This window comes from Grampus griseus, assembly GCF_964374135.1.
Source record: "Grampus griseus genome assembly, chromosome: 4".
Taxonomy (NCBI): Eukaryota; Metazoa; Chordata; class Mammalia; order Artiodactyla; family Delphinidae; genus Grampus; species Grampus griseus.
The window spans coordinates 110,300,320-110,444,498 of record NC_138997.1 but is presented as its reverse complement, the minus strand read 5'-3'; the positions used below and the strand labels follow the sequence as shown (position 1 = coordinate 110,444,498).

Genomic DNA, 144,179 nt, shown 5'->3' with positions numbered 1-144,179 from the left:
GAAATAATGAATAACTAGAATGTATTGGAAAATTGATATTTGAGTTTCTTAGTTAAAAATCTAAGGGTAATTGCTATAAGAACATAATTAAATCTATATATTTGGAACCAACAGAGTAGGAAAAAATGAAAGATTAAAAAAACTTTATTAATGTAATGGAAGACAAGGGAAATTTTTTTAAATGAAACAAAGAATAAATATAGTAAACAGAACAATAAAATAAGATAATGGATAAAATCCCAAGTATATCAGTACTCAAAAGGTACTAAAATGAAAATTTACCTATTAAGAGATAGAGATTATTACCTAGTTACTAGAAAAAAATTGGTACGAGCTCCTTATAGGATGCCCACTTGGAAAACCACCACCACAACAAAGAATTGTTGATTTTGGAGGAACGGGGAAATATACACATCAGCCAAATTATAATCAAAGGGTAGATAATGAACCTCTTTTTGGTAATTTGCAGTTTAGATAACGTGTAAAATCTTCTGCTACAAAATATCTAGAAATGATAGATAAAATATGATAAACAATATTTTAAATATATATCTCAGTTTACAAGAAAGAGAAATACTCAAGACCTTAAATTAGAAAGAATAAGGAATAAAGTGTGACATATGTGGTTGTCTCTAGAAACGTCGCCAATCTCAGTAACCAAAAACCAAAGAACTTGAGTTTCAATCAGGTGAAAATCTTAAATCCGAGAAAGGAGAGTTGGTATGAAAATTTGAAACCCCATCTCCACCCCACTGTCTTACATAGAGCTGGAACTAGAAAAGCCACACCCATTGGCAAAGAAAGACAACGGAAAAGCTTATTTGTCTTGGCCTGGACTCTGAATTAGAGTTTTCAAAGTCTCCTTTAAGAAATTGACATCTCAGTTTAACCTCAAGGAAACTTGGGGTTAAAATTTACTCGCAAACTGAGAAATTAAGATAAAAGGTGGATCCAGGTGGCAATACCCTTGGATGACCAAACAGGAGCAAATGTAAGACCTCTCTGGGAGTTCATAATTCCAGTAGTCTCCACACAGGACTACCACAGAGATACCCTACTTAAGATGAAATCAGTCTTTTCACTGATCTTTCCAGTTCAGTTCTCTCTAGTACCCAGAAGCCAGCAATCCTTCAACCCTACCAGGATCTCTGATCCATTGATCCCATCACCTTTCCACAATCCCATACCCCCTAGATATCCCAATCATTCCTCTCCTTACCCAGCTTAAATCATGGACAGGCATTACATTTAGGCATATATTGTCAACTCCATTGCTTCTGTCTACCTTTATGTTATTCACTAGGCGGTCCAATCCACCTGTCTTCTCTGCACTTGCATGTTAAAGCTGAACATGGCTGAGAATAATACTGAAACACTGACTGATTCCTACTTTAAGTTAATAACCAGAGCCTCCAGTGACCTAGTACTGCCAAGGAATCTGACTATACATCCTATTCTGTTCTCCATTCTTCCACTCTCCTACTCCAATATTCTGTACCTTCTCTCTTCGAAAACCCTCGGTACCTTCTCTCCCATCCTCTCAGATGATGACCTTGCTTCCTACTTCTCTGGAAGGGTTGTGACAGTCAGAAAAATAATTGCCACAAACTTCCATGATCCTATCTACTCATACTTGTCAGATTATCAGCCTTCCTTCTCTAGCTGTAGATGAAAAGTTTGTGCCTTGATCTCAGACTAACCCTTTGAATTATGCATTAGACACCATCCCCTCCTGATTAAATACATCACTTCAATACTTTTCCTTTCCCTCTCCCATACCTTCAGTTTTCCACTCTTCACGGTGACTTTGAGGAGCAAATTTGGTATCTCTCCTATCTTAAAACACACACACACACACACACACACACGAAAAGATCTCTTGACTCTATTTTTCCCTCCAGATCCTGACCGCTTTTTTCTGCACATTTTTTGCAACTGAGCTCCTAGAAAAAGTTGTCTTTACTCACCTGTTCCAATTCCCCTCTTATCATCCGGCTTTTGCTCCAACTGCTCCATCATAACTGCTCTTATGGTTACTTGTGGTCCCCCATAACTAAATCTAAGAGTCAGTTTTCAATCCTCATCCTACGTTACCTAACTACAATATTTGATACAGCTGGGCATTCCCATCTCCTGGAAACACTCTCCACTTGATCCCAGATTCCACTCTCTCCTGATTCCTTTCTTATCTCTCTGGCTTCTCCTATTCTTCTCTTTTGCTAATTCCTCCTCTTCTACAGTCAACCTTAACATGGTAGTACTGCAGGGGTCAGCCTTTAGACTTCTCTTCTCTGTTTATACACACTCCCATGGGGAGCTCATCTAATCCCTGGCTTGATATTCTCTATATGCCATGACTACCAATTTTAAATCCCTAACCTGCCCCTCTCCTGTGAACTCCACACTTATATTTTGAATTGCTCATTTGAAATCTCCACTTGGATGTCTAACATACATCTCAAACTTAACATATCCATTACTGAACTCCTTTCTCCTCCACCCTCAAACATATTCTATATAGTTACTTAATGGAAATTCCATTTTTTAAGTTGCCAGGCTCAAAATTTCAAAGGCATTACTGACACCTCTTTTCTCTCATACCTCACATCCAGTACTTTAGGGAATCTTAATGGCTCTACCTTTAATATAATCTTTATTTGATCAATTCTTATCACCTCTGCTGTTTCTACTTTGGTTCAAGTCATCATCATAATTAGGTAACAGTAATAGTCTCCTAAATGTCCTCCATGCTTCCACTGTCAAACCCTTTAATCTATTTTCAAATAATATTCAAAGTCGATATTCTTACTAAGGCTTACAAAGCCCTACATGATCTGCCTACCCATTACACCCACTCCATTCTCTGGCCTCTCCTACTACTTTCCCCAAACTCTCTTTTCTACAGTAACACTGGCCTCCTTGCTGTTCCACGGAGATGCCAGTCATGCTTCCCCATGAGGGCTGGAAGAGCTCTTCTGGAGAGCCATGTGGCTCACTTTCTCACCTCTTTTAAGTCTCTGCTCAAATACCATCTTTTAAATGAAGCCAAATGTGTCAGCTCATTTATTTTGCAACCACTCCCACTATCACTGTGGACCTACCAAATCCACTTGCCCTGCTCTATATTTTTTCCATATGACTTATCATCTTATAAAATATAATAAAATTTACCATATTTATTATGTTGTGATTCCTACCACTAGAATGTAGACTCCATTGAGAACAGAAAATTTAATCTGTTTTCCCCACTGATATACTCTCAGCACCAAGCAAAAGATCTGCCACTTATAAATAAGAACTCAGTTAGTATTTGTTGATAGAATAAATAAACCTAAAATTACAAAACATTTGGGGATTTTAAGTTATAGAATAGTTGAATAGCAACTACAAAATAAAGCATGTTTAAACTGATTAAAGACACAAAATAAGGGGGAAAAACAAATGCAAAGAATAAGAAAAATGATATAGTGCTATCAATATCAGACATAATAGCATTTTTTAACATCTTTATTGGAGTATAATTGCTTTACAATGGTGTGTTAGTTTCTGCTTTATAACAAAGTGAATCAGCCATACATATACAAATATCCCCACATCTCCTTCCTCTTGCGTCTCCCTCCCACCCTCCCTATCCCACCCCTCTAGCTGGTCACAAAGCACGAGCTGATCTCCCTGTTCTATGTGGCTGCTTCCCACTAGCTATCTATTTTACATTTGGTAGTGTATATATGTCCATGCCACTCTCACTTCATCCCAGCTTACCCTTCCACCTCCCCATGTCCTCAAGTCTATTTTCTATGTCTGCATCTTAATTCTTGTCCTGGCCCTAGGTTCTTCAGAACCACTTTTTATCATTTAAATATAAATAGAAAAAAAATACTACCTTAAAAAAACAGTCCAAAAAGAAGATCATACTACATGAACTTGTATGCCCCAAACAATATAGTTTTGAACAATTAAAAGCAAAAATGTGCAGAATCGTAGGAAGGAATTACACAATTGCAGAAAAATTTTTATAAATTTCTGTTAGAAAAAAATTGATAAAGGAGATGAAAAAGTTAAGATATGGAAGAGCCAAACAAAAAAATTATCAGGTTTTATCTAATTTTAGTATATTCTCTACATATTATGCACTATTTATAATATATAGTATTCTCATATATTTATTTATGCTATTTAAATTATGTATTAAATATATTATTGATATTATTAATAGATTATACAATAATGTATTATATTACAGTATTATATTACAACTAGAATATATAAATATGCTATTTCTATATATTTACCTATATAGAAAAATGTGCAGTCAACAAGTAGCATACATAGATCATTTTTTTAAATGATCACATACAAAACTATAAATTTTTTCGAAAAGTTGATAAGATATATACCATACTCTCCAATTTCAATGCAATTAAATATTTTTAAAGTTAAAAACCCTTCTCAATTTTGGAAACTGAAATATGAAAAACTTAAAAACAATCTATATAAATGTGTATGGGGTAAAGAAAAAAAATGAAAATTGCAAAATAGAACTGATTGAAAATATTAGATGTCAGACCTTATGGAGTACAACTAAACTATTTCTAAGGCTGAAATGTATAACCTTAACTACATTTCTTTGAAAAATATGAGAAACATTTAAGATAAATTAGTTAAGCATTCAAATCAAGAAGGTATAAAAACAGCAAGAGTAAACATAATTAGAAAGAAATCATTTTTAAAAATATAAGAACAAGAATTATTGAATAATAGATAAACCTTTAAAAAGTTGATCAACAAAACCAATAGTTTTTTAAAAGATTAATAAAAATAATTTGCTACAGCTAATCAAAAGAATAAAGAAGCTACAAATAAATACTTTCAGAAAAATTGAAATGAATAGATGTTTTTAGAGTCACAAGAGAGTACATTGAACAACTTTATGCTAATACATTTGAAAATGTTCAAATTTCATTTTTTCTAGAAAATATAAATGATAAGAATTGACTCAAAAAGAAATTAAAAGTATACATACCAATGGCCATTAAAATTAAATCAGTAGTCAGAAAATCTCTTACCCAAAACTGAAACTAGGCAAAGATGGTCATAGAAGTGATTTTTACCAAATTTTTGAGAAAAAAACAGATGTTCGATAGCTCATTTAAAAAACTTTTAAAGAGTAGAAAAAGAAGGAAAATTACCTTGTTACAAAAACTGGCTAAGGACAGTACCAGAAAAGAAGATAATGGAGCAATCTCATTTATGAATATAAATGCAAAAATTCCTAAATAAAATATTAAGAAATAAATGTCAGCAGATATAACCAAATAATAATATATCATGACCAAGTAGAGTTTTCTGAAGAATGAAATGATATTTAAGCATCAGAGTTTATCAATATAATCCACCTCATTAACACAAAAAAGGAGAAAAACCAAAATAATCATTTTAATAGAGATGCTGAAAAATATTTACTGGGCTAAATTGGGTACTCATTTATGCTAAAATATTTTAGAAAACTAGAATAAAAGAGAACTTCTTTAACTTGTTAAAAAGATATTTACCAAAAAAAACACACACTATAATTAATGGTGAAACTTTATAAACATTTCCTTTATTTATTTATTTTTGGCTATGTTGGGTCTTCGTTGCTGTGTGTGGGCTTTCTCTAGTTGCAGCGAGCGGGGGCTACTCTTCGTTGAGGTGGGCGGACTTCTCATTGCAGTGGCTTCTCTTGCTGTGCAGCACGGGCTCTAGGCACACAGGCTTCAGCAGTTGTGGCTTGTGGGCTCTAGAGCGCAGGCTCAGTAGTTGTGGTGCACGGGCTTAGTTGCTCCGCGGCATGTGGGATCTTCCCAGACCAGGGCTCGAACCTGTGTCTCCTGCATTGGCAGGAGGATTCTTAACCACTACGCCACTAGGGAAGTCCAAGCATTTCCTTTAAAATCAGGAATGACAGAAAAATTATTAAAAATTTAGAAACAGGCAAAAGAGAATAGTAGGTATTCCTTCAATGCAGTGCTGAGTTTGCATCTTTGATTTTTCTATTGTCTGTGCTGTTTTACAGCTGTGTAGATGCAAAGGTTAACTTGTAGCTATTTGTCTGGTACAGGTGAAAGTAATTTCTGTCCAGTATAATGGAATCCCAAAGTATAGTTTATTGCTCTGTAGGATGTTAACCAGTTCTGGACCTAACCCAGCAATCTTATCCTAAATTTCTTTTATTAAATGAACTCTGAAGTATTCTTTGGACCAGTTTTAATATATTCCTGGTTCCCTTATTAATTAGTGAGTTAAATAAAATCCTTGACATACATCCATTTTACATTTGCATGACAGCTATGATTTACCCTTTTGACAAATACACTTGAACAAGAAGAAGTCAAGGATGGCTGTAATTACTGCTTCTATTCATCATATACTAGAAGACCTAAATAAGCAACTAGTAAAATAAATATTATGTCTGAGTATTAGAACAGAAGATTAAAAAAATGCTGTGATTTTCAGATATGGTTGTCTATATAGACAATCCAAAAGAATTCAAAGGACAACTATTAAAGCAAATATGTGAATTTAACTAGCTTGCTGAAGACAGAAAAGCTAATAGTCTTCCTATACGTTTAGCAACATTCATTATAAAATTTAACCTGAAAAGATACAAATTACAAAAGCAACAACAGCCAAAAATGTACCTAGGAATAAACTTAATAGAAGGTGTGCAAGATCCCTTTGGAGAAAATTCCAGAATATTATCGAAAGATATGAGAAGACCTAACAATTAAATTATGCCAATAAATATGAATGGTCAAATCAGAAAGCTGCCTATTCTGTGAATTACTCTGTAAGTTAAATTAAGTTTCATTAAAATTCTGTAGAATAATTTTTGTGGAAATTGATTTTAATATTTATAGGGAATAATAAAGCATCCAGAATAGCCAAGACAATTTTGAGGACTTGTCTTATCGGATATCAAGAGGATATCATAAAATTTAAAAGACAATGTGACATTGGCTCAGAGACAAGCAAACAGATTATTGGAATAAAATAGGAATTCCAGAAACAGATGGAAGCATATAAGGAATTTGGTATGTCATAGAGGAAGCATTACAAATCAAGGAGAAAAGTGTTAGTGTAATTGGTTTATTATATGAAAAAAATAATTTCCCTAATTTACACCTTAAGAAAAAAATAAATTTCAGATGGGTTAAATATTTAAACGTGAAAAACAGCACTTTAAAATTAGTTTTGTTTGTTTGTTTTTTATTTATTTATTTATTTTTTTGCGGTACGCGGACCTCTCACTGCTGTGGCCTCTCCCGTTGCGGAGCACAGGCTCCAGACGCACAGGCTCAGTGGCCATGGCTCACGGGCCCAGCCGCTCCGCGGCACGTGGGATCTTCCCAGACTGGGGCACGAACCCGTGTCCCCTGCATCGGCAGGTGGACTCTCAACCACTGCGCCACCAGGGAAGCCCTATTGTGTTTTTTAAAAATGAGAAAATATTTATTACATTGGGGTAGGGAAGGAATTTTAAACTAAAACCAAAAAAAGGAAAAAAACTGCTCTACAATGAAGAACATCTAAATAGTAAAATTTACCGTAAACATACCTGAAAGATAATTGTCAAACAAGGAAAGACATACATGACATAAAAAATGAAGGATTAGTATCAAACATATATGATAAATTATTACATATAAAGAAGAAAAAAAAATTTTAAATCCACCCCCCCAACCCAGAGTTGGCAATAGGCAATGGATTTGAGCAGATGAGTCGTTGAAGTGTAAGAAAGCATACTGATGATTAAATACATAAAACGATCATAATGTCAATAGTAATCTGGGCAAAAATATTAAAATGATAATAAAGAATCATTTCACATCCAACAGATTAGCAGAAAGGTAAAACTTCTAATAATTCCAAGTGTTAACAATGATGTGGATGAATGATTACTCTTTTAGATTATTGGTGAAAGTACAAATTGGTACAACTACTTTGGAAAATAATTTTATAATACATAAAAATTTGAAAGTTTGCAGCCATTTTGGAAAGAAGGGAGTTTGGCAATATCCAGTACACTTGAAAATGTGCATACCCTGTGACTATCAATTTCTTGTTTAGGCCTGTTATAGAAGAGCTCTCAGAGAAGACATAAACAAAGATGTTCACTGAAGTATCATTTAATAATGAAAACTGGAACCAATGCAAATCTCCACTAATAGGTGACTGCATAAATAAGATGTATCTTCCTTTGATGAAAAACTATGCAGCAGTTAAAATGAATGAGCTATCTATATGGATTAACGCTGGTAAATATCAAGAACACATATGCTGAGTGTCAAAAAATAGGTTGTCTAATATTATATATAGTATAATGTTTTTGCATACATTTTAAAAACTATACAAAAGAATATTATCCTAAAAACTTGGTCTGCCTAACATGGCAGGTAATGATAATATTTTTGGATAAAAAGAGAGAAAAATTAGGGAATATGCACTACAAATATACATGGATTTATGTGGTTTTCTGTATTGTTTATTATAAAAAAGAATCAATGAATGAAGAAAAACAGTGCATAGTAAGTGGAAGAAATCAACTAATATAAGGTCCCTTGACAGCATAATTACTTCTTACACATTCAGCAAATACCTGAGGCGTCTAAACCCTACTGGCACTATACTGACTGAGTATAAATTGGTATACAAGATAGATACAATTGCTGCTTAAAATTTAAAAAGGATACAGACTAGTGAATTGATAATCACAATACCACAAGAAAAGTGCAGACATAGAGAAGTACATAGTACTAATGCAGGTATGTGAGAGGACCACTGTGCTGGTCAAGGTGTCTTTGGGTGTAAGTAACAGAAAAAAGCTTACACAATTACAGGGATGTATTGGTTTAAATAACTGGTAAGTTTAAAGATAGATCAGCATAGGTTTGAATCAGCAACTAAAAAACATCATCCAAGAACACGTTTCCCTTCCTCAATTCTACAATTCCCCAGGGGTCAGCTCAGCTTCACTCTACTGTTGGCTCCCTCTTGTGGTGCCACATGGTTACCAAATACTCCAAGTTCAATGTTTCTCCAGTTCATGACCAGGGAGAGAAACAGAAGGCTTTTTTTTTTTTTTAATTGGAGTATAATTGCTTTACAATGGTGTGTTAGTTTCTGCTTTATAACAAAGTGAATCAGTTATACATATATATATGTTCCCATATCTCTTCTCTTGCGTCTCCCTCCCTCCCACCCTCCCTATCCCACCCCTCTAGGTGGTCACAAAGCACGGAGCTGATCTCCCTGTGCTATGCGGCTGCTTCCCACTAGCTATCTATTTTACGTTTGGTAGTGTATATATGTCCATGCCACTCTCTCACTTTGTCACAGCTTACCCTTCTCCCTCCCCATATCATCAAGTCCATTCAGAGAGGGTGTGGAGAAAAGGGAACCCTCTTGCACTGTTGGTGGGAATGTAAATTGATACAGCCACTATGGAGAACAGTATGGAGGTTCCTTAAAAAACTAAAAATAGAACTACCATACGACCCAGCAATCCCACTACTGGGCATATACCCTGAGAAAACCGTAATTCAAAAAGAAAAAAATATATATATATGGTTATGATAAAAAAAAAAAAAGGAGTCATGTACCATGTTCATTGCAGCTCTATTTACAATAGCCAGGACATGGAAACAACCTAAGTGTCCATCATTGGATGAATGGATAAAGAAGATGTGGCACATATATACAATGGAATATTACTCAGCCATAAAAAGAAACGAAATTGAGCTATTTGTAATGAGGTGGATGGACCTAGAGTCTGTCATACAGAGTGAAGTAAGTCAGAAAGAGAAAAACAAATACTGTATGCTAACACATATATATGGAATCTAAGAAGAAAAAAAAAAAGGTCATGAAGAACCTAGGGGTAAGATGGGAATAAAGACACAGACCTACTACAGAAGGCTTTTTGTAAGAAATGAGGAAGCTTCTTTCTTTAGAAGCCTCCAGAAATCTCTTTATCATAGCACCTGTGTACTGCTGTATTCCCAGCACTGGGTAAAGTGGAGGCCCTTGATTAAAATTGTTCAATTGACCTGAATCTCCACAGATAATAAATTCACAAAACACTTAGCAGGATATCAAAAAACCCAATATTTGTTAAGAACAAAATACTTTTATATTCATAAATATTAGCAAATATATGCTAATTTATTCATAAGTTTTCTAAATTGGCACCTTTTTTTTTTATAGAAGTATTGTCTATTTCTCCAATGATGCTTTTTAAGTATTTCTCTATTTTGAAAGTTATAATCACAAATTACATATTCTGCTATTATGTTACTTGGATTTTTATAGTGATTTACTAGAGAATAAATGTGTAAGCAAGATTCTTTTAAAATATGAACTTACAATGAAAAATGAAAAGAATAAGATGCTAGGGGGAAATATGGTTAAATAATTTTATAACTCATTTGGTAAAATTCTACCTAGGCCTGACATAAAAATCAAAAATTATAAAAGAGATAAATTTAACTACCTAGAAATTAAAACCTGTGTATAAAAAATAACCTAAAGAAGGTAGATATAGAAGCAATGAATTGGGAATTAATATTTTAACATAGGGACTTCCCTGGTGGTCCAGTGGTAAAGAATCCACCTTACAATGCAGGGGATGCAGGTTCGATCCCTGGTCAGGGAATTAAGATCCCACATGCCGCGGGGCAACTAAGCCCTTGTGCCACAACTACTGAGCTCACGCGCATCAACTAGAGCCCACATGCCGCAAACTACAGAGCCCACAGGCCCTGGAGCCCATGCACCACAACTAGAGAGAGAAAACCTGCATGCCACAGCTAAAGAGAAGCCAGCGCACCACAACAAAAAAAAGTTCCTGCATGACTCAACGAAGATCCTGCATAGGCAGCCAAAAATAAATTAAATACATAGTAATTAATTAAAAAAATATTTTAACATATGTGATTGACAGGTTAATTGCCATAAATTACAAGGAATTCTACAAATCAATACCAAGTAATCAAACAAAATAAGGAAAAGGCAAAATTAATTTTAAAAAAATCCAAAGAAAAAGTGCAAACAACCACCAAACATATGAAAAGAAGTTTCAGCTGACTAATGAAATAATAATAATGAAAGAAATGTGAATTCAAACAATGAGATATTTTTCTTGGAAAAAGATTAAAAGATTAAAGATTAAAAGATTAAAATCAGTGATGATCTTAATGATGGACCATTTTAGGAGATGGGAGTGTAAGTTAATATAACTTTATCAAAAGAAATTTGAAACAATCTATTTATTTATTTATTTATTTATTTATTTATTTATTTATTTATTTATTTAACATCTTTATTGGGGTATAATTGCTTTACAATGGTGTGTTAGTTTCTGCTTTATAACAAAGTGAATCAGTTATACATATACATATGTTCCCATATCTCTTCCCTCTTGCGTCTCCCTCCCTCCCACCCTCTCTATCCCACCCCTCCAGGCGGTCACAAAGCACCGAGCCGATATCCCTGTGCCATGCAGCTTCTTCCCACGAGCTATCTACCTTACTATGTTTGTTAGTGTGTATATGTCCATGACTCTCTTTTGCCCTGTCACAGCTCACCCTTCCCCCTCCCCATATACTCAAGTCCGTTCTCCAGTAGATCTGTGTCTTTATTCCTGTCTTACCCCTAGGTTCTTCATGACATTTTTTTTCTTCTTAAATTCCATATATATGTTAGCATGCGGTATTTGTCTTTTTCTTTCTGACTTACTTCACTCTGTATGACGGACTCTAGGTCTATCCACCTCATTACAAATATCTCAATTTCGTTTCTTTTTATGGCTGAGTAATATTCCATTGTATATATGTGCCACATCTTCTTTATCCATTCATCCGATGATGGGCACTTAGGTTGTTTCCATCTTCTGGCTATTGTAAATAGAGCTGCAATGAACATTTTGGTACATGACTCTTTTTGAATTTTGGTTTTCTCAGGGTATATGCCCAGTAGTGGGATTGCTGGGTCATATGGTAGTTCTATTTGTAGTTTTTTAAGGAACCTCCATACTGTTCTCCATAGTGGCTGAACCAATTCACATGCCCACCAGTAGTGCAAGAGTGTTCCCTTTTCTCCACAACCTCTCCAGCATTTATTGTTTCTAGATTTTTTGATGATGGCCATTATGACTGGTGTGAGATGATATCTCATTGTAGTTTTGATTTGCATTTCTCTAATGATTAATGATGTTGAGCATGCTTTCATGTGTTTGTTGGCAGTCTGTATATCTTCTTTGGAGAAATGTCTATTTAGGTCTTCTGCCCATTTTTGGATTGGGTTGTTTGTTCTTTTGTTTTTGAGCTGCATGAGCTGCTTGTAAATTTTGGAGATTAATCCTTTGTCAGTTGCTTCATTTGCAAATATTTTCTCCCATTCTGAGGGTTGTCTTTTGGTCTTGTTTATGGTTTCCTTTGCTGTGCAAAAGCTTTAAAGTTTCATTAGGTCCCATTTGTTTATTCTTGTTTTTATTTCCATTACTCTAGGAGGTGGATCAGAAAGGATCTTGCTGTGATTTATGTCATAGAGTGTTTTGCCTATGTTTTCCTCTAAGAGTTTGATAGTTTCTGGCCTTACATTTAAGTCTTTAATCCATTTTGAGCTTATTTTTGTGTATGGTGTTAAGGAGTGACCTAATCTCATACTTTTACATGTATCTGTCCAGTTTTCCCAACACCAATTATTGAAGAGGCTGTCCTTTCTCCACTGTACATTCCTGCCACCTTTATCAAAGATAAGGTGTCCATATGTGTGTGGGTTTATCTCTGGGCTTTCTATATTCTTCCATTGATCTATCTTTCTGTTTTTGTGCCAGTACCATACTGTCTTGATTACTGTAGCTTTGTAGTATAATTTGAAGTCAGGGAGCCTGATTCTTCCAGCTCCGTTTTTCGTTCTCAAGATTGCTTTTGCTCTTCGGGGGCCTTTGTGTTTCCATACAAATTGTGAAATTTTTTCTTCTAGTTCTGTGAAAATTGCCAGTGGTAGTTTGATAGGGATGGCATTGAATCTGTAGATTGCTTTGGGTAGTAGAGTCATTTTCACAATGTTGATTCTTCCAATCCAAGAACATGGTATATCTCTCCATCTATTTGTATCATCTTTAATTTCTTTCATCACTGCCTTATAATATTCTGCATACAGGTCTTTTGTCTCCTTAGGTATGTTTATTCCTAGATATTTTTTCCTTTTTTGTTGCAATGGTAAATGGGAGCGTTTTCTTTATTTCATTTTCAGATTTTTCATCATTAGTGTATAGGAATGCCAGAGATTTCTGTGCATTAATTTTGTATCCTGCAACTTTACCAAACTCATTGATTAGCTCTAGTAGTTTTCTGGTAGCATCTTTAGGATTCTCTATGTATAGTATCATGTCATCTGCAAACAGTGACAGATTTACTTCTTCTTTTCTGATTTGGATTCCTTTTATTTCCTTTTCTTCTCTGATTGCTGTGGCCAAAACTTCCAAAACTATGTTGAATAATAGTGGTGAGAGTGGGCAACCTTGTCTTGTTCCTGATCTTAGTGGAAATGCTTTCAGTTTTTCACCATTGAGGATGATGTTTGCTGCGGGTTTGTCATATATGGCCTTTATTATGTTGAGGAAAGTTCCCTCTATGCCTACTTTCTGCAGGGTTTTTATCATAAATTGGTGTTGAATTTTGTCAGAAGCTTTCTCTGCATCTATTGAGATGATCATATGGTTTTTCTCCTTCAATTTGTTAATATGGTTTATCACATTGATTGATTTGCATATAGTGAAGAATCCTTGCATTCCTGGAATAAACCCCACTTGATCATGGTGTATGATCCTTTTAATGTGCTGTTGGATTCTGTTTGCTAGTATTTTGTTGAGGATTTTTGCATCTATGTTCATCAGTGATATTGACCTGTAGTTTTCTTACTTTGTGACATCCTTGTCTGGTTTTGGTATCAAGGTGGTGGTAGCCTCGTAGAAGGAATTTGGGAGTGTTCCTCCCTCTGCTATATTTTGGAAGAGTTTGAGAAGGATAGGTGTTAGCTCTTCTCTAAATGTTTGATAGAATTCGCCTGTGAAGCCATCTGGTCCTAGGCTTTTGTTTGTTGGAAGATTTTTAATCACAGTTTCAATTTCAGTGCTTGTGATTCATCTGTTCATATTTTCTATTTCTTCCTTGTTCAGTCTTGGAAGGTTGTGCATTTCTAAGAATTTGTCCATTTCTTCCAGGTTGTCCATTTTTTTGGCATAGAGTTGCTTGTAGTAATCTCTCATGATCTTTTTTATTTCTGCAGTGTCAGTTGTTACTTCTCCTTTTTCATTTCTAATTCTATTGATTTGAGTCTTCTCCTTTTTTTCTTGATGAGTCTGGCTAATGGTTTATCTATTTTGTTTATCTTCTCAAAGAACCAGCTTTCAGTTTTATTGATCTTTGCTATTGTTTCCTTCATTTCTTTTTTTATTTATTTCTGATCTGATTTTTATGATTTCTTTCCTTCTGCTAACTTTGGGGGTTTTTTGTTTTTCTTTCTCTAATTGCTTGAGGTGCAAGGTTAGGTTGTTTATTCGAGATGTTTCCTGCTTCTTAAGGTGGGCTTGTATTGCTATAAACTTCCCTCTTAGAACTGCTTTTGCTGCATCCCATAGGTTTTGGGTCATTTTGTCTCCATTGTCATTTGTTTCTAGGTATTTTTTGATTTCCTCTTTGATTTCTTCAGTGATCACTTCGTTATTAAGTAGTGTATTGTTTAGCCTCCATGTGTTTGTATTTTTTACAGGTCTTTTCCTGTAATTGATATCTAGTCTCATGGCGTTGTTGTCGGAAAAGATACTTGATACAATTTCAATTTTCTTAAATTTACCAAGGCTTGATTTGTGACCCAAGATATGATGTATCCTGGAGAATGTTCCATGAGCACTTGAGAAAAATGTGTATCCTGTTGTTTTTGGATGGAGCATCCTATAAATATCAAGTAAGTTCATCTTGTTTAATGTATCATTTAAAACTTGTGTTTCCTTATTTATTTTCATGTTGGATAATCTGTCCATTGGTGAAAGTGGGATGTTAAAGTCCCTTACTATGAATGTGTTACTGTCGATTTTCCCTTTTATGGCTGTTAGTATTTGCCTTATGTATTGAGGTGCTCTTATGTTGGGTGCATTAATATTTACAATTGTTATATCTTCATCTTGAATCAATCCCTTGATCATTATGTACTGTCCTTCTTTGTCTCTTGTAATAGCCTTTATTTTAAAGTCTATTTTGTCTGATATGAGAATTGCTACTCCAGCTTTCTTTTGGTTTCCATTTGCATGGAATATCTTTTTCCATCCTCTTACTTTCAGTCTGTATGTGTCTCTAGGTCTGAAGTGGGTCTCTTGCAGACTGCATATATATTGGTCTTGTTTTTGTATCCATTCAGCCAATCTGTGTCTTTTGGTGGGAGCATTTAATCCATTTACATTTAAGGTAATTATCAATATGTATGTTCCTATTCCCATTTTCTAAATTGTTTTGGGTTCATTATTGTAGGTCTTTTCCTTGTCTTGTGTTTCTTACCTAGAGAAGTTCCTTTAGCATTTGTTGTAAAGCTGGTTTGGTGGTGTTGAATTCTCTTAGCTTTTGCTTGTCTGTAAAGGTTTTAATTTCCCCATCAAATCTGAATGAGATCCTTGCTTGTTAGAGTAATCTTGGTTGCAGGTTTTTCTCCTTCATCACTTTAAATATGTCCTGCCACTCCCTTCTGGCTTGCAAAGTTTCTGCTGAAAGATCAGCTGTTAACCTTATGGGGATTCCCTTGTGTGTTATTTGTTGTTCTTCCCTTGCTGCTTTTAATATGCTTCTTTGTATTTAATTTTTGACAGTTTGATTAATATGTGTCTTTGCGTGTTTCTCCTTGGATTTATCCTGTATGGGACTCTCTGTGCTTCCTGGACTTGATTAACTATTTCCTTTCCCATATTAGGGAAGTTTTCAACTGTAATCTCTTCAAATATTTTTTCAGTCCCTTTCTTTTTCTCTTCTTCTTCTGGAACCCCTATAATTCGAATGTTGGTGCATTTAATGTTGTCCCAGAGGTCTCTGAGACTGTCCTCAGTTCTTTTCATTCTTTTTTCTTTATTCTGCTCTGCAGTAGTTATTTCCACTATTTTATCTTCCAGGTCACTTATCTGTTCTTCTGCCTCAGTTATTCTGCTATTGATCCCATCTAGAGTATTTTTAATTTCATTTATTGTGTTGTTCATCGTTGCTTGTTTCATCTTTAGTTCTTCTAGGTCCTTTTTCTTCTATTTTGTCTACTCTATTTCCAAGATTTTGGATCATCTTTACTATCATTATTCTGACTTCTTTTTCAGGTAGACTGCCAATTTCCTCTTCATTTGTTAGGTCTGGTGGGTTTTTATCTCACTCCTTCATCTGCTGTGTGTTTTTCTGTCTTCTCATTTTGCTTATCTTACTGTGTTTGGGGTCTCCTTTTTGCTGGCTGCAGGTTCGTAGTTCCCGTTGTTTTTGGTGTCTGTCCCCAGTGGCTAAGGTTGGTTCAGTGGGTTGTGTAGGCCTCCTGGTGGAGGGGACTAGTGCCTGTGTTCTGCTGGATGAAGCTGGATCTTGTCTTTCTGGTGGGCAGGTCCACATCTGGTGGTGTGTTTTGGGGTGTCTGTGGACTTATTATGATTTTAGGCAGTCTCTCTGCTAATGGGTGGGGTTGTGTTCCTGTTTTGCTAGTTGTTTGGCATAGGGTGTCCAGCACTGTAGCTTGCTGGTCATTGAGTGAAGCTCTGTGTTGGTGTTGAGATGGAGGTCTCTGGGAGATTTTCGCCATTTGATATTATGTGGAGCTGGGAGGTCTCTTGTTGACCAGTGTCCTGAAGTTGGCTCTCCCCCCTCAGAGGCAGAGCACTGACTCATGGCTGGAGCACCAAGAGCCTTTCATCCACCCAGCTCAGAATAAAAGGGAGAAAATGTAGAGAGAAGGAATTAGTAGAAGTAGGAAGAAAGAAAGAAAGAAAGAAAGAATGGAAGGAAGGAAGAAAGAAAGAAAGAAGAAAAGGAAAGAAGGAAAGAAAGAAAGGAGGGAGGGAGGGAGGGAGGGATGGTGGGAGGAAGGAAGGAAGGAGGGAAGGAGGGAAGGAAGGAAAAAAGAAATAAAGAAAGAAGATGAAGTAAAATAAAATAAAATATAATAAAGTTATTAAATTAAAAATAATTATTAAGAAAAAAATTTTAAAAAAAAAAGACGGATATAACCTTAGGACAAATGGTGGAAGCAAAGCTATACAGACAAAATCTCATACAGAACATATGCATACTCACTCACAAAAAGAGGAAAAGGGGAAAAAAATCATAAATCTTGCTCTCAAAGTCCACCTCCTCAATTTGGGATGATTTGTTGTCTAAAGGAGGGAAGGAAGGAAAGAAAGAAAGAGAGAAAGAAGATAAAGTAAAATAAAATAAAGTTATTAAAATTAATTATTAAGAAAAAATTAAAAAAAAAACACGGATGGATAGAACCCTAGGACAAATGGTGGAAGCAAAGCTATATGGACAAAATCTCACACGGAAGCATACACATACACACTCACAAAAAGAGGAAAAGGGGAAAAAATCATAGATCTTTCTCTCAAAGTCCACCTCCTCAATTTGGGATGATTCGTTGTCTATTCATGTATTCCACAGATGCAGGGTACATCAAGTTGATTGTGGAGCTTTAATCCGCTGCTTCTGCGGCTGCTGGGAGAGATTTCCCTTTCTCTTCTTTGTTCGCACAGAACCCAGGGCTCAGCTTTGGATTTGGCCCCGCCTCTGCGTGTAGGGCGCCGGAGGGCGTCTATTCTTCACTCAGACAGGACGGGGTTAAAGGAGCCGCTGATTCGGGGGCTCTGGCTCACTCAGGCCAGGGGGAGGGAGGGGCATGGAGTGTGGGGTGAGCCTGCAGCGGCAGAGGCCGGCGGGACGTTGCACCAGCCTGAGGCTCACTGTGCGTTCTCCCAAGGAAGTTGTCCCTGGATCCCGGGACCCTAGCGGTGGCGGGCTGCACAGGCTCCCCGGAAGGGGGTGTGGATAGTGACCTGTGCTCGCACACAGGCTTCTTGGTGGCGGCAGCAGCAGCCTTAGCGTCTCCTGCCTGTCTCTGGAGTCCACGCTTTTAGCCACGGCTCACGCCGGTCTCTGGGGCTCCTTTAAGCAGCGATCTTAATCCCCTCTCCTCGCGCACCAGGAAACAAAAGAGGGAAGAAAAAGTCTCTTGCCTCTTCAGCAGCTCCAGACCTTTTCCCAGACTCCCTCCCGGCTAGCCATGGCGCAGTAACCCCCTGCAGGCTGTGTTCACGCCGCCAACCCCAGTCCTCTCTCTGCGCTCCGACCAAATCCTGAGCCTCAGCTCGCAGCCCCGCCCACCCCGGCGGGTGAGCAGACAAGCCTCTCGGGCTAGTGAGTGCTGGTCGGCACCGACCCTCTGTGCGAGAATCACGCCGCTTTGCCCTCCGCACCCCGGTTACTGCGCTCTCCTCTGTGGCTCCGAAGCTCCCCGGCTCCGCCACCCACAGTCTCCACCTGCGAAGGGGCTTCCTAGTGTGTGGAAACCTTTCCTCCTTCACAGCTCCCTCCCACTGGTGCAGGTCCCTTCACTATCCTTTTGTCCTTGTTTTTTCTTTTTTTCTTTTTCCCTACCCAGGTACGTGGGGAGTTTCTTGCCTTTTGGGAGGTCTGAGGTCCTCTGCCAGCATTCAGTAGGTGTTCTGTAGGAGTTGTTCCACGTGTAGATGTATTTCTGGTGTATCTGTGGGGAGGAAGGTGATCTCCGTGTCTTACTCTTCCGCCATCTTCCCCTCGTCCCTGTTTGCTAGCATTTTACACACAGTAGAATGTCTTTCAATATTGTAGTCAATCCTCTGAAATCCCTGGTGCTGATTTATCAACTAAGTTTACGTAGTGTTCTAAATCCTTTCTTATCATTTCAACAATCTTCACAGCATCTTTACCAGGAGTAGATTCCATCTGAAGAAGCCACTTTTTTTTGCTCATGCGTAAGAAGCAACTCCTCATCTGTTCAAGTTTTATCATGAGATTGTAGCAATTCAGTCACATTTTCAGGCTCCACTTCTATTTCTCTTGATGTTTCCACCACATCTGCAGTTCCTTCCTCCCTGAAAGTCTTGAACCCCTCAAAGTCATCCATGAAGGTTAGCATCCAACTTCTTCCTTCTGTTAGTGTTGATATTTTGACCTCTTCCCATGAATCATGAATGTTCTTAACGGCATCTAGAATAATGAATCCTTTCCAAAAGGTTTTTAATTTACGTTGTCCAGATCCATCAGAGGAGTTGCTATCTATGTCAGCTACAGCCTTATGAAATGTATTTCCTAAATAATAAGACTTAAAAGTTGAAATTACTCCTTGATCCATGGGCTGCAGAATGGATGTTGTGTTAGCAGGCATGAAAACAACCTTAATCTCATTGTACATCTCCATCAGAGTTTTTGGGTGACCAAGTACATTGTCAATGAGCAGTAACGATGAGCCCCAAAACAATTATAATAGTAACATCAAAGATCACTGATCACAAATCACCAAAAAAATACAATAATAATGAAAAAGTTGGAAATATTGCAAGAATTACCAAAATATGACAAAGAGACATGAAGTAAGCACATGCTGTTGGAAAAATGGTGCTGATAGACTTGGTTGACACAGTGTTGCCACAAACCTTCGATTTGTAGAGAACACAGTATCTACAGAGAGCAGTAAGGTGAAACATAATAAAATGAGGTATCCCTGTAATAGTAAATGATAAGAAAATCTTTGTTAAACTAAAATCTGTGGGTATTACACTTAGATTGCCTGTGATTGTTCAAAAGTAGGAAAAAATGTGGGGATACATTGTGATGTATTGCTCAAGTTGGTACGTAGATTGTAACCATATAATACTTATATCTTACAGTAAAGACCCACAGTCAAGAACAAATCACAACTATACAGCAATTTTCAGTAATTGAAAGGTCAGAATCTTTCATTTCATTTCAAAATCAGAGCCCAAAACACCAAGACTGATAATTCCTGAAATTATTCTTTGGAATTCCAAGAGAAATACTATGTTTACATACTGTACATACAATAATTTACTAAAGTTAGTAATTTCCACTCTTTGTTCTCATAAGAGGTTAGGCTGAGCAAAGAGTCACCAATTTTATTATTTTATTGAATAGAAATTTAAAAAATGGAAATTGTTGCAGCAATTGCTGCTGTTATGCATTAAGCCAGCTCTTATTTTTAACAGACCCTCTAGATTTCTGAGACACCTTCCTCATCTGGATACATCATACTCTCTCCCTGTCTTCTCTATCATAGCAGCTTTTGTTAACGAAGCAAACTTGGGTCCACTTGCCCAATGCACAGCAAAGCCAAGCTACTGATACCAGATTGCAGTGAAGGAAAGTATAGCATTAATTGCAAGGCAACCAATGTGAGGCCAAGGAAGGAGAATGGGCAGCTCACACTCAAAGGATCCAAACTCCTGGATGGCTTTCAGAGAAGGGTTTTTAAAGGCAAGGTGAGGGAGAGGGTCGCAGGGTGACTGATCAACCCATGCACATTATTCATATTGGTTGACGGTGAGGTAACCCAGTGGTAGCTCAGGAGTCAACATCAACAACCTTCTGGTTCCAACCGGTCTGGGGTCTGTGTGCTGGTGTTTAGCATGCAGTTAATTTCTTCCACCTGGCAGGGGTTTCAGTATCTGCAAAACAACTCAAGGTTAGGGTTCAGGATATTCTCTATAGCCCTTGAGGGGAAACGAAAGGTCCTTGACTTTGTTTTATGGCTAAACTATTATTATTTTGTCTTGCTTGACTATTTTCCTTTGTTTCTCCATTTTGTCACTTCTCTGATTAAATTTGCTCTTTGGAACTCAGGGAAGGCCTAGGATGCTGAAGATTTTTTACAAACAAGAGGCAGGGGACACCAGTGAGAGGTGTCTGTCCCTGGGAAGACCCCTCAGGGTCCTGCTCGTTTTCATTTCTCATAGTGGAAACACAAGATAGTGTTTGGGAGTGGTAGGAAATGAGACCAGAGGGGCAAGGCTGGACCAAGTCTTGAGGCTGAAGGATCTAACCATGCTGAGGAGCTTGGACTTTATAGTGAGAGTTTATGTTTTGGAAAAGAAAAGGAGGAGAAGAAAAAGAAGAGAAGGGGAAGAAGAGAAAAGGAATTCTTGTTTGTCTGATAATGCATTCTAAGTGCTATCCAATTTCTCTTCCTCTTTTGGCTGCCAAACTTCTCAAATGAGTCCTCTATACTGAGACCTATATAATAGGATGTCAAAGTAGGATAGTTGCTATTTTCTCAGCTTTAGGTGAGGCTCTAAACTTGAGAACAAAATGTTTTATTATCCACAAATTATAAAAAGAGGTGACTAGAGACAGCCTAAAAATTAATCAGGTAAATTCATCCTTAGCCTACATTGAAGATACTTTAAGGAGAGGCTTGAAAATTAATAGAAATGGGTGAGTAGAACTTCCTTAGTGAGAGAATCATGAGAGAATGAATATACAAATGAACAGTGACTAGATCATATATGTCAAAAGAACTCTCACCCACATCCTCTGAAGCAACCAGCCAGGAAAGCCAAACTACAAACTCTGTAGCAATCAGCCAGAACAGTTAGGACTTGATCCGTGACTGCCAGCTTCCTAATTTTTGACCTTACTTCCAACTCAGAACCAGCCAGAAAAAAAAAAAAAGCCAAATATGCTCCTCAAACCCATCACATAAGTTGCTCCGCTTCTAGTTAGAGCTCCTCTGACTTCCCCACACCAACAATCTCCAATCAGAGGAAACCTGAAGGCATTCCTCTCTCTATACTCTGGAGCTTTCCTACTCCCCTGCCTGCCTTTGATTCTCTGCTAAATGCAAGTGCTGGTGATGACTTCCTTATTACAAAAGGCTCTGAACAAATAGCCTCAGTTCTCATTAAGGTGGTCTTTATTGATTTTCAGAGTGCTACGACATTTCTCCTCCCCTCTGCCTGGGCGACAGGACAGTGGCATTTCCCCCTTACCGATAGCCAAAGACTCAGGGACCAATATGCTATTCAGTTCCAGCAAATGTCTAAAGGGGAGGTTGGTTGAAGGGACCTGTGATGGCTGAAGAAAAACGGCACAGCTATGATGGCACAATTTGGTAGGGCAGGGATGTATGCAAATATCACATAGACCAAGTGTGGATCACTTAGGCTATCTTGAAAAGGACCCTCCCAAGATGACTTCCTGGGAAAGTGAGTTGACCCCAACAGAAGGTCTCTTAAAAACCCACAAAAGCACCCAGTGAGAGAAATCATCAACTTTTTGGTGGACCAATGGCAAAAACCATACAAGCGAAATAACAGTTTCTGTCTTTATTTCTTTTCCCTCCCGCAATACCATATTTAGAAAATCCGTGGGTAGAATAGTGAGTAGGAGAGGAAGTAATGAAATTTTCTTTTACCCTCAAATTTGATTATTTCAAATAGTATTTTTATTGGAATATTATTTCTTTATGCCAACACTTATTTTTGTTTTGCTGAGGCTTTTGAAAGAGTTGCTGAGAAAACTACCCTGCATCTCCTCTGCCGTGGGCCATGACACTCTTCTTGGCTAAATTATGAGTAAAGAAGTTTTCTATAAAATATTAAAAGCTTAGTAGTAGAGATAAATTTGACCAATCTGCTTTCTCCCATTGTGTTGTTCTAATGCAATTAAACAATGCATTGTGAATTTGCTTTGAGAAGACCACAAATTAACTTGCAATTTTGAACAAAGCCCTGTGATTGCTCATCAGGCCACTGTTATACCCACCCATTAACCTCTAATGACTCCAGAAGAGAGAGGAGAAAAAAACAAAACAAAACAAAAAACTTCACTGGCGTTCCATCGGGAACTTTAGATCAGGGAGCCCTACAGTGCTTCTCATCTCACTGACCTGACATCACCACCCCAAAGACAGGCCTCTCTGCACTTCTTCCTGAATTCATCCCCCCATTCTTGTCTTTCCAACCACTCAGTGTGCTGTGAATAAGAGCCGTGGTAAAGAGTAGGAAATGCTGGCAGTGGGGGGAGGGGTTTCTATTTTCCATAGTGTAATCAGGGGTGGCCTCGCTGGAAAGGTGATAATTGAACAGAAAACTTCAAGAATTCAGAGAATAAGCCATGTGGATGGGGGCGGGGTGGGGAGGATGATAACATTTAAGTCAGAGCAAGTGCGAAGGATATGAGGACATGGGCTTGAGGATTCTAGCAATAGCAATGGACAAACATCACTGGAATGAAGTAAATGAGACAGGAATTATGAAGAAAAAGAGCTAATGAAGTAAGAGGTAGTGTGTATGTGTGTATGGGGGTGGTAGGATTGTATCATGTAGGGCTTTGTAGGACATTGCGAAAACTTTGGCTTTTATTCTGTGTGAGATGAGAAGCCAGTGGAGGATGTTGAACAGAGGAGTGATTTCTCTTCTCTTGTTCAAGGAGAAAGGATGACTCTTGCTGTTCTCCTGATAGAGGAGTAGTGGTAGGTAAGGACTGATGAAAAGGAGACTATTATAACAATAGAGCAAGAACTGGGTGGTGGCTGGTTCAGGGTAGGTAGTGACAAGGAGTTGAATTATGCATATATGTTGATACAAGCAGTAGGATTTGCTGGAGGATTGAATATGGGGAATGGGAGGGAAAAAAAGGAATCAAAGATGATTCCAAAGTATTGTCTTAGGCAACTGGTGGGCCACTTACTGAGAAAGAACTGAGAACACGTGGGGGGTGAAGTAGGAGTCAGTAGTTGGCAGTCCATATGGGGGGTAGAAACAAAGATCTAACATTCACAATAAAGAGGTAGACACTGCCCAAAGGTTCAGGAAGGATCCATAGGGTACACGCTTTTAAGCTATGCTTTAATATATGGATGAGGTTTTCACAGAGGAGAAAGAAAGAAGAGTATCCTGTTTCTTAAGCCAGAAAAGCCATGGGAAAGCATGGGCCATTATTTGAAATCGTGATCATTGTGGTTTGGTTGCAACATATGATACACGTAGGAAATTGCAGAGATAGTTTTGAGAAAGCGGGATGGAGCAAGATGGTGATGGCCTTGCATGCTTAGTTTAGGAGTTTGGACTTGACTTGCTAGGCAACTGGGATATGCTGCAGAATTTTAAGCAAAGGAGGGAAATTATAATATTAATCTCCACTTTAAGATGTCAGTGGAATGTGGGATGGATTGGGGGGGGCAGGTAAGGGAATGGAGTTGAAAGCAGGAAAGTAATGAAGCCGTTGTGATGGACAGTTTCTATTTGCCCTTCCAGGTTCACTCTCTGTCCTTCTTCAACCTGCATTGTGCCCCTGGAGTCTGACTGTTACAGACTATTTATATAGGTTACCTTTACCCTCTACTTTATGATTAATTTGTCCAATAGGAAACACAGCAGGAGAAAAGAGAGCAGGTGTAGAGTGAGGCCAGAGTGACTGTTATCCTGAGTCACTCACTCCCTGCCATGCGTGTCTGCTTGAAGACACAGCTCCTGTCAGGAGGCCCTATTCTACAGCAACCTGGGGTCCAAAAACTGCTCTCTTCCTTTTTAAAAAATTTTTTATTGAAATATAGTTGATTTACAATGTTGTGTTGGTTTCAGGTGTACAGAAAAGTGATTCAGTTATACATACATATGTACAAATATACTGTTCTTTTTCAGATTCTTTTGCATTATAGGTTATTACAAGATATTGAATATCATTCCCTGTGCTATACAGTAGGACCTTGTTGGTCATCTATTTTATATATGGTGATGTGTATATTTTAATCCCCAACTCCTAATTTATCCCTCCCCCCCACCACACTTTTCCCCTTTGGTAACCATAAGGTTGTTTTCTAAGTCTGTGAGTCCATTTCTGTTTTGTAAATAAGTTCATATGTGTCATTTTTTAAGATTCCACATATGATATTTGTCCTTCTCTGTCTGACTTACTTCACTCAGTATGATAATCTCTAGGTCCATCCATGCTGCTGCAAATGGCATTATTTCATTCTTCTTTATGGCTGAGTAATATTCTGTTGTGTATATATACCACCTCTTCTTTATCCATTCATCTGTCTGTGGCTCTCTTCCTTGACTCCTTAGGCCTAGAGACCAAACAGGTTTCTTTGCAGTTGGTAAATGTGTTATAATGTTCCTTAACCCTGCTCACACCCTTGTAAAAAGTCCCTTCACCAAACTGTCCTTAGTAACTCTATTCAAGCCTGCCATTCATTTGCCACTAAAACTGTATCTGTGTGCCACAGAGAAAACTCCAATCATGGTATTTAAAACTTGGTATTTTACTTTTTTTTAAAATGACATCCAGGGCTAGTGTGGTACTTTTGTGGTCATGCTGTATCTTAGATTGTATAATTCTTCACCACACTAACACTGGGTACTACATGGCTGTGGGAACACTGTCCATCACTCCCACTCTACATCCTACAGGCAGCAGGAAGGAGAAAAAAAGGGGTCCACTTCCCAACAACTTCAAGAAGTCTTACAGGAAGTCTCCTTCAACGCTTTTGTTTCCATCTCTTTGGCCAAACTTCATCACGTGGCTCTGCCTACCTACAAGTGAGACCAGGAAATGATTTTTCTAGCTGGGCATGTTGCAGCTTTGAATAAATTTGGAGTTTTGTCATTAAGAAAGAAGTAGAAAATGGTATTGTATAGGTAATTACAAGCCTCAATTCTGGTTAAATAATCCAAAAAATTGAATAGGTAACAAGGGCCAGAGAATGTGTTGAGGGAAAGGTGTAGTAGTGATGGATACTGTGAAAGATGTACAAGATATTAATGTTGGAATGGCCCTGATTAACATCCTCTTTATTTGACAATATTTTACTTAAGCCCTTTGATCTAATAAAATATTATTTATCTGAATACACAACTCTCTAAAATCTTCTTGTCGACACCTTTTATAGAGTATAACCAAGAAAAAAGAAATGGACTTAAGTCTGAAGAGAAGTGACTAGAAAACAAAAGAATATTGGCAATTTCCATTTCTACAACTTTGGTAATGTTAAATGATTCTGGAGCCATACCAAAGGATACAATGGCAGAATTTCCATTGACCTAAATAACCTCCTGAAAATAAAGTGGTCACAAAATTAAAACTGTTGAATTATGATCATCACACACATACTTTTTGCAAAGCATGCCACTCAAAAGGAGCAAAGTTCAGTGTTACTGATAAACATGAACAACTGTTGATGTGTTAAAGGTCTAAACCTGTGAGACATAAGCTTCCTTGATGAGCTGAATCTTAGGAAAAGTAATAACTTAATTTTGTCTCTCAAACTTTAATTAACACACAACATGTTCCAGGATCTTATGTTTTTTTTATTAGTCTGTAGAAAGTACAGAAGAACTATATTTCTTCTCTCTCTGAGAGTTTATATTCCTTGAGATATGAAACTGTACCTCTGAAAGCTGTGTGCATTTTATGTACAATATACTTGCAGATATTTGCAACACATTTTTCTTTCCAAAGCCCTCATGGCTGAGTTAGTCACTAACAGAACGTTGCTCTGAATGTCATTATATAGAAAACAATTCCCACCTTTAAATACATTGTAATTTATGCAGTTGTTCTTGATTTCCAAACTAAGAAACAAATTTAGAACTATGTGAAAAATGTAAACTGAATTTTTCATTGAAATATATATGTTAACACCATCATGGTGACCATCTTTTTGAATGAAGTGATAAACATATATTCTGATTTAGTCCAGCAAGCGCTAGATTTGGTATTGGGAATCTTACATCTGTTCTTCCCAAGGAAACCCACTGTCTCTTAATTTTTTATCACCATTAACTTGTAATTTGCTAAATATAAGCTAGTCAAATTGTGCTTCATTTGTAAAAAAATAATTAGCATTCTAGGGTGGGGGGAAGGGACAGTTAGGGAGTTTGGGATTGACATGTACCCACTGCTATATTTAAGATGGATAACCAGCAAGGATCTACCATATAGCACAGGGAGCTCTGCTCAATGTTATGTGGCACACTGGATGCGAGGGGAGTTTGGGGGAGAATAGATACATATATATGCATGGCTGAGTCATTTTGCTGTGCACCTGAAACTATCACAACATTGATAATCGGCTATACTCCAATATAAAAGAGTTTAAAAAAATTAACATTCTAGTTTGTCTTCCCTTTGCTATCCATCATGCTCTGTGGAGCCATTAGAAAATATACATTTATGAAACACGTCATGGCTTGTAAACCTAGAATTCTGTTTGTAATTCAATTCCCTCTCCACAGTTTACCTTGTGTTATTTATTTAACCAATATTTACCAGATTCAAAATTTTTTAAGACGTTTCCTAACTAGCCATGTCAGTCTCTGTGCTAGGAGCTAGGTGTTTAACCTTGAGCTTTATGTATTGATTAGCGCTCTATAAATTTTGTGGTTGATTATATGTCTTTTGATGCCCAGGAGTTTTGTCTATGGAGAGGAACAACCCAAAGTATTTTTACTTAATTTGATTTTCAGCTTACTAAATTCATAATTTTACTTACTAGACTCGTATATTCATATTGATGGTAAATTTGGTTAACTAAGTTTACTTTAAAAAGATAAACATCAATTCCATATTAAGCATGACTGAACAGCTTAAACAGAAAATAGAATATGTATAAATACAAGAATTATACAACTTATTATTACATATACATTTACATGTATTCTAAAATAGTAACATTATAAGGTTGGTTAACATCTTCAATATTCCCAATATTTTTACTCTATTTAATTTGATATCTGCCTAAGGTTTTAGTAATACTATGTTTAAATAGTGTTTCCAGGGGTGATAAATCTTTCCTGATTAAAAAAAGAAAAAAGACTTTTCCTAACTAGCTATGGTCACAGGATCTAGGTTATCAATCAGTTGATTATTGGATGGAGATTTTGGATATAGAATTTAGCTGTTTCTCTCAAGCAGATTAAAAATCAAGATAGGGGCTTCCCTGGTGGCGCAGTGGTTGAGAGTCCGCCTGCCGATGCAGGGGACACGGGTTCGTGCCCCGGTCCGTGAAGGTCCCACATGCCGCGGAGCGGCTGGGCCCGTGAGCCATGGCCGCTGAGCCTGCGTGTCCGGAGCCTGTGCTCCGCAACAGGAGAGGCCACAACAGTGAGAGGCCCGCGTACCGCAAAAAAAAAAAAAAAAAAATTAGAATAAGTTTAAAAAAAAAAAAAATCAAGATAATTACTATCAGGTTATTTCCTTTTATGGTTAAATTTTGCAACCATTTGTCTTTTAATAAATGATGTATTTTGAAAGTTAGTAATTTCATCTATGTCTTGTCATCATAATATATTGCCCTGGTCTGTTAGCATTATTACAACATTTTTTATTCCTTAACTAGGATCTTCTTATCATTTGTAGAACCACATAACAGTTTCATCTCTTAAGAGATGGAAGAACAGGAACGTACATTTCTCTTTAAGACATTTTGCTAATTCAAATACTTTTGAACACTCCTACTTTGTTATAATGTGCTTGTTACTGTTAGAACCATTTTCTACTTGATATTACATGTGGCTATGAGGGTTGATTAGTTCTCCCTGTTATTGATACAATACCTTTTATGGACCATGTAAAAAGTGTCAAACTCTTTGCTAAAGTGATTGTACCATTTTACATTTCCTGCAGCAATGTATGAGAATTTAACTCACATCCTCTCCAATACTTAAAGTTGTCAGACTTTTTAATTTTAGCCATTTACTGGGTATTGTAGTGGTACTTAATTGTGGTTTTCATTTGCATTTTCCTGATGACTAATGACATTAAGCATCTTTTCATGTGTTCATTAGTTATTTGTATATCTTCTTTTTTAAAGTATTTGTCCATGTTTATTGGGTTGTTCAATTTACTATTAATAAGTTGCAAATGTTCTTTATTTCAAATTCACATCTTGTCAAATACATGTAACATGAATATATTCTTCACTCTGTGGCTTACCTTTTCATTCTCTTGACAGTGTTTATCAAAGAGCCAACATTTTTTTTGTGTGAACACCAATTAATCAATTTTTGTGACTCATGACATCCCAGAGTAAACAACATTTGTTCCTATGTTTTCTACTAAAATTTTAAGTTTTATTTCTTAAGTTTAAGTGTATGTTTAAGTCTAATTTTGACATTTGGTATGAAGTAAGGGTCCAGGCTCTTTTTTTTTCATATGTATATCCAACTGTTTGGGCACCATTTTTTAAAAGACTGTTCTTTCCCCATTCAATTACCTTAATACCTTTGTTGAAAACCAAATTGTCATATATATATGGGTCTATTTCTGAACTTTCCATTCTGTTCCATTGATCTGTGTGTCTATTCTTTCACCAATAGCTCACCCTTGGTTAACTTTTTTTATAATAAATCTTAGTCCTCTAACTTTGTTCTTTTACAAAATTACTTGATTATTCTAGGTCCTTTGCATTTCCATACAGATTTTATAATCAGTGTGTCAGTTACTGCCAAAACAACATGTTGGGATTTGATTTGGATTAGTTTAATCTATAAATTAATCTAGATACTGGGAGAATTGCCATTTTAACAGTGTTGGATCTTCCAACAAATGAACATCATATATTCCTCCATTTATTCAGATCTTTTAAAATTTGTCTCTGCAATGTTCTGTAGTTTTCAGTAAACATATATGCAAGCACATATTTTGTTATATTTATTCCCTAAAAATTTCATGGTTTTTGATACTATTGTAATAGAAATATTTTATGATTTATATTTCCAATTGTTTGTTGTCAATATATAGAAATGTAATTGATTTATTTCATGTTAGCTCTGATTTGGGGACCTTGCTAAAGTCACTCATTAGCAAGTAATTTTTTTTTAGATTCTTTAAGATTTTGTATGTATATGATCAGTTTTCTAATAAATAGAGTTTTTATTTCTTTCTTTGCAATCTCTGTGGTCTTGCTTAATGCACTGGCTAGGATCTCCAGTAAATGTTGAAAAGGAGTAGAGAGGGACTTCCCTGGTGGTCCAGTGGTTAAGACTCTGTGCTCTCAATGCAGGGGGCCCCCGGGGTCAATCCCTGGTCAGAGAACTAGATCCCGCATGCCACAACTAAAGATCCCACGAGCCACAACTAAGACCTGGTGCAGCCAAATAAATAAATAAAATTTTTTTAAAAAAAGAAAGAAAAGGAGTAGAGAAAGTGGAGACATTCTTGTCATGTTCCTGATCTTCAAGGGAAAGTGTTGAATCTTCATTGATGCCCTTTATCAGGTTGAGAAAGTTTCCTCAGCTCAGTGAGATCTCTGCTTTGCTTGCGATCCCCCTATCAGTACAACCAAATGGAATGTCTTCAGGCAAAAAGCCAGGTAATTGTAGGGCTCATCTCATTTGTTTATCTTTTATATCAGAGATAATAGTTCCACTGTTCCTGTTATCCCATGTCTGAAAACACTTTTTCTTATATTTTATCCAGTGTTCTAGTTATTTATTGTGGGCTGGCAAATCTGGTCTGGGTTATTACATTATGGTCCCATATTCAGAGGAAATAGATAAACATCCATATATTAATACTCTCTGTTTATTTAAATCAATAAAATTAAAAACAGCTCTGTATATCATAATTTTTGTTGTGACTTTTATTATACACTTCAATTAATTTTTTAATTTTTTTGTTTTTTAAATTTTTTATAGAAGTATAGTTGATTTACAATATTATATTAGTTTTGGGTATACAGCATAGTGATTCAATATTTTTATAGATTATATACCATTTAAAGTTATAAAATAATGGCTATATTTCCCTATGCTATACAGTATAAGTATATCCTTGTTGCTTATCTATTTTATACATAGTTGTTTGTATCTCTTAGTCCCCTACCCCTATCTGGACCCTCCCTTCCTTCTCTCTCCCCACTTGTATCCACTAGATTGTTTTCTATATTTGTGAGTCTGTTTCTGTTTTGTTATATGCATTAATTTGTTTTACTTTTAGATTCCACATATAAGTGATAACATACAGTATTTGTCTTTCTCTGTCTGACTTATTTCACTAAGCAAAATACTCTCTAGGTCCATCCACGTTGTTGCAAATGACAGAATTTCATTCTTTTTAATGGCTGAGTAATATTCCATTACGTGTGTGTGTGTGTGTGTGTGTGTGTGTGTGTGTGTGTGTGTGTGTAGCACATCTTCTTTATCCACAAATCTGTTGATGGACACTTGTGTTGCTTCTATGTCTTGGCTATTGTAAACTATGCTGCTATGAACATTGGGGTTCATGTATCTTTTTGCATTAGTGTTTTCAATTTTTTTTCCAGATATATAGCCAGGAATGGAATTTCTAGATAATATGGTAGTTTTAGTTTTTTGAGGAATCTCCATACTGTTTTCCATAGTGGCTGCACCAGTTTACATTCCCACCAACTATATACAAGGGTTCCTTTTTTCTATATCCTCGTCAACATTTGTTATTTGTAGACTTTTATGATGGCCATTCTGACTCGTGGGAGGTGATATCTCATTGTGGTTTTGATTTGCATTTCTCTAATAATTAGTGATGTTGAGCATCCTTTCATGAGCCTGCACTTCAATTAATTTTTAACTTTTGAATATCTATTCAGTTTATCTATTATAAATTGAAGGCTTTTGAGTAACTCAATCTCTTCAGTTAAAAATAATACTACAATGCATAGAACAACCCCTTTGTAAACACAAAGAATTAAATTCCAGGAAGTTCTGGGTTATCCTACTGATGGGCTGACTAAGCTTCAGTAACACTGGAGAAAGTCCTCAGAAAGAAAAGCCAAGAGACCAGAATCCTGAGATAGAAAGCTGTTAGTTTATAGGAAAAGCGTCCCATATAGCTTGTTAGCCCAATGGTTCTGTCTCAATAGCTTCCTCTAAAGTCGAACTTCCATGCAGCTTGGGACTGTGTCTTCTTCTTGTCTGGATTTCAGCAGATCTAAGCACAGTGCTTTACACACTGTAGTGCCCAGTACTTTTTACTGAATGAAATTGCAAAACTTTATAATGCATAGTAAAGCATCATTTTACAAGAAAACAAATTTTAAATGAATTGCATAATCAAATTTTCCCTTTTGGTAATTTAGATCATGAAAATTAATATTTTCAGTCAGTCATCCATATAACATTTACTGGGCACTTCCTATAGGGCAACAGATATTTGTCCATTATGACAGAAGTTGCCTTAAAGTATCTATTCTCCCCTTCTTTTTGGCAATAGAACCCTGTAATTTTTGCTTGCACCTTGTTATTTAGCTAAAAGACTGTATTTCAGTCTCCTTTGCATCTAGGTATGTTAATTTGACTTAGTTCTGGCCTATAAAATCTCAGCAGAGATTCTGTGGAAATTCTAGGAAGTCTCCTTAAAAGAGAGAGCATGTACCATTCTTCCTTTTATTCCCCAGTCTTCTTCCTGTCTTTGATGCAGAAGCTCTCCTAGCAATTTTAGGCCATTAAGACAAGGGTCATATCCTGAGGATGGTAGAGTCATGCACAGGAAAGAGCCTAATGACCGCAGAGAATCACTAAACGATTAGTGTGAATTGCCTGACTCTAGACTGCATTTACTGAAGAAAGTAAAATTCACTTTTGATTAAGCCATTGTTATTTGAGTTTTTCTATTATATGCATATGAATCAAATTGCAGCCAATTCAATTTGAAAAAAATATTTGATTATTCTACCTTTGCTGATCTTTTATGAGACTGTATTAATCTGATTTTTCACTGTGATAGTACTGTATAACAGATAGCCCTCAATATCTCAGTGACTTAAAACAGCAAAGACTTTTCTTGCTTATGAGTTGGCATGTGGGCTGCTATTCATCTGATCTTGGACATGATGATGTTTGGCTGGGCTTGCCTGGACTCTAGACTCCAGCTGTGCTCCACATGCTGTCATCATCTGGGTCCAGTGGCTGCCCATTTCTAATGATGCAATGGCAGAAGTGCAAGAGGATAAACCAAATCAGGCAAACACATTTAAAGTTTAAGCTAATATTTTATTGGCAAGTCACATAGCCAAGCTCAACGTCAATGTGATGGAAGAATATACTTCCACCTACTCTACTGAGAGGAATTACAATGACACCTGGTCATGTTGTGTGGATGAATAACTTTTCAACAGGAAGAGAGTAAAGAATCTGTTATGGAGAACTTGGAAAAGTTATAGAGATCTTAGAAAGGTTACTTTGACCTCTCTGTGTCTCAGTTTTTTCATTTGTGAAACAAAGTGTCAGGTTAGATGACCTATACCCTTTAGTTTTAAAGGTTTGTGGCCATAATTCTAGATCATCTTGTTTTCTTCTTGGTTCTTGGGAGACAGAGATATACCAAAGCATAATACTAAAGAAGACTTTTTATTTAAGTATAGATTAGGGTTATTGAACTTTAATATAAATGAAGGAACATAAAGCAGATATCAGCAGGTATATCAGGGATTTTTCTCCGTGAAATATTTCATTCTCTTCATCTCATCCTACCCTTAAAATAATAAAGGGCAGGGCTTCCCTGGTGGCGCAGTGGTTGAGAATACGCCTGCCTATGCAGGGGATGCGGGTTCGTGCCCCGGTCTGGGAAGATCCCACATGCCGTGGAGCGGCTGGGCCCGTGAGCCATGGCCGCTGAGCCTGCGCGTCCAGAGCCTGTGCTCCGCAACAGGAGAGGCCACAACAGTGAGAGGCCCGCATACCACAAAAATAATAATAATAATAAAGGGCACAGTCCATATAAATGTTCAGATTCAGATGGTAAAGTTTTGTTATCAGAAGGTCATTAACATCACGTATCTTGATGACCATATCTGGCTTGAGGGTATGGATATGCTGAGAATCTTCTAAATTGGGACCAGGAGTGGAAGTCCATAGGGAGGAGGAATCATAACCTTTCTATGTTTTCTTTTTTGCTCACTGCCCAATACAGAAGACTCTTCTCCTTTTTGAAATGACTGTTTAAAGAGTACTTAGTTCAGTTAAATCGTAACAATAAGCTGGAAAGAATTGATGACGTCTGAGCACAAATTAGCCCCAAAGTCATTCCCCAATGATTATGAATATTTTTTCTAATATTTAATATTCTACTTTAACAGAAATTCTTAATGCAAAGACCACAGACACTTAGGTCAGTGAACAACCTAAAGTTTTAAGCAAATTTATATATATTGTGCACTTGGTGGGGGAAAGGGTCTATAACTTTCATCAGATTCTGAAATGGGTCTGCGACTCAAAAAGGACTGACCCCCATTGACACTAAAACAAGCCATAGACACCCCTGATTTCTCTCCTTTGGGCTTCTTTCTGGCATTAAGAATCATATATGGTCTTAAAATATTAAATTCATTCATCGCTAAAGTTTTGTTGAGTCTGCTATGTGTCAGACTGTTTGAAGCACCAAGAATCTGGTGCCTAAATGTCTCCTCTGGGGATAGCAAGCCTTACAGCAAAGCGGCTGGTTTCAGTAACATGGGGAGATGCTGAAAGTTGCATGTCAAGTTTTTGATCTCCCATCAACAGAAAGGAGAAAATAGCATTATAAATGTGCAAAAAGTTGAGAGACTCCTGCAGGGAAACACAAGACAAGGTTTTATGGAACATTGTTTGAAAAAATCAGTCTCTCAACAGTATTAATCACTTGTGAACTATGGCTACTTACTCAGTCCTAAGTAGTCAGAATGAAGAGATCTGATTTTTATAAATATTGGTGGCTCCCCCTCCCTGCCTCTAGAAGTCCCCTGATTAGCAGAAATCAATGAGGGAGATAACATTCCTGGCTTTCAGACTTCAAAATCAAAGCAGAGCTGTTGGAAGGCACCGACCAGTTCATATTTGTGGAACTACATTTGATACAGACGTAATTCTATCCCTACCTCTCTCCACCTCCCTCATCCTCTACCCCCTTCTACAAAATAAGTCCACATCCCCACAAGCAGAGTTGCAGAGACTGGGGACAAATAATTTCCTTTATCCTTGGTCAGTAGGCTCCTCAGACAGGCTTAGGGCTCTGGAAAGAGAATATAAACATTTATTTTCTTCCCACAGACATTCCTGGCTGAGAAACAAAAATCTAAAGATTGCTCAGATCTCTGAGGAGAAAAATGCATATCTATTAGTTTTGTTTTGGGTGATGATTGGTGTCTTGGTGCTTTTGGGCTGCTGTAGCAAAATACCACAGACTGGGTGGCTTACAAACAACAGATATTTATCTCTCACAGTTCTGGAGGCTGGAAGTCCAAGATCAAGGCGCAGCAGGGTTGGGTTCTGGTGACAGCCCTCTTCCTGGTTCATAGCCAGTGCCTTCTCACTGTGTCCTCACATGGTGGGAGGGGATAGGGAGCTCTCTGGAGTCTTTTTTTATTAGGGCATTAATCCCATTCATGAGGGCTCCACACGCATGACCTAATCACCTCCCAAAGCCCCCACTTCCTAATATCATCACATCAGGCATTAGGATTTCAACATATGAATTTAGGGGAGACACAAAAATTCAGATCACAGTGAACAAAAACTTTTGGAAGAGTGCACATCATCTTGAGAACTCTTCCAAGAAATTAAAGTCCCTAAACAATGAAGTGGTGAAAGGGCTGAAATGAAGAATGACTTCAACATTATTAAGGAGAAAACCTCAGAAGGCAAATCATTCTCCTCGTCTGAAACAAGTTGCTGATTATAGACAGAGGACCTTAGGATTCATGTTAGATTAGACAGTGCAGGTGGTCAGATATGTGAGTGCGGTCCCTGACTTCACTAAGGCTAATAGGTGTGACAGGGGAAAACATGTGGGGTTCTGAACACTCTGAACCTTGACACTGCTTGTTTGACTCAATGACAGCCACTTGCTTTCTAGGAAGTCAGGACTCGATTGCAAGTGACAGAAATGTAACTAAAGCTAAAGTAATAAAGAGGATGTGTTGGCAGGGTACTGATGAAGCTCCCAAAGCCAATATAAGATGAACAACCACCTCTTGGAAAGTCGGGGATTAGAGGAGCTCTAGGAATTTCATTAACTGGAACAAAGGGCTCCATCTGTGCCTCTCGCTGTTTCTGCTGCTCATGTTTGCGGACATGTTTCTTCATGTTGTGGAGTGGTGGGGTATGACCCTGGACTCGCATATTTATTACTTAGTGCTCCAGTTTTTTTTTGTTTGTTTTTTGTTTTTGCGGTACACGGGCCTCTCACTGTTGTGGCCTCTCCCGTTGCAGAGCACAGGCTCCGGACGCGCAGGCTCAGCGGCCATGGCTCACGGGCCCAGCCGCTCCGCGGCACGTGGAATCTTCCCGGACCGGGGCACGAACCCATGTCCCCTGCATCGGCAGGCGGACTCCCAACCAGTGCGCCACCAGGGAAGCCCACTGCTCCAGTTTTAACAATGTCAGGGAAGGACTCTGACTGGCCTGCTTGAGTCATGAGCCCATGTTTGGCTTCTTGTAACCCTGGAGACAAGATCACATAACTTGCATTGGACCATATGCTAGAGTGAGAGGGGGGACAGAAGAATCAGTCCCCCAGAGAAAAGGAGCATCAGACACTGACGACTGGGAAGATCATTGTGAACCAGATAATCACCCCAATTAGTGTCTACTCCATCTATTTCCTGAAGATCCTCTATAAGTTTCTCTGACTGGAAGAAACTTACCGTTCCATGCTGACGTAATTCTAATAGGAAGGAAGGGCAGAAAAATCTTTCAAGGTTCTAAATGAACAGCTGAAGATATAATCCCTACAAAACCTGAGTTTCAGGCTATCCCCAAACTGGCTCTCAGAGAAAAGTCCTATCCAACTCATAGTGAAAGGAGAAGGGCAGAAAAGTTGGGTCCTGGGTCACCAAAGTTCTGAATATTACTTTATCTTCTCTTCACCCACCTCTTGGAGAGAAGTAGCCAAGGTGACCAAGATTTCCTCAGGGGAAGGTGATATTTAAAAACTGCTTGTTATTTATAACATCTGTTTTTCTAAGAGGGGATAGGAGTGAAGTCTGATAATCTGAGGACCTTTTGTTTACTTGCTACTGTTTGGAGTATAGAAGTTTATCACTTGGGAATTTTCCCCACAATTTTTTAAGTTGGAAAAAGGGCAAGTTTCTTTCTTTAATTTTTTTCTGAGTATGTTATGTAGAAAGATACATCTTCTAGTATATGTTTTATTGCAATATGTATAATTTACCTTCTAAGTCATGTGTACAGAGAGCTTAGTGTGATTTATTTAAGTAGAATAGACACAAGACACTATTTGCTAATTTCATTTGTTTCTGTGATAAAAGGTACATCAGGTCTGTATTAGTCAGGGTTCTCCAGAGAAACAGAACCAATAGGATACAGGTATATATATATATAGATAGATTTTTTTATGAGGGACTGGCTCATATGATTATGGAGGCTAAGAGGTCTCGCAATCTGCCATCTGCAAGCTGGTGGTGTGGTTCCAGTCTCAACCCAAAGACCTGAGAATTCTGATGCTGATGGCTTAAGCCCCAGTCAGAATCGGAAGGCCCATCCAAAGGCAGGAGAAGACAAAGTTCCAGCTCAAACAGAGAAAGCGTATTCGCCCTTCCTCTGCCTTTTTGTTCTATTCAGGTCTTCAGCAGATTAGTTGATGCCCACCTGCACTGGTGAGACCATCCTCTTTACCCAGTCTACTGATTCAAATGTTAATCTCTTCCCAAAGTGCCTTCACAGACACATGGAGAAATAATGTTTTACCAGCTATCTGGTCATCCCTTAGCCCTAGTCAAGTTGATACATAAAAGTTACTAACACAAGGCCTGTAAAGGGAATTTTAGCCAACGGTGCCTCAGAAAAAAAGAAGAATCCCAAGGTTTCACTGACTTGTTCAAACCATACACTATCATGAAAGGTCTATTAATGTGCTATATAACACTTGAGTGGAAGGTGAATACCAGTAGAAACTAATATTAGGCTGCTTTGCAATCATGGGTTATAAATTAGGCATATGGATATTAGACAATGTACTCAGTGATGATTATTGACAATGTTGAATCATTCAAAAGATGCTAATATATGTTCTGCTTTTACCATAAACTAGCCACTGTGCCAAATGATTTGCATGTAAAGTAGCCATCGAAGGAATTCTTTTACCACTACTCTCACCTTTTCTGGGTCTAGTGCCTCTTTCTAATGGAATCTACTTTTCTCTTGTACATACTGCCATGTAGTATGTACAAGAGCTGCCGTCTTACAGACCATGCCCCTTGGCCACAGTTGGTTGGTTCAAGGTAAGTCACCTGACTCAAGAACATCCAATAAGAGTCCATCACTGAGAATTCTGAATTTAGGAGCAGAGAGAATATGGCAGTGGGGAGTACAAAATCTCAAACTCAGGAGCAATTAGCAGCCATGGTTCTGTTTTCCAGAGAAGCTGGTAAGGAAGAAGAAAACTGATATGTCAAGAAAAATGGGCGGAAAATTTGGGTAAAGAGCAAGAGTCCTCAACTTATTCAAAGACATGAGCTTCAATTGTTTTCAAGGACCAGCTGTGACCTTGTGGCTCAGTTGTTCAATATTTCCTTCTACTATATGAGATATCTTGTCAACTAATTTCCATTTTTGCTTAGATTAGTTTGAGTTGTAGTCCTGTTACTTGTAACAAAAGCATGGAACTAACACTGTGGATTATCTCATTTAATTCTCTCCATAATCCTATGTGGTAGGTCCTATTATTCCCTTTTTATAGATGAGGAAACTGAGTTTAGAGAGGTTTAAATCTTGCCCAGGTTAAGCAGCTTGTGAACAGCATAGACAGGAGTCACACCCCAGGTAACTCCAGACACACTTTCTAAAACACAGGATTAGTGAATTATGGCTGTAAGATAGGAAGGCTGATTTTTCAAAAAAAAATTAGACCTTATACATAATAGTACATATTTTTCTTTTTTGCTTATCTTGAGAGGATATATATTTTCCAAAAAAAGGTTGGTGTATCAATTAACCACTCCTGCAAAACAAATCACCCCAAAACTCTATGGTTTAAAACAACAATAATCAATTTTCCACGCTTCTGCTGGTAGGCAGATATACTCTGTCTGGAGAACCACAAAAACATGTGAGAGAAGGCATGGATACAGGGAGGAATAAAGAATTTGGAGCAGTTCATGCAACCTACCATGCAGACATTTATCACAACTGTTTTGGATTTTCCAAATGATAGTGTTCTGGTTAATTATTACTCTGGATTAGGAACTGAGAAAAGGTTTCTCATGCAGTTGCAGTCAGATGATAGCTAGGGTTGGAACAGAGGGAGTGTTGAAGCCGATGGTGGCTGGCTGGGTATCTTGCTCTCATGGCCTGACCATGTAGTCTTACTATAAGACTTAGTTTGAGTTCCTTACTGCATGGTGGCCTCAGGGCACATGGACTGCTTACTTTAAAAGCAAGACTTTAAGAGCAGATATTCTAGCTCATAGCCTTGGAAGGCAATGTAACTTTACTTCTGCCACTGTATTCTATTAGCTACAAGTGCATCACAGCTGGTCTGAATTCAAAGGAAGGATAATTCTCTATTTCAACTTCACTTCTTGACAGGGCAGTAGCAAGCTTCTAGAGCATGTGAGGTAACAGATATTGTTGGTGGTTTTTATATTTTGGAATATATCATCTACCACAGGCGTTATGATATAGCAGAAAATTGGACTTGTGCTGTAGTTCTGGTTTGGCACTTATTAGCCATGTAACTTTAGACATATACTCTGATCTTCCAGTGTTGGCCAATAGTAAACATCACATAATATTTATCAAATGAACGAATGAATGACTTCTTCAGCATTCAGTTTCTTCCCCTATTGGGGATTAATAATACCTAAAGAAAGTCATAAAGAATAAATGAGAAGAGAGACTTGAAGATGTTTTGAAAATTTGAAAGGACAACTGTCTATGGGTATTCTTGTCTTTTTTCTTCAGTGCCTATGACATTCTCTTTGGAATATTCTCAATAATGACAAATTTTTGTCCTCTGAATAATTTGGCTTTTGAAAAGAATCATTTGAAGCAGGGAAAGGACTTATGATTTCCCTGAGTAATAGCATTTTGGGGTCTAAAATGAGATACCATCATGGTATGATAAGACTGATATTTTCAAAGTAGCTGGTAACCTGGTCTGAATGACTTTTCTAAGAAAAGATTACTGTAAGTGTTTTAAGCAAAGGCAGGGGACTTGAAATAACCATATGATGGCTGCAAATAAGGGAAAATGTTCATTTGAATGTTTGTTTAAAAATAGGATTAGGGCTTCCCTGGTGGAGCAGTGGTTGAGAGTCCGCCTGCCGATGCAGGGCACATGGGTTCGTGCCCCGGTCTGGGAAAATCCCACATGCCGCAGAGCGGCTGGGCCCTTGAGCCATGGCCGCTGAGCCTGCGCGTCCAGAGCCTGTGCTCCACAACGGGAGAGGCCACAACAGTGAGAGGCCCACGTACCACAAATAATAATAATAATAATAAAATAATAATAATTTAAAAAAATAAAAATAGGATTAAAAGTTTATCATCATCACTCTTGTCCAGTGTCTGAGGAAAGACTCAAGCTTCCTTTCTAAGATGGGGAAATTTGAATTTTACTGATGATCAGTTTAAAAAAAAAAGCCAATAGAAATTAAGTGAAATAATTGTATTTGCAGGTAAGGACCAGCTGTAGATTTCCAAAAGTTACATAAAAAGCACCTTAGTTCAGTCACCTCTATATTCATCTTCTTAAGGTTAAATTACCTTGCTATTCTTACTTATATGTGTTTTTTTCTTTTTGTAATCTTGGTGATAATGAATGGGAAGTTATTTTTAAGTATTACTTCTGAAGGTTTTTTTTTTTTTTACTTATAAAAAGCAAATTTTTTCTCAGTCACTAAAGCAAAAATAATTAATAAGAAGGAAAATTATTTCAGCAAATAGGGCTAATCAGTTACCAGCAGTTTTTTTCTTAAAGACATATGGTAGTAGTTGGCTTTCTCTAGGGAAACCTTATTTATCCATGGTTAAAGTGGATAGCACTGTGCCATTAAAGTCAGCCAAGAAAAGTCTGAGCAGACTACTTAGGTAATTTTGATATTACTTTCACTTAGAGTAAAGTTTAAAAAAAATGTTCTAAGAGAGAGAAAAGAAAAAGATTTTAAAATAAAATTATATATAATAAATATTATTCTATATGTTATATATATTTTATAATAGTATAGATATATTTTATAAGCATACATAATAAAATTAGGTGAAAGCTTTTAAAAGTATATATACTAGGATCACGCACTGGATTAACAGTCTAGCTGATTGCGTACGGTCCTAAAAAGATCACCAAAGAACATTGCATGCTCATTTCTTCTCAAACCTGAAAGGTAGTGAACAGCTATCAGAGATTTTTTGGTGGCTTATAGTCTTCCTGACTTTATGGGAAAGACCTCCACTTAAGTTCAGTTACCCACTCCCCTTTGCCCTCTTTCAGATGAGGCCAAACTCAGTCCTAAACAGTTCAGACAGCCCACAGGCCATTTTTGACTGAGCCACTGGCTGGTCCAGAAGACAAGGAGGATATTTTTGACATTACCCTGAAAGAAAGTTATAAGCCCTGATTGGTCTTATTTGAGAAGGGCTGGGGAGCACAGGACCCACGAATGGCTCTGATAAATGATGCTGGTTTCCATAGCATGAATAGGATGTATAAGTGCTGCTGCCTTGTTCCAGGTCCTTAGAGAGTACAGATGCTAAACTCAAGTAGATCTCTCCTTGAGGGGCTTCTAATGTGAGACACAGATGGGGCTGCAGAGAATAATTTATTCCACAAAATTTATAACTCTGATTGTCTTTTAATTTAATGAAGTCATTCTTCTTTGTGTTAGAGGTATTAGTATTTATCTTGTTTGCAATGGAAAAGTCCCTTATCTTAAAGAATACAATATTGTCTCTATGAGAAGAAAAATTTTTTGAAGTAGCTTAGAAGGCAAGTCAAGAAAGATACAATAAACTAGCTTCAGAAGTATCTTCCTCAACCACAAAGTCTGTTCAAATGTGCTGCATCACACCAAGCACCACTGAGCAGATGTTACACAACTTTGATATTTTGTAACAAAAGAGATACTTTTTCAATAACAGGAAAATAACTGAAACCTGCTTAAACATAGCAGCAGATATTGGTTTTCCTAATTAAAAGTTAAAGAGATATAACATTTAGTTTTTTAAAAAAGTACACAATCATTTTAATTTTTTATTAATTGGTGCTCAAAGATATAGATCACTACTGTTTTATGGCCTCCAAATTATAGCCCCACTCATTTTCCTAACTTTTTTTCCCATGTTACATTTTGCCTCATTCTTCCTCAGCTGCACAGTTCTTAGTTCCTTTCTTCCCCTCCATGTCCAGTCATCTTTGTCCTTCTTTCTCTCAGACTCTCCTGTCTTTCTGTGTGCTGGATTTGTTCTTTCTCCTCCACTCTGGAAATCTTTTCCTATTTCAGCTTCTCTACCTTTCCTAGAGGAAAGGACCACAGGAGAGCCTTGTGTTTTCCACCATTTTTGCTGCCATTCCCACTGTTCCCATTGTTTCTTGCTTGGATTCTTCCGTTGGGCTCCTAATCAGACCCCTAGATGCTATACTTGCAACCCTCTAGTTGATTGGCCACACTCCAACCAAGGTGATAGCTATAAAACAAATTGAATCACGGCATCCCCTGCTTAAAACACCTCATTGGGTTCCCACTGTATTTAAGATAAATTCCAAAATCTTTAAAATGACCCATAAGGCTCTTCATGATCTGTTTACTACTCTCCTCTGTTACCCACTGTGATCCATCCAGTGTGGGCTGCTTTTTGTCCTATCTTCCACCCTTGCTTTCTTTCTGCCTAATTTTTTTTTTTTTTGGAAGGGGAGGGAGTCAGAGTGATGGTTATTCTTAATGTCTTAGGCTTATTAAAAAAAAAGAGAGAGAGAAAGAGAGAGATACTGTCCACATAGGGGTTGGATGAAGCTCTGAAAATTGTTAGCTATTGGAGGGCTCAGAAAACGCTTACTATAGTGGGAGGCATTACTTTTGCTGCAAGATCATCTAAAGCCTTTTAAAAATACTAAAATAATACATGCTATTGTAACAAAAACGACTACTGCTACTCAGAAATAAGCTTCAGAGATGTCTTTCCAGATCTTTCTCTGCATTTATTAACGTATACATAAACACAGGTAAGTTATTTCTTGGACAAACAAACAAAATTATAACTTCTCACCCCAAAATAGCTGAACCTCAGGATAGAAGGCTAGAAATTGAGATATATTTATGATGAACCCCTATAAAATTTTCTGCTTGCTTTTCCTGTGGACTGTAGAGACAGTTAAATGAATCAGTCCAGTTAACAGTTTAATTTTCCTCTTCCCCCTGCCCCAACCTAGTGTGGAAATTCACCTTGGTTACTGCAAACTCTGATACACTATCTAACAGGGATGCTCCTTCACTGAGGAAGGTGTATCACGTTGAGAGGGACCATGTTCAGGAATCCCGGGGTAAGCAGCAGTGTAACTAACCACACCTTCATCTACTATGGGTATTATCATCATTAAACTCTTGACAATGCAATGCACAACCAAACAAAAAGGCTTCTCATTCTAGTTTGCATTTTCCTTGTTGCTAACAATGGCTGAGCATGTTTTTATACATTTGTTAACTTGTGATTTTTCTGTGAATTGCCTACTTTTGTCTTCTACTCTATTGGTTATTGGGTTGTCTTTTATTGATTTGTAAAAGCTTGTTATAACATTGAATATTGTGATGGATGTGGAGATGTCCGCCCCCACCCCAGACCCCCCCTTCAAGGAGGAGTTTGTTGCCTCAGCTGCAGAAAGTACTATTGGCAGAGAGCCTTCAGCTGTCATGTCCTTCAGGGATGGCGTCAGCTGCAAAGCCATCTAGCTCAAAGTCACACTCTCACCATAGTAGCTTACACCCAAAGACTGACGTGATGGACGGAAGGTTATAAAGGTCCAGCCATTCTGGCCCACTAGGAGACAATCCTGACAGGCCAGTTTACATCTAGATCTCCCTGTGTGGTCAACCAGAGCTGTTTGGGTTTGTGTTGCAACTGGACTTTTCCCTTGGCCCAATCCTGAATCCTTCCCCTGCCTTCACAGGGATTGATCTTAAGGGCACTTCCTAATAAATATTATGTCTCAGGTTCTACTTCCTGGAGAATCTATCCTGCCAAAAATATATATTTCATATATTGTGGCAAATGTTTCTCAGAAAATGTTTTTCAGACAAATGTTGCCTCAGGACCTTTGCACATTCTCTTCCCTACGTCACTTTACCCTTGGCTCTCTCCTACTTACCCTTTAGGTACCAACTAAAATGTCACATCCTTACCAAGTCCTTCCCTGATCTTCAACCTAAATCAAGTCTCCCTATTATTTTCTGTCATAGCTTCCTATATTTTCCTTCATAGCACTTATCTCAGCTTTTAATCCTATTAATAGGCTTATGTGATTATTTGTTTATGCCCTAATTCTTCACCAGACTCTAAACACCATAAGGGCAATGATTTTCCTAGTTTTTCCATTCTTCATCCAGTTACTATCATAGTTCTTGACACATGGTACATCTTTAGTAAATATTAGTTAATGAATGAAGGAGGGAGAGAAAGGACGAGTTCTCTTTCTAAAAACATTATTTTCAAACAAGGAAAAATCCACAGCTACTGAGTTTCTAATACAAGAATCATCAACTGAAATCATGAAACTATTCTGCATTCTTTTATTAGGCCATGAATTCTTTTGCGGTGTGAGCATGAGGTTTGATGTAAATTAATCCTGTCCTTATTTTCTTGCAATAGGTAACTTTAAATTTATTTCAAGGAATTGCCTTTGGAACCCAGGGTTCTTTTGAATCCAATCGGAAAACCGTTATTCCATATAATTAGAATAGCATAAAAGAGGAAAAACATAAAGAAGTTCTATGGTTAAGCCATTTAAAAACAAAATTAATTCCCACTGCTCAAGGCCTAAAGGGAAAATCTAGAAAGAGGACAGAGAAAATGGGTTGTCTCATTAGATTTTGTTCAGGACCTATTATTACTAATTTAGTAGCTCACCCTTGAATTGCATTAGAGTATTACTATGATTACTAGATTTATAATATTACAAGGGATTTATAATGTGTCGTTTGGAACTGAAATTTCTCATGATTATTTTAGCCTAGAAGCAGTAATAATACTTAATGAAGCAAAACTTTCTATTTCTTCATGCCATTTAGCAATGTGTAGTTAAATCACATGGGATTCTTGTATGATGGATAAATTTTATTACATCCAATTTAGTAAATAGCCAGAAAAACTGAAAGTTTAATACAGGTGTATTCTGCACATCACTGGGACTTGGTTAAAAACAACTTGATTGTCTTCTACTCTATTTTTAAGAGGTGTATGGGCCTCAGGACATGGACTTATTTTCACGTATATATGATCATTCAGAAAAGAATTTCTACATGTTAACAACAGCAACTTTTTTTTTTCAGACAAAGGGGAATAAAACTAATTTCTCATCTTTCAACCAATTATGTCTCTACTTGCTGGGTGAGTCTGCTTCTTGGGCCATTTGTTTCATCAAAACTTGGATCAATATCTTTTGTAAAATAGGAAAGAAAAACGTTAAAAAAAAATGAGGACAGACAGATGTCTCATCTGCTCTTCAGTCATGACAGTTTTAAAGAGGAATCCAATATAACAACATACTTTTTTTTCTTTGTCCTCTATTCTTCTATCCAGCTCTTCTTAACCACTTCTACCAAATTACTCCTAAGGCAAAGGGGAGAGAATATATGCCCCTTCCCTTTACTAGATGTTTACCGCCAGCAATTCTGAGGTAGAATTTAGGGGGTCAGTGAACTTGGATTTTTAAAAAAAGATTATGTCTCTATTTTCACTTACTTTAATTAAAATTTAGCATTTATGAATGTAGGCAACAAACCCTATAGTAGTGTTAGTATTATATATGATTTTTGCTTCCAATAGAAATGGTATATAATTGTTATATTATTTTTCGGATATCGCAGGTGTCTCTAAATATCATTTATATCTGTCACTACTTCAAAATTAGGGTAGTTATTAGATCTATTTCACTTAATGCTTCTGTGAAGAAGCATGTATCTTATTAGATACGATGTTTTTTCTAAAATATTTTTGTAAATACATTTCAGTGTAATTGATTTTCTTTGTAGCTATGTATTTTATTTTATGCGTTTACAAACATAATTTTGAGAAGAGTTTCATAGGCCTCATAGGTGGCTCGTGGGGTCCATTGAACAAAAATGGTCAGGCACCTCTAAAGCAATTATTTTCAAACCTATTAGACCTAACTTTTCCCTTTTTTAAAAATTGAGGTAAAATTGACACAATATACATTTAACCATTTTAAAGTGTACAGTTCAGTGGCATCTCATGCAGACAAAATATTGTGCAACCATCACCTCTTTCGTTTCGAAATATTTTCATCACTACAGAAGAACACCACTTACCCTTTGAGTAATCACTCCCCATTCCTCCCTCCCCCAATCTCCTGACAACCACTAATCTTTTTTCTATCTCTAAGGATTTGCCTACTCTGGATATATCATATAAAAGGAATCATACAACACAAGACCTTTTGTGTCTGATGTCTTTCACTTAGCATCAATGCTTTTGATGTCCAACTCGTAGAATATTTCAGAACTTCATTCCTTTTTATGGCTGAATAATATCCATTTGTATGTATATACCACAACTTGTTTATCCAACTCAACAACAAAAAGACAAATAACTTATTCAAACGATGGGTAATGGACTTGAATAGACATTTTTCCAGAGATCTACAAATGGCCAAAAAAAAAAAAAAAAAAACCACAACCCACAGGAAAAGATGTTCAACTTCATGGTCATTAAAGAAATACAAATAAAACCCACAATGAGATACCCCTACACACCCACTAGGATGGCTCTAATAATTTTTTTAAAAAACAGGAAATAATTATGACAAGGATGTAGAAAAATAGGAATCCCTGTACATTGCCGGTGGGAATGTAAAACGGTGCAATTGTTATGGAAAACAGCTTGGTGATTCCTCAAAAAGTTAAATATGGAATGGCCATATGACCCAGGAGAAATGAAAACATGCCTACACAGAAACTTACATAGGAATGTTTGCAGCAGTGTTATCTGTAATAGCCAAGAGATGGAAATAATCTAAATGTCTATCAATGGGTGAATGGATAAACTTAACTTCCCTTTTAATAAGAAATCTTTTGTAACAGCATCTTTACTTTCTTGAAATGAAATTGATAGATAATAAAACTTATTACACCGATAATTTTCAAAAAATCAATGTAATGCCTATCATATAAAAGACATAAAAGAAAAGTAGTTTGTAATAAAATTATGCATATTTCAATATGCAAATACTCAGGTACCAGTACTTGAGACTTACTAAGTAGTCCTATGTTTGCATCCACATATAGACTCACTGTGAATTAGGAGTTATAAGTGCAGACTGATACAGTATTAGAGATTTGAATATCACAAACATATTAAAACAATGCAAAAAGCACTTTGTGTTATATACAAAATGACCTTAGTTTTTAGGCGGAGATAATTTTGGATAAAAAAAACAGATTTGCAGATTTTGCACCTACTTGAATGTCTGATGGGAGATTTGAGAGCAATGAAGGACATAAGACAATACTTTCTTGGGTAGGCCTATCTAAGTGTAGGATGGTCAGCACCCCTGGGCCCTATACACTAAATGGCAGTAATGCTCCTCAATCTTTGTGACATCAGAAAACACCCTGACAATTTCAAAAATGCCTCCTTGGGGGCAGTACTACCCCTTTGAGAACATGTGACCCAAAGTTTACTCCTTGAATCTTGAAGTTTCTCTGAAGATTCATGTTTTATCCTTAAAATTGAATGCATATCTGCATTCTATGATACAGTATAAGTGTGCCTGTTTAAATATATACGTAACTCTCATGTATCTGAACTGCATGGAAGCCAGTCTCAGTATATTTCATCTTCCTTAAAACACTAACTTAACTCTGAAAGTGTTAATGAGTAATATAGACGTCCCTGTATCCTTCAAAGGACGTCTCAGGAAAGAGGTACACTTCACCACATATGGCAAAACTTCTTTAAAATCTGTTTTAAGACTCTCTCCTCTTTTCACAAAGTCCCTCTGTCTCCCCAGATGTCTGTCCTTCAGCTTTTCCAGCCAGACTGGCTTCAGATCTTTTCACAATTCTCTCTAAATGTTTCACCTTAACATGCTCCACCAAACAGAACAAATATTAGACAATAAAAGCCAGTGACCAAGTTTCCTGGTCCCTCCCTCCAAATGGACACAGACTCTGCAAGGAAGTTATGATCATATTTGTCTTTTTGTCTCTTTACAGTAGAACAAGGAGTTCTGGCATTTGAGTTTTTGTTTTAAAGGCTTCTGGGCTTTAGGAAGGGACCTACGGGAACACATGGGCCCTCGGATCTGCTCTCTGCAGCCCTGGCCCCGGCTTCCTCCTAAAGTGGCCCTGATTCTGATTGTGCAAACCGTTGTGGTGTTGACAGCCCCAGTGCCTTCCTCCAAGTAGCTGCTTAACAATTGCTTTACAACAAATTGATTTGTTCTCAGGGACTCTTCTGAGAGTGTAGAGTTAGGAAAAGAACTGTGAAACAGTGTCACTTTAGAAAATAAAACTTACTATTTGTGTTTAGGCATCCTGAGGTCTAAACCACCAAAACTGAGGTTCAGAGACCCACACTTTGCTCTTGGTCAGGTGGTTAGATGTGTCACACAAGATGGAAATCTCTTTTTCACTTCAACCAAATATATAGGATACTTTCTTTATTCAAGATACCCAGAGCTATGTCCTAATATTTAGATGTCTACAGGTACTATCTCCACTTTTTCATATTCTTCCCTCATCTCAGTCCAAACGGCTTCCTCCACCTTCACAGGGTTGTCGATGACCTCCTTGTCAAATATGAAGGTCAAGTCTCATAACAAATCAGAATGAGAGAATCCAGAAGAGAGCATTAAATAAGACACTTTTTAATTAGAAATTAAAACTTTTAAAGAAAATCAAATATTTCAGTTGTTTCATCTGTAAAAGTGCAAGCAAGAAGAGTAGTAATTTTATGTTGTACACCTGAAACAATACCTCAATACATGTTTTAATTAAAAATAGATTGAAAAATAAAAAGAGAAGAGTAGCAATTTTACAAGAAGTGGCAAAAAAGTTCACTTATGATCTTTGCAAAAACTAAGTGAAAGAGTTTTAATTAAAAGAGAAGCCATTTTTAAAATAATAAACTACGGTAATAAAAAGTAACTAATAAATGAAATGTTAAAAGCACAATGAATACACAAATTCATGAAAAATATAATTCTAACTTAAAATTCTGGCCCTTGCAAGAGAAGACAAACATCTTTATGTAAATTATGTCAATTAATTTATAGTAATTAAGTCACAGTTACAAGATCTGATCCAATTCAAACTAGTTAACCTCTCTCTGTTCCATGGCTACAAACAACATCCTCTGGTTATTAATGTTAACAAGATAGACAAGATTTTTAACAATTGGTGGAAACAAGCTTTTACTCACAAAAATCTGAAAGCAGAAATCTTACCAAGATGACTCTATAGTCATCATGTAACTTTATTTAGAGAGGATAGTACTTACACCTACCTAGGCAGTGGTCAGGATTTTGATCAACACCAATGTCTGGAGGTAAGTGATACAGGGCTTTCCTGTATGAGGGAGCCACCTTATTTCTATCCTGTTGCTCTGATGTATTCGATCTCCATTGCTGAGGTAACCTTCACAGTTCACAGTGACTGCTACAGCTCCAAGCATGGCATCTTCAATCTACCTAGCAAGAAAGAAGAAATAAAAGAAGGATGTATCCTTCTCTTAACAACACATCCCAGAAATTGCATACACCACATATACTTGCGTCCCATTGAGCAGCACTTAGTTGACTGTCCAGAACTAACTATAAACTAGCAGTCTTTTTTCAGGGTGGTCATAAGCCCAGATGAAAATTAGGAACCATACTACTACAGAAAAAATGGAAACTGAATATTGGAGAATAACCAGCAGTCTGCCATAAATGTCATTTTCTTTTCCTATATCCAAATTGCCTGGAAATGTCGGTGAAAAGTTTACATATTTCTACTCCAGTTGTGAACAAGGTTCACATTCTTGGGCACCTGAGTTCTTTCAGCATCTCCAATTATTTCATGACAGTTAAAATTAGGAGACTGGTCTACCCAAGTTCCCAAAAAGATCTCTAAGACATATCATCACTAGTTAGTTAGACTCCCTCCTTAGATCGTAGATCCTAAGATGTTTTTGTCAACAGTAGTGGCTTTGTAATGTGTCAACCTGATTAGGCTACAAACTATAAGGCAGACGCTCCCATAAAAAAGAGGGAAATTTCTTTTGTGCATATACCATGATGGTTGTATCATTTTATTGTTTCCTGACGTAGAAAAAAAGCTTAATTGTTCTTTTAACCTTTGAAATTCAGATGTTTCAACAAGACAAAATCCTATTAAGATAAAGTTGTGGGCTAATTTCTAATGATCTATATATTCTTAGAATGAGACCAAACATTCCAGGTGTCTGATTCTTAGACATATTATTGCTCCATAGCATTAAACACAATGACTTTCTTCTTTAAAATAAAAAAATTGAGGTATAGTTGATGTACAATATTATATAATTTTCAGTTGTACAACATAGTGATTCACAATCTTTAAAGGATATAGTCCATTTGTAGTTATTATGAACTATTGGCTATAGTCCCTGTGTTGTACAATACATCCTTGTAGCTTATTTATTTTATACATAGTAGTTTGCATCGCCTAATCCCCTACCCCTAACATGCCCTTCCCGCCTTCCCCCTTCCCACTGGTAACGACAAATTTGTTTTCTAGATCTGTGAGTTTCTTTTTTGCTATATTCACTAGTTTGTTGTATATTTTAGACTCCACGTATAAGTGATATCATACAGTATTTGTCTTTCTCTGTCTGACTTATTTCACTTAGCGTAATGCCCTCCAAGTCCATCCATGTTGTTGCAAATGGCAAAATGTCATTCTTTTTTATGGCTGAGTAGTGTTAAACGATGGCTTTCTTTAGTAAATGATGAAGAGAAGAATTTTCCCCAGAGAATTCTTCCTCAAATTAACACCATAAAGTTTCCTAATACTTGTAGTTACCCATTGGGAGAATCCAGCATATAGTTCTAAGGGCCCTCTTGCCAATGGCTTTCCTTAACTCTGGCAACAGATTTATTCATAACTGCCAACAAGTTATGTGCATCCTGATTTGAGTAAACCGGCAAACGTATTAAGCCTTTTTAGAATACGAAATGTTTACTCAAAATGAAATATTGACACTCGTTATTTTGTAAATTACATTTTAGAGTGTTACCTAGTTTATCTTGCATTCAGAAAAGTAAGTAAGGCATTTTATTAAATAAGTTTTCACTTATTGTTAATCATTTAAATCCTCATCTTTCATTCCCTACAATTTACTGAAGTATTAAAGAATCAGAATTAAGAGTGTGTTATAGCAATAAGAAGAAATAATAGGTAAACCAGGTTAAAGTTCTTTAAAGATTTTCAATATGCATTTCTGAAGGTAATATTTATTACATAATATTTAATTATTTCTAATTTAGCCCAACGAGGGGCTTGCATCATTGACATCCCCTGCAATTGTCAGGCAGCAAGTCTCAATTCTAGGAGTTTACAAGTTGGAGAGTAAAGACAAATACACACGAAACCATTAAATAACATTGCCAGAGTTTATATTGATAAAACACGCCAGAGGTTCTTGAATAGAGGATTGATTCTATAAACTGATGGTTTAGGAAAACGTTTAGAATAGCACGCAGGAGGAACCAGAATAGGAAGGAAAACACAAGGTGTGTCTAGATATTGACAATGACGCAAATATCAGGTGATAAGGACCCAGACGTTCCTCCTGGCAGTGGATATAGAAAGGAATGTTGGATTCGAAAAAATTTACAAAATTTGATGCCTGATTGGAAGTAATGGAATAATGAGAGAAGAGTCAAAAAAAATCACTCAATTTTCTCTACAGAAGAACAACAACAGCAACAAAAGAAAACAACATGTGATGTTATTCTCAGATAAAAGGAAAGAAAAGTGGGAGATTAACTTGGAGATAAAATGATAAATTTGCCTTGGGACATGTTGAGTTTGAAACAGTGCAGACAGCTCTTATTGAAGATGGAATGCTTTTCACTGGTTGGATTCTCTGAAGAGCAGACTTTGAGATCAAGTGTGGTATGTACAGTGTTTACTAGGTTGCACCCTTGGGACTGGTACGTGGAAGTGAAGGCAAGAAAGTGATACTGGGTAGAGGGAGAAGTTGAGCTGTGATGCAGGCCCAGCAACAAGTTCAGCTGACCCTGCAGGACACCCTAGAGCATAAAAGGCCAGTTAGATTCGCCCAGTGTAGGGTCAAAATCATCGAGCTTTATAACCCCAATGATTGGATGGGCTTCCCTGGAGAGGGGCATGACTTGGACAAAGCAGCTAAGGCTGTTCCTGGAGAGGCTGACAGCCAAAGCAAATAGCCCTTCATTAAAGGGGGCACATCCCAGTAACTCCCACAATTACAAAACTGTGGTGGAGATGAGAGTTGGAGCTAAAGCAAAGTTAGTTAATTAGTGAATCCAGTTCTGTTTCTGCTTCTAACGTTGGTAAACGTAACACAAAATCTACCATGGTTGTAGTTGTCATTTTCTGAAATGCTGGATTATCCTAGCAGGAAATAAAAGAATTTTAGAATTGTGGAGTAGTCATTCATGTGTTGACTTTTATAAAAGCACATATGTCTCTAAAATGAATGATTATCCTTACCTACAGCATAATAAATAAGCAAATTTAAAAACTGCTAATTACCGTTGCTCATGCTTGCTAGCCAATAGCTAGCTTCGGGGGCTGGGCCATGAAATACAGCAGTAGTCAATAAAAGGAATGAGAATTTTAAAACAATTCTGAACATTTCCTAACTTATCTGTTTAGGGACACATAGACTGTGATATTTCACTGGTTTTTGAATACTTTATCTAAAGGGGTAACTTTAAAAATATTTTTATGTTACCAAATGTTTAAATTTTTGTCATATTAATGACAAATAAATGTTCACATATATTTCTAAATATTATCTAGAGTACATGTTCATCCACTATTTGTCAGCCACACTTTTTCCTTCTAAATACAATTTGCTTATTTATTATGCTGTAGGTAAGGATAATCATTCATTTTAGAGACATATGTGCTTTTATAAAAGTCAACACATGAATGACTACTCCACAATTCTAAAATTCTTTTATTTCCTGCTAGGATAATCCAGCATTTCAGAAAATGACAACTACAACCATGGTAGATTTTGTGTTACGTTTACCAACGTTAGAAGCAGAAACAGAACTGGATTCACTAATTAACTAACTTTGCTTTAGCTCCAACTCTCATCTCCACCACAGTTTTGTAATTGTGGGAGTTACTGGGATGTGCCCCCTTTAATGAAGGGCTATTTGCTTTGGCTGTCAGCCTCTCCAGGAACAGCCTTAGCTGCTTTGTCCAAGTCATGCCCCTCTCCAGGGAAGCCCATCCAATCATTGGGGTTATAAAGCTCGATGATTTTGACCCTACACTGGGCGAATCTAACTGGCCTTTTATGCTCTAGGGTGTCCTGCAGGGTCAGCTGAACTTGTTGCTGGGCCTGCATCACAGCTCAACTTCTCCCTCTACCCAGTATCACTTTCTTGCCTTCACTTCCACGTACCAGTCCCAAGGGTGCAACCTAGTAAACACTGTACATACCACACTTGATCTCAAAGTCTGCTCTTCAGAGAATCCAACCAGTGAAAAGCATTCCATCTTCAATAAGAGCTGTCTGCACTGTTTCAAACTCAACATGTCCCAAGGCAAATTTATCATTTTATCTCCAAGTTAATCTCCCACTTTTCTTTCCTTTTATCTGAGAATAACATCACATGTTGTTTTCTTTTGTTGCTGTTGTTGTTCTTCTGTAGAGAAAATTGAGTGATTTTTTTTGACTCTTCTCTCATTATTCCATTACTTCCAATCAGGCATCAAATTTTGTAAATTTTTTCGAATCCAACATTCCTTTCTATATCCACTGCCAGGAGGAACGTCTGGGTCCTTATCACCTGATATTTGCGTCATTGTCAATATCTAGACACACCTTGTGTTTTCCTTCCTATTCTGGTTCCTCCTGCGTGCTATTCTAAACGTTTTCCTAAACCATCAGTTTATAGAATCAATCCTCTATTCAAGAACCTCTGGCGTGTTTTATCAATATAAACTCTGGCAATGTTATTTAATGGTTTCGTGTGTATTTGTCTTTACTCTCCAACTTGTAAACTCCTAGAATTGAGACTTGCTGCCTGACAATTGCAGGGGATGTCAATGATGCAAGCCCCTCGTTGGGCTAAATTAGAAATAATTAAATATTATGTAATAAATATTACCTTCAGAAATGCATATTGAAAATCTTTAAAGAACTTTAACCTGGTTTACCTATTATTTCTTCTTATTGCTATAACACACTCTTAATTCTGATTCTTTAATACTTCAGTAAATTGTAGGGAATGAAAGATGAGGATTTAAATGATTAACAATAAGTGAAAACTTATTTAATAAAATGCCTTACTTACTTTTCTGAATGCAAGATAAACTAGGTAACACTCTAAAATGTAATTTACAAAATAACGAGTGTCAATATTTCATTTTGAGTAAACATTTCGTATTCTAAAAAGGCTTAATACGTTTGCCGGTTTACTCAAATCAGGATGCACATAACTTGTTGGCAGTTATGAATAAATCTGTTGCCAGAGTTAAGGAAAGCCATTGGCAAGAGGGCCCTTAGAACTATATGCTGGATTCTCCCAATGGGTAACTACAAGTATTAGGAAACTTTATGGTGTTAATTTGAGGAAGAATTCTCTGGGGAAAATTCTTCTCTTCATCATTTACTAAAGAAAGCCATCGTTTAACACTACTCAGCCATAAAAAAGAATGACATTTTGCCATTTGCAACAACATGGATGGACTTGGAGGGCATTACGCTAAGTGAAATAAGTCAGACAGAGAAAGACAAATACTGTATGATATCACTTATACGTGGAGTCTAAAATATACAACAAACTAGTGAATATAGCAAAAAAGAAACTCACAGATCTAGAAAACAAATTTGTCGTTACCAGTGGGAAGGGGGAAGGCGGGAAGGGCATGTTAGGGGTAGGGGATTAGGCGATGCAAACTACTATGTATAAAATAAATAAGCTACAAGGATGTATTGTACAACACAGGGACTATAGCCAATAGTTCATAATAACTACAAATGGACTATATCCTTTAAAGATTGTGAATCACTATGTTGTACAACTGAAAATTATATAATATTGTACATCAACTATACCTCAATTTTTTTATTTTAAAGAAGAAAGTCATTGTGTTTAATGCTATGGAGCAATAATATGTCTAAGAATCAGACACCTGGAATGTTTGGTCTCATTCTAAGAATATATAGATCATTAGAAATTAGCCCACAACTTTATCTTAATAGGATTTTGTCTTGTTGAAACATCTGAATTTCAAAGGTTAAAAGAACAATTAAGCTTTTTTTCTACGTCAGGAAACAATAAAATGATACAACCATCATGGTATATGCACAAAAGAAATTTCCCTCTTTTTTATGGGAGCGTCTGCCTTATAGTTTGTAGCCTAATCAGGTTGACACATTACAAAGCCACTACTGTTGACAAAAACATCTTAGGATCTACGATCTAAGGAGGGAGTCTAACTAACTAGTGATGATATGTCTTAGAGATCTTTTTGGGAACTTGGGTAGACCAGTCTCCTAATTTTAACTGTCATGAAATAATTGGAGATGCTGAAAGAACTCAGGTGCCCAAGAATGTGAACCTTGTTCACAACTGGAGTAGAAATATGTAAACTTTTCACCGACATTTCCAGGCAATTTGGATATAGGAAAAGAAAATGACATTTATGGCAGACTGCTGGTTATTCTCCAATATTCAGTTTCCATTTTTTCTGTAGTAGTATGGTTCCTAATTTTCATCTGGGCTTATGACCACCCTGAAAAAAGACTGCTAGTTTATAGTTAGTTCTGGACAGTCAACTAAGTGCTGCTCAATGGGACGCAAGTATATGTGGTGTATGCAATTTCTGGGATGTGTTGTTAAGAGAAGGATACATCCTTCTTTTATTTCTTCTTTCTTGCTAGGTAGATTGAAGATGCCATGCTTGGAGCTGTAGCAGTCACTGTGAACTGTGAAGGTTACCTCAGCAATGGAGATCGAATACATCAGAGCAACAGGATAGAAATAAGGTGGCTCCCTCATACAGGAAAACCCTGTATCACTTACCTCCAGACATTGGTGTTGATCAAAATCCTGACCACTGCCTAGGTAGGTGTAAGTACTATCCTCTCTAAATAAAGTTACATGATGACTATAGAGTCATCTTGGTAAGATTTCTGCTTTCAGATTTTTGTGAGTAAAAGCTTGTTTCCACCAATTGTTAAAAATCTTGTCTATCTTGTTAACATTAATAACCAGAGGATGTTGTTTGTAGCCATGGAACAGAGAGAGGTTAACTAGTTTGAATTGGATCAGATCTTGTAACTGTGACTTAATTACTATAAATTAATTGACATAATTTACATAAAGATGTTTGTCTTCTCTTGCAAGGGCCAGAATTTTAAGTTAGAATTATATTTTTCATGAATTTGTGTATTCATTGTGCTTTTAACATTTCATTTATTAGTTACTTTTTATTACCGTAGTTTATTATTTTAAAAATGGCTTCTCTTTTAATTAAAACTCTTTCACTTAGTTTTTGCAAAGATCATAAGTGAACTTTTTTGCCACTTCTTGTAAAATTGCTACTCTTCTCTTTTTATTTTTCAATCTATTTTTAATTAAAACATGTATTGAGGTATTGTTTCAGGTGTACAACATAAAATTACTACTCTTCTTGCTTGCACTTTTACAGATGAAACAACTGAAATATTTGATTTTCTTTAAAAGTTTTAATTTCTAATTAAAAAGTGTCTTATTTAATGCTCTCTTCTGGATTCTCTCATTCTGATTTGTTATGAGAATTGACCTTCATATTTGACAAGGAGGTCATCAACAACCCTGTGAAGGTGGAGGAAGCCATTTGGAGTGAGATGAGGGAAGAATATGAAAAAGTGGAGATAGTGCCTGTAGAAGATGTTTTCATAAGTGTTTCGGAAAAGCCGATAAGTAGAATTTCATAGGCTCATGAGAAAGATCTGGTAGAGAAGGAGTTCCAGGAACAATTTAACTCAACACAAAGGAGCCATTATCTATGCAAGACATGATGGATGTTCCATTCTTCAAAAATCTCAAGTGCTTGGCACGTAGACAATCCAGTGGGCCGGTCAAGGTGAAATGGGGAATAAGATAAGCTCACAAACATATAGGCACAGTACCCAGTGCCATTGTAGGAATGAAAATGTAAGAAAAAGGAAGGATAAATCACCTCTACTTGGGTTAAACAGAAAAAGGCTTCATGGAGGAGAAGGCATTTGAGGAAGTTACCGTTTTTTGGCTCTATAAGTCACGTCAAGGTCAATTCCTCACAAGGAGGCCTGATCATTATGTCTCAAAGTGATGTTTTCACGTGCGTGCATGCTTTTCTCCTACATTGGACAGGATCTAGAGCAGTGCTTGGCACAGAGTAACCATTCAATATTAAATCACTATAATAAAAACAATATTATGATAGTAAATACTGTCTGGATGAGTAAAGGAGTGAATGCATGTATGCATTAATAAGTGGCAGTGAGCTCCTCAGGGGCGGTGGACCTTGTTTTGATTATCTCTGAACCCCGATCTCGCTGCGTGTACCGTGTGTATTACTGGCAGTTCACCGGGCGCTCTAATTTCAAAGAGCAGTCTCCAGGGCCAGCCTGGCTGGGGCGGGTTCCAAGCCCCGGGCCGGGAGCGACGACTCCGGGCGGTAGGGGGCGCCGGCGTGCGTCTGGGCCGGTCCCCCGGCACCACCCGCGCGAAACCGGACCCGGGTCTACGCCATGCGCGTGCGGCTACCACTGCTGCGCACCAGCTGGGCCTGGCGCTTGGGCGCCCCGGCTGCCGCTGCCGCCGCCCGCCTGCCGCGGGGAGCGAGCGCAGGGCCCGGGCCGCGCCGCGCCATGGCTTTTTACCGCACAGAGGAGCGCGGCCAGCCCCACTCTCCCGGTTACCGCCTCTTTTTCAGTAAGTAGCTCGAGGGGGTCCCACCGCGCGCCGCGCCGGAGGCTCGGGATGGGAGCGCGGCCTCCATCCCTCCCTCCTTCGGGCCCGCCGCGATCGCCGCGCGGTTCTGGTCACTTTCCCGCACGCGGGGGCCAGCGCCGAGCCATGGGAGCTGCCAGAGATGGGGGCGGCGGACTAAGTCCCCAAACGCGGAGCGCGAGACGCAGGGCGGCCGGCTGGGCCGCGCCCGGGTCACCCTGGGCGCGGCCAACCGCCCTCCCCGAGCCGCGGGCGGAGCGCGCGTGGGAGTGCGCCCGGTCACCTGGCCGGGTCGGCAGCCGTTAGCCCAGCCCGCGTCACTGTTCTGGGTTCGCGATAGCTCCCAACGCGAGGAGCAGAGTCCAGTGGTTAGCCGACCTCCCTTACCCTCCCCCCCTTACCCTCCCCCCTCCCCTCCCGTCCCCCTCCCCTCCCCTCCTTTCCCCTCCTTTCCCCTCTCCTCCCCTCCTTTCCCCTCCTTTCCCCTCCTTTCCCCTCCCCTCCTTTCCCCTCCCCTCCCCTCCCCGTCCCGTCCCCTCCCCTCCCCTCCCCTCCCCGTCCCCTCCCCTCCCCGTCCCCTCCCCTCCCCGTCCCCTCCCCTCCCCTCCCCGTCCCCGTCCCCGTCCCCTCCCCTCCCCGTCCCCTCCTTTCCCCTCCCCTCCCCCTCCCAGTGGATGTAACAAAACTCCTGCTGAGGGCCGCCCATGAGGCGGGACTTCGGAGATGACAGGTCCAGTGGTTCTTTTTCAGGGCAGGGACTCTGATGAAGGGCCTCCCAGCAGCGTGAATTTATACTCACGAGTTTGCACCTTGAATGCGATCCACGATCAAGAGCCTCGCTGGTTGCAAAGTAGCTCATTCAACTCCGCAAATTGAGCAAACCCAGAGGGCGAAGCGACTTGGGGCACTGACCTGGCCGACTAAGATGGGAAAACACCCAGGTCTCCATTATTCTCATTTTTCTTTGCATCCCGATATTTCACTGTGTAGGTTAGCTATGATGTGAAATAGCCAGGTTGGTTGAGTTGCTTTCATGCCTCACTGATTTCAGAGCCCCGAGGGGAGTAGTACCTTTTTTTCTGTAAAGTCGACCTTGCCTTATCGCCCACCTGTTAGGAACACCAGCTCTAGAGAATTTCAGATCTCAGCTCGAATCCTGGATTCTTTAGCTCTTAGCTCTGGGACCCTGGACGAGTTTCCTAACTTGCTGAGCCTTAGTTCTTCTCATCTGTAAAATAGGGCTGTAAGACTTACATGGCATAGTGTATGCAAATGATTAGTCACCAGGTCTAGAATATAAATTCTATTGTTAATAATACTTGTGATCATTATTGATACCTGTAATTTATAAAATGTTTATATGTATGCTATCTGAGCTTAGGGTCGAGCAGTATTTTATGGAAGAGAAAGCTGAATTTGAATAGTTTTGTGGTTATAATGCAGTTGATACTAAAATTCCCATTTTCTTCAGAATTGACTCCATATTCTTTTCCATCCTAATTTGGTCAAGACTGATCAGGTAGAAGGGGACCATTAACAAGAAGACCCAAATTTCTGAATGGATTGTTCCAAAAGGTTACAAAGCAATGGTTTGAGGAACAACTTTCCATAGAAACAGTGTTACAAAATGGCAGTTAGGTTTTTAAGTAGATAAAAGCTGTCTAACTCATAAAATGGTGAAAGTAATACAGTAATAAATGATTGACCAAAAAGTCAATAAATATTTATAAAATGTGCTGGACACTGTTAGATGTGGCACTGAGGAAATTTTAGTTATGGGCCCTGACCTCAAGAGATTGGTGATATCAATATAATTAATTAAGGAAAGTATAAAAACACTAAAAAATTCAAATAAAATTATTTGAATGTTGGCTGAGAAAAAATAGCCTTGAGGCTCCTAGAGCATATGGTGTAACCCACTGAGCACTGACTTTGGCATGGGGAGTCCTAGGCCTTGGTTCTCACTCTGCTGTAACTCACTGTGTGCTGATTGGCCAGGTGATGGCTTCATTTCTTACATGTTCAGTTTCTTTAGCTGTAAAATGAAGCAGTTGACCTACCAGTGATCTTAAAGGTCCTTCTTAGTGATGATAGTCCTTGGAGACATTGGATGAATAATAGATACTCTTAACATTATGTATTGGGGCCGGGCCTCTGTTAGGTATTTTTGAGGCTATATTGGCCTCTCGCTGTGGTTTGTTTCTTTAGCTGCAAGTGTATTTCAGACTCACGATTTTCTTTAACTGGAATGCCACAAATAAAATACATATATATTTTTTTCACTCAGTTGGAACAAATGACAGAAAAGAAGAAAAAAGGTTTTACTGAGGTAAATGGGCAAAAATTGGAAGAAAGGAGAATGTGGTTTGGGGGAGGGGCCAGGTGGTGAGATAGTCATTGGAAGGTATTGTTGGGTTGAACAATTCCTGAACTAAACGCCAGATGGCATCCTTGGCCCAAGACTGTTTACTGCCTGCTGGAAGGGGTAGGACAAAGTGAAAGGAAGCCCCTTTAGGATTAAGGGGTAAGGGGTAACAATGAACAATTTGCTCTTTATAAAGGTGGTCACAAATTGTATATTTTATACTCTGGCAGTATCTATGTGCAGTAGTATGGTGCAGTTCGCTCCCTTCAAAGAAGAACATGAATATAGCACTACTTGGCTGAGAAGTATTATTTAGCGTTATTACAGTGGAATCATTTCCCACATTTCCAAATATATCCCAAGCCTCTGAAATATGAGTGCAGTTGGGAGGTAGACTTTTTGGCATTTCATTTCTGTAAATGGTTCTCTTTACCATCATTCAGAAAAATTAGAATAAATGATAGATGCAGTACTTTTCTTTTCCTTTTAATTGGTGTTGAACTTTGTGGGAACAGTATTGAAGTGAGACAGGGTGACAGAGGAGAAAAAACATCCTGGTGGGAATCATGAGGCGTCCTGGCCCTGTAATGAACTTTTTGTGTGGCGTTGCATGAGTAATTGAACCTCTCTGTACCTCATTTTATTAAACCACGGAAAGAGGAGATTGGACTTGATCATTTCCAAACTGCTTAGTTGAGCACAAACATCCCATGGTATGTTACTAGGCTTTCTTTAAAGGAAGAGCTTCATGGTTTAATAAATTAGCAAAACACTTCTCATTTTATCACCTTGGGGAGTCACAATGTGCATATTAAAGTTGTTGGAAATTCTTATGTAAAGTAACTTGTCCCAACTTTTGAATCCAAGAGCCCCTGTTTCTCAGAACATTTGTTGACATCTAAGTAACTCTAGAGTTTGATGGAATTCTATTTGAGAAGCATTGGGTTCTACACTAATAGTCAAAACAGTTAGGTTGTAGCCCTGGCTTGACTATTTTAGGCATCGCTTGACATCCCCTAGCTCTGTTTCTCCATCTGTAAAACGGGGATAGCACTGATGATTTTATAGAATTGCTGTGGCAGTTAAATGAGACCATGTTTGTAAAGACTATCACTGTCTCACACATGGCACATGGTTAATGTTTAATATGAATTATTTCTTTTTCCCTTTTGACTTTAAGACCAAAATTCTTGTTACGTTTTGTGAAGGATGAGAACAATGGGATATGGATAGAATTGCATACTTTGAGTAAGTCCTGATTTATTAATTCCAAGTCTTACAGTTTTCATGGGTACCAACTTGCAGTCTTTTGAATTAGTTGTGAAATCATAACGAAGTAAGACTTGTTCATATGGGACCAAAGACATAGCACTGCATGCCAATATTCTTTGGTAGTCTACATGTTTTTGTTTTGTTAATAACTTGAAAATTCATTATTTTAGATTTTTTAACTTTTCCTAAAGGATGAGGAGAAGCTACACTTTCATAGTTTGGATTTTTTTTTTTTTACTATGGGATAGGTGACTGGTTCACTTAGAGAAATAGTGCTGTAGATAATTCAGATTGCTTTTATTTAGTGTGAGAACGAATCATGCAGTTCTTTAACAATGAATTTATCATTTTAGTAAGACTATGCTTATGTTGAAATTACTATATGTTTTGTTTTTTAAGTATGTCATTTGAATAGAAGGAGGAATCTGCCATTGAATGTACCACACATTTGGACTTAATAAAATTTACTGAATTACATGAAACGTGTGTTTGAGTCTTAAATATGAGTTCCTGTAACTTTTTTTTTTATTTGGCCCATATCATAAAACTTGACACAGTAGATGATAATGGTTATTGTGTGGATATAGAAATGTTAGTTATATTTACTTGGTTTTTGTCATTGCTACAGCTTCCAATAAGAATCTCTATAAATGCTTTTAGTAATGATACGTAATAGTATGTTGGTACTTAGCATACATGTAACTATTTGATGTGTATAACATATATAATCAGGTATAAGTTTTGCAGTCCACTCAGTTTCCTCACTTGCTAATACAAGTAATAAACTTTCATCCTGATACAACTTGCTGTTATAAGAGAAAAACACATAGATTACTTACAAAATGATAGAATAAAATCTCATTTCGGTCCAGTCGAAGGGAAAGTTTTGACTCTGTTTGGCAATGTCTAATGTATATTGATGGGCCTGATAGAATTCATTAGCTTATGCCCAGTAGGTGTATAGTCTGATTTTCAACAAAGTGAAATACCAAAACAAAATGGTAGGGTGACTACAGTTGTTTGTCTTATCTCCCTCCTCATAAATATCCTATTAAAGTGATAGTAGGTGGATAAAAAAGGATAACCCTGAAACAACAAATAAGAAGGAGCCATCAGAGCTGGTGATTTCAAGATATTTATAAAGGAAGAAAAGCAGATGGAGATGTGGTTATTGATGAAGCAGCACGGAGGCAGTCCCAGCTGAAGTCTGTGTGCTGAGGGGGCTGTAGTTTCGGAAGAAGCTGAACTGCTTTGCAGAACCTTAGAGAGTTTGTGGACATGTTGATGTCAGACTGGAGAGAGAGTAAGAGACATGTGGAGCCTGACACAAGGGGGAGCAGTTTAAGTTTTATCATGGAATAGCACACAGATGTTTACCATGCAGGCCTGGGGCTTAGGCGATGTGCTGGTTCCTTCTGCAGAAATTGAAGAAGGTGTTTGGAGGTCAGTAGCCCAACCTGATGGTGTCGCTGCTCAGCGGAGCTCTGGGCTCTGTGACATTTAGGGAACGCCCCAGTGTCACAGCCAGCTTCTTACCCACACATCTCCGAGGGAAGCTGGCCGTTCAACAAGCCTCGCTGCATGCACATCAGTCTTTTCTAGCCTCTTATTAAATATAAGCCAAATTGTCAGGGATCACTTTCAGCCAGCGTTTCATCCTCTGTCTGCCAAACTGCTTTGCCAAAAGGTGTCCTCGGCCTGGTGCCATGGCGGCTCTGATGCCTGCGGTCTCCACGGAAGAGGGAAGATGGCGCTTGATGGACCAGAACAGATGGAGCTGGAAGAGAGGAAGGCAGGCAGTGGACTCCGCCAATATTATCTGTCCAAGATTGAAGAACTCCAGCTGATTGTGAATGATAAGAGCCAAAATCTCTGGAGGCTGCAGGCACAGAGGAATGAGATTAATGCAAAAGTTCGCCTGTTGCAGGAAGAGCTACAGCTGCTGCAGGAAAAGGGCTCCTATGTGGGGGAGGTAGTCGGGACCATGGATAAGAAGAAAGTGTTGGTTAAGGTACATCCTGAGGGCAAGTTTGTCGTCGACGTGGACAAGAACATCAACATCAGTGATGTGACACCCAGTTGCTGGGTGGCTCTCAGAAATGACAGCTACACTCTGCACAAGATCCTACCCAACAAGGTAGACCCACTGGTGTCACTGATGATGGTGGAAAAGGTGCCAGATTCAACTTAAGAGATGATTGGTGGACAAGCAGATCAAGGAGATCAAAGAAGTGATCGAGCTGCCCGTTAAGCATCCTGAACTCTTTGAAATGCCGGGCATCGCGTAGCCCAAGGGAGTGCTGCCGTAGGGACCCGCAGGCACTGGGAAGACACTGTTGGCCCGGGCTGTGACTCATCATACAGACTATACCTTCATTCTTGTCTCTGGCTGTGAATTGGTATGGAAATTCCTTGCGGAAGGAGCAAGAATGGTGAGGGAGCTGTTTGTTATGGCCCGAGAACACGCTCCATCTATCACCTTCATGGATGAAATTGACTCCATCGGCTCCTCACGGCTGGAGGGAGGCTCCAGAGAGGACAGTGAAGTCCAGCGCACGAAGCTGGAGCTGCTCAACCAGCTGGATGGCTTCGAGGCCACCAAGAATATCAAGGTCATCATGGCAACTAATAGGATTGATATCCTGGGCTCGGCACTGCAACGCCCAGGGTGCATCTACAGAAAAATTGAATTCCCACCCCCAACGAGGAGGCCCGGCTGGATATTTTGAAGATCCATTCTTGGAAAATGAACCTGACCTGGGGGATCAACCTGAGAAAAATTGCTGAGCTCATGCCAGGAGCATCAGGGGCTGAAGTGAAGGGTGTGTGCACTGAAGCCAGCTTGTACTCACTACGGGAGTGGTGAGTCCATGTCACCCAGGAGGACTTTGAGATGGCAGTAGCCAAGGTCATGCAGAAGGAGAGTGAGCAAAGCATGCCCATCAAGAAGCTATGGAAGTGAGGCAGATACCCTTTGTGTGGATCCCTCAAAGCTCTGTAGGACAGGAAAAGAAAAAAAAAGGTGACCTCCATGTGGCAAATTTAATGATCAATTTAAAATTCTCATCTCATGTGAATTCTCAACAGTATTTTCACAATAAAGCCCTCTTTCTTCCTTGAAATGTTTTCTTTTTCCTTCTGGGACAGTGCTTTTATCTTCTTTTGATGGCTTCTCCTTCAGCAGTCTCCCTTGCTGGATCCTCTGATCTGAACTCTAACCTTTGAAACGGCTCAGGACTCAGTTCTTAGCCCACTTATCTATCTGTTCTCTCTCTAGAGCAGGGGTTGGCAAGCCCTTTCTGAAAAGGGCCAGATAGTAAATAGTTTAGGCTTTGCAAAACCTGTGGTTTCTTACAACTACTTATCTCTGCGTTGCAGGGCAAAAGCAACCAGAGAGTAAAAGTATGGGTATGGCTTTTGTTCCAACAAAAGGTTATTTATAAAAATAACAACAGGCCATGTGCTGGCTTTGGCCCATGGTCTGGAGTTTCTGTTATTGCTTTTGCTGTAGATGATCCCATCCAGTCCTGTAGCTTGAGATAGCATCTATGCCTCCCAGATGTGTAACATTAGCCCTAGTCTCTTCTTGAGCTCAAGATTTACAGATGCAGTAAATGTACTCTGTATTTCCACTGAAACGTCTAAGAAGCATCTAAAGGTTAACGTATACAAAACAGAGCTCCTGGTCCCCTACCCCCACCCAACTATTTCTTTCTGTCTTCTCACCTATAAGCAGTAACTTAGGAATCACTGTTGTGGCCACCACTGCTCTTAGCCCATATCTAGTTCATTAGTTTCTCTTCAGTCCAGCTTTTTTTTTTTTTTTTTTTTTTTTGCGATATGCGGGCCTCTCACTGTCGTGGCCTCTCCCGTTGCGGAGCACAGGCTCCGGACGTGCAGGCCCAGTGGCCATGGCTCACGGGCCCAGCCGCTCTGCAGCACGTGGGATCTTCCCAGACCGGGGCACGAACCCATGTCCCCTGCATCGGCAGGTGGACTCTCAACCACTGCGCCACCAGGGAAGCCCCAGTCCAGCTTTTGAAATGTATGCAGAAGACAATTCTCTCCACTCCCACCCTTGCCACTATATCCATGTCACCATTGTCTTTCACTTGACCAATTGCAGTAGCCTCCTGATTCTTCACCTTGCCTCCACCATTGTCCCCTGAAGTCTGCTTTCCACCAGAAGTCATCTTGATTCTTTAAGATGTCCGTCTGATCATGCCAGGTTCTGCTCCTCGTATACAAGTTCCTGTGTGGCCTGGTACTGGGCTTCCCCTCTGAATTCATTGCTTACCACTCTTCCTTTTGATCACTGTGCTCCAGCCATCCTGGCCTCCTGACTGTTTCTCAGACACGCCGTGCATATTCTTGCCTCTGAGCTTGCTCTGCATGCAGTGTTCCTGTCTAGATGTCTGCTTGACTCACGTCCTCACTTCATTCAGCTCTGTGCTGAAGTGTTACCTATCAGAGAGATCTTCCCTGGCATTTCCATATTTCTCTTTTTCCCTTCTTTCTTGCCCTGTACCTGCTAGAGTTAAAAACATCTTCATTGCTCCTATGCATCGCCTCCCCCACCGGAGTATAAGTTCCGTAAAAGCAAGGAATTTGTATACCTAGTACCTAAAACAGTGCTTGGGATACCGTATGTGTTCAGTAAATATTTACTGAATGAATGATTTTAAGAAAACCTCATAAGCTAAATGGGAAAAAAAGAAAGTAGAAAGAGAACTTGAATTTTTCAAAGTCGCATGGGTGTCCTCTGAGATTTCAGAAGCGATGGCGTCCATTAAGAAGGAAGAGGAGGCTGTGAAGAAAAGGCAATCAAAGAAGAAGAACTCTTGGAAATTAAAACTGTGATTGTTAAGACAAAGAAGTCAGTGGACGGTGTAGTGGGTTGAATGGTGTTCTGTTGTTTTAAGCCACCAGGTGTGTGCTAATTTGGTATAGCAGTCCTAGAAGGCCGATACAGAGAAGTTAGAACATAAGGTACATAAATCTACCAGAAAGTAAACAAAATGTCTGAGACAGCAAAAAAATGAGGAAGAAAGAAGAGACATAGAGATTTAATCTAGGAAGCCTAACATTTGGCTAATATGAGTTCCAGAAAAAAAAGAACAGACAGAACGAAGAAGAATTTTCTAAGGAATAGTGGAAGAGATCTAAGAATTTAAGTACCCAAGTGTTCTGAGTCCCAGACACTTTCTTGTGAAATCTCTGAAAACTGACGCTTTTATAAAGAAGACGCTAAAAGTCCCTGGGGTTGGTGTCGGGGGTGGGGAGGGAGAACAGGTCACCTGCAGAGGACTGAGAATCAAACTGGTATCTGACTGACCCAGCAGTGCTGAAAACTCAGCAACTGGAGTAATGCCTTTGAAGTTCTGAGAAAATGATTTTCCTCCTAGAATTTACCCAGGCAACCATTAATCTAGGGTAAAGACTGAATCCAGACGTTTCAGACGTTTAAGGACTTGGGAAATTTACCTCCCATGCATCCTTTCTTACACAACACAAGTTAGGGATATGCTTCTGCAAAACATGTAAGTAAACCAAAAAAGGTGAATGCATGGGATCCAGAAAATAGATCTAAGCTGGAAACCAACAAAGCAGAGTCTAAGGGTGCCAAGAAAGCTTCCAATCCAGATTGCAACAGGAAGAATGAGATTTCCAAAGGGAGCCGCTTGGATAGAGAGAGAATTCCATAGTTTTTATGGAAGCTGTGAGACATTTGAATAATTGATAGATATGATTATGACTGACAATGGAAGGAAGAAAATTAGAAGCACAAGTCATAGAAGCTGAACAAGAAAGGAAATTTATTTATGACATTCTACCTGGCCAAAAAGTCAACACACAGACAGTGTTTCTTAAACTTGCCTGACTATGTGAATTATTTGGGGGTGCTTGCTAATAATACAGATATCCAGATTTCTCTCCTTAAGATTTTGATTAGATATGGGGGTCCAGCGATCTGTTTAACAAGTAATTCAGATTTTTCTTAATCTTAGGAAATATACTAACAGGAAAAGCATAGAAAACTCAGTGTGATTATAGAACATTTCATGAGCCTTGAAAAAATAAAAGTGCAGAAGATAAAATTAGAAGAGAGAAGGATGAAGAAAGAGAGGTTAAAAAGCCAGTTAGCTGAGTCAAGAAATACTGTATATGTTTGGTGGAGCAAGGAGTAAAGCTGTGAAGTATTAAGATTGGCCAATAGAGAACTTAAAGGGAAAGGTTGGGGTCAAATAAACTAAACTTACCTCTCAGAGCTGAAATCAGTAGACAATATTCTAAAATTGTAAATTAAAAACTAACCATATAAATATATTATTTAGGGAGATGAAGATAACATCTAGATCTAAAGTAAGTTAAGGAGGCCTACGTGGGTTGCTCTAGAGTAGAGCTGGATTGGAGAGAGGTGGGGACTTTTTTTAACCATGCACACGCATTGCTTTGTTTAAACAACAACAAAATAGATATTTATAAAAGTAAGTTGGCAACGACTTGGTTTCAGTTGTAAAGAAGCAACCAGTCTGAGCTATAGATAATGAAGTTCAAACTTAAGATTTATTGCTAGTTTTCTCTGAGGCTCTAAGAAAGGGCTATTTCTAATCTGTGCTTCAGTTATATCTTTACAGGGTGATTACCACAGTGCTTGCTGCATGTACCGTGTCTCTCTGTCTATGCCTCATAGGTATAATGTGGATTACCCTGTTCATTTTATAGTTGATCAGCATAGGTAGTACAGGTTTCTCCACTATCCAGAAAGGGAGCAGTCCTGTGAAACCATTCGTAAGCCGAAATGGCATAAAGCAAAGAAGCAATACCTTAGGATACATCTTGCTAATGAATGCACAAAATAAATGGAGAGAAAGCACAGGTGCTCACAGACACAGTTCAAAGCTATGGCAGCTTGCTGCTGAGATGATGAGTGTATAGTTCCCAGGGAAGGAGCTTGGCTGGCCACTCTCACTGTTCAGGGGTGCTCGCTGCCTCTATAAGAGCTGCTGAAAAACACACCGAATGCTGTTTTCGATTTTTGCCTTTTTTTGTAAAAGTGAAAATCCTCTTAGGATTTCTTTCTGTTAGCAAAAACAGGTACTAATGTAGGTCTTTTGTAAAAGTGAAGTGGCATAGAGCAAACTTTTCAAAAAGCAGGGGATACCTGTACCTATCTTTAAATCCACCTTTAGAGAATCTTAATACCCTTTAAGTGGAGCCTAATAGCATCCTTATATCACTGACTCTAGAAAACTTTGAATGGGTTCTCAGCCTTCCTTTCTGTGTTAGGTCAATGGTTAGCTCTCTAATTGTGCCAAGAGGACTCCTTTATTTTTTAAATTTACAGGATGATGCTGATCCTGATAACATGTAGTACTCGCCCTGTCTTATCTGTGGGCATTGCTCACATTTTAGCACTTTTGTATCCTGGCATCTAGTATGTTGCCTTTTACATAGTACTAAATTGTATCTTGCTTAATTGAAGAAAATTGAGAAAATTAAGTTTCAGAGAAATCGAGTGACTTAATCAAGCTCAGCAAATAACGTGGCAGATTCTTGGCCTCTGTGTTCGTTGCTCCTGTGCCGATTTATTGGCATGTTGCTCATCAAAGCAGTATGATTATCAGATATCTAAGGCCCTATTTTATTTTCCCAGAAATTATTCTTTTTTTTCTTTATTATTATGTTTTTATTTAAACTATTTCATGATCCAAATGGCTTCTAGTAGGTTTGGTTATCTGAGTCAGACCATTCACTTACATTTATATATTTTTTACCTTCCAAAATGGCAGTTAGAAAACAATTTTAACGTATATATTGGCATTACCTTAGTGTTTGAATATATTTAGATCCCAATTTAAAGAAAGAGATATCTAAGCATGCTTCTCCCAGATCTTTAGATTTTAGTGATCACAGCCTAGTCTAGTCCTGTTTTTCCTCATACTTGAGTAGCATGTGCTCCTCTTAACATCTTAATAAGTTTGTTGGGGCTTGTCCCCAGTTAACGAGAGCTTTAGGGAAACTTAACACAAAATCAGTGTGCCAAAGGTATCATTTACCCTTAATTACAAAGGCAGCCTAGCTATTCTGTCAAGTTTCCTGTACTTCATTAATTTTAATAACAAACTTTCCTGGTTTGTACAACTTCCTGAATTCTTAGAGCTGAGATTATTGTTAATTTCCGTCACAATGATAGGTTCCAAATGTAACAACTGAAGTAATATGCTAAAGATTACATCTTTCTTCTCTTCAAAATTCTACCTTATCTTTGTGACTTAAAGTGGAGAAAAGGATCACAGATGGTGGATTGTTATTTGGAATAAGTGTTTCTATTTATATGTTAATATACTATATTTTTCTTAATTGCCATCTTTTTTTTATTTGCTCCATATATACTTATTTTAAAAATTACATAGGATAAAATTCACTCTTCTTTTTGGTGAACAGTTCTGAGTTTTAGTAGAAATATAGATTCATTTAAATGTCATCACAATCATGATACAGAACAGTCTATCACTCCCCAAAATTTCCTGTGGCCCCTCTTTCAAGTCAACTCCACCCTCTACCCTCATCCTCTGGCAACCACTGGTCTGGTCTTTATCCCTATAGTTTTGCCTTTTCCAGATGTCATCTAAATGGAATTGTTTGAGTCTAGCTTCTTTCACTTAGCACGTTACATTTTAGATTTTTTCATTTTCTTGTGTGTATCAATAGTTCACTCCTTTTTATTATGGACTAATATACTATTCTGTAAAGTGCCATTGTGTGGGTGTAACAGTTTGTTTATCCATTTACCAGTTGGACATTGGGGTTACTTCCAGTTTTTGTGGTTATTGAGTAAAGCCACTATAAACATACACTTAGAAGATTTTGTGCAAACATAAGTTTTCATTTTTTCCTGGTTAAGTACTTAATAGTAGGATTTCTGGGTCATATGTTTAACTTTATAAGAAACTGCCAAACTCTTTTCCAAAGTTGCTGTACCATTTTCATTTCCTGCCACTACATTTTATTTTAATAAAAAATATGTAAATGTGACCCACTTAAGTACCATTGTTATTTATAGAAAAGTAAATAATCAAGCAACAAACTGATAATTTTGTTCTTTCTGTTCTTGTGTTGCTCATAGAAGACTTTAAAATCAGGCACAGAATTTGAAATTTGATGTGGTATGCAAAAGAGAAGATTTTTTTTTTTCGAGATGCATCCTTTTTAACTGATGGAAAAGAGCTTTACAGATCATAGTGAGTTTTATACCCTTTGCCACTTGTGTGCTTTTTCTCATCTTTATCCTGCTTTGTGCACCGGGGTCCTTCATGAGTTAGCTTGTTGCTAGGGTGGGAAGAGAAAAATTACATTAACAGCTTGTACAGAAAAATGAAATAGTAATAGAGGTATTTGCTCAGCAAATATTTACTGAATGCCTACTAAGTGCTGGAAACTTTTCTGGATGCTGGGGATCTAGTAGAGAGCATAACAGAGCAAACAGCAACAAACAACAGCAACAAAAATCTTCAAGAACTTTAGTCTATTGATAAGTGCTAAGGAAAACTCACACAGCATGAGAAGAGGAAATAAAATTTTGGTGGAGTGGAGGCCATTATTAAGTTATATGCTTCTGATTTTATTGGACTGAAGCCATGGCTTGTTTTCCGTTTGTTTATTTAAATAAACTTTATTTTGGAATAGTTTTAGATCTGGCAAGGTTGCAACAGTAGTACAGAATTCCAGTATATCTCTTACCACGTTTTCCCTAACGTTAACATCTTTCATTACCACTGTACATTTGTCAAAGCTAAGAAACCAACGTTGGTACATACTATTAACTCAACTCCACGTTTTATTTGGGTGTCACTGGATTTTCCACTAATGTCACTTTTCTGTCCCATGATCCAATTCAGGGTACCACATTGCATTTAGTCATTATATTTCCTTAGTCTCCTCTAATCTGACAACTTCTCAGTCGTTCCTTGTTTTTTGTTTTCTAATGACCTTGAAATTTATGAACAGTATTGGTTAGGTATTTTGTAGAATGTCCCTCAGTTTGGGTGTGTCTGATGTCTTTCTCACGATGAGACCGGAGTTCTGGGTTTGGGGGAAGTGTGCGACAGAAGTGAAGTACCCTTCTCATCGTGGCATATCAGGAGGTACATGCTATGAACATGACTGGTGATATTAACCTTGATCACTTGGTTAAGGGTACTGCTTGTCAAGCGTTCTGCACTGAAATGTTTTTCCCCTTCCATACTCTATTCTTTGGAAGTGAGCCACTAAGTCCAGTCCACAATTGGGGGGGCAGGGTAAGCTTTACTTCTTGGAGGGGAGGACATCTACATATATTGTTTAGAATTTTTCTGAAAGTAAGACTTGTCTCTTACCCCTCATTTATTTATTTATACAATCATTTATTTGTATTACTGTGGACTCACGTATATTTATTGTATACTTTGGGTTATGATTCAATACAGGCATACCTTATTTTATTGCACTTTGTTGTACTTCGAAGATATTGTGTTATTTACAAATAGTTTTGTGGCAACACTGTGTTGTACAAGTCTGTTGGTGCCAATTCCCAGTGGCATTTGCTCATTTGGTGTCTCTGTGTCACATTTTCATAGTTCTTGCAATATTTGTTATGGTGATATGTGATCAATGATCTTTGGTTTTACCAGTACGACTCACTGAAGGCTCAGATGATGGTTGGTGTTTTTTAGCAATAAAGTATTTTTTAATTAAGGTATATATATTGTTTTTTAAGATATAATATTGTGGCACACTTAGAAGACTACAGTGTAATGTAAACATAACTTTTATATGCACTGTGAAACCAAAAATTTGTGTGACTTGCCTCGTGATATTCACTTTATTACAGTGGTCTGAAACCAAGCCCACAGTATCTCCAGGGTTTGCCCATACCCATTATTTATTTTGTCACTCAACTTGTTCCAGCTTTGGCCTTTGGGAACTCTTTCAGGTTGGCTCCATTTCCCTTTGACATACCTCCAGCCTTTTGTTTTGAGCACTTGGTTGGTTTCTGGTAGTACAAGATATTCCAGGCTCATCTTGTATATTCTTTGCCCCAGCTTTAGAATCAGCCCATTTTTCAAGTAGCCCTAGTTCTTTTCATTGGAGAATGGTATTTAGAAGCCAAGATTTGGGTGCTAGGTATACTCATTGCTACTGGAGTGTCAGCCAGTCCTCATTTTATTTATTAAGATATTTTTAAAGTCTGAATTTGAAAATTATACCAAAGAAGTAGCAGGCCAGAAGTAGAACATACCCTGACTTAAGAAATTGCAAAGTGAAAATTTTCTATGGCTGTATTAAGCCCAGCTTTTAGAAACATTCATTCCAGCAAAAGTATGCATTGGGTTATTGTATTTTGTTTAAATAATATATACTTTTAAAGGTATTTTATATATACATTTCAGTATGCAATGAGGATAAAATAGTTTCTGTTATTGAAATTTTTGTTTTAAGCTTACCTTAATATTAGCATCCTTATCACTTTGAGTGGAACAAATGATTCGTTTCTTTTAATTTGGTAGGACCTTTAATCCTTTGTTCATGTAAATTGTAGGTGGAAATTAGGAATTCTATTGCTAGGTTTCTCTTGGGAAAATTGACATCAGTTTTAGTCCATTTCACTTATTAATCAGTCTCTTTTCGGAAGTAAGATTTTTCATATTTGGGGTTTTTGTCTAATTTAGACATATTTTGCTTTGGATGTTTAAGCCACAGGAATAAGTAAATGGTTTCAGCAACTCAGATATGGTTGATTTGGTGTGTACAGCAGTCCCACTTGTCTGTGGTTTTGCTTTTCACAGTTTCAATTACCCTTGGTCATATGTGGTCTGAATATATTAAATGGAAAATTCCAGAAGTAAATATTTCATAAGTTTTAAATTGTGTGCCACACTGTTCTGAGTAGTGGAAATCTGGTGCTGTTCTGTTTTGTCCTGCCTTGTCCCTGTCCTGGGCATGAGTCATACCTTTGTCCAGCCTTAGTAGATATCTCGGTTGTCAGACCCACTGCCCAGGTACCACAGAGCTTGTGTTCAGGTAACCCTTATTTTCCTTAATAATGGCCCCAAAGCGCAAGAGTAGTGATGCTGGCAATTCGGATATTCTCTTACTGTGCCTAATTTATAAATTAAACTTTATCATAGGTATGTGTGTATAGGAAAAAAAAAAAAAAACATGTAGGGTTACTATCCACAGCTTCAGGCATCCATTGGGGTCTTGGAATGTATCCCCCGAAGATAAGGGGGGACTACTGTTTTTCTCTTTCGTCATCAGATTGGAGCAAGTTTTAAAAGTTGAATTAAACTTTAAATTGGGAGTTAAGGTTAATTTTGAAAAAAAACATTAAAAACGTGTTTAAAATTTAAAAGTGGGTAAGAGTATAATTGCTCTAAAGAACAAGATAGTCCATTGCTTTAATTCTGTGTTTTTGTTTATTTTCCTTTGCAGAGAATGTAGCTGGTCACTACATTTCCCCCTTTCATGATATTCCTCTGAAGGCGGACTCTGAAGAGGTATTGTTTTAACTTGTTTGGGGCATGAAAATATGTACTTCTCGTATCACCATAAAATGCTTTTTGGAAGCATCTTGAAAGGAAAGAATGTGGTCGGAAGCTGAGAAGGGCAACAGAGTTATCATAACAGGATTATAAGCCTCCTTCGTGAATTCGAATTTGGATAAGAATAGGATTCTTCCAGGAGAACTTGAGGAGAAAGAGATGTTAGTAGTCGATAAAGCTTAGAATTTGGTCAGAAATAAAGATTTAAGGTATAGAATTTAAGAGGTTAACAAGAGGCTTATTTTAAGTAGTAGTAACAGTAGTAGTAGAAGTAATAACATTTGTGAATTATTTTGTTTGCTAGCCACCATGTGAACATATGACATTTTATTTAATCCTTATGAGTTGCTATTATCATCTCTAAGGACACCGGAGCCGAAGGCATGTTATTGACTTGTCTAAGGTCATGCAGCTGGTAAGTGCCAGAACCAGGTTTTGAACTAGCATTTCTGACCACAGAGTTCATGCTCTTTAACTACTCTACGAGACAGATGCTAGAAAGATAAAGTTGGGAAGATTGTAGTCTTTGAATAGTTATTCTTTTAGAACCTAAAATTACTTGACAGGTGTGAGGGTGGAAGGGATGTAAGTCAGGTCAGAGGGAGATCTGCTGCTGAAGGTGGAACTAAGAGGGGCTCGGCATATTGGAGCCTTCCGAGGACTCTCCTGACTAGCTGGCGAGATGGCATAATTGGCAGTGGATGTTAGTAGTCACCATGACGTTGGAAGTTCTTTTCTTGAAATCTGAGTAGTTACAACAATTGGCTGACTTCATCTGTTAAGTAAGTTAACCAGGACTATGTTCCTGGTTGAGATTATATGGGGCTAGTTAGTGGGGTGGGGTTTTCTAGAACTGTGGGGAGATGAGTGTGAGGGCAGAGGCCAGTGAAGAAGTGGGAAGCTGCTTCAGATGCAAGGCTGGTTTGACTTTTTTGGTGTTACCTCAGGGGCTGAATTTCAGGCATCATCCAAAGGTTCTGGAACTCTGGAGTAGGACTTATGCTGTCTTGCAGCCCTTCACAGGGCTGGACTGTCCATAACAGTGGCAGCGGGGAGAATAATAGCAAAGATTTATTGAGTGTTTGTAGTGCTTAGGCAAGCACTGTGCCCAGAGCTTGACTTGCATTATTTCAAAATGTGCCGGGCTACTATTATCATCCTTATTTTGTTAATGAGGTTAAGTACCTTGCGCATGGTCACAAATCTAGTTTGCTGTGGAGGTGAGATTTGAACTTAGGTGCTCTAACTCCACAGACTGTATCTTTTTTTTTTTTTTTTTAAACATTTCTTCAGGCTTTATTTTAAATGATAGCAGGTTTGAGGTCAAGAAGACAATAGGTGATGGTGACTTGATATAGTAAAAAAAAAAAAAAAGCAAAAGGAAAGGTATTTTATTCTAAACTATTATTTACAAACACATTTAAAACTATAGTCATTTCCTATAATGTCTATAGAATTTTCTATAAATAATTTTCCCAGAAAGAGCGAGGAAAAGAATGCTCGGCAACAGGGGTACCCTTTTCTACAAAGCCTGTATCTTAACTGCTCTTGTGTAATTCTTCTAGCTCATTACTTCCGAGGAGAATTCAGCTACAGGACAAGGAGTCATGTAATCTGGAGAGAGAAAGAAACCAATGAGAGGGCAGAAAGAACTCCACAGTACTGTGTGTGTGTGTGAATGTGTGTATGTGTATGTGTGTGTGTCCATGTGTTTTGTTTTGTTGTGGCCAGTGAGCTGTCCAACCTAGATATCTCACGTCTCCCAAAAATTCTCTTTGATTTTGGCCAAAAGTGCGTGCATTCATCTATTTATTTATTCATAGACTTATTCATTCAGTAAACAGTTATTGCATGCTTATTAGGAGCCTGACAGTATTCCAAGCACTAGAGTTGCAGTGGTAAATAAGGTGAATATAGTTCCCACTCAGCCGGAGGAGACTAACAACCTGAAAATAAACAAGTCAATCCGATAATGTTATGTGCTCGAAAACTAGAATAGGGTAAGGAGGGTAGGAGTGACTGGTGGGTGCTGCTTCAGGTGTACTGTGACAAAATCTTTATACCTGATCACAGTAACAATGACAATAATAATATTTGGAGGAATCATGTAGTAGGTAGGGGTGGAGGTGGAACAAAGAGTGGGCTTTAAACATCCCAGTGGGCATAATATTCTGCCTAAGGAGGATGGGTTTTGGGGAACATGAGATTTGGGGTTATGAAAAATTGAGGATAGGGCAGGACAAAGTATAACAGGCTATACTGGTGAATTCTGGGCCTTTTGGAGACTGGTACACACAGTGGTTATGTAAATAGGTTTCCCTGGTTCCCAGTCCTAGTGGGTAGAATGGTTGCACCTTATACTTTGGGTGGTGGTATTTTAGGAACAGGAATAATGTTTCCGGGCCGGCTTGGAATAATTGTTTTTCTGTTAGTTTTTGTTTCCTCCACTAGTTGTTTTGGTGTGTAAAAGTTACATATAATGTGTGAGCATTTGTGACTGGCATAATTTTTCTTCTCAACCCACCATACACTCTTAATTTAAAAGTGCTTGATGGAGGCATAGTAATCACACCTTGGTGGAAATCACAGGCAGGAGGTGCAGCCGGGTACTTTCATGGCTTGTTAGTCGTACTCCCTGAAGTTTCATTTCAATAATGAAATGACTGTTTTAAGCATAGTCACTGGAAACTGCCAGTCTTTCCTTAAAGACTGAACAGAGCCTTTGCTTGTTTTATAAAAACTAGGAAAGTATACTTGAAAGAGATGTAGCTTTTCTGATAATTTGTTTTGTGAAACACTTTGATGCTCATGCACTGGGGATGCAAATGCTGAGAGAAAAATGAAGTGGGCATTTGGTGGATTCTCTGTTGAATCAGGTTCCTGGAAGCCTCTGTAGTGGAGTGTTTATTCAATAGGCATATTTTCATTGCTCTGCAGTCAATTTCTTTCGTGAAATATCACAATCATAAATACTTTCTTTTTTAAATTGAAGTATAGTTAATTTACAGTGATTCAGGTGTACAGCAAAGTGATTCAGTTTTATATGTATACACACACACAAACACACAATATATATATATTCTTTTTCAGATTCTGTTCCATTATAGGTTATTACAAGATATTGAATATAGTTCCCTGTGCTATAGAGTAGGTCCTTGTTGTTTATCTATTTTATGTATAGTAGTGTGTATCTGTTAATCCCAAATTCCCAATTTATCCCTCCTCCTCTTTCCCTTGTGGTAGCCATAAGTTTGTTTTCTATCACTGTGAGTCTACTTCTGTTTTGTAAATAAGTTCTTTTGTATCATTTTTTTAGATGCCACATGTAAGTGATACCATATGGTATTTGTCTCTCTCTGTCTGTCTGTCTTCACTTAGTATCATGATCTCTAGTTCCATCCATGTTGCTGCAAATGGTATTATTTCATTCTTTTTTATGGCTGAGTAACATTCCATTATATGTATATACCACATCTTCTTTATCCATTCATCTGTTGATGAACATTTAGGTTGCTTCCATGTCTTGGCTATTGTAAATAGTGCCGCTATGAACATTGGGGTGCATGTATCTTTTCGAATTAGAGTTTTTGTCTTTTCTGTATATATGCCCAGGAATAGGATTGCTGGATCGTATGGCAGCTCTATTTTTAGTTTTTTAAGGCACCTCCATACTGTCCTCCATATTGGCTGCATCAATTTACATTCCCACCAACAGTGTAGGAGGGTTCCCATTTTTCCACACTCTCTCTAGCATTTATTATTTGTAGGCTTTATGGTGATGGCCATTCTGACCAGTGTGAGGTGGTACCTCATTGTATTTTTGAATTGAATTTCTCTGATAACCATCTTTTCTTTTATAGGAAAATGGCATTCCTACAAAGAGAGCACGAAATGATGAATATGAGGTATATCTAAAGGTTTTTATTTGTGTGTCTCACATTGTCTTTTAAAGACCTTGATGATAGTTTGCATTTGTAAAATGATTCTGAATTATTCTCCCTTGCAAAACTTTTGTGTGCATTCTGATGTTTTTCTGCTTCTAGTAACTCTTTAAGGCAGCTAGGGACAATATTACCATTTTACTTTTTTTCCCTTGTGGTAAAATATACATAACATAACACTTAGCATTTTATTTATTGTGCACTTTTTAAGTATACTTTAAGTGACATTACACTTAGCATTTTATTTATTGTACACTTTTTAAGTATACTTTAAGTGACATTACACTTAGCATTTTATTTATTGTACACTTTTTAAGTATACTTTAAGTGACATTACACTTAGCATTTTATTTATTGTACACTTTTTAAGTATACTTTAAGTGACATTACACTTAGCATTTTATTTATTGTACACTTTTTAAGTATACTTTAAGTGACATTACACTTAGCATTTTATTTATTGTACACTTTTTAAGTATACTTTAAGTGACATTACACTTAGCATTTTATTTATTGTACACTTTTTAAGTATACTTTAAGTGACATTACACTTAGCATTTTATTTATTGTACACTTTTTAAGTATACTTTAAGTGACATTACACTTAGCATTTTATTTATTGTACACTTTTTAAGTATACTTTAAGTGACATTACACTTAGCATTTTATTTATTGTACACTTTTTAAGTATACTTTAAGTGACATTACACTTAGCATTTTATTTATTGTACACTTTTTAAGTATACTTTAAGTGACATTACACTTAGCATTTTATTTATTGTACACTTTTTAAGTATACTTTAAGTGACATTACACTTAGCATTTTATTTATTGTACACTTTTTAAGTATACTTTAAGTGACATTAAGTACTTTAGCATGTTGTGCAACCATCACCACCATCCATCTCCAGAACTTTTTCATCCTCCCAGACTGAAACTCTGTACCCATTACGCAAAAGCTCTCCATTCCCGCTTCCATGCAGCCCCTAACCACTATTCTACTTTATGTTTATGAATCTGACTATTCTAGGATCCAGGAACAACTCTTTTGGGGGTAGAGAAGAAAAAAAAAAAGTTATACCAACTATATGCTAAAATAAATACATTCTAAATCAATCTTTCAAGTATGTGACTGTCAAGCTTTTAATATTTCTGGGCTTAGGATCAGCACATTTGACATATTTCTTGACTTACGATCATCCCATTTCTTGCTGTTGATACCTTTATATCTTGCTGTTTCCAGGCAGCTTTTCCTGCCACTTCCTTAGCCTTCTTTTCCCTTTCCAACCTTACTGCTATCTAGTCTCTCATCTGGCTGAAACTTATGACCCCAGCCTTTGAATCCACTTCCAAACATAGCTGTGGGGCTGTTGAATTCCTGTCACCTTTGCCTGCCCTCCATCTTGTATTTTCCTAAACTGGCGTTTGTCAAAATGGTCCTAAGCCATCTGCATTGGAACTGCTTAGGGCCCTTGTTAAAATTTCTGATTCCTGGTGCATTCCATATCTACTAAATGAGAATCTCTGCTTGCTGGGGACTGGCTAGTCTACATGTTTAACAAGTGTTCCAGGGCATCCTATGCACCTGAAGTTTGAGAACCATTGCTCTAGATGTTGGGTGAATAGATATTCAGGGGCTCAAGTCTTTATAGATTCCTAGAGACTTCAAATGTTAAACTGGAAACAGTTGTTTCAGTGGGAGAAATGTATTCTGAGTACACACAGCCAACTTAACATTTAATTCTTAGTTACATAGTTTGTGTGTCAGAGACTACCTGATTTGAGGGTTTTTTTGTATTTTGTTTTTTTAAATTCTCTCGTATTTCCCCCACCCCCTAGGCCCTGGCAACCACTTTTCTACTCTCTTTATATGAATTCGGCTTTAAAAAATTTTTAAGATCCCACATATAAGTGATGCCATGCAGTATTTGTCTTTCTCCTTCTGGCTTATTTCAGTGAGCATAATACCTTCCAGGTTCATCCCTCCTGTCACAAAGGGCAAGATTTCCTTCTCATGGTTGAATAATATTCCCTTGTATGTATACAACATCTTTATTCATTCATTCGTTGACAGGCATTTAGGTTGTTTCCGTGTCTTGACTATTGTGAATAATGCTGTAATGGGCACAGGAGTGTAAATAGCTGCTCAGTATCCTGTTTTCATTTTTTTTTTTGGATATATATCCCAAAGTGGGATTTCTGGGTTATATGGTAGTTCTATTTTCAATTTTTTGAGGAACCTCCATACTGTTTTCCATTGAGGCTGCACCAATTTACATTCCCACCAACAGTGCACAAGGGTTCCCTTTTCTCCACATCCTTGCCAATACTTGTTATTTCTTGTCTTTTTGATGATAGTCATTCTAACAGGCAATGAGCATCTATCTCATAGTGGTTTTGATTTGCATTTCCCTGATGGTTAGTGATGCTGGCCATCTGTATGTCTTCTTTGGAAAAGTGTCTATTCAAGACCTGTGCCCATTTTTTAATCGGATTGGTTTTTTGCTGTTGAGTTACATGATTTCTTTATGTATTTTGTATATTAACCCCTTAACAGATTTACGACTTATTTTCTTCCATTCCATTGGTTGCCTTTTCATTTTGTTGATGGTTTTCTTTGCTGTGCAGGATTTTTAGTTTAATGTATTCCCATTTATTTATTTTTGCTTTTGTTGCCTTTGCTTTTAGTGTCAAATCCAAAGTTTATTTGATATTTTAAGAGAAAGAGGATAGAAGGGTGATTTCCTCTCATTTTTGTCCCCAAGTATATAAAATCTACTGACTGCTTTTTCATCTTTTTTTTCCCCCTGCAATAAAAATAGAAGGGAATAATAGAAAGAAAAGAACTGAAGGAGGAAGTAAATGCCCCTGACCCATACTCAACTTTCTGAATTTGAAATGTGTCCCCTTGTATCTTTGTGATTTTCTAATAAATTGCAGCAGGCCATTTTTGGTTTGTAATTAACACTAATCCTAGGATAACCAGACTAACATTGGCTTTAAAAAATTACAGGTCGTATGCATTTTAGCCAGAGAGAAGAAAAACAGGCTGGAAATACACTCCTAGTGATCAGAAACAAATGATGAGGGAGAGTGTAGTTTGTAGGCGTAAAATTCAAACCTGATCCATTGTTCTTTTGGTGTAATTCAAGTCTCCGTGAGTGCTTTTGGTAGGTGTCCTTGTGTAAAAGGATTGTCACTAGCTTTGTCTTCTCTGTCACCTCTGAGTATTCATCTGCATGCATTTGTTCTCTTATAGCCAGACTTTCAGGGATGAATAAATTATGTGAACATCTGTCATTTCCTTAGGTTTTTCTTTTTAACAGCTACTTCAGACATATTTAAACAGGTGCTGGGGTACCTCATGAAAGAGCATAGAAAATGAAACATAACAGCAGGCCTGTGTATAAGGTTGCTAAGATAGGTATGAGACATACTTCTAAGGAGCAATTGTTGAGAATTCATTCTCAGCTTTGTTCCTTATCTCGTTATGAGTATGCAGTTTTGTCACTGGTAAACTTTAGTCTTATCTAGAAGAACTTAAAAACCATCATTATTTTTGTGGCTTGATTTATATTTAATTGTATAAATGGCATTCTTTGAATTAATAGCATTCATGTTTCACTAAGGAAGCTCCAGATATTGTTTACCAGTGCTTTAAACCAGAGGTTCTCAACTCTGGCTGCATATGAAAATTGCTTGGAATGCTTTTAAAAATAAGCAGTGCCCTGGCTCCACCTGCGAACCATTGAATTCAAATATGTAGGAGATGGGGCTCTAAAAATCTCTTTCTTTTTTTTTACTCGGTTACAGCTCTCCAGGTGATTTTGCTGTGTGACACAGTTGAGAATAAGTATATTTAATCACTGCTTCTCAAATGATCTGTGGTGAAGGACAGTTTTTTTGTTTACTTCTAATCTGTTGTGAACTGATACTTTAAAAAAATACAATCAAAATGAATTATTAGAAAAGTGTAATTCAAGTGCCAAATTTTTATTATTAGGTTCAACAGTCAGAAAAAGTACTCTGTCAGATTGTTATAAATGTTTCTAAATGAACCAGTAACAGTCAGATTACAGATTAGCCCTGGTCCATGACCACACTTGGAGTAGGACTGTTTTAAACCATTGCTTTGATAAGCTGTTGGTTACTGATATCAGAATGGCATACAAGTCAACTTTACCTGTAAGACTTTCTCTTTGTGAGGCCATTACTGTAGGAAATTATTTTTACCCATCACTGATGTAGAGTCTCCTTTGTTTTAAGTACTCTGCAAAGTTCAGAAATGCTAAAAAGAAGCAGTGGTCCTTTTATAACTTTAGGGAACCAGAGATCACTAGATATGCAAGCTAAGCTTTAAAACTCTTTGTAAGCTTTACAACTACCTATACCAGTAGCCTTAATTTTATATTATATCATAATAACTTGGATTTAAATATTGTTTTATAATTTTAAAAATACTTCATAATTGTCTGTATTTTCATTTAAAATATGTAATTCATCTTCACAACAACCTTGTGTGGGGTGAGGAAGGAGATTATCACACTTACTTTGTAGACTGGAAAAGTGACACATTCAGCTCTCACTCCTATTTTAGCTGGAAAATAAAAGTTTCCTGGCTCCATTCTGGTTCTTTCACTACCCTGCAAAGGTATTTCCAGAAATGTAGCAACTCCTAACACTGTACAGTAGTGGGCAAGTGACACGATCAGGTTTAAATTCTGTTGTGTTTTAAACAACTTCTATAATTTTTTAGAAGGAATTTAAGGCATAGGCAGACATATGATGCAGACGCTTGACATTTTTTGTGGGAAAAAGACTAAAGCATTCTCATGCAGGAGATAAGTGAAAAGATAAAGGAAGGCAAAATTTTAAATGTTTTTTCTTTGTTGTTTTTTTAAATTGCAGAATTTGTTTAATATGGTTGTAGAAGTACCTCGGTGGACAAATGCTAAAATGGAGGTATGGATATATCCTATTAATATCAAATGGAAATGATAATAATGATATAAAAACTTGGTTTCAAGTTGTTTGCCATAATATTTTGAAATTGGGATGGTTGACAAACTTCTTTATAATTAAAGCAATGGAAAACATTCTTGTGAACTTATTTTGAATCTAATTTCAAAAAGGAAAATATTATTCAAAGCTGAATTTATACTTTAAAGAAAATGTTTTCCATTTTTGCCTCCCTAGTTTGTTATACACATATTTATTTAATTTTCCTTGACTCCTCTGTCTTTGAAAATGACAAATATTTTCAAGATTTTCTTAAATAGATTCTGAGATGTATTTTGTTCATAGACACAACTGAAACATATTATCTGGGGCTGATGATAATTTTGGTTTCTAAGGACTTAATTTTCCTTTAGATTTTATTTTAGTCTACTAGGAATGAAAGCATTTTGCTGGCCAACTTGGTTTCTGAGCACTTTCTAAGAGCATCTGCTGTTCCCCTGGTTAGCTTTTTTTTTTTTTTTTAAGTTTTTCCATGAGACATGAACCTATCAAGAACTTCCCTTTTGCTTTTCAGAATTTTATGATTTCATCTTCAGTTAGGTAAGATCCCTTATAGTTCCGAATGAAATTTGATTTATGGTACTTAGTTTGTTTAGTTATTTAAGGCTTCTCCTACAACTTTGGATGTGATGGCAAGTATTATTTCAAGTGTTTAAGGATTGTTACGTCAGTATATATTTCTGAGATTTTATATTTGGAGGATTGTCAGTAACTTCACCAAGTCCTGGTAGTATTTTGTTGTTGTTGTTAATATTTTAATAGGAAAAAGTAAAGATATTAGATTCTTCTTTTGTTCTTGCTTTAAATACAATGTTTTATCATTCTGGCTACTCTCTACCTCACTTGGGTATAGGAACAAGATTCTGTGAGATTCTGCCTAATTTAAGCAGTGTTTATTCATTCAAACATGGCTTCAGTTATTTTTTATTTACTTTATAGGATAGTTTTTTTTTTTCTTTTTGCATGGCAATTTGGATATGTTTGATTGAAAGGTAACTTTGAAATGAAATCACTTGGTGAAAATCTTTAGGTTAACTTTATTATAAGATTGATGGTAGAAAGTCCGAGATTAGTAACAAAGAGGAAGTTGATTAATCCTTATCCTCTTGCCGTTTCAATAAGCTTTCTTATTTGTGTTAGAAATAATGAGTTCATAAGTAATAGAGTGCCTAAAAATATAGTCTGATGTTTCTTTTCCAGACAGTTTTTTTTAATACAGAACAGTAAATTAGAAACAAGAACTGGCTTAATTTATTTTAAAGTGTCTTTGATCAGTAAGTTGGATTATGAATACTTAGTCTGATAATGGCAGATTTAAAAAATACTATTTGAATATAGGATTAATCGTTTCTTATTCCCCACCCCTCTTTTTTCCATGACCTGCTTAGATTGCCACGGAGGAGCCACTGAATCCCATTAAGCAAGATGTAAAGGATGGCAAGCTTCGCTACGTGGCAAATATCTTTCCTCACAAGGGTTATATATGGAATTACGGTGCCCTCCCTCAGGTAACATTTTTGTTATAATGGTAAAACTTCTCTGTCTTCTGAAAAAATTGCCTTGTAAATCCTGTGAACTACTAGAATTTAAATTGGTTCTGAGGACATGTCAGTGTGAGAGATTTGTGAATATAAATTTTTTTAATGTGGAGTTTTGTTGTATCAGTAAATTTTTTTTTCAAAGTATATATATGTCTGTACTCAAGTTCTTAGAGTTAGGTATATAGAACAATCACATTTGGCATTTTGAATGTTATTTCTTTTTCTGGGCTTGGCTATTAAGAGTCGTGAAAAATGTTTTATCTCCTTTATCTGCAGTCATTTCTTTGGATATGACAAGTTATGCTTTTATATGCATTCATATATGACAGCATGAATTTTGTTTTTTAAATTTTAACAGATGAACCTTTTAAATTGTTACCTCTTTCAGAACTCATTGTGAATTGAGTAAAGCAACTTAATTATATACTATTATGAATTTATAATTTTTAAGTGGGAAGCAATGGAAACAATGACTAAGTAATGGTAAAGCAGCATTCCTATTAGAGAGTAACACTATTTGCTTTTCTTCCTTTCTTCTCCCTTTTTGTTTTCTTCTCATGTTTCCTCACTCCTGGGAAGTGGTAACTCCTTCCAGATAATTTAGTGAGTAAAACTCAGAATATGCAGATTCAGAAGTCTAGGTTTGGGGACACAGAGAAGCATCTGCCTTTATGTTTATAAAAGCCATTAGAGCATCTGTCTATCTGAATATTTAATTTTGATTATTTAAATTTTATTTATTAATTTTAATATTTTGCATGAAATTCCAAGATGCTTTTTGGAAATTATCTGAGAAAAGGAGGTCTTGCTTTATCCAACTCAGAAAAACAGCTGCCCATGTAGAATAAACATTCACAGGAAAAGAAAAAAGAAAAATGTTTTCTAAAGAGTCAGGCTGTCTTTGATGCAGTTAGACCACCCAAGTAGATACATTCTTGGTTAAAACAGGCATTTCTAACATGGTGTGCTAAGAATGAGGATGTCTGTTGAAACCAAGAAGGCAGGTTTTCTGACTCCCCAGGTGCCTAAGTAGAGACCCTGTTTGACCTAGCAGTGAAAGAGCAAGAATATTTTTGTTAAGCTTGGGGGATAGGTCTGTACGAGAAGACATAGATGAGGGGAAGGCCAAAGAAGCCGTTGAATTAGAGAAAGACAAAAACAGAGCCATAAAAAGTATGTATTTGTTTATTTCATTAAACATTTATTAAGGATTTATGTGCTATGCTGTGTATTAGGTGTTGGGAAAACAAAGAAAAATGAGAGATACGTATAAGGTCAAGGCAGCATAATCGGTGACTAAGAATGTTGATTTTGGAGCCAGCTTGCCACTTCCTAGTAATGTGACCTTGGGCAAGTTCCTTTGTCTTTCGGTACCTCACCCTCTTTATATGTAAAATAGAGATAATAAAGTACCTACTGCACATGGTCCTGTTGAGGGTAAATGAGTTATTGCACGTTTATGTTAGAATAGCGCCTAATAGATAGTGATCCCATTATTATTACTGTTGGTACTTTTATTATTATATGGTCTTTATATAGACTCTTGGGGGTGGGGTGATCATCAACCAACTAGTGGTTACAGTGGAGCATAATAGATGCTACTAACTCATCTCTTGTAGTTTATCTATTTAAAGTCCTGACAAATTTTTGTGCTCCTCTGCATGTGTTTGAATGTGCAAGATGCTCTTGCTGCTATTATATTGGTCTGTTAGGTGCAGTGGTTCTTATATTAGAGCAGAGTTCGACTGCCGCTGGCTCTTTGCCCCCTGCCTTCACCACTGCCTACCAAGATTTCATACTCCACCTAGTATCCAAAATACCATTTTGCCCATAAGAGAACCTTTTAATGGTCTCTTGTTGCTAAAAGGATAAAATAAAAAGTTCCTAATATGGCTCCCCAACCCTTCATGATGTGGCCCTGCTTCTCCAGCCTCGTTTTGCAGCCTTCGTCTTTCCTCACTTCCATCCCACCACAGCAGCTTCTTCAGTGTTTCGAGTGTCCCTTGGCGTTTCCACACCAGCCCTTCCTTCACAGAGCTGTTTATTCATTCTGTACACATTTTTTGATTATCTAACGTTTGCCAGGCCATGTTCTAAGTACTGGAGGTAAAGCAGTGATAAAAGGGACAAAAATTCTTCTGGGACTTGTATTCTGGGCAGAGAGACAGACAAAAAAAAAAGTAAAAATGTACAGTACATCAGATAGTGGTAAGCGTGTTAGAGAAAATAAATCAGGGAATGGGGCTGGGGTGTGTTGGGATTGTTGCGGCTTACACGGGGAGAAGGCCTCAGTGAGGTGGTATTATCTGGGGGGAGACCTGAAGAAAATGGGAAGGTGTTTATCTTAGTAAAGACCTGAGGAAGTGAGGGCCATCTAGGGGAATTCATCAAGAAACAAGTATAAAGGTCCCGAGGTAGAAGGAGGCTTCTAGTGCCTGAGTAACAGAAAGGAGGCCAGTGTGGCTAGAATGGAAGTGAGGAAGAGGAAATCGACCTGTATTCTCTCTGCTGTTTTCAACCAGAGATCTTTAGTATCTTTTTATACCCAAACTGACGTTGTAGTGTGTGTGTGTATGTGTGTGAGAGTCTTCAGCAGAAGAATGTACTATAGACTGCGTAGAGGTGAAACACCAAACAAAAATAGCTACATAGATTCATGTTTATAAAAAGTTGAAATTAGGCCAGTTGATGGGCAAGGTACCGTACCCAGTATCTCTTTGCTTCAGGTTGATGTTAAGACAGAGTGAGCCTGTTAAAATGCAAGCCAGCCCCCGGTTCCATTTATGTTTTTGGTCTCGTGTCTAGCTTCTCTTCCTGCTCTCTCACCTCCACACTGGCCTTCTCACGACTGCTCTATGCTCCAGGCACACTCCTGCCTCAGGCCATCACACTTACTGTGTCCTCCAGCCCGGGACACTCTCTCCCAGTGGTCACATGTCCTGCCTTAAATGTTTGCTGGTCGGTTACCTCCTTCACGGTGTCTGCCCAGAACATCCTTTACAGCTTTAACCCATGTACTCCCATTCCTCCTTCCATACTTGTTTTTTTTTTCCCTTTTCCATTACACCTACCAACTTCTGACATGCTACATAATTTAGTTATTTAGTATGTTTATTTTTAATATCTTTTAGCTAGAATGCAGTCTCCATAAGGGCAGGGATTCTGTCTGTTTTGTTCACTGATGTCTTCCAACTGCCCAGCTTAGTGTCTGGCACCAAGTAGGTGATCAGTAAATATTTGGGGATGAATGAATCCATGAATGCACGGTGTATGTTGCATTTGCTTCGTAGGCATGTGTGGGTAATTGGATTTTGCTGTTCTCTTACGATTTGTCTTGTAACAGCCGGAAGTTTGTCCAGAGCGGTTACCAAGCCAACCACGCTTGGAAGAACATTTAAGCAGCAGAATACTGTTGAAGTAGCAGCCTCTCCATTTAGCTTGTAATCCGTCTGTGTGCCCTCATTTCAGACCTTCATCTGCCTAGACTGTTTAACCTTAATAACTTCCCTTGCAACAGCAATAATGCCTTCCTCAGAGTTTGAGTTTGGACTGGGCAAGAATCATCTTTGTCTTCCCCCTTATTGTGCATATTTCCCACATATTATTCAAGTGTAATAACTTTCTGTGTAAATATTTAGAGGACCTGTCTGAATAATGTTAAAGGACTAGAATCACTAACTTCAAGATTTCTTCAGTCTTAATGTAATATCATCGTATTTATTACTTTGAACTTCATTATAAATTTGGTTCAGTGACCCCAAGTTTCATTTAGTACCGCTTCTTAGCTTTATAACGTGGGACCAGTGACTAAATGTCTCTAGGCCTATTTGTTCATCTGTATCATCCTGCCACCTACCCCCCAAGGTTATTGTGGATATTGAATGAGATGATCAAAGCAAGTTTAGCCCCGTAGTGAGTGTTCAATAGTATTATCTCGATGATGACACTGTTGCCACTGATTGATATTAGCGGCTAATAGTAAATAGCTTTTGCTCCAGATTGAAGCTGGTGAACTTCAGGTAGCGGTTGAGTAGATCTTACTTCCTTTGACTTGATTATAGGAATTCTGATTGATCAGGAAGTAGTTCTCAAGAAGCATCTGTATACCCTGCTCTGTACCATTCAGTGATTTTTTTGAAGAGACTGAAGTACAAGATCATGGTGATTACAGATGTATTGGTTAATATTTATAAGATTGTAAGGTAATGATCTCAAAACCTTCATGAGGGTGAGTAAGGTTTGTTTTAGGCTAGATCAATAATCTATGTATTCTGATTTTTTTTCATAGCTTTATAGCCATCCTTTATATGAGTTTAGGATTATTTGTATTCTTCTTGATAGGTTTTTAAACTCTTTTTAAAGCTTTTCGTGGGTCCCTGCTAAAATTTTTCTATATACTTAACATATATACGTATATACTACTAAGTATATGCCTATGAGTCAGATTGCTAAGTTCTGAGTTACACACCTATTTACTTTACTAGGTATTCACAAGTTGTTTACAAAAGAAGTTGTGATAATATATACTCCTACCAGTAGTAGTAGGGTTCCAGGTTTCTTACATCATTACCAGTATTTAGCATTATCAGATTTTTAAGTTTTTGAAATAGCATCTCATTTTGGTTTTAATTTGTATTTCTCTGATCAGACTGGGTATCTTTTCATATATTTGTAAGTCATTCACATTTCCTCTTTGAATTACCTGTTCCTGTCTTTGACCCATTTTGTATTGCATTGCTCTTTTTCTTATTTAACTGTAGAAGTTATTTCTAAATTCTGGATCTAATCTTTTGTCACTTTTGTGAAACAATTATTAAGATTTGGAATTTCCTCTTCTGGATATTTCTTTTCTAGCCTGACTGTGCTTTTCTAGTTGTTTCTCTGCCTAGTTAGATACTTAAAGCTACACTCGAGGGCATAAAGTTTTAAATTTGTCAAGATTTCCTCTCCTAGTGATTGTTTGAAATTATACTGTATTTTCAAGTTAAGTTAGAAGTCATTTAGTATGACTCTCTTTTTGTAGTAAAAAACTGAGCCCTGCAGGTATAGAGTGTTAAAGGCAGGACTAGAGATAGAAAGAACTCGTATGGTCTTTTTTTTCTGGTGAGGGAAATCATGAACCACTCACTCGCCCTAAAATTGACAGCATTGTTATAGCTTAAGAATTTTGCCTGTATGTACTTATTTTCTCAAGAGAAGGAACTAAATTGATAGGTAATGTTGAAAGTGGAGTTTCTGAAGGGAATGTAGACCAATGAACCAATCAACAAACAGAAACACTCACAAAAACCAAATGGAATACCACTTATATGAAGACAGTTTTTGTGTCAGTACCAGAAAGGACTTTTGTAAATATTAAATCCGACCAAAATGGGCTAAGTTATCTCATGAATTTGTGAGCTTCCTGTTCACTGGTAGTATTTATGTAGATTATGAATGACCACTAACAACCATAGAATTCGGGGCTGGGATGTATCTAGCAATTGTCTTATTTAAGCCATTCTTTTTGTAGGTGAGGAAACTGAGGTCTGGATGTTTTGGCCAAGGTAGTTTGTGGCTAAAGTAGGACTAGAATCTAGGTATCTTCCTTCAGGCCGGAGTGACTTCTAGCTTATCACGTTTGTTCCCTTCTGAGAGTGGGAGTGAGGTTAAGGAAGGTTCAAGAAAGGATTCCTGCATTAGGAAGGAAGAACCTCTCAGATATTTTCTGATTCTGCCTCTGGGTTTTCTAATTCCACTTATACTTCACTTCCATCTTGGCTTCTCCAGCACATTAAGATTAATTTTGTAGCATTTGTGACAAATGCTACACCATTTATCAGCATGGTGTTCTTCAGGGTGTTGACTGTGTCCTGTTGGTTTCTGTTCCTAACTCCTGGTCAAGAGTAGGTAATCAATAAATATTAACTCAATGAATGGATGCCTGGTAATAGAAAACAAGAAGCAGTAAGGTCAACCGTAGGAAAATATACTTAGGAGATTCTGAGAGTAAGAGAACTTAAAAGAAGAGAGTCATGAATAAGGTTATATCTGAAAGTAATTGCCATTCAATTACCAAATATTTGTTATCAAAATCTGGGCATCATAACATAATTTTTAATAGCATGTGTTCTAATCTCATTGCCACCATTTAGAATCTGAGCTTGGCAAGTTTAAACTCTGTGCTGCAGTTTACTTATCTGTACAATGGGGTTAATAGTGGTACATTCTTCATGGGATACATGTATGTATATGTGTGTGTATATCACTGGGAAGGTATCTCTCACCTATAACCAATATGTAAGGTTAACAGTTATTTTTATTATCCTTATATTTTATTAGTAATGCTAGTATTGGGGGTAGTGAAATGTTAGTCGTGGTTTACTGATTTTGCTTTCTGGTAAGGGTGGGTCAGTTTATTCCTGAATATGCTATAATTATGATCAGAAGGGAAATACTAGAGTTTATCTAGGGTTTAGCTGTAAATAGGGTTCATTTTAAATTATCTACATAAAATTAGAGGAGCCAGTCTTGGATAATCTGAAGTTCTAGGTAACATTCTTGAGATGACACAGTCTCTGCACATCTTATAAATCTGAGAGAAATAATTTCAGGGAACTTCTACAGTTCCGCTTAGAATCAGCTGATTATGGAGCTTTTGGGGAAGGATGGTGCCTAAGGGATATTGAAGCTTGATAACAAATTTCCGTTATGCTGTTCATTTATAAAAATGCTCAGTGTGTATAGTTTATAGCCGACGGGGTATAATCTTTTCAGTAAACTGAAGAGTTGACACCTTTTCCTGGTTTTGTCAAATTTTCGAGATTTGATGACAAATGTAGAGGATTTTTAAAATGGAATGAAATGGGACAAAAATGGGTTTTTCTTTCGTAGATACTTGCTCTTTGGTTTATGAAGGGAAAACTGGGTTTGTTCTAGTAGAAGTTACTTAGAGTATAGGAAGTTTATTTTCAAACCTGGAAAGCCAGACCCAATGCTGTTCCATGTCAAAGGAAGCAGTGAGTAGTGGAAGCAGCAGTCCAGACAGTTAGTGGAAACAAGGGCACAGACAACGGGAACACCTGAACTGAAGCTCTAAATAAAAGTGAGCGTGATTTTAGACACTGACTAAACTTGGAAGAAGAGTGTATTTGTAAATACCACCCACTTTCAGATGTGGTTATACAGACAAATGAAAGACAGAAGGGAGGAAATAGTATGAATCTGTTTTAATTATTATGATGCTTAGGGATGTACTGGCATGTTGGCATTGAGCCTACTTAATTTCTGAGAATTTTCCCCTCGGATTATGGCTATCTGTAAAACTTCATGGACATGTGGAAAGATTAAGATACATTATAGAGAGTATTAACCCATATTCCACCCCCGCCCTTCTGTTTTTTAGACTTGGGAAGATCCCCATCGAAAAGATAAGAGCACAGACTGCTGTGGAGATAATGATCCTATTGATGTTTGTGAAATAGGCTCAAAGGTTTGTTGCATAGACTGTTATTCTAACATATGTTCAACTTTATTCATGCCATAAAATTTCAGTTCTCTTTGGAAGGCACCGATTCTTCAACTCTTCAAAGTTCTAGCCTATTCATCCCTCTGATATCAGTGTTTTTTTGTATCTTTACTTCCTTCTCTTAAACTAGGGGTTGGTAAACTACAGCTGGTGGCCGGTCAGATCCAGCTCGCCACCTGTTTTTATAAATGACACAGCTCCAGCCGTTCATTTACATATGGTCTACGGCTGCTTTTGCACCTCAGCAGCAGTTGAGGAGTGTAGCAGAGACCGTACAGTCTGCGATGTCTAAATATTTGCTATCTGACCTTTTACAGAATAAGTTTGCTGAGTCCTGTCTTCATCGTCCTTGCCCATTATCCAGACAGGAAGTTCAACACTGATGAAAGCCAGCTGGTACTCTTTTTTTTTGTGCCTGTTTCCAGGGTGCAGGGTCCCACTGGGGACAAACAAAACCTGAGCTTTCATAGGTTACTGCTACCCATAGAATACTGTGTGTCTTTGTGCACATTCTTCCTTTCTCCTATTTTCTACTGCATTTATTGCCAATATTTATTGTTCTCTGCAGACATTAAACTCCTTGTACTTTGTTCTCACTCCCAGCAGAACATGTTGTCTTTAATTTTGTAGAGCTCGTAGAAACCAGCATGTAGGAACCCCCTAACTTTCCCCGTTAGAGCACCAGACACCTGTGCCTGCAGACACTCCTTCTTCCCTTCCTTCTGTTACTCTGAGACCAGGGCTTCCCCCTGTGCTCTAGATCATGTCCCTTCTTGCCTCTTGAGTGACACTATTTTCTTAGCTCTTCTCTGTCCTGTATTTACCACTTCTCTTTCTTTATTGGCTTCCTCCCATATGCCTCCTGTCTTTTTCCTTTTCATAGGAAGACTTTAAAAAGAGTCAACACTGACCTCTATCTCCTCCTTCCCGCTTAATCTTCAACCTATTTCAAAATTGTTTCCGTCCCCCCATTATTTCAGTGAAACTGCTCTTACTAAGGTTACTGGTAACTTTCTTTTAGCCAAATCCAACTGGCCTGTTTCACAGGTTTTGTCTAACTTGAATTTACCTTAGTATTTTATACCTTTAACCTCATCTTCCTTCTTCAGACAGTCTCTTTGCTTGGCTTTGATTATATCATAGTATCTTGGATAGCCTCTAGTTCTCATTCCTCCTGGGTTTCTTTTGCAAGCTCCTTTCTGCTACCTGCTCCTTAAGCATTGCTTCGCTTGAGGGTTGTGCCCTGGTTCACCACTTCTTCACTTGGTGTCGCGACTCCCTTGGTGATCCAGTCCCAAGCATTCATGGTTTTGCTCTCAAATTAATGTCCAGCTCAGACCTACGTTCTCAACTACTACACCTACACTTGAGTGTCTCCCAGGCGCCTCAAACTCATTGTGTCCGAAACTGAACTCATTGTTTCCTCCTGTCCACATGAAGGACGTCTCTCCTCCTTCCCTCCTCACCTCCAGGTTCTTGAGCCAGAAACTGACGGGACATCCTTGATCGTCCTTTGCTTCTCTTTATCCTATTAGTCATGAAATACTGATTCTATTGTTCTAAATGGCCTTTAAATCTCTTTCTTTCCATTATCACTGCAGCCAGCTTTTTCTAGTCCTCAATTATATTGCACTTGAATTATTCCTACTACTGACCAGTTTCCTTGCCGAGTCTTATTTTCCCTCCCGATTCCAGATTCTTTTCCGGCTCTACTCTTTTTGAGTCCCTGTCCCCTCCTTTTCTGACTTCCTCTCCGGCCACTGTTCGTCTGCAGCTGTACCGAACTTCCAATTCCTATAATGTATCTGCCGTCACTCGTGTACAGGCCTTCACACAAACTGTTCCCTTTATGTAGAATGGAATATTCTCTTCCTTCACTTTATTTGACTTTCCCCTTCTTTTCACTTTACCTCCCCCTGCTCATCCTTCGGATCTCAGCTGTAATATCACTTCCTCTCAGAAGTCTCCCTTTGCCCTCTGTACACTAACATACTTGCTCTCTGGTCTGTGCTTCCTCAGTACCAATAGTGCTGTGTTTTTGGTCTAATTGTCTCCTCCGAGATGGCAGTGAGCTCTGTGAGGATGGGACTCACCGTTACAGCGTGTAACTCAGTGCCTGGCACAGGGCATATGCTTAATGTAAGATGTTCCAAATGCAATAATTACTTGAGTCATATTCTTCTAGCTGAGGTTAAATCGGTTTTCTTTGGAAACTCATATTAGCACTTTTAGGCTTCCAGAATGTTATTCAGTGAATAGTGTCCTCTGATTCTTTGTCACTTTGTTTATTTACTGTATTCTTCTGTTACTGTTCTTTTTTCTTTCTCGTCTTCTTCCTCATTCTCCTTTCTTATTCCTCCTCCTTTCCTCCTCTTCTTCATCCTCTTCTTTGACTTTCTATTCCTTCTCTTTTTGCTTTTTCTCCTTCTATTCTTCTGCTTCCTTCTTTTTTTCTTCCTTGTACTTTTATTCTCTTCCACCACCCCGCCCTTCCCCCACCCCTCCCCCAGCTTCTTTTCCTTCCCTCTGTCTCTTACTCCTTTCCTGCAGGGGAGATTCCCATCCAACTTAGATTTCTAGTTTACACTAGAGTTCATGCTTATGTTACTCTATAATTCCTTTATCTCTCCAGCAGAAATATGGCCAAATTGTTTGTTTTATTTCAAATTTAAGCTATAGTTTACAAATTTATTTTTTGGCCTTTTTTCTCCAGAGGGGGTAGTGAAGTGTGTATAAAATGAATAGATTAGAAGGAAGAATATAAATATTTCAATGAGTACCTCCTTTGTTCCAGATGCTATGCTATATACATTGGGTCAGTTTCCTGTGTCTTATTTTATGATAAGAAGAGTCACTAAATTAAATAACATTACATCGATGGAAAGGTTATATAGTAGAAAACCCTAATTCTTTTTATTTTATTGAAGCATAGTTGATTTACAATATTTTGTGTTAATTTCTGCTGTACAGCAAAGTGATTCAGCTATACATATATATACATTCTTTTTCATATTCTTTTCCATTATGGTTTATCACGTATATTGAATATAGTTCCCAATGCTATGCAGTAGGACCTTGTTGTTTATCCATTCTATATATAATAGCTTACATCTGCTAATCCCCAAATCCCTATCCATCCCTCCCTACCACCCCTACCCCTTGGCAACCACAAGTATGTTCTCTGTGTCTGTGAGTCTGTTTCTGTTTCGTAGGTAAGTTCATTTGTGTCATATTTTAGATCCCACATATAATAGATCACATGGTATTTGTCTTTCTCTTTCTGACTTACTTCATTTAGTATGATAATCTCTAAGTCCATCCATGTTGTTGCAAATGACATTATTTTGTTCTTTTTTATGGCTGAGTAATATTCCATTGTATATATGTGCCACATCTTCTTTATCCATTCATCTGTCAGTAGACATTTTGGTTGCTTCCATGTCTTGGCTATTGTAAATAGTGCTGCCATGAACATAAGGGTGCATGTATCTTTTGGAAATTACAGTTTCGTCTGGGTATATGCCCAAGAGTGGGATTGCTGGATCATGTGGCAACTCTATTTTTAGCTTTTTGAGGAACCTGTGTACTGTTTTCCATAGTAGCTGCATCAACGAACATTCCCACCAACAATGTAGGAAGTTTCCTTAGAAAACTCTTACTCTGAAGGTGTAATCCTTGGGGCCACTCAGTTTATATTAAGTGCAGATTATTAAGTTAATTTAAACCCTTGTGCCAGATATTAAGTGTAAGCAAAAAGATTAAATGGAAGTATCTTATTTTCACTGATGTAAAAATTTGTCAGTGAGCACGTAATTAATGAGATTGGTAACTGGAAATCATGAAAATCTCAGTACCTGATAAACTGATTTGACTTAGTAACACTAAGTCATTATTGACAAAACGAGGAAATCTAAGAAAACTTGATATACAGGCTTTTAAATAAACGTATCAAAGTCACTAAATATGTGGAATAAAATTAAAGGTTTTAAATGTAAGTGATTTGTAACAAGGTATACATCATTAATCTTGAAAGCATACTTTTGTATACAGAGAGCAGTCCCTGGTTGACAGCCAGCAAATTTAGGGGGACCTCAGTCCTACAATTGCAAAGAATTGCATTTAAATGGGTTCTTTCTTAGAACCTTCAGATCAGAGCCTAGCCTGGCCAACACCTTGATTTTGGCCTTGTCAGGCCATGAGCAGATTATCTAGCTGTGTTGTGCCTAAACTCCTGACCCAGGGAAACTGTGAGATAATGTACACTATTTTAAGCCTTTTGATTTATAATAACTTGTTACACTACAGTAAAAACCTAATACACAGGATAACAGGCTTTAAGCAGTTTTACTTTCCATAGTTTTTTATATTGATTGGGTCCAGTTGAAGTTTCACCCCTCATTCTTCAAATTCTAAATCAGCACAGAAGTTTTGTTGTAGACCACTATTACATTCTGCCCATTCCAGGTTCCCAGGAGTTAGCAGTTGACAAGTGTGAGCAGATAAGTACAGGTAGAGCCCAGAGAGAAAAAATATTAATATCTGTGGAAGACCTCTTGTGTTCTAGTTCATGCATCTGTTGTTTCCTTTGCTCTTTATCTTTACATCAAGGAGTAAGTCATGTGATCTCCATTTTACTGTGGCGAAACCAAGTCCTAAAATATTGTGTGAAGTAGTTGGCCTCAGTCACCTTTAGGAATGGTGGAGGAAGAATTTGACCCCGTATATTTGTGACTTAAAAATCCTACCTTTGAAGTATTTTTATAATAGCTAGAAAAGTCTGTAATAACCCTAGTCTGATTCTGCCTGAAATCTTTGAGGCATACCTACATTCTTGTTTCGTAGTGTCGACTCATTTTTGAAACATGGTCAACTGTATGATTCCCAAGGAATTAGTAACAGAATCTTCTGTGTACATTAATTTCCTCGCAGGGTAGACTGAGAGTTTTATAATGGAACTGAGGCAATAGGATTTATCTTATATCCAAAGCAATTTATTCTTTTAGTTAATGAGGCCCGAAAAAATATTTAGTAAACATGAAGTAAGTACTTAATTGCCATCTAAACAATAGGCCTTTGTTGGGACTACAGCTCCTTTATCTTGCTTCGGGCTATGCCTAGCTAGTCCTTAAATCATCTATAAGGAACATCATAGAAGAAGGCCTCTTTTAACACCACATATGTAAATGGGCAAAGGAAAAGGAGCAGAGTCCTGGAAGTTGTTAATAGACTTAGAATCACAGATACAGAAATTTTTAAGTTAAGTTCTTTGAGAAGTGTTATTCATTTGGTATCTAACATTATGTGTTCTGCAAAATTTGTTGAATTGCTTTAGACTGAATTGAATTGTGGGGTATTCAGAAGAATTTTACCATCTGTTTTTAAGCATCTTATCCTGAGTTTTTGGTTTGATTGAGAGAATTTCCTCTCCAGTTTTTAAAGTGTTATTGCAAGGCAGTGGTTTGTCTAATCCCTTTCTGTTGCTTATGAGATCAGAGGGCATTTATCATTCTGATGAAACTTGGTAATTCCCAGACATGCTTCCTGCTTGCCCTTGTAACCATAGAAGTCTCAAATCTGCTCTTACGTTGTATGAAATTTCAAAGTAAATTAATTCTTGTGAATAAAAATAAAACAATTTAGAAGGTGCCTTTAAAAACTATATATGATTCCCAGTAATTCTGATAGACACCCCTGTCACCAAAGTCTGCTGCAGGCTCCTCAGCTTTGGCACTATTGACATTTTGGGTGGATGATACTGTAATAGGAGACTGTCCTGTGCAGCATCCCTGGCCTCTTCCCCGCTAATGTGCTAATAATACCCCCCCCCAGTTGTGACAACCCCAAATGTCCCCAGCATTGCCACATGTCCTCTAGAGGGCAAAATTGCCTCTGGCTGAGAAGCAGGGATGCAGTTCATCACTGAGTTAACCAATGGAGCCACCTTTCATTGATGATTATGTGATAACTTTGAACATTTTTGTTTTATAAAGGACCTCCTGGCATGAGGTGTGTAAGTCTCCCCAACAAGATTGTAAACCTTTAAGAAAGGGGATGCTTTCTTTTTGTATACATAGTGTCTAATGTAGTGCTGGGCACTAAATAGAGCCCAAACATGTGAGAGTCTGGCTAATATAATTGTGCATATTCTCCTAAAAGTGGTATTTCAGTTTAGTTTATACAGTCACATTAATCTGTTGGATAAACTAATTTCACTTTCATGCAGATTTATATTAAGATTTCAGATTCATTTTGCAAATGTTCTGAAAGGATTTATTTGACTTTTTGGTTTAAGATCTGTTTTTTTCTCTCAAATAATTTCAAGATACAACAGTGACTTTCCTTTGCATACCTTGATTTCCAGATGTAAAGCTGAATTTTGAAACATGAAGGAATTATTCTGAAGCATGTGTTCAGATTTCAGCTTACAGTGAAATTCTATAGCCGACTAAACCTTTAAAAATAAAAGGCTATAGAAAGAATGCATGCATATAAACTTGGCATTGGCAACTTGAGGGAACCACTGAAATAACTTTCTTTAGTACAAGGAACATCTGCTTCAACATCATGCTGTTTCTTGGTTTCACTTAAAATCTTTTTAAAGCATTTTATGAAACCTGCTTTGTCTCTGTCTTTAACATTTTAATAATTCTTTCATTGTCATTCATTATCTTAAGGCTGTATTCAGATATGATAAAAATTTACTTTTCACTAGTAACTGATAAATACAGTTTTCAAAAAAGGTACTATAAAGCAGTTTCAAAGGATTCTCATGTCTTTTTACCCCCAAGTTTCAAAGGATTCTCATGTCTTTTTACCCCCAAGCAGCAGAAGCCAGATTTATATTATAACATGATATACATGACTTTATTTTCTGCTTATTAGTATGAGTTTCTAGGCCTAGTACATTAAATTTTAAGATCTATAAATAATTTCAGTTTCCAGAAAGGGATCAAGACATCTATTCTAAGAAGGATATCATAAAAGGCTTTAGGACTGTGTTTACAATAATTTTAATTATTAAGTTTCAGTCTATAGTGCTTTTAATCTTTCATATAGATTTTTATGATATATGAGTAAATTTCTCCAAAGCCTGGTCAATGCTGAATTTCTTTTCTCTTTAAAGGTTCTTTCTCGTGGAGATGTTGTTCATGTGAAGATCCTTGGAATTTTGGCTCTTATTGATCAGGGTGAAACAGATTGGAAATTAATTGCTATCAATGTGAATGATCCTGAAGCCTCGAAGTTTCATGGTAAGTCTGTAACTTTCCAGAAACAGAAGTAAATCAGTGTGTCCTTGGAATTCTTAGAATTTAAAAGAGGCTCATGTAGAACACAGTGTATATTTTGGGAGTTAAACTCATACGTTTTGTTTTCTAATTCTCTCTCCATGGACTATAAAGGGCAATTCAATGTGATTGTGTCTGAGTTATGTCGTACTGCTGGGAGGAGCAAGAGAACGAAAAGGAGTGCAGACAGACAGACGATACTTCAGATTAAGAAAGTACAATCTATGGGTTCCCTTCCCCCTCACCTCCGTCCCTCCCGCCCTTCATTCTTTTCTTTCTTAAGTCTCTCTTTTATTCATTTGAGTAACAGGAAAAATAAAAAAACAAAAAGGGGAGTGTTCATCAAAGACATAAGCTGTCTTTGTGGTACCCGGGCCTCTCACTGTTGTGGCCTCTCCCCTTGCAGAGCACAGGCTCCGGACGTGCAGGTTCAGCGGCCATGGCTCACGGGCCCAGCCGCTCCGCGGCATGTGGGATCTTCCCGGACCGGGGCACGAACCCATGTCCCCTGCATCGGCAGGCGGACTCTCAACCACTGCACCACCAGGGAAGCCCCATAAGCTGGTTTTATACCTAGTTTTTGTTCTGTCTTGTACAGGTGAAGGGAAAGATAACGGCCCTCTAACAAAATTTTGATGTCCCAGAAATTTAAGTTCCAGAAGTTTGGTATGATAAAGAGTTAAGTTTCTTTGGTGTCGGACGGACTTCAGTTTGCGTTCTGGCTGTGCTACTTTCTACTTGAGTGACTTTGGATAGATCATTTAACCTTTCTGAATTTCAGTTTGCTCATCTAATAATGTAGGTAATTATACCTACTTGTGAGCTTGTTGGCAGTATAAGAGATGATTTACTTAAGCATCTGGCTGTCATATGAAGTGTTGGGTATATGGCCACTATTATTATTCTCTGACCAATTTTTTCCCCTAGTTTTCTAACCTTTTTCCTTTCAGTTTCATCCTTGTTTGGGATCCTGGTCTTTTCTAGACCTCAATTCTTATCTCAATTTGAAAATATACCATTTCTGAATTGACTGAAACTCGTTAACACTTACATTTTAAACTGTCTTAATTTATGTGCATTTAAAACCTTTTCTTCACCATGGAGCAGGAAGGAGAAGTACAGAGAGGGAAACTCCTGATGCAGAAAACATACTTTGCAGACTTTCTAGTTTTTACACAGAGCTGCACTAGCGAGAGGGATGTGTAAAAGCTGTTCTTAGGGATTTTTTTCCATTATAATTGTGCATGCTCAATTTAACATAAGCATTACCACTGATCAACATTGCTTTTTGAAATGCACCAAAATGTAAACATAGCTGCATTTAATAAAGGAAGTGTTTTCTTAAAAAAAACAAAAAAACAAAAAACTTTTCTTGCACATGGAACAACAAGAGAGATTTATGCCATTCTTGCTTGTAATTGAGAAAGGGAGGGGTCTGATCGGGTGAAGTACATATAACCTCAAGGTCAAAACTAAAACATGAAAACTACAATTAAAATATGAGACTCAAGCCCATAAACCATATATTTTTCTTATCTATTTCATTATTTTGCACTGGATTTCTTTATTATTGTATTTCTCACATATATATGTATGCGTGTATATATGTATACATATGTAACAAGAGTAAATCAATACCCAGTTTAAAAGTTTTTTAATACATAAGCTGCTCCTCAGATGAGAACTGATAATATAATGATACAACAGCCAGCAAAAGCAAACTGTTCAACTAATTCATTTGTGATGTGGCACACTAAAGTCACGAAACTCTACTGAGGGATGTCCCTTTAAACTGGAGAGGCTGAGAGTCTAAGGAAACTAGTCTTTAGCTCAGTACTGTTGGAGATGTGGTTTAACACCTCAGATTCCCTAACATATGTCAAACACTGGTTGCTTATCCTAGTACATATTATTATTCTTAATTTAGAAGAATCTCAAAGGATTTAAATAAATTGCCTAGGGACTTCCCTGGTGTCACAGTGGTTAAGAATCCACCTGCCAGTGCAGGGGACATGGGTTCGATCCCTGGTCCGGGAAGATCCCATGTGCTGCGGAGCAGCTAAGCCCGTGCACCACAACTAACTGAGCCTGCGCTCTAGAGCCCGCGAGCCACGACTACGGAAGCCCGCGCGCCCAGAGCCTGTGCTCCGCAAGAAGAGAAGCCACCACCATGAGAAGCCCGCGTACCGCGAAGAAGAGTAGCCCCTGCTCGCCGCAACCAGAGAAAGCCTGTGCAGCAACGAAGACCCAACGCAGCCAAAAATAAATAAATTTTAAAATAAATAAATAAATAACTTGTCTAAGATTGCACATTTAGTAAATAGTGGAACCATGATTTGAACTCATTTCAGTCTGATGAGAAAGTCCATTGTCCCATCTACCATGCTGTACTGCACAATTCATATTTGTGTAATTTACAGTATTTGTAACTAGCAGTATTGAAACCAGATTACACAGTATAAAATACCTTACTCCTACAGTTTCCTAAGGGTTAGAATGAAAAAATATAACTGTATTTTCACTTTTTTTCTGTTTATACCCCAAATGGAGACGGCTTGCACTTTGGGCATCCTCTTCTAAATTCTTGTTGTGTATGCTTATACAGAGAGACATGCAGAAATACTGAAACCATGACATGCAGAAATATTGAAGCTTATTTTGGTTGAGATGAAATTATCAGACTAGAATAATTAAAATTATTGTTTTGAAAGGCAAAAAGTACTTTTTTTTCATTACACTAAAAGGGAACACATACATTATCTTCATCTTAAGAAATACAGCAGTGCTTCTTTATAATAACTTTTTTAAATCTTAAAAGACTAGATGAGTAATTATTGACATATTTTGCTCTGAAATGGTAGCTGACATTGTGCTTTGTGTTTATTTCCAGAATGAATAAGGTATACAGGGGAAAATGGATTATTTAAGGATATTTGCATATTATTTACACTGAGTAGTTCCAATACTTAAGTACTCTTATATATCTAGATTTTGTAAGATAAGTTCTGTAGTTTTAAGAGTTATAAGTGTTTTCTTTTGTGACTTCTCATTTCTTTTACCTCCACGTTACTGTACATACTCCACATATTCCACGTTTCTTCTCTCCTCTTTTATTCGATAGAGACCCAAGAAAAAGAATAGATGTAGGTGCAAATTGAAAGGCTGAAGAGTCTGCAGTATAAATTTTTTTTTTAATCCTAAATCATGGAATACTAGGTAACCCTATGTAGCAGCTTTTATTTTTCATTGAAACTGAAGTTTGGTTTATATTTATCATACCTAACATCATCCAGCTCTCCTCGATTTCAGACAAAAGACAGAGTTTCTGTTGTCCTGCTGCTCAAGCAAATATTAATGGACAGAAATCATTCCTAACCTTACTTTTTTTCTTCACTACTTAGCCTGGTGTGTTGTTTGTGTTTTCATTAGCACCTGTAAAGGGGGGAATTGGAGGGGATGAGAACTGAAAGATGCTCACTAATCACAGGGGTTGAAAGCTTCCTAAATGTGTGAAGGAAATTTTACAAAATTAGTTTCTATGAAAAGTTTGGTGCTATTCTCTATCTACTATAAATCTTTAAAAATTAATCAACAGTATTTAATCTGAAACCAAGCAACTTTTAAACGTTTTATTGTGTCCCTCCCACGTGTACCTTCTGAAATCACAAACAGAAGACTTTGGATGGCATTTCTTTAATTATAAAAAATAGTCATATATTTGGAAATAAAAACTCAGAAGTATAAAAAGCGTATATAAAATGAAAAGTAATGTTCTCCTTCCTACTTTTTCATCCCCAGCCCCCTAGTCTTACTTCTCATATCTTCTTCCCCATATGTTTTTAGTTCTCAAGTGGTTGCTTCTGTTCTGTAATCAGTGTGCTCACACCTCTGTTTCTTTTCCCTGTTAACTAAAGTTGCTGCTTTCAAAGATTAGGAATTTAACATCTTATACATCTCTCAATTTTGTTACCATATTTCTTCTTCTGTTATCTTAATAACTCTAGGTATTACACTTTGAGCTGTATTTATTGCTTCATTAATTTTGAACGGTAACTCGTGGCTGCCCAGTGTAAAACCAGGGCATTCAGGTTTCTGTACTTCTTTCCTTCTCTGCCCCTTACAACCCAGCTTCCCTCAGCTACACTATGAGTTCTACAGTGTAAACATTTGTAATGCGTAGGTTCTGCTCTTTCACCATAACTGTTTTTCATGTTTTGTCTCTTGAATCTGAAAGTTGAAAACTAATAAATAACATTTACAGTATTTATGTAACTATCATTCACTTCATTTATCATACTGTTTATCGAATGACTGGTTTTAGACAGGCTGTACCCTTGAGCCTGCTGCATAGCTATTATCATGGGGTTTCTTTTCATTGCCTTTCTGGGTTATTAGTTCATTGCCTTTCTGGGTTATTAGTTCTATTCTTTCTTAGATTCTTTGATGCCCTCTACTTTACTTTCCTTTTTCATTGTTGGCTGGTGTACATTTTCCAAAAATTTTTACAGAAAATGCAGGGGAGATTGATTTCATACGTGTCAGAGTCCATACATGTCAGAAATGGTTTGTTTTGGTGGTCAACTTCTCCTTAAATAACTTTAAAATATCGAATGCAGTAACTTTAAATATAAATTACTGTATATCAGTTGAAATTTCTATCACAACGGAGTGATTTTTTTAACAGTTTAAACATTTGTCATCTATACTTGACATTTTTATTCAATGGGAAGAAGAATTAACATGTAGGGAAGGGTAACTATCTGGACATTCTTTAAAATTCTGTAGTTTTCTGAGGATGTGTGTAATACAGAAATTTATAGAGAAATTTTTTTATTATTTCCTATATATAATTGTTATTTAGACATTTAAAAAATAAGTCCCTTCTATTAATTTCTACTACCTTAAGAAAAGCTGTTTTTGACATGGTCAGTACCTGTTTCTTCTTTTCTGAAAACAAAAAAGTGTGTTTTAATTTATAGACAGTATGTTTTATCTATCTATCTATTTTTTGGTGTATTCAGACACATTTGTATTTCTGTAAGGAAGTTCTGGGGTTGTGGGGTTTTTTTAAGCAATTTTTATTACTCTTTAATTTTTATACATGTAGTTCTAGATGTATCATGCTTGAAGCATGATACCAATATTTTAAAATTTATTTATTTATTTTTGGTTGTGTTGGGTCCTTGTTGCTGTGTGCAGGCTTTCTCTAGTTGCGTGAGCGGGGGCTACTCTTCCTTGCTGTGAGCGAGCTTCTCATTGAGGTGGCTTCTCTTGTTGCAGAGCACAGGCTCTAGGCACGCGGGCTCAGCGGTTGTGGCACGTGGGCTCAGTAGTTGTGGTGCGCGGGCTGTAGGGTACACGGGCTCAGTAGTTGTGGCTCGCGGGCTCTAGAGCGCAGGCTCACTAGTTGTGGTGCACGGGCTTAGTTGCTCCGCGGCATGTGGGATCTTCCTGCACCAGGGCTCGAACCCGTGTCCCCTGCATTGGTGGTTGGATTCTTAACCACTGTGCCACCAGGGAAGCCCTGTGGTGGTTTTATTTGTTAGGAAATAACTTCTTTGATCCTAATGAACATGTACAGACTTTGGTAGACTGTAATATCCTGTTTTAATGTTTATAGTTTTTTAAACTTTGACTTGACTGAACTCAAACTAGCCATTGCATCAGAGAATACATTTCAGTTGGAAGGAAACTGTGGTTGCTGGCTATATTTCTGTAATTTTAACATTATTATTTAAATATTCAAGTTTTGCCTTCTGAAAGTTGAGTAGCAACTTTGAAAATCTAAAAAATGTCTAAACAGCATTTGAAAACAAATTCCTCATACGCCCTGATAGAAAATTGGTCACTTTGGCTGGCTCATTAACACTTGGTGAGCACTAAGACCATTTAATGCACTGTAATTAGGTTCCAGCCCCTAATGCTCTTAATGGTACCTTAATGACCTGAAAGAGTTAATAAGACTCCCAGGGCACCTAAATTGTTACTAGAGAATGCCTTGGCTGTTAGGGATAATAGCGCTTGGTTCTGAAATAACCAAGTTCAGAGCTTTTTAAGAAGATGGAAATGCTAGGGCATATGTAATTTCTCTCTTGGTTAAACTAACCACCTTCTATAATATCGAGCTTCAGATATTCACCAAACAGATGTTTGAGCCTCTTCAGGACCACCAACGATGCCTAAGGCCCTTATGTCAGGAGAAGTAATGTCATGAGGTAATTGAAGCCTAGAAGCTATGTCAACTTGCAGAGCAATAAAGATTTCTTTTGATTGGTATTAAATAAATGAAAACTCTTGTCTGATGTTCTGTAATAAATATTGCCTGTGCAGTGATGTTAAAGTTTTCAAAAATTGAAAATCAGAACAATTATATTGATGTAGATACATTCTGGGATGAATAAATTACATGAGTAATAAGGGAATTATTTTAAATGAGGCAGTTGGAACTTTTTCAAAGGCCAGCATTGCACTTGTCCTGAAACTATCAGAATTTATATGTATTTCATATTTGTAGAATTTCAACTTACATTTAAAGAAATTTGAAAGTCAAATAAAACTATGTAGTTTCTTTTATTTTCTTTCAAGGCAGGAACAAACACATGGAAACCAAATCTATTTGACTTAAATTTTCATGTGCTAAATAAACAATTCTAGTGCCCCTGCAATTATTATTTTAAAAATAAGCCAAATTAATAAGGTATTTAATTTCCTTACTTCCTAAAACACAAGTTAACCTTATCATTTAGGGAAAAAATAGGGCACAGCATATTAATCTTAAGGGAAAATATTCACATTAACCTTTGTAACCGGAAAGAATGGTGTTCTCTTTGCTTTCCTTTGCGTGTATTCTTTGGCACAGAAAGGGGCCGGCATGTCACCATTGTCGTACTAAAAGCTGTAACATTTCTGGAACAATTACTGTATGTCGAGGAACTATGCTGAGTGCTTCTTTTGGAATATCTGTTGAATGTTTACCTAAGTTCAAGCAAGATGTGCTAGTGTTCCCTTTTTTGTTTCAGATTGGGAACCTGAGGCACTGGTGGTTGGGGGTGGGCATTGGTCAGTGACTTCCCTAAAGGCTGTGGGAGCCACTGCATCGCATTGATGCTCGGAAAAGTGTTTGTGGCCTTGGACTGTCTTGCTTTCTGGGGGCGCTGACCACTTGCTCTTCAATAGTTGAGGCATCAGTGGGATAATTATGATTAGAAGTCCCAGTAAAAGATGGCTCTTTTGATCTTCATTCCTTTGATTTCATTAATAGGTATGGCTTAATAGGCGTGGGTGGGTAGGGATGGGATGTGGGAGGAGGCAGTTGAGGGACGGGGACAAATCAAGTAAAATGTACTATAATTAAGAATAGAATTAAATTACTGGGAATCATTTGCCTCTTTTTTTAACAAAATTTATTTATTTATTTATGGCTGTGTTGGGTCTTCGTTTCTGTGCGTGGGCTTTCTCTAGTTGTGGCAAGCGGGGGCCACTCTTCATCACAGTGCGTGGGCCTCTCACTATCACGGCCTCTGTTGTTGCGGAGCACAGGCTCCAGATGCGCAGGCTCAGTAATTGTGGCTCACGGGCCCAGTTGCTCTGCATCATGTGGGATCCTCCCGGACCAGGGCTCGAACCCGTGTCCCCTGCATTGGCAGGCAAGCTTTCAATCACCGCGCCACCAGGGAAGGCCCATTTGCCTCTTTTTTGAACCTTGACCTCTTCCAGTGTTTTTTCAGGCTTCAGTCATACTCCTACGATGTGAAGAGTAGGGGAGGCCTAAATTCTAAAATCCTCTCTTGTATGTATTAGTTATCTGACCTTGGGAAAGTCACGTAACCTCCTTTTTTTTTTTTTTAATTTCCTTTTTCCCTCCAGCACATGTTCCCAATACATGAATAAGCTTTTTCTTTTTTTTTTACAAATGTATTTTTAATTTTTTTATTATTTATTTATTTATTTTCAGCTGAGTTGGGTCTTTGTTACTGCACGCGGGCTGTCTCTAGTTGCTGCGCACGGGCTTCTCATTGTGGTGGCTTCTCTTGTTGCAGAGCACAGGCTCTAGGGCGTGCGGGCTTCAGTAGTTGTGGCTCGCGGGCTCAGTAGTTGTGGTTCGCAGGCTCTAGAGTGCAGGCTTAGTAGTTGTGGCTCACGGGCTTAATTGCTCCGCGGCATGTGGGATCTTCCCGGACCAGGGATTGAACCTGTGTCCCCTGCATTGGCAGGCGGATTCTTAACCACTGCGCCACCAGGGAAGTCCCTCACATAACCTCTTGAAGCTTTCTTCATTTCTAAAGTTGTGGGATTGATCTTCTAATCAGTAAATGACCCCTAGAGCTTTTCTTCTCTAACTTTTGGTTGTTTTAGGAATATTTCAATCCATTATTTAGACAGGCTAAAACCTGTCTTCTTCTAAAATAGAAAGACCTAAATTATCTTCAGAGTTAGTGCTGAATGAAACACAGTTTAAGTTAAAGATCATGAGATAGATTTCTTGGGGACATTGGCACATTTTTAGGTACTTTAGGGAAGCTGTTCAGTGGTGGAGCTGAAACTTCAGTGAAAGTCTGGCTGATCCAAAGCCTTAGCTTTTAGCTACTTGGTTACGTGGTTCTAGTTAAAATTAGATTAGAAAACCATTTGGATTTCTGTGTTACAAGGCACCTGGATGGTTTTCATTTTACTGGTCATGTAAAATTTCTTGTGAAATGGTAAAAAATATTTATATTTTGGGAAAGAAATCTACCAAGTCTTTTCCAAGAAGTTTTTCTGATACAATACAAATAGGCTTCTATCTTTGTTTGGTTTTAACTTATTTTGAAGTATATTTCCATTTTTCATGATGTTAACATATATTTTTAGTATAGATGTTGATAAGAGTAGAATTTGTGGAAAAGGAGAATAGAGAAAGAAAAGGCAACTAAAATGAAGGATACTATTCATTAGTCTGTGTGCTATTAAGCATAGATATGCAGAACAGCGTGGAAAACATGAGAACCTTTTAGGGATCCCACGTAAGTGTAGCTATTAAAGCATTTCTCTGAGCTGGAACCTCTATTTGTGATGATACAGTAAATATTATGGAACAGAACTGTTACTTCTTGTGAATGTTTATAAAATGTCATTAAAAACGTATGTTCTCACTTCCCACAGACTTTGTTTGGAGGCTGGTCTTGCACACATTTAGCTCTGTGAGAGCAGCATCTACAGCATTGGAACGAGAGCTTTGTGCATTTATGTCACTTCCTTTGGTGGCATCCCTTAGAATTGGAAACTCCTTTTTTACTTTTTTTTTACTCTCTTTGGACAGAATTTCAAACATGAGCACATTTTCTAGTATCTTTTTTTTTCTTTTAAATAATATGGGCAAGGAGATATGGCACTACATTTGTGTTACTGCTTTTTATCTAAAAATAAAAACAAAAATCCTCAGCTGATTATATGCTTTCCTTACTTCCTGTTGTGGTCTGGTGGAGATAATGCCAGTGAAAACAGCATTTTCATTTTTTTTTTCCCCCTCTGGATCATTTTCATGGAAGTACAGGTGGTTCTCTATATGGGGATGTGGATGGGAAGTTAATGATGTGACTGTATATATAGTTTGATAAATATCCCTGGGTGACCCTGATGGGTTCCTCCAAGTTGAGAACCATTCTGTTAATCTATTCTTCTTTGCTGGTTGGATAATCCAGTCTTGGAACTAGAATAATTGATAACAATTTTGATATATGTTCAGTTAGGAGATGTAATCACCTAATCAAATTTGATGATGTTCTTCTCCCCACACATACCCCTGCCACCCCATATTTAAAGGTAGCGCAGGTGACCCTTGAACAACGTGGTGGTTAGGGGCGCCAACCTGGCAGTCAGAAATCTACATGTAACTTTACAGTTGGCCCTCCATATCTGCAGTGCAGGCATCCTCAGATTCAGCCATCCATGGATCACTAGTACTGCAGTACACACATTGGAACGAATCCATGTATAAGTGGACCTGCACAGTTCAAACCCATGTTGTTCAAGGGTCAACTCTACATTGAGGTTACTCTATTCCCTTTAAGATCTTGAGCCAATTACTTAACCTCATGGAGTCCCAGTTTCCTAATTTACATAAAGGAAATAAATAATGCCTAATTTACAGGTTTTGAAGCTTCAATGACATACTATTACTGAGCCTTTAAAAGGGTTTTTTTTGCCAATCTAATAGATGAAAATGGTATTTTGTTTTAATTTTACATTTTTCTGCTTAATGCTTGGATGGAGCATCTTTTTCATATATTTATTGGCTAGTTGTATCTTCCCTTCTGTGAATTGCCTATGCATGGTGCCCTCCATTCTTCTATTGAGTTGCCATATTCTTTTGATATTTGGGAGTTGCTTAGATATTCTTTATTATTTAGGTTGCAAATATTTTCTCCCTATCTTCAGAGAAGCTGTGTTGCCTTTTGTCTTACAGGCATTTTAAATTCTGACGTATTGCATTTTGTCAATCATTTTTATATGTGACTTTAGCATTTTGATTCTTATGTAAGGATTTCTTACCCCATAGTCACAAAGTTGTTTTTCCTTATTTTTTTTTTATTCTTTTATGTTTTAATTTTTTTACACTTGGATCTTTAATCCATGTGGAATTTATTTTTTCCATATAAATAATTTTTTCATCACCTCTTAACAGAAAAATCTTTTCTCTTCCCCCTTTTTTGAAATGTCTCCTTTATCGTATATTGCATTCTTATTTATACAGATAGTCTGCTTCTGGATTCTCTTTGGTGTCAGTGATCTATTTCTGTGCTAGTGCCACATTATTTTAATTACAACAGCCTCATAATAAAACATATAGAAGGCAAATCCTCCTTTTGTTCTACATTTTCCAAGTTGTTTGGTTTTTTTCTAATGCATATATTCTTCTGGGCAAATTTTTGGAATTAATTGTCAGCGATTTCTGCTCTCTTTGAAATATTAAATTTTGCAATAATGAGCATGATATGTTTATATATTTCTCCAGTTATTCAGGTTTTCTTGTTTATCTTTTAGAAAATTGATGTAGATTTACTAATGAAGGTCTTACATTTTATGTTCGGTTTGTTTCTAGGTATTTAATTTTTCCACTACAAAAGCTTTGTTCAGTGTCTGGCATGTTATAGGTGCTTGGTAATTTTTTTTAAATTGATGAATAAATGAATGTATGCATATATATATTGATAAAAACTGAATGTTTTGAGCAAAGTTTGAAAATACCTTCAAAATAGTGCATTTTCACTTATTTTAAAGTGAGAAAACATTTGTACTTAAATTTTTGGCATTTTTAACAATTGTAGTTATGTTTCTTTGGAGTTACCTGTACATTGCTAAGGACAGGTATTTTTTGGTATTTGCAGTGCTGTAGGGATTCATGCATATTGTGTGTGATCAGTGTAGTTTGTTCTATTTTGTCGCTGAATAGTTTCCATTGTGTAGATACACTGCAGTTTATCCATCCACCTGTTGACAGAAATTTGGGTTTTGAGTTTGGGGCTAATACAAATAAAGCTGCTATGAACATTCAAATATATAGGTCTTTTTGTGAACCTATGTTTTCATTTCTCTTGAGGAAATACCTGAGAATAGGGTTATAGGTCAGTGGGTAATTATATGCTTAACATTGTAAGAAACTGTCAAACTTTACTAAAGTGACTTTATATACCATTTTGCATTTCCACCAGCAAGTTGTATGAGAGATCCAGTTGGTCCCAGAACCTCCATCCATTGTGCTTTGGTTTCATATTGTCTTAAACAATAAAATGCCTTTTAAAAAAATTAAGAGGAAAAACACACACACACATGTATTCTGTTATATTTACCCATGTTTTGCCATTTTTTTACCCATATATTTTATTACTTCCTGAAGATCTGTAGTTTCCATCTGGTGTTATTTCCCTTCAACTTTAGCATTTTTTGTAGTGCAGTTCTTTTGGTGATGAATTCTCTCCATTTTCATTGATCTGTCTTTTCTTGTCTTTTCTTGCCTTTGTTTTGGAAGTATACTTTCACTGGATATAGAATTTTGAGTTACAGGGGTTTTTTGTAAAGATTTTCCATTTTCTTTTGGCCTGCATTGTTTTTGATAAGTCAACAGTGTGTTGTTAAGTTAGTGTATAATATATTGTTTTTATTAGACTGTTTTAAAGGTTTTCTCCTCATTTTTGGATTTCAGCAATTTTTCTGTGATATGCTAAGGTGGTCTTTCCTTTATATTTATTTGTCCTCCTTAGGATATCCTGAACTTTGCAGATCTGTAAGTTCATGTTTTTGCCACATTTGGGAAATTATTTACCGTTATATTTTCACATTGTTTTCAGGCCATATTTTCTACCTTCATTCTGAGACTCATAACATATTTTAGACCACTTTAAAAATTATTATTATATAAATTTCAGGTGTACATCATTATAATTTGACATCTGTATTCACTACAAAGTGATCACCATGACAAGTCCAGTTGCCATCCACCACCAAACCATTGACCCTCTTCACCCACTTCAGTCACCCCTCAACCCCTTCCCCTCTGGTGACCGTTAACCTAATCTCTGTATCTATGAGTTTGTTTTTGTTTTATTTGTTTTGTTTTGTTTTGTTTAGATTCCACATGTCAGTGAAATTATACAGTATTTGTCTTTCTCCCTCTGACTTATTTACTTAGCATAATACCTTTGAGGTCCATCCATGTTGTTGCAAATGGCAGGATTTCATTCATTTTTATTTCCAAGTAGTATTATGTTTATGTTTATATATGACATCTTCTTTATCCATTCATCTGTTGATGGACACTTGAGTTGTTTCCATATCTTGGCTATTGTAAATAATGCTGCAGTGAACGTAGGGGTGTATATGTCTCTTCAAATTAGTGTTTTCATATTTTTGGGGTAAATACCCATAAGTGGATTAGCTAGATCATATGGCTTTTCTATTCTTAATTTTTTCAGAACTCTCCATACTGTTTTCCATAGTGCCTACACCAAATTACAGTCCTACCAACAGTGCACAAGGGCTCCCTTTTCTCTACATTCTCTCCAACATTTGTTATTTCTTGTCTTTTTGAGAATAGCCATTCTAACACGTGTGAGGTGATATCTCATTGTGGCTTTGATTTGCATTTCCCTGATAATTAGTGATGTTGAACATGTTTTCATGTGCCTGTTGACCATCTGTATGTCTTCTTTGGGAAAATGTCTATTCAGATCCTCTGTCCAGTTTTGAATTGGGTTTGTTGTTGTTGTTGAGTTTTATGAGTTCTTGATATATTTTGGATATTAGCCCATTATCAGATATATGACTAGCAAATATCTTCTCCCATTCTTTAGGTTGCCTTTTCATTTTGATGATGGTTTCCTTTGCTGCACAAAAAAGCTTTTTAGTTTGATGTAGTCCCATTTATTTATTTTTGCTTTTGTTTCCCTTGCCTTTGGAGTTAAATCCACAAAAACATCATTAAGGCTGATGTCAGTGAGGTTACAGCCTATGTTTTCCTCTAGGAAGTTTAAGATTTCAGATGTTATATTCAAGTATTTAATCCATTTCGAGTTAATTTTTGTGTATGCTGTATTTAGACCACTCTTAATTGTCTCACAGGTCACTGAAACTCTCATGTCTTTTCAGTCTTTCTTCCTTACTGTTCTTTAGACTCCATGATTTCTATTGATCTGACTTCTACTTACCTGATTTATTTCTGCCATATCCAAGTTCTGCTATTAAATTCATGATTTTTCATTTCAGATACTCCCTCATTTGTTTTTTGTTGTTGTTGTTTTTGATAGTTTCATAGTTTTTATTCCTCAACTGAGATTTCCACATGTTCATGCATTGTGACCATATTTTCCTGAACGTCCTTGAACATATTCATAATAACTACTTTAAAATCCTTGTTTGTAGGGGTCCTCTCAGGATTGATTTCTTTTGATTTTCTTTTGTACCAAGAAGTTATTTATTAATAAGTAAGAGTGTGTTTTTCCTTTATTGTTTGTTTTTAATATCCAATATTTAATTATATCAAAAGTTGGGGGGACTTGGCATGGTTCTTTCTGGGTAGGCAAGAGAGTAATTTAAATTATTTAAAATATTAATTAGAATATTAATATATATTATTAATATTATATAATATAATAATATCAATAAATATCTTAAAGGTATTTATTATAGAATGTGTTAAGATTTTCTCATGATTAAAATTTATTTTTTTTTGTTTTTGGTAAATAATTACTTTTAAAGTTCATTGTGTCTTTGATAAGTCTCCAGAGTAAAAATATGTCATAGGTTGGATTTGTCTCTCTCTCTCTCTCTCTCTTTCTCTCTCATATTGTTCATGGGCTGTATGTATAAAATGAGCCTTATCAACTGAATTTTTTACCTCATTTACATCATTACTGTTTGCTTATTTGGCAAAAATAGAGTATTAAAGTGTGTTTAAGTCTGAAATCTGGGTAAAATGGAAATCTTGACAAATACCTGTGATTAGAAGCTACTCCTGGCATAAGAGAATGTATTTTTTTATAATAAATATTAGAAAGAAAGTCAATTATCAAACCTTTTTTTTTCTTAATAGATTACAGTTTGTGATATTCAGTTACGTTTTAGAAACAAGTGAATTGGTTTATACTGAAAAGAAACTTGATTACATGTTGAAAGGTATACAGTATCTCTAAAGAAAGAAAAAGATAAGTCATAAAGATTGCTTTTAAAAAGTGAAAAGTGTTATGATCCTCTCACATCTACAGAGATAAAGTGGTAGGTTTTGACTAAGATCTTTTAGCTTAATTTCTCTGCTTTTATAAATTTCTAAATCAAAATTAGTTAAGACTAAATTAAAATGGAGAGCTCTGGATTTTGAAAAGCCAAATTGAACTTTAAATTTTGTTATATTGCATCATTATTTTCTGTTTTACTTTTTACCTAGCATTTAATAAAGAAATTTACCAAATTTCCAGTGGTTTTATATAGAACTATGGTTATTTATAAATCATGTATTTTTAGTTTTAATATAAAAATTCCCTTAAGGATACTGTATATAATCTTTGTTAATTAAACTTTCAAATTTGGAAGCAGCTCTTTTATAAAGTAAATCATGGCTGTACACTATTTGTCAGAAGTTATGACACCTTTTATGAAATTAAAAAAATAGGGTAATATATATTAGGTGACTGCATTTAGTTGTATTATAATTTAAACTGCTACTTAATGTTACAGACTAGTCCTTTTTAGCTCTTTGATACTTTAAATTTTACATAAGTCTGATCTTTACTGGCTTTTGTTGTTTTTAATTTTTTCTTTAACTGGTAATTCGTCTCAGTTCTGCTTTCTAATAATATCCAAAACTGACCATTTGTCACCACCTCCATACAACTACAATAATCAAAGCCCTCATCACATTTCGCCTCATATTGGATTTCCTGCTTCCACTTCTTCCTCTCCACGGTCTTTTCCCTACACGGCAGCTAGAATTCTTCATGCAACACATACTCTGCCCAGAATCCTGTAGTGGCTTCTCATCGCAAAGCCAAGTCCCTAGTCTGGCCCTTAGACTCCTATGTGACTGCTTCTATAATCTCATCTCCTAATACTCTTACTTCATCCTGCTCTAAACGCAGGGTTTTCTTGTCTTCCTCAAACGTTTGATGCACACTCGTACCTCAGAGTATTGATTGGCACAGTCTTCCTCCCAGAACTCCTCTTCTGCCTATGTGAATGAGCTGCTCCCACACTTCATCTAAGAATTTACTAAAATACTTTTTGTCAGAGGCTGTCCCTGATCTCTCATATCTAAAATCCTCTTCCCCACCTCATTTGCAGATCAATCGACATGTTTAATTGTAAATTTTTACATCTTTATCTCATCTTTAACTGACCCAGGCCTACTTTGACAGCAGATTTTTTTTTTTTTTTTTTTTTTGCGGTACGCGGGCCTCTCACTGTTGTGGCCTCTCCCGTTGCGGAGCACAGGCTCCAGACGCGCAGGCTCAGTGGCCATGGCTCACGGGCCCAGCCGCTCCGTGGCATGTGGGATCTTCCCTGACTGGGGCACAAACCCGTGTCCCCTACATCGGCAGGAGGACTCTTAACCACTGCACAACCAGGGAAGCCCCGACAGCAGATATTTTTAGCAGTCTCTTTTATTGAATTCTTTTAAAAACATTCAAGTTACTTTCATAGAAACAAAATCTCATTTTTTTGTACTGATAAAGTCACTGCCTTATATAATTTTTATTAAATCTCATAATTATAACAACAGATGCAGTTGGCATGCATGTTTTGGGAATAAACATACCTGCTTGCTAAGGCTAAAACTTAACTGGTGGGAGCCAAGTGTGGGCTTCATTCTAGAGCTGTCTGTAAGACTCAGCAGACAGACCACTGTGGACATCAGGCAGAATATTTACAGAAGTGGAGAGTGTTTGTTAATCGTCTGGCTAATTGATCAAGTAGATCTCGATTAAGAGAGTTTAATTGTAGTTAAAAACTGAAACTGAAATAAGCTTAGCTTGATTATATAAAAGAGCTCTTCTAGATTATTCTGACTTTTATTGTTGGATTAGTTCATCTTGAAAATAAATTATATAATTATCTCTAGTAGAAACTTTCGTATAAAATTAATTCCAAGAGTGGAAATAAATGACTACTAGAGAATCGCTGCTTTTCTTAAAATAACATATATTATAAAAAATATATCTAATGAAAAAATTCTGGAGTTAGGTAATAATGATGGTTGTGCAACATTGTGGAGGTACTTAATGCCCTTGAATCAAACACTTAAAAATGGTAAATTTTATGTTATGTATATTTTCCCGCAATAAAACCAAAATAAAAATACATCTACACATAAAAACTAATATAAATAAACCTGTGGCAAATTATTAATGTGCAATATAGAAGAAAAGTCAGAATTCATGGAATTAGAGGACTTGTATTTATATAATACTAGTTCTACCATGAATGAGTTGGCAACATTTTGACAAATCTTTTACATTTTCTTTTTTTAAAAATTAATTAATTAATTTTTGGCTGCATTGGGTCTTCGTTGCTGCACATGGGCTTTCTCAAGTTGCGGCGAGCAGGGACTACTCTTCGTTGTGGTGTGCGGGCTTCTCATTGCAGTGGCTTCTCTTGTTGCGAAGCATGAGCTCTAGGTGCGCGGGCTTCAATTGTGGCACGCAGGCTCAGTAGTTGTGGCTCACAGGCTCTAGAGCGCAGGTCAGTAGTTGTGACTCACCGGCTTAGTTGCTCCGTGGCTTGTGGGATCTTCCTGGACCAGGGCTTGAACCCATGTCACCTGCATCGGCAGGTGGATTCTTAACCACTGCGCCACCAGGGAAGTCCCTTTTACCTTTCCTTAGCTGTAGTTTTCTTAAGTTTAATGTGAATTTACTTACTCCTCACAACTCTCAGGAGTTTTATGAGGAAGAAATGAGGTTATTTATATAAAAATCTTTTATGAACTGTGTAAGTCAGTTTATAGACTTCAGGTGGAATTTTTCATATTTTTGGTAATTCATTGAACTGACTGTTGGTATTGCATATAAGGTTTTGGCTTGAGGCATTTGCTACTGAGGTTTTAAAAATATTTAAATTGCGTATTTAAAATGTTTTTTTTTTGTGAAAATGCAGCTGTTTATTCCCCAGGGTTTAATTAATTGAGAATGGAAAAGTTTAGCTTATATTTGTAGAGTTACACTTCTTATTGGCATTGTTAAATGTTCAGGTTTTTTATTATTGATGTCTTTTCTTAACAGGTTCCCTTCATAACTTCTGAAGGGAAAACCTTGCCAGCTGAGGTAGATACTGGATAACTTAGTTTTTCCTTTCTTATTTGAAATCAGTGTGTTAAAAAGCAATTATCAAAAAAAAAAAAAGGTTTATGCAGTGGAACAGGAAATGGTAGACTGGGCAAATATAATGATGTCATAAATCAGATTTAAGTAATAGAAAATTATTTATTTTGGACATTGATTAAAGTGCATTTCTGGTTGCTCACCTTCAGTGGACTGAGAGATTTTTTTCCTCTGAGTAAGAAAACAGTGAATTGGATGAACTCAGTTAATTTCAGAGATTTATTTTTGTAAAAATGAGATAAGATGTCAGAAGATGGTCAATAGAAAGCTCACTTTAGAAGGAAGCTCTTTTTATAAGGTAAAGAGGAAAAATAATCAGAATTTAATTAGCTGAAATCTTTATTGAATGTTCCATTTGGGGCGTAACAAAGAACTCTGTACTGAGGATACAGTGTATAATATTAAAAAGATGTGATCTTAATCTTTAGAATTCACTGTTTTAAACATCTTCCATCACTTACTTAACCTGTGTTCAGTTTCAAGTGATTCTTTTTTCTTAGTTAGTTGTAACATTTCTGCAGTTTGCTCCAGAATTACTTTAGATAGATGTGTGGCCCATTGACATATTTTAAAATTTTAGATTTGCGTGCCTTTAGGCCGCATACTCAGTCTTTTATTTGCCATAGTCTCTGCCATTTCTATGGTCTCTGCCTTACCACACTTATTTCACTTATGTGAAACACCTGGCCTTTGGAGACATCTGTCACTCTTGCTAAACCTTTACCTAACAGGCACAAGGCAAGGATAAAAAGGAAAAGGATAATTCCTGTCTGTTCAACCCATGACTGCAAAGTTCTTACCTTTTCCTGTCATGCCTAGTGAGTGGGGATTCCCACAAGGCTTGCATGAGCATGTCTGAAACCAAGTGATCTTTAAATTATCCCTATGCTTGGTGTCATCTCCTGGTTTTAGTTATAGCTTTCTAATGCTCCAAGTGGTGCTAAGTCTGTTTGTCATTTGCCGTAATATACTGTGAATAAAGGACTATGCTAAATTTCCCTTAAGCCACAGTCTAGTGGAGAGTAAAGACTTCTAGTTTTATCTAGTTATTTCTCATACTTTTTGAAATGATATTTTTGGAAATGATACATTCGTTGGGGACCTCTTTGGGGGGAGGGGCCTATTACTAATACAGTAGTATTTCCAATTATATTTAAATGAATGTCTTCAAAATGTAATGGTTAAGGTGTTTACGTGGTAATAGAACTTAAAAGTAAATCCTATAAATCATTACTAATTTGAAATGAAAAACTCTGAACCATCCAGTTAACACTGTTTAAAATTGCCCTGACCACATTCTCTGTCTTCCTTACTCTGATTTATTTTTCTTCATCAGACTTTTCACCGCTTAAATTGTGTATTTGTGTCTTTGTTTGTTGTCTGTCTCTTCCTACTATGTAAGCATGTGAGCAGGGACTTGTTTCTGATTCCTGTTCTATTTCACTGCTTACAACAGTGTCGGATACATAATGAGAAACTTACTAAATATTTGGTCTAGGAGTGCATGAAACCCTTCTCATCCACCTGTAGTATGTTCTCTTCTGGGTGCTGCCCTCTCCATTCTACTGTCAGCATCCTTTGGCTTAGTACATATAAAACACGGATCCTGATGCTGTAACTCTCCCTACTCGAAGCCCCCCATTGTCCTCAGAATGACATCAGTCCTTAAGTATATCTCACTTAATCTTCTCACTTCAATACAATTTGTTGTCTATCTGCCTGTTGTTTTGTATGTTTGTTTTTTTGATTAAACCTTTGAGCTCCTTGAGGAAAAGAACTTTGTTGTCTTCATCGACTCATCCCCTACTCCTTACATGGTATCTGAAGGTGCTCAAGAAATGTTTGTAGAATGAAGGGGTAACATTTTACATGGGGAAGAAAAGGCAAGTCCGGAGGTGATACGGTACATGCTGACGAGTATGCAGCTAGTGAGCAGCAGGGTTGGACTGACTCCCTCAGGCCAGTGCTCTACCACTAATAGGAGTAGATTTTGATTTTTAACAAAAAGTATTTTTGTTTCTTCACTTACAGATATTGAAGATGTTAAGAAGTACAAACCTGGTTACTTAGAAGCTACGCTTAATTGGTTTAGATTTTATAAGATACCAGAGGGAAAACCAGAAAACCAGTTTGCTTTTAATGGAGAATTCAAGAACAAGGTGAAGTTCATAATCTTTATTTTAAAATGTGCCTGTGATACCTGTACAATATTTCTTTCACTTTGGGGGATTTCATATGTGAACATTTGTATATAGTATGATAACAAAAGTGCTTTTTACTGACTTTCATATTTAAGGACATTATTTTATCATTTTTATTTTTAAAAAAGTTTTAGGAGATCTCTCTAAGTAAATCAGTAAGGCTGCTAAATACCTATATGCATCTGTTTATCTGTCAGTAAATCCTTCGTCTCAGAAAATGAAGGATTTCCATGATCAGTCTAAGTCTGCACATTGTATATGAAGAAAAGCCTTCCATTTACTTACTCCAGAGAAGGGAAAGTTACTTACCATTAATGCAGATCCAAAGGGGCTTCCCTCCTAAGTGTTCATCCTACCATGGCTGAATTAAGCTGCTTAACAATTAAGACAGCACTTGAATTCTCTTACTGTCAGAGGATTTTTCTATTAGAAAACCACAAAGTTACCAGAAAGTGGCTCTAATATGACACATATGGAGGAAATAGACCAAAGAGTTAAAGTCAAAAACATGGACTATGTCTTTTAAACTTACTGCCACTATATAAACTTCACATAATAAACCAACCTTTAAGTGGTACTAATAAATAAAGTATGTTTTGCAGGTAAAGTAAGCCATGGTCGTGAAAACTTTAAAATTATAATAAGTATTTTGTTATACAAGAGTTTATTGCTGAACCCAGTATTTTTTAAAGGTACATTAAAAGAACACTTAAGATCTTGAGGGCTTTGTCTAGGATTTTTAAATATAAAACTATTATTTTAGACTGTAATCTCTCACAAGGAAAATTAGGAACATTTGGGGGGAAAAATATAAAGAATTTTCTGCTTTGGAAAAATAAAGCAAGTTTTCCTTAGATGGTATTACTAGATCTATATCTATTGTTGATTTTGCATTTTTAGACGCTATATGAATTCATACTAAGAAAAAAAATTAGAAGATGTTGAGGTTTACTACCTTCAGACAGTGGATAATCTAAAACGACTATGCAGTTGGACTACTTACGCCTTTGATGAGGTGAAATTAATAGGTATATGCTTATTTACAAGCAAGATACTGATAGTAGGCTAACCACTTTACATTCAACATCTTATTTATTCTTTCAACAACTCTATGATTTAAATCAGGGGTTGGCAAACTTTTTTGTGTAAAGGACCAGAAAGTAAATATTACAGACTTTGTAGGCCATATGGTCTCTGTCACAACTACTCAACTCTTCCATTGTAGCACTAACGCAGTCAGAGGCCATGCACAGATGAATGGGCATGACTGTGCTCAGTAAAAACTTTATTTACAAAAACACATGGTGAGCTGGATTTGGCCCACAGGCCCAAGTTTGCCAACCCTTGATTTAGATGATCTTCATTACATTTCATATTATAGATGAAGAAATTAATACAATGAGATGAAGTAATCTGCATAAAGTCACACAGCTGGTAAATAAGGATGTGAGAATTTATACTCAGGTTTGCCTGACTACAGAGCTCATGTTCTTAATAATTAACTGTCATACTATGACTAGTTCCATGTTAGTATAATGATGTGATTTCTGTGTCTGTTTTTGGTTTTTAACTAGGCTTTTGCTCTTGAAGTTATTAAATCTACTCATGAATGTTGGAAAGCATTGCTTATGGAGAAGTGTGCTGGAGGGGCTATAAATTGGTAAGGACTTGTCTTTTCTATGTAGAGTTATTTTATTTTATTACTAACTGGTACTAAAGAGCCATATGATACTGCTCAGATCTGATTTTTTTTTTAAGAGAATTGAAATGTTTTTTCATTTAAAAAATGTTTACAGAGCACCTATTTGGAAGACATTACCAAGTGCTGGGCACTATGAAATTAGGAATTGACATGACCCCTTTTCCCAAGGAATTTATAATTTAGTGCGGTATACTGTCAAGTAAAGAGGCATTTCATTATAATGCACTGTGAATATATGCAAAGGTGGATTTTCAGCGACTTTTCAACATGCAGACATATGATTAATTTATGTAATAAGTACCACATCATTTCTTGGTAAGAACCTTTAAAAGCCTTCTTATCCAACATGATCTGGGTCACCAGCTAATTGTTTAAGGAGAATCAAACAATAGTAATATATAACTCAAGCGTTTTAATTTTTACTTTAAAACATTTAAATGTACATTCATTTATCAATCTGTGGATATAGGGCTAAGACATTTTCTGTATAGATTACATATAGATTATATATAGCCTAACAATATATAACAGAAAGTAAAGATCAAATCCTGTAATCTTTAAACTCCTTACACTTAAAAACCCTTATAAATTTTTAGGGTTCTTTTTTTCTAACCTTTTACAGTTGTCTTACCACACCTAATTTGATACCAAGTTTTTATAGTGATTCACCTTTATGGAGGCTTTTTAGAGCCTCGATAGTGTGTACAGCCTCAGTGGTTTTAGAGCCTACTTGGTGTTCATAGAAACAGTTCTCTTTCCATACTCCCTTCATTGATGGGCATAATTACAGCTTTAATTATGAAATTGTAATACCAAAGACCACTGACATAAAAAAAGTTTGGAAACAAAAACAACTGACTCTTGGTAAGCCTAACTAGGAAGCAAAAGTACACAGTCTTTCTGGAGAGCAGAGTCCTACCCATCTTCATTGTCCTCTTTGAATCAGGAGAAAGTGGGAAGCCATTTACTCTTCAGCAAATACTGATTGAGGGTCTACTGCCAAGTACTGTGCTGATGGGACGGTTGCTGCCGTGAATACAATAAATAGAGTCCCTGTCCTTCTGGGGCATAAAGTCTGGGCATCAAGAGAGACATTAAAGAAATCATTAGAATAAAGTAATATGGAGTAAAGAATTAGGCAGTCTCAAGGAATATTTTATCCAAGTCATCAGAGGCTCATCTTGGAAATGCTTGGGCATTATAGCTTCCGATTCTGTTTCTCCTGAGTCTAGAGTAACACTGTGGACTCCATCTTCTCCTCCCATTTTTCTTACCTCTTATGTATTGATAGAATACTCTGTTTTTTCAGCATAGTCTTAAAATTTAGGTAATTGTTTCTAACATAAATAGTACAACTTACTAACAAGAAAACTGGGTGTAATGAAATGTCATCTAGCCCTCACTATCCTAGTAACTAATAGACTGAATTCTTCTTTATGGTCAGATATTCTAAGTCAGATATTAATGTGGTGTGCTCCTCTAAAAAGAGGGGCCTCTGATTGTCCAAAGAGGTATTTGCTTGCTGTTTGCTTTCCTCTCCTTCCTAATGGTACTTTCAGAAAAGCTTTTGCCGTCTTTAACGGGACTTGTATGGTTCCCAGGTTTCCTGAGCTGCACAGCTAGAGAGCATCTCTGGTTAGATTTTCTATAGCTTGATAGCATTCCTTCTATGTTGATTCTAATTATCTTTACTGTGAAGGTAGCTTTATTTCTATGCTCTGTGGAGTCATTTTGCTGTAGCCTCCTAGGTAATGATAAGGATTACATTAGCAATAAGAATTGACATTTATTGAACTCTAGTAGTTTTCAGGTTCTAAGAGTTTTATATGTATTATCTAATTAATATTCACCAGAACCCTATAAGATGTGTATCATTACTATATCCATTTTACATATGAGGAAATTGAGGCCACGTAGAGATTGTGACCTATCGAAGGTCTCACTGTGTGATGGATTTAAGCCAGACTTCAAACCTACTCTCTCAACAGCTTTACTCTTCCTCTGTGTTTTCAAAGAATACAACAAAATTAATTTTTTTAGCTTGAAAATTTTTAGGATATAAGTTTCTGGTTATGAATTTTACACATCTAGATAATTTCAAGTCAAAATATTCAGAATTTTAACTCATTTTTGTCCATATTTTCTTTATTTTTGTCACTACTTGATTTATAAAATATATTTATATTAATAAAATTTTTCTTTCCTTTGTCTTTACCTAATGAATTGCTTCTCTCTCTCAGTTCCTTACAGTGTACTCTGTTATTGATTACCAAACCATCCCCCCTTCCTTTTTAACCTGTTCTCCCCACGCAAATCAGTTTAGGTCTGACCTGAAGACATTATCACAGCAGTTCTCTCAAACAACGTATAGTACAGCACAATTACCCAGGGAAACCATTAGAAAATTCAAATGTGTTGTCCTTTTCTTTAAACCTGGCGAATTAGGATCTCTGAGGAGTAGGGTCTAAGCATCTGTATGTTTTAAAAGCTCCCTGGCTTCTGATGAGCTTCTCTGCTTAGAACCATTAAATCCAAACTTCTCTTAGAAGAACAAACAGGGCCTTCCAGGATTTGACACTTGCTACCCGTCCAGCCTCATTTTCCGTCACTTCTTGCCTCTTTTTTCATGTTCCAACAACTTAGAACCACTTGTCACTCCTCACAAACACCATGTTCTTATTGACCTCTGGGCCATACTCATTTTGTTTTCCTTTGCCATGATTTTCTTCTCACTTCTTGAAATGGATGACTGACTTATCTTTTAGGACTTGGTTTTGACTTTGCTTTCTCTAGGAAACTTTCCCTCATCCTAGCCTTGTGCTTGCTAAGGTGCCATTACACTCTATTCCTTGCCCCCCTGTGTAGTCCTATCACTGCATTTATTAATTAACTGCTTGTTTTATGAGTTTGTCTTCTCCTCTAGAGTATAAGTTCCTCAAAAGTAGATGAATAGGGCTTCCCTGGTGGTGCAGTGGTTGAGAGTCCGCCTGCCGATGCAGGGGACACGGGTTCGTGCCCCGGTCCGGGAAGATCCCGTGAGCCATGGCCGCTGAGCCTGCGCGTCCGGAGCCTGTGCTCGCAACGGGAGAGGCCACAACAGTCAGAGGCCAGTGTACTGCAAAAAAAAAAAAAAAAAGTAGATGAATAAAGATGTTGTGTTCATCTTTATATTCCTTATCCCTGACATGTAGTAGTCACTCAATAAATACTTGTTGGAGTAATTGCTGAATAATATTTTCAAGCCAACAAATAGATGTTTCTTTTTAAATAAATTTATTTATTTATTTATTTATTTTTTGACTGCCTTGGGTCTTTGTTGCCGCGCGCGGGCTTTCTCTAGTTGTGACGAGTGGGGGCTACTCTTTGTTGCAGTGTGCGGGCTTCTCATTACAGTGGCTTCTCTTGTTGCGGAGCACGGGCTCTAGGCGCACGGGTTTCAGTAGTTGTGGCACATGGGCTCGGTAGTTGTGGTGCACAGGCTTAGTTGCTCCGCGGTACGTGGGATCTTCCTGGACCAGGGCTCGAACCCATGTCCCCTTCATTGGCAGGCGGATTCTTAACTCCTACTGTGCCACCTGGCACGTCCCTAGATGTTGTTTTTTAAATCCAGTAGTGACTCTACTGTTTCCAGGAGCCCTGCATTTATTAAATTACTTAATTGATAATCCTCTTTATCACAATAAGTTTTGTCATTGTTATTTTTATTCCTTTTCCCCACTGCTTAATGTTTACTCTGGAAGCTACGTATTTTTTTTAGCAGGGATAATTTTGTTATTTCTGTTTTTACCAAAAACAACTTTAAATTCTTTGTAGGAGAAATACAGTTTTTTGCCATTTGGGTTTACTCTTCAACTCCTCTCACCCTTTCTTCATCATGGTTTATTTCAAATATATATATATATTTTTCATATATATATTCTTCCAAACTGTTTATGTCTTGAAGTTGTTTCCTTTACCTTTCTAGAGGAAGATGTATCTGATCCATATATGGATAGCTCCAGTTCTTTTAGCTTTGTATAGATTTACTTCAAAGTCAGTTTTCTTTGACAAACTCTGGAGGTTATGGACCCAAATCATCATTCTTACCTCTTTAAATTTTCTCTTTCCTTTTTTCTTGAGTACTTTGCTTTAGAATGAAAAGCCTTGAGCAATCTGAATCCTGAGCACTGTCTTTGAGGATTCTCATGAGTGTGGGCCTTTGTCTGATTTGAAATTGTCTTGAAGAAAATAATCTTCTCTTTACTAAAATTTCATGTTGCTGGCCCTGTAAATTTCATCTTTTAGGTATATGTTTATTGTTTGCAGGTAATTTTCTATTTCTGATTCTTTTTTTTTTTTTTTTTGCGGTACGCGAGCCTCTCACTGTTGTGGCCTCTCCCGTTGCGGAGCACAGGCTCCGGACGCGCAGGCTCAGCGGCCATGGCTCACGGGCCCAGCCGCTCCACGGCATGTGGGATCTTCCCGGACCGGGGCACGAACCCGTGTCCCCTGCATTGGCAGGCGGACTCTCAGCCACTGTGCCACCAGCGAAGCCCCCTGTTTCTTTTTATTTAATCACTTATTTTGCTCTTTATATAGCTATTAATATATCTTTATTATTTGTAAATGAAATTTGGTTTGTTGTGCATAGAAATTTTTGGTATTGTTGAGCTTTTGTTCTAATGTCGTATCTGCTTATTTTGATCATCAAGATTGTGTGTAGGGTACACAATGTTTATAAATTTAGAACAAAATATTTAATGTCTTATTATAAAGAGGAAAGCAGCACATTCTTCCCAGTCAATATTTTTAATCTCATTTATAGTAGGCACCATCATCTTTAAGTGGTTATACTGCTTCTCCTTTTGTATGCTATAGTCATAGTTTGAAAGCTAGAAAGAACCCTAAATATTACAATGTTCATGGGGGCTCCATGGTTCAACATTGTATCCCCAGCATCTAGAAATGTCCCTAACACATGGCATAAGAATAATTTTTTGAATCAATAAATAATATGAGTCAGTGTTAACTATTTTTGTATAAGGGACAATTCAGATAAAATTAAAATGTTTCTTGATAACATGCCTTTTATTACACCTTCAAACATTCAAAGTAAAAATCACTTCCTTAAATCCTGAGGAAAGTATATTGAAACCCAGATTGCATTCTTTATTAACTAAAAGAATATTAGTGAGGAGGATGGCACTGTTTGTAGAAATAAAATGCTATAAAAAAAGGGGGGGCTATTGGAGAAATAGTAATAAGGGGTTTTGTAATCTCTCCTCTTCTATATTTTATATATCATTCAAGAATCTCCTAAGTCCATTTGTATATACCTTTCACTTAATTCTTGAAACAGCCATACTAATAATTTGTCCAAGGTGAAAAATGGTAGAGCTTGTTGGCTTCCTAGATTCTAGCTGGTTACTTGTCAAGATATTTTATTGGGGATATTTTAAAAGTTACTCAGTTTTTTTAAATTCACAGAATATTTTAAAAGTTATTAGTCTTTGAAATTTACAGTGCTGGCTTTAATATTTTCTTTCTTTTCTAATATTTCTACTGATGGTTTTGCTTTGTTGTGGAAATAGAGGATTACTTTAGAGATAGTTTATTAGATTTAACAGGTAAAAATAGAGAACACCCCCTTAAATCTAAATTTCAGATTTTAATGTAAATGTCTCGTGGCACGTACTTATACTAAAAAAATAGTTTGCTTGGGACATACTTATACTAAAAAATAATTTGCTGTTTATCTGAAGTTCAAATTTAACTGGGTGTTCTATGTTTTATCTGACAACCCTATTTACAGGACTCCCTGTTCTCTCATCACCATTTTCCTAGAATTCCCAAGGAATGTTTCACTTTGGTGTAGTTTTAATGTTAAAAACATTGTAGCAGGGGCCCCCAACCCCCAGGCCACGGACCAGTACCTGTCCGTGGCCAGTTAGGAACTGGGCCGCACAGCAGGAGGTGAGCGGTGGGCGAGTGAGCAAAGCTTCATCTGTATTTACAGCCACTCCCCATCGCTCGCATTACTGTCTGAGCTCCGCCTCCTGTCAGCATTATGGTGAGTTGTATAATTATTTCATTATATATTACAAAGTAATAATAATAGAAATAAAGTGCACAATAAATGTAATGTGCTTGAATCATCCCCAAACCATCCACCCCTACCCCCCAACTCCAGTCCATGGAAAGATTGTCTTCCACAAAACTGGTCCCTGGTGCCAAACAAGGTTGGGGACCGCTGGTGTATAGCATATTTAGTATTATACACCATGTTTTCTTCAGAAGAGTAGCACTTAAGACTTCTCAGTATCTGTTTTTTTGCCTTGTTCCTTTTAAATTTAGTTTTGACTTTCTTTAGAGAAACATCTAACTTATAAAGCCTTACCTTTTTCAGTTTTTAGCTTACTTAAACGTGGGGTATGAAGAAGAGAGTATAACATAGTTTAGTCTTAAAGATGATAATGCCACCTTTCATCAAACATCATCACTTATGCCAAGAATGAAAACAAATTCCACATTTTGAGTCTGGATAGAGAGCAAAATGACCACTTTCATAATTGCTATGTACCCAGTGTCTGATTACGGGCAGATGTAGCTGAAAAGATAAATAAATAACTACAGATCTTTTTATCATATATATCCCAGCATATTTCACAAAGCCATTGCCAAAATAAATTTGATAAGGTACATCCCTTAGATCCACTTGGAGAGCACACATGCGTGTGTGTGTGTGCATGTGTGTGTTTCATCTATTAATTATCTCCTTTAGGGATCTGCTAATCAATTATTTCTTCAATTCTGAAAAATTAATTTGGCTTTAATGCCCTTCTCTACCTTTTTCTATATCTATTTTAATCTGATTTCTTTGATGAAATTTTTAAAAATCAGACTTAATACATTTGGGGGGAATGATGCATTTGCTTTCATCTAGGAGGTGAGAAATACGTGGTGGGCAGCATGTTTGTGGAGATAGCATGCTAGTCCCCACTGTGTGGGAAGACTTTGGACTTTATAGAGCCTTTACTGTTCATGGGAGGAGCTGCTGTCTATGCCTTGCTAAACTTCCTTACTTGTACCAAAACTGAGCTTTCATGTTGCTGTGGTTTCCTCTCACCACTGTTAGCTTAGTTCCATACCTGTCTGAGAAAGATTCTACAGCATCTTTCAGCAGCCAATTACAGTGTTTATCACCTCACTTGGAGGAAAATTCTTCCTCGTGGTCTTTGTTCTATGGGTCAAATTTGTTTTTTCTTTTCTTCAGTAAAGGTGAAGAGTAGTGGAATAGCCTTTTGTGTACCAGGAGATTATTTAAATTTGTATACTATCATTTGATTTTTTTTTTTTTATTTCTGGAGGGTGCAATGCTATGGAGCACTTTATATTTATAACTTTGCCTGAAAGAATGTACAAGACCCCAGTTGTCCTAATTTATATTCATCCAGGTCCTTTTTCAGGGTATCTTCATCACATTTCTGCAGTGCTCTAGCATTCTGCATTAGAAGGTCTCTTGTCTCCTTTTGAGTGAGTGAGTGAGAGAGAGAGAGTGTGTGTGTATGTGTTATTATCCACTGAGATCCAAAGACTCAGCAACTGTTGGCTGGGATCATACACTCAAATGTAAAGCATTTGAGAGCTGGTTTTCTTTTTGGTAATTGCTCCTTTTTTATCCTGTTTAATAATAATGTTCTCTTTTCCTTTCCAGCACAAATGTGCAGGTATGTGATAGCCCTTTCCATTGCTCTCAAGAGGAAGCAAGATCATTAGTTGAATCGGTAAGGAACAAATGTCCAAGGCATCCTTTATTCTTATAAATGTCATGGGGAAGTCTAGCAGAAATTCTGAAAAATCTAGCAGTGAAATGTATCAAGACTTTTGGGGAGCATAAAGTTTAAAAACAACATTAAAATTATTTTTTCATGCAGGGAATTTAGATTAAAAACCTTAAAACCTTTTAGTTGTATTTCTGTTTTCTAAAGTACATTAACCACTTAACTTGATTTCATATGATACTATTTTTCACCAGTTTATTGTTGTGTGAATGCATTTGCCCTCCTCTGTACTGACCTGTTCCCATGAGTTATCCACAATCCAGTGTCTAAATTGTGACTGGCTGCTGGCACAGGTGCATTTTGGCTCAAAAAAAATGAAATAAATACATCTCTTTTCCTTTTTTTTTTTTTTTTCCATTTAGTTTGGTTACCTCACAAGCTTTCCTTCTCTTAACTAAGAAGATACCCTCAGATTTTTACGTGTCTTAGTGATAATACTGCCTGGAGGCAACTGAATTTATTAGCAAAGTAATGCTTGATTTGGAAACCACTAAATAAGGAAATTCACATTCAGATAATCAAGTAATGCTGCTGTGTAAAGTGTGTTCAGGAGTGATCTTAGGCTAGAAATCCCATTTATAAATTGAGGGGTTTGGTTTTTTTTTCCTCTTAATTATCGGATAGAAACTAGTGAATTTAGATCTTAAGGAACAACAAAAATGTTTGCTCACAATGGCTGCTTTGAATTTTTTTCCATTAATTAATCAGTTATTTAATTATTGCGTGCTGCGTGTGGTTAGAATCTAGGTGCTGGGGATGCAGTATTAAAAGACACAAAAACCTCTTTCCTCGTATAGCTAACATTCTAGTTGGGGTGATGGATAATAAATACACAAGTGAAATATATAGTGTTTGTGAATGCGATAAATGCTATGATGAAAAATGAATGAGGGAAGAGGGGATAAAGTGCCAGGAGTGGGATGGGAGTTGTAGTGATTGAAAAGTAGTAGGGAACAGCCCCACTGAGGGGAGAACGGACCTGAGTCAAGATTTGTAGAAGGTAAGGGACTGAGCCAAGTGACTTGTAAAGGAAGAGAATTCCATGCTGCAGCCCAAAGGCCATGAGGCAAGTGGGTACCTGACATGTTCAAGAAATAACCGAGGAGCCACAGTGGCTGGTGGAGTAGGAAGAGTCTAAGGGAGAAAGGAGGAGATGAGATCAGAAATGCATGGATCTGGGGGTGAAAATGGAGGCAAATTATTATGAAAGACACTGTAAAATACCCTTAGGGACTATTTTAAGAATTTCATTTCTTATTCTGAATAAGAAGGAACCATTGAGGGAGTGATATGATCTGACTTAGATTTTAACAAGATCATTCTGGCTGCGTTGGTGCGAACGGGCTAGGGAAGCAAGGGAAGATGCAGGGGAGCCATGACAGTAATGCAGGCTACAATATCGGTGTATTTTCTTCAAGTTTTCAGTTTTATATCTGTGTCATTACATTCTGAACTTAGTTCTCATCAATATTTATTATTAATTCTTTAAGAAAAAAATTAAGGAAAACAAATTAAAAACTTTATTCACGTAGTCTCCCACTAATCTCAGATTAAGACTATTTCATTCATTTTAGTTTGGGTTTTCTAAATGATAGATATAATAGATACTTGTCTTAAAATTAGCTGTAAGAATAAAGTTTCAATCTTACATCTTTTTTAAAAAGTTTTTTCCTAGCATATTAGTAGGAAAAGTCCTCTTGGAAAAAAATAATAATTGGAGAACATGGATATGATCTGGATAGTTTGATTTGGGAAACAAGATTAGAATTCAGAAACATTAACATCCAGCTTTAATTACATGGTTTGGTAGCTTTGTTGTGTTTCGTAATAATGAAGAGGGTGCTATACTGATTTTTCACTGAGGAAACTATGGTAGAAAATCAAAATGCAGAGAAAGCAGTCCCTCATCATCAGCTCTAGTGGAACTTACTGTATATGGAATTTCAGCATTAAAAATTTGTAAATCAAAGAATTGCTCTATTAGCAGCCTCATTAGTGATTCAGAAGCTCAGATTAGGTAACAATTTCTCCTGAAAATTTTATCAACTTGTAATAATGAAATTCTTTGTAGTCAGAGCATTTTGACTTGGCATTTTATCTCTTCACAACCACATTGAGATGTTTGAATCAGCATTACTTAGATATATATTCCCAGATCTCTCTATTTTGCTATATACTGAATGTTGCACTGACTTCAAAGTACTGTCAGCTTTCGTTTGTCCTTTGCTTGCTCAGAATAACTTAAGACATTAAAGTCATCTATCAAACTTGATCATATTCAGACCACATCAATCCTGGGCCTGTATGGAAACAAATTATAACCCCAAGGTTTATTAGTGGACGTAGAATAAGTGAACTCATTCTAACAAGTTAATCAACTTAGGTAATATTATCTTAAGACAGATGTGTAGATGTTAAATGAATCTGGGGACTTCCCTGGTGGTCCAGTGGTTAAGACTTTGCCTTCCAGTGCAGTGGTTGTGGGTTCGATCCCTGATCGGGGAGCTAAGATCCCACATGCCTCGTGGCCAAAAAACCCAAAAAAGTAAATAAAACAGAAGCAATATTGTGTCAAATTCAATAAAGACTTTAAAAATGGTCCACATCAAAAAAATCTTTAAAAAATAATTTAAAAAAATAGATAAATAAATGAGCCGGAAGTTATGCTTAAAACAGGGCCAGATAGTAATACAGGTTTTCACTTTATAGATGTGTATTCACAGAATATTCAGAATGATCGTTAAATAGGTGAGATTTTAGGATCAAGTAATTGGTTTTGGTGAACATATACTTTTAAAGTATACAAAGAAAAGAAATGGACTAAACTCTTGAGGGATAAGGAGAACTGTTGCAGGAAGCATATACTGGTGAACATATATTTGATCAAAATACAATTAAGTGTAGTAGCATTGAGGCCTCCCCCCAAAATCATTAAGTGGTCACCCAACAATATGTGCAGATCAATTAAATTAGGAAAAATAGTGTCACCATAACCAAGAAAAAATAAAAGCCAACACCCTGATGACTATTATTTGGATGCATTTTAGAAACAAAAGAGAAAATATCTACAGAAGTAATTTATCAGACGTAGGTTAGAGATCTTCAGAAGGATAGCTGATCTGAGGAGGATAAGGAGAACTGAAATGGTCAGAAAGGTTATTGGATTTTGTTTATAAATACAGATGTTTGAATTATATACAACCATGAAAGGCATGGCTGTGTCAAAAACAAGGTTTGCTACTTAGATCTGAACACACTAGGGATCCACAGAGGCAGTTGGTTACTCTGGGCTACAGTGTGTGGCCACCAGCAACAGGAGTAACTCTCAGTGGTAGTTCAACCACAGGACGACCCAATTACATTTTTTTGGGTAGTGTGTCTTTTTTATAGCCAAAAAGGTAGGACTCTTTCCCAGTTTTTGAAGACTGTATGACCAGAAGTTGGAGCTTTATTTCAGGGAACAAGGTTCAGAGCCTTTATAGGGAACAAGGAATGTATGTTTGTGTATGTGTGTGCACACATGAGTGTGCGTGTGTGTACACACATGTAGTTTTCCTTTCAGATCTAATATCAGTTGATACTTAATGACAATTGATTCTGGGATTTAAGATGCTAGTTTTAGGATCCTTTACTGTATATAAAGTGTTATTTGGAAAATACATTGAGAAGATGGGAGCAAAATTTACAAGCTTTATCAATATATATAATTAGAGAATACATTGTTTTTTCTAGTACATGTGGACACTTCCAAAAATTGAGGATATGTTAGGCCACAAAGAGTTGGAAAACAAATACCAAAGAGTTGAGGCAATGCAGACCACTTTCTTTGTCAACAGTATAACAAGGTTGCTAGTCAGCTATAAAAATATTAAAAGAAAAAAACCCCAAATCTGTGTTGTTTGGAAACTAAAAATACATCTCAAGTCATGCCTCAAAAAAATGAATTATGAAAAATTATAAAATATTTAAAATTGAGTGACAACTAAATCACTATGTCAAAACTTGCATGATGCAGCAAAAATAATTTTTGAGAGAAATTAACTGTACAGCAGAAATGAAGAAAGAAAATTGAGATGCTGAACATTCAACTCAACAAGCACTCTGTTTTTTTCTATCTTTTTACATTATAAGAGAGAAAATTATAAAGAGTAGAGCAAATATTTAATGAAATGGAAAACAAGGAGATAATGAAAAGGATCAATTAAAATAAAAGCTGGGTTTTCTTCTTTTAAGGCTAATAATATAGACAAACTTATTACAGGAAAGACAGTGAAATAGAGAAGCCATAAATAAAAATATCAAAAATTAAAATTAAGACATTATTACAGACACAGGAGATATATAAGTAATCAGAAAGGAATACTCGGGACTTCCCTGGTAGTCCAGTGGTTAAGACTCCATGCTTCCACTACAGGGGGGACAGGGGGCATGGGTTCGATCCCTTTTCAGGAACTAAGATCCCACGTGCCACACGGTGTGGCCAAAAAAAAAAAAGAAAGAAAGGAACATTCTAAATCGCTTTTGGCAATACCTTTCTAAACATAGATGAATTGACAATTTTGTAAAAATATAAATTACAATGTCAAATCAAGAATAAACAGAAAACCCAAATAGACTTATCAGCAGTTTAAAGGAATACTTAATTATGAAAATGACAATTTCTCCCATATTAATTAATGAAGTCAATCTATTTTTAATCAGAATTTCAATAGGGTTTTCACTGAACTTGGTAAGATAATCCTAAAATGTATATGGAATATTAAAGGGCCAGGAATAACCTAGAAAAGACTGACAAATTTAAAGTTTTTTTTCAAGCTGTAAACAATTAAAGATACCACAAAATAAGTCAAAAGGTAAGCCATTGATTGGGAGAAGGTACTTGTGTATAAGTGACAAAAGGATTAACAACTTATTCAAATCAACAAGAAAAAAATAACCAGTAGGAAAAAAAATGGGCAAAAGTATGAATGGGCAACTCACAAGAGAGAATATTTAAATTGCCAGTAAATATGTGAAAATCTGCTGTATTTCCCCAGTGATCAATGAAATCAAATTAAGACATAGTACAATTTCATAGTTATCAGATAGGCAAACGTTTACAAGTGTTTTTAAGCAAGTGGAGAAGGGAGACCACTCGTACTTGTTGATATGCTTTATAGGAGTATAAATTAGTACAGCTACCTTGAAGAGCAATTACGTGATTTCTAGTATAGTTGAAGATGCTTATAACCCACTACTCTGAAGTTACCTTTCTAGATGTACATTCTACAGAGACACTAATACATACGTTTTTATGATCAGACATGGGAAAGTTGGAAACTGGACAAATGTCTGTCAATAGAAAACTGGGTAAATAAATTGTAGTATATTTGTACAGTGGAATACGATACCACAGGTAAAATATGTGAATTAGAACTACATGACTCTACATGGATAAAACCTGAAAGTGCAGTATTGGGTGAAAAAAGCATTTGCAGCAGGATATAGTATGCATCGTTGAAGTAAATTTTAAAACACCCACAGCAGCACCATATATTTTTAATGAATACAAACAGATACGTTGCTCACATTTTAGAAACATAAATAAGAACAATAAACACCAGTTTCAGCATAGTGGTTAGGAGAAGTTACTTCTGAGAGGGAATAAAAATAAATAAGGTCTTTATTTTTGATGAGTTGGGAGAAAAAGAGACTTCACTTGTAACTTTTCTGAAATAACAATGTTAACTCTAAAAAAATCTAGAGAGTAGATATTTGTTATAATGGTCTCTTCATTTTCTGTGTGTTTGAAGTATTGATATTTCATAATTAAGAGAATTTGTATGCCCAGAAAAACAACACAGAAAATTAATGAAACCAAAAACTGACTCTTTGAGACCAGCAAAACTGATAAACCCTTTAGCCAGAATGTTCAGGAAAGAAAAGAGAGAAGACAAATCTTTAATGTCAGGAATGAGACAAGTGGCATCACTACTGTTTTAGGAGCTATTAGGAGAACAATAGAGAAATATTGTGAAAAAACTGTATACCAGTTAATTTCACAAGCTGGATGAAATGGGCAGATTCCTTGAAATACATAAACTACCAAAACTCACTGAAGAAGAAATAGGCATAAACAACTTAAATTTGCACTTAAAAACCTTTCTGTAAATACAACTCTACAACTCTAGACCTCGGATCCCACTGCTTTTATTAAGCATTGTACTGAAGCTTCTAGCCGTGCAGGAAGGCATTAAAAAGAAGGAAAAAGCATCCAGGTTATAAAGGAAGATGGCATGAATGTCTATATTAAATATTCCATAAAATCTAAAGATACTAGAATAAGTGATTTTAGCAAGGTTGCAAGATATAAGCTCAATATACAATTAGCAATTGTATTTTTATAAGGAACAAAAATTAATGAAAAATAAATACATTATTTATAATTGCTTCAAAAATATGAAACACTTAGGAATAAATCTGGAAAAAAAAATGTGAAGAACCTGTACCCTGAAAACTGTAAAACATTGCCCATAGATATCAGAGAACTAAATAAATGGGAAGATGTATCATGTTCGTGGGTTGGAAGACTCAATATTGTTATGATGTCAATTCTCAAATTGATCTATAGATCAATTAGATCAATTAGAATACCAACTTTGTTCTTTACAGACGTTTTATACAGCTACAGTAATCAAAATAGTATAGTAATGGTATAAAACTAGAGAAAGATCAGTTAAAACAAATCCAGAAATAGACCTACATATATGTGGACAACTGATTTTCCAGGTAATAAGTTTTCAACAAATAGCGCCTGAACAGTTGGTTATTCCGTACGGGGGCAGTTAACATCAGTACATACTGTGGCCACCTCTTTCATCCCTAAACTTTACCAGCAATCTCATAAACGCATGTTGGCGTTTACATAACCAGGCGAAGGACTTTAGGTGAATCCATCATCAAAAGTGTCTGATGTGAGTCTGAGGCATTGTTATCGCTTAAAAGCAATAGCACTTAAGAAAATTCACACCAAAGCCATATTAACATTTTTTTAGAGGCCCACAACAAAGATAATCAATAAAGCAGCTAGTTTAGAAGTGCACACTTTGGGGTTCTGTGCTCTAATGGGAATCTACCAACTAATGAATATTTTTAAATAGTTTCAAATATGAAAAGTGATGACCAGAAGAATAATGTTACAGCTCATTATAGTTGTTGGATAGGACTTTTAACAGCATGCTTCTCAGATCGTTTCCTTTGGGCATGTACTTCATCTCTGCTTAAAGCTATTGATGACATCAAGAATAGTTTCCTTGCACATCTCAGAACAAGATGACAATCCTTGGCTTCTGGTTTTTTAAATCAAGCCAACTCAAAACTAAGTTCTGAAATCACTCTGTCTGGGATGCCGTCTTATTACCAGGGTTGCTTGGACCTCTTGGACTGCCTAGGCAAGAGACCCTTCCCTCTGTGGGCACTCACTTTACATCTCCATCAAAGAGGACTGTGTTTCCCCTTAGAGTGGAACCTTTCTGTGGATGTGATTTTTCTAATGAGGTCATGCTACAATATTTATGCCATACAGATTTGTTTTATTTGTGACTCTGAAAATGAACATCTTTGTGGCAGTTTACTACTAAAAAATTTAAATAATGTATTTTCTTGGTAAATCAGGATCTGATTCTAGTATATCTCCCTCTTCCTTTCCCTTTCTTTCCTCTTAAAAGCTTCACTGCATTACCACTCAAAGATGAACAAAGGAGATGAAAGTAAAATAATTTTTTTCAGCTACTAGCCAATTGTATACATTCTTGAAAGGAAGAGGAAGTAGATTAAACTAACATAAACCTAAAATACTCTTACAGGGACTTCCCTGATGGTCCAGTGGTTAAGACTTCACACTCCCAGAGCAGGGGGCTGGGGTTCAACCCCTGGTTGGGGAACTAGATCCCACGTGCCGCAACGAAGACCCAGTGCAGCCAAATAAATAAACAAAAAAATGTTAAAAACAAAAACAAAAACAAAAAAAACTCTTACATTTTGTTTATGGATAACTAAGAATTGGTCACGTTTTGTTGATTTATAAAGCAGAAATCAGAAAAGAAATGTGAAAATAAAATGAATATAGATGAGGGAGATTAAGAGGTACAAACTTCGTTACAAAATAGATGAATCATGGGGATGAAGTGTACAGCAAGGGGAATATAGTCAATAATACTGTAAAATCTTTGTATGGTGACAGATGGTAACTAGATTAATCATGGTGATTATTTTGTAACGCATAGAAATGCCGAATCACTATATTGTGCACCAGGAACTAACCTAGTGTGGTAGGTCATTTATACTGCAACAAACAAACACACTCAGAAAAAGAGATCAGATTTGCTGTTACCAGAGCGGTGGGTGGGGGGAGGAAGAATTGAATGAAGGCAGTCAAAAGGTGCACACTCCCAGTCATAAGATAAGTAACTACTAGAGATACACGGTAGAGTAGGATAAATAGCATTCATGCCACTGTATGTTACATGTGAGAGTTGTTAAGAGAGTAAAGCCTGAGTGCTCATCACAAGGAAAAATGTGTTTTCTGTTTCTTTAATTTTGTATCTATATGAGATGATGGCTGTTCACTAAACATAGTGAGGTCATCATTTCATGATGTAAGTTAAATCATTATGCTGTACACCCTAAACTTATACAGTGCTGTATGTCAATTATATCTCAGTAAAACTGGAAGAAGAAGAAAAATGAATATAGAGTAACTGCCTTATGAACCATGGAAACATAATGTAGGGAGAGAATACCCAAGGTAATTTAATTCAACTAAAACCCTACTGCACCTGAATGAAAAATCAGGAACTTTTTTCTCTTTAATTTTGAATCCTTATAATAAAGTAAAAGAACATCAATCTTCATATCACGTAGTAAAGCAAGCTTTTATGTTGGTTGAGTGTGTCATGTTTGTTAATTAATTTGAACACATGTAACCTGCAGGTGAAAATGCTTATAGGGACCTGGTGGGGTTATCTGAAGGAGTACAAAACAGTTGTTTAATAGTTCATATTCATTTAAAATACAGTTTCTACATGAGTAGGGACAGAAAAGAGTAAGCCTTCTTTGGTTGATAAAAGAGGAATACTTTGGTAATAAGAACACTAAATTTGTTTGAAAGAAATTAAAGATATGAATATTCATGAGAAGTATTTTTGGAGTGGGAGAGGAAAGGAGATAGCATTTTTAGAATGAGAGTATAAAGTAATACAATTTCCTGGAGAATTTATCTTAGATGAGTAGAGGGTGCCCACATTCATCCCCTACTGAGAAATTAGGAGAAGTAAGTAACTGAAAATCCTTCTGTTTCTTACAAGGAAAATGTAATGATGGTGACTTCTGAGAGTGAGGGTTGGGATTGGGTCACTTTAAAATGCTGCTCTGTGCATTTCTTTGTTCTTCCATTTTCTGTAAGCAAGTGTAATGTTTAAGAATCGGGAAGTCATTGACAGTAGGTGAAGAGTTAAATAGCTGATGTGTATCATGAACCCATTGTTGTTTTCAAATTTAAATGTTGGTCTCTTTTGACATATGTTAATATGGAAAAGTGTAAAAAACAAAAAAAAAACTTCCAGACTTTCATAGTTATTTTATCTCTGTTAGATTTACCTGTGATGTTTGTTTTCTTTTATATGAGGCTTTGTACAGTCTGAATATATTCTACCAACCAAGAAATAGATTTTAGGAATAAAGAAATAAAGCATTCTGGGAATTATTTTTAAAATAAAATGTAATGATAAATGTTTTAGCTAGAGTAGTTTGTCCATTTCTTTTCTGTAATGCTTTTTAGGTTAATGAGAAGCTGCTCGATTATTCTATTTCATATATCACACATTTTCTTCCCCTGAAATGTTTGACAGCTCCAGCAAGAAGCAGCTGCTAATTTTAAGCAGGAAACCTAAACAGCTACCTTTCCAACAAACTCTGTAATAGGCGTCCTGCACAATTTAAAGAGCATAAGAATTTCAAAGAATAAGCAAGTTATTCTGTTTTATAGTCTATATAGAAAAACAGAGCCATTAAATCCCAAAGGCCTAATCTCAGTTTTTATGTTGTAGTGTTACTTTCACACCCAGAATGATTTAAGTTCTGCCATCCTCAAAACCAACCATGGTTAAGCATTTTCTCTGTGCTAGGAAGCTGAATAGAATTTTCTTTCGGTTTTTTTTTTTTTTTTTTTGAAAGTACTTGGAAAAATCTCAAGGATGTTCTACATAAAATTTGTACAGAGGTCTTCTTTATTTACATTGTTATATCATCATTTTGTATGATAGAAAATAAAACAAAGCATATTTGATTAACCTTTTTCTTAAAGAGTAGAAGGAAAACTAACTTTAACCCATTTATGATTCAGGGGAATGTATTAGCCAGTGTTTTTTTCAGAGAAACAATCAATAAGAGATACATATGAAGAAATTGTTAAGGCTTAGTGATTCCAAAATCTGCAGAAGGGGATGGCCGGCTGGAGACCCAGGAAAACCAGGGATTCAGATGAAGTCCAAAGGCGGTCTGCTGGAGAATTCCCTCATGCTTGGGGAGGCTGGTCTTTTTGTTCTGTTCAGGCCTTCAGCTGATTGAATGGGGCCCACTCACATTATGGAGGGCAGTCTACTTTACCCAGAGTTCATCAGTTTAAAAGTTAATCTCAGCCAAAACCAACCTCCAAGTTGGCACATTAACTATCATAGAGAATCTTTTAATATTGCTGACATTTATATTTTCCTGCTGAGTTGTTCTTCAGGACTGTCCTTAGACCTAAGGAGGGCCCTGCTTTGGGTCCTTCCTTTTAGAGGGTCCTGCTTTGGCCCTCATCCAATCACGTCCCTCCTCACAGGGCAAGACCGAGGGACCAAAGTTGTGCGTTCACCAGGAGCCCAAGCCCCCATTCTAGACCACCTTTTAGTTACTCAAGTCCCTGGAATTCCTTACCCAGATAGCTGCAAGCCTGTTTCCAGGGCCTATGTGGGCATCTCCCCCCAAGTGTACGTTCGTGACTGTGTGGACTCCGCTCACCATTACTTCTACAGCGGCCTGTGGGTGGCTGTTAGGAGGCAGGGGATACCTAGATGTGTGAGCTACCCTTGTGCACGTGAGGCCCTCAACACAGAATGGAGCCTGGGGTAGCAGAAGCGGGGTGGCATGAAGGCCATGTGCCTCTTTTCCGTACTTTGCCATGTTCAGGCAGTCTCTAAGGTGTCCAGAATGCTAAACGAGAGCTTCCAAGCCAGTGCAAAGGTATATTTATCAAGATAGTAGGATGCAACAGTTTTTATAGTCACTTTGTTAGCTTGATTTATAACCTTTAAATACTCAGGTGTATGATATATGGGTCTCCATTTGTACATTTGCCCCAGACCTCAAATATCAGAGGCAGATCTTTCCCACTAAGGCTGAGCAAATTCAGAGAATTAGAAGTTGATTATTAAATTTGAAATCTGAAAAGTGTGTTATAAAATCAGGGTGGTGGTTATACCTCAGGGAGAAGAGGTTATGATTGGGGAAGTGCCTGGCATGTTCCATTTCTCGACTTGGGTGTTGGTTACATAGATGCTTATTCTGGTTATCTTGGGCTTTGTGCATTCTCTGTGGAGAATGGATCTCTCTTTAAATTTCTTTTTAAACCTTTAAAAATGTATTGTTCTTAATTAGGAAGAAATCTTATATCTCAGAAAAACTTTTCAATCTTGTCTACCACAGGTTATGTCTGTTCTAGGAATCTTGGCCCAGTCATCAAAATAGAAAAATTAATTTAAACACTTTAGAAGACAGCTAAATACATTATATAATGTCTCTCTGTGTGTTGTACCTACGTCCATGTGTGTGCATGTATCTATGAATATGTGTTTTGGATTTTTGTTCTCAAGGTCTCAGCCAAAGAAGAAACTGAAAGAAAACCCCTCTCCTCTCTTCACATTCTCAGTAGTTCCCATGGGTTAATGACAGAAAATTTTTTCAAGAATGTTTTTTTTTCTTATTTGACTCTTAAGTCTGTGGTTTGTTTATCTGAAAGAACAGGCAATAACAATAAAAGGCAAAGAGGAGTATTCCCTTTGCTCTATAATTTCATGTTAAAAGAAAACCATTCTGGATATAGTTTCCACATCTAAACGTTCATTATAACAGAGACTCTATTCTTATCTTTCAGGTGTCATTTTCACTGAATAAAGGAAGTAATGAAGAAGGTATGGTATATGCTGGTTCTTGAGGAGCTAGATATGTAAATGTATTCATTTACAGTAGTGGAGACCCCAAAAAATACAATAGATTAATTTAAAAATTATATAAACTAAGTAAAGTACTTTTTTAGTCATTATAATTTTCAGATGAAATCAATTATTTCCTAATTTCAGAAAATAAGGAACATGTTTATTACTTTTAGGCTAGAAAGTAGTTTGATTGTGCAGTGACGGTTGGTGAAGTACTGAGGTTCCAGCTAGTCCTGATAAATTTTAAGCCTCCAAATGTCTGCATTTAGGAGACTTTATTTATTATCTATCATCATTTTAATGAATCACTCATTTTAACTAAAGATCTTAAAATCAAAATTTATAGTAGGATTAAAAATAGCATTTTTTTAAATTACCATTATTTGAAGCTGTTTTGAGAAACAAGTAAAAATGTTCTGTAGTAAAAATTTCAAAATACAAGCATGTGCGTGTATCATTTGCCTTTTAAAATATTGCAAGGCTTTTTTGCCTTTTTGTTTTAATATGAAACTTTAGAAGAATATTCAACTTGCAAGTTTGGAGGAAAAATGAGAACTATTTACTATGAATCGAGTTGTAAGATGTTTAGAAAGGAGCAAATGTATAGACATGATTTTGTGGGAAAGCAAACGATATTCCTTATATGGGAAACTAACAGATTGTTTCTTTGCAATACTATCCCATTTGGGGTATTTGACAGACAGTCAGATTTTACAGTACAGGGTTTTCCTAGACCTTTCATGCCGTAGCTAGGACACTAGCTTCAGTACTATTCGATAAAGACTAAAGTGACCCAGTAAGATGTAGGAAATAAGGTGGGAAGGCTCTAGAATATAAGACCTTAGCCAAATGAGAGAACTTAGGCTGAGAGTTTAAAGGTGAGTGGCTTTAAATATAGAAATGTGTCATACTGAGTTCTGATTGTTTTTATCTGCCTAAATCTTTCCGAAAGGTCTAAATTAAATTTGTCTTATCCTCCTTTCCTCCCCCACCTCCCTCTCCACCCCTTCCCTAACACCCTGCTTCCCCCATTTTTAAACACAGATCAAGTATGGCACTTCCTTGGCAAGTGATGAGAACATTTGAAGTTCTGCCATCAGGATTCCAGTCTCTAAAAACTCCAAGACTCCATCTCCCCCAAGTGCTAGAAACAAGCAGATCTATGAGAATTTGCTAACTTCCTTTTGAAACTTCTTTTTTTTTTTTTCAAACTTTTTGAGATATGCAAAGTGTAAATAAACATTGAAATTTTTGAATTAGTCTCCTTTGGATATTTATTGATGTGGAAAGATGTTGTTGAATTTCATAGCAAAAATTTAGAAGCATTGAGTTTCACCAGTTGCAATTTGCATGCCTGAAGGAACCCAATGATTTTATTAACTTTTTTTTTTTTTTTTTTGCGGTACGCGGGCCTCTCACTGTTGTGGCCTCTCCTGTTGCGGAGCACAGGCTCCGGACGCACAGGCTCAGCGGCCATGGCTCACGGGCCCAGCCGCTCCGCGGCATGTGGGATCTTCCCGGACCGGGTCACGAACCCGCGTCCCCTGCATCAGCAGGCGGACTCTCAACCACTGCGCCACCAGGGAAGCCCTATTAACTTTTATTTCTGTGAGTTAATATAAAAATGATAAATTTAGTAAGTTAATAAGATTTTTATAGATATTATTGCTCTCATTTTCGTACCATATTATGTTTTTTGCGTCCATTGCTGGTGGAGACTTCATTTAGGCAACCTTTGTCCTCTTAATAGTCCTGTGTAAGTGTGTTTACATTTATTCAGGCTCTTTCCTACCATTTATTTTGTACGTCCTAAACTCCATTTGATTCTCATCAGGTCCTCTTAGTTTTACTTCTCATCTCTATGGTGATCACTCCCAAGTCTACATAAGAAGCCCAGGTCTCTCTCCTGGGGTCTGTCTAGCGGACATCTCTTTAAATGCCTTGAATCCGTCTTGTCCAGAACTGAACTCATCATCTTCCCTTTTTCTTGAACAGCGGAATTAACATTCTCCTAGTTCCCCTGTCAGACCCTTGAAGCCATATTGAATCTCCCTTCTCCTCTCTTTACTCATGAAGGTCATCTAAATGTTTCTTTGCCCCCTCCATTCCTTTGCACCCTTACTATGCAGGTTTTCCCCCTTATTTCTCCCAGACTCTTGTAACAGCCTCCTAGCTCTTCTCCATGCCTCCAGATCCCTCCCTCTGCCTCATTCCCATTGCTCCAGCCCAATTTCATGCCCTCTTGCCTCCTAACCAAGTTGATATCCTACCTCTGGCTTTCCTTCCTGCACATCATCTTCCACATTTCCAAATAGTTATGTTCCTAAAGCATGGATAGTGCCGTGTTAGATTTTTCTCAAAATGCCTTCAATGGCTTTTCATATTCTTGAGAACAGAAATCAGGAATGCCGTCTTTCAGCCATATCATGTTACCCCTTCTCCAAGCA

The 144,179-nt window shown here is 37.1% G+C and overlaps 1 protein-coding gene and 1 pseudogene across 10 annotated transcripts; both read left to right on the top strand.

Annotated features, from left to right (window-relative positions):
• Nucleotides 1-58,210: 58,210 nt before the first annotated feature.
• On the top strand, nt 58,211-142,988 carry PPA2 (inorganic pyrophosphatase 2). Of its 9 annotated transcripts, none has more exons than XM_082653651.1 (13): nt 59,306-59,356; nt 74,527-74,591; nt 76,202-76,300; nt 78,497-78,541; nt 83,486-83,539; nt 84,985-85,104; nt 92,522-92,608; nt 99,768-99,894; nt 119,808-119,935; nt 121,552-121,637; nt 129,373-129,442; nt 141,672-141,713; nt 142,777-142,988. In XM_082653651.1, the coding sequence occupies exons 3-13, from the start codon at nt 76,271-76,273 to the stop codon at nt 142,816-142,818; spliced, it is 831 nt and encodes a 276-aa protein (XP_082509777.1). In that variant the 5' UTR covers nt 59,306-59,356; nt 74,527-74,591; nt 76,202-76,270; the 3' UTR covers nt 142,819-142,988. The 9 variants fall into 9 exon arrangements, with proteins under 9 accessions (XP_082509770.1, XP_082509769.1, XP_082509772.1 ...); XM_082653649.1 differs by having other exon boundaries at nt 76,202-76,306; XM_082653644.1 differs by lacking the exons at nt 59,306-59,356; nt 76,202-76,300 and adding an exon at nt 58,211-58,397 and having other exon boundaries at nt 141,672-141,708.
• LOC309822033 (26S proteasome regulatory subunit 8-like) lies at nt 63,790-65,014 on the top strand (annotated as a pseudogene). The gene has a single exon. The product of its transcript is annotated as a 26S proteasome regulatory subunit 8-like (transcript).
• Nucleotides 142,989-144,179: the final 1,191 nt, after the last annotated feature.

Coding starts and splice junctions, on each gene's coding strand:
- PPA2 (XM_082653643.1), top strand. CDS start 58,214: ATGCGCGTGCGGCTACCACTGCTGCGCACCAGCTGGGCCTGGCGCTTG. Junction 78,542..83,485: donor CACGAAATGATGAATATGAG/GTATATCTAAAG, acceptor TTTAAATTGCAG/AATTTGTTTAATATGGTTGT. Junction 99,895..119,807: donor TGAAGCCTCGAAGTTTCATG/GTAAGTCTGTAA, acceptor CTTCACTTACAG/ATATTGAAGATGTTAAGAAG.